General features: G+C 45.1%; 2 protein-coding genes across 2 annotated transcripts; one reads left to right on the top strand and one right to left on the bottom strand.

The window, feature by feature from the left end:
- The first annotated feature begins 27,243 nt into the window (after positions 1-27,243).
- Positions 27,244-129,584, top strand: LOC147441748 (metal transporter Nramp3.2-like). Its single transcript, XM_086483275.1, has 4 exons — positions 27,244-27,979; positions 128,175-128,311; positions 128,386-129,038; positions 129,177-129,584. Exons 1-4 carry the CDS (start codon positions 27,462-27,464, stop codon positions 129,387-129,389), a joined length of 1,521 nt encoding a protein of 506 aa, XP_086339401.1. The 5' UTR covers positions 27,244-27,461; the 3' UTR covers positions 129,390-129,584.
- A 1,159-nt stretch (positions 129,585-130,743) lies between these two features.
- LOC147441747 (pentatricopeptide repeat-containing protein At5g27110-like) lies at positions 130,744-134,657 on the bottom strand. The gene has a single exon (XM_086483274.1). It carries the CDS (start codon positions 134,414-134,416, stop codon positions 131,507-131,509), a length of 2,910 nt encoding a protein of 969 aa, XP_086339400.1. The 5' UTR covers positions 134,417-134,657; the 3' UTR covers positions 130,744-131,506.
- Between the last annotated feature and the right edge of the window lie 9,522 nt (positions 134,658-144,179).

The raw sequence follows: 144,179 nt of genomic DNA, 5'->3' as shown, positions 1-144,179 counted from the left end.
AGATCCCGGGGCTCTTGTAATGATCCCTCAGGAATGTCCTCTTGTATTGTTGTGTCCACCGGATCTGACACATTCTCTATATCAATTCCTTCCATAGCAGCCGGCCCATGACTTGGTTGATGTTCTTCACTTGTTTGGCTTTGAAGTTCGTCCAACTGCTTCTGTAAATTGTCTTTTGCTATCTGAGCTTGTCCTATCACGGATACTAATAGGTCATTGAGTACTGCATTGACTCTATCAGCTTCTTCTAGCTTTTGTTTTACCTCACCCTTCTCTGTCTGCAGCGTCTGTGTATTATCTTCTAGTCTTTTTTGAAGCTTCATCAATTCTGCTTTCAATGATTTGTTCTCATCTTCCAATCTGCTTTGTGTCACCATTGATCCCTCTGCCAGCATCACTCTCTGTCTCTTTTCAAGCATCAACTCTTTTTGAAGTTCTATCATCTGTTCTTCAAACGCATCTCTATCTTGGCTAGTGCTAGTTGCAGCTGCAGCCCTTGCTCTGCCTGGAGATGCTCTCAACCTCTGAATTGTTTGGTCTTTTACTTTGATTTGATCCTTGAATTCAATTACCTCATCTTGGCTAGATTCATATGATATATTAGCCTTGTCCTTAGCCTCTTTCAATCTCTCCACTTGTGTTGACTCTTTCGCCAAATGTAGGGTTAGCTCATCCCTTTGCTTCTCGGCTTCGGAAAGAACATTGCTGACTTTTTGATATTCTTCTTCAGAGTTAAGCAGCTTCTGATTGATTTCCCGGCTTTGAGTTTCTAACTCTTGACATTTCTGCAGTGCTGCTTCTAATTTAGCTTGCATCTGTGCTTGGCCATGTATCTGCTTCTGGTTTTGCTTCTGAAGTGTTTCCACTTTAACTTTCACCTTTTCTTCACTCAACCTCAGCCCTTCATACTCCATTTCTTTGGCCATTGATCTGGCTCTCAATCCTTGCAATCTCTGTATCACTTCTTCCCATCTTCTGCTTGTGGTTGCAAATCCATGGTATCTGTGGCATTCTCCTTTAGCTCCACCAAACTAGAGCTCAGCGTGTATTCTTCTAGTTTAGGGGTTGATAATTGAAAAGCCGTATGAGCTGCCTTCTCTCGGGTGTATCCAGCAGCTAGCAAATCCAAGAATATTCCATAATTTCTTCCCTCCGGATCTTGCTTCTCGGGCTTTGGTTCAAATTCGGCCTTTTGCTCTTTCTCTTTGTTCTCCTCTTTCTTGGAGTCTTGTTGCTTCTCAGATTTATTCAACTCCTCAGTTTGTCGAGGTTGAGGAGGACTAGGAGGAGGTGGTGATGGTGGAGGACTTGACTCGCGGCTTGATGGTGGTGTTGATAGCTTCTTTTTGAAGTCTCTATCAGCTTTTGTTTTCCTTTCTCGCTCTTCACCTTCCTGCTCTTCTAGCAGGAACTGCCTCACATCATCAACCTCTTCTTCGGTAAAAGGTATGACTGGAATGTTCTCAGCCGCCGCATCTAGGATCTCAAAATTCTTATGTAATCTTCGAAGCGATCCCTGTTCATCCTTCGAGAAGATCCAGACATGGACTCAAGTGAGGGCTTCCATAATTCGTTTAGATCTCCTTTAAGCATCTGTTGGGCTCTGAAACTCTCCATCAACTTCTCGAGCTGAGCAGCCTTCTCGGATTTGGTCTCTTTTGTAACCAAGTGGTAGTGGGATTTATGGTTCCTGTTGGTATTATAAATGGCTCCACCTCATCTAGGTAATCCTTGTTGGTCATTCTTTTCTTCTTTGCTGGCGACTTAGCGGCTGCCATGGATCCTGTTGCACTCAGTAGTCCAAAGTTAGCGTTCTTTACAGATTAGCTGATAAACTGAGTTTTAACTATCCAATTGATTTGAAAATTGAAACATGAGCTCAAGAGGGACTAAGGATGCCCTGCAAATGAAAACAGTAGGAATTGTGCTTCAAAATAAGCCTGAAGACATCCTATGCGTAGGATGTCTTTTTCCTTAGAATGACTTGAAACTTGTCATGATGATAGCCTATGACATGTGCATCACAACTATGTGCTTGGATTTTGATTTAGACACCAAAAAGTGAAATTTTGGACTATTTTAGGCTTTTGGTGCACAAATGAGTAGGATGTCCTGTAATGATGAGCAAATGTTATCCAAATGACTTGAAAATTGGTATATAGGCTTCTTGTAGCATGTTGATCCCATTTATGATATCAAACTTTGCTTAGTAGGTCAATATGACTCTGGAGACATACTACACGTAGGATGTCTTTTTGCTCAGAATTGAATGAAACTTGTCAGTATGATAGGGCATAGCCTGTGGATCATCACCATGGTCTTAGATTTGAATTTGGATAAGTTTTGAGGGTAGGAAAACCATTTCTGATGTTTGGGAATCTGAAAAGTCCATCTATGGAGCTATGAGGCCAAAAAGTGATTTGATTGGCTGGAAACTTGGTGGGTGGGCTCGTATGAATGTGATAAAGATGTATGAAGATCAAAAAATCCATCTGGAGGCCATTCCAAGCTTGGAGACATACTACACGTAGCATGTCTTTTTCATGATTTTGAAGATGTGACCTCACAATTAGCTTTGACATGGTATGAAGAGTGTGTGGTTCAAGTTTCACTTGATTTGAGTCATTTTTTATAGGTCTATGGCCATTTCTCGCCTCTATGCTCTGACTTTGTGTTTTTGATGTATAAGAGGTCAAACTTGGTCCAAATGGAGTGAAACTTAAAGGATTAGATGTAAATGACGTATAGAAGATGTGTGTATGGTTGAATGATGAGTTGGGTGCCCAAAAGTGGCCTTGAGACATCCTACGCGTAGTAGAAATAGTAGAAATGAGCTCTAAGTGGAGTGAAAAAAATCTTATAATGGGGTCCCCAGAACCACTTTTCATGAAATTTGACATGTGTTCCTAACTTTTCGCGAAATACGGTTTAGACTCGATCTCACATGTAATTTTTATGGCCGGATTTCTCCGTTTTACCAATATTTGGTCCGAAAAATGGCTATTTTTACTTATATACACACACCTATAGACCTCAATTTGGCGTTTGGCCTTATATATCTGTAGATTAATGCTGTATAAGGGCATATGTACTTAGGTTAGTCCAAAAAATTTCGCAATCAAACGTAAACCCCTAAAAAATAGTCACAACATGCCCTTTTTGCTGCTTTTTACGGTCATCGGGTTCGCATTGAGAATGCCTCCCCCCCTCCTAATCAGAGTCCTCCCGGACGACAAGGTATCGCATCGGTGTATGTGCAGTGCATGGGTTAAAAATCATGCTAATGCGCCGCCTTGTAACATGGCCCTACCTAATGCATACTCGGTCAATGCATGTTAAAATTAATGCGGTGCGAGAGGGAGGTATAAGCAAGATGTTTATTGGCATTCGACATTGAGGTTTCTTATTTTTTCTTGGTTTGGTTGGCAGATTTTCTTTGCAATTAAAAGTTGTAATTCTGCTGCTCGTTGTTTGATCGTCTTCTTTGGGAAAGTGGCTTGGTTGGCCGCTACTGTAGATATGGCCGTTAAGATCTCCTTGGATGGGAGTGTGTTGTCCGATGTGGCCATAATCTGTTTCTCTTTGATTGCCATTTGTAGCTTTGATTTGGAGGCGTTTGTAGGTTTATGGCCTCTTCTTTGTTTGCAGTTCTTTTGATCGGCACCCACATAGATTGATTTGCCGATGTCGGATTTAGTGATTGTCTGGCTGCTTGTGTTGCTTGTACTGAAGGGAGTTCCTGTAGCATCGCTTTGGGGATTCAAATGCGTGTCTCGTGTAGTTGGCGATTGAGCATATTTTTCGGTATCCATATCTGTTTTATGACCCTGTTCGGTGTTTGTTTAACATTGTTAATCGGAGGTCGTCTGTTATTGCACTGTGGTTTGTAGGCTCGTTCACTTCCATCCTTCCGTACCCATACCTGTTGGTTGCGTATCGTCGACTTGATCTCTTCATTGTCACCTGTGGTGTCTCATTTTTTAATTGAGTACAGTGGTCGGTTTCCTGGTTATCCTTCGTAGGTATCTTTTGCTGGTTAAGTGGCACCCATCTTTTTTGCTCTTTATCAAGTGATTGTGGCACCATTATCTGGTTCTTCCGGGTTGTCTGAGCAAATGTAACCACCTGGTGTTGTTGTGCTTGTTGAATTCTGAACTCCAATCTATCCACACATTCTACTCTTTCTGCCATGGTTGTCCCAACATCATTGGATGTAGTGTGCTCGAATACACAACCACATAAAACTTGTGGGGATAAACATATTGATGTACTTGTACAGGCAATATCGTCCAGCCCAACATGCTTAATGAATGTGATGTACTGCTTTCCAGCACTTGTTGAGTAGGATGGAGTTGTTCTTCAAGCTTGAGTTGTTTATATAATTTGCAAGAAATCAGATTTGCTTGAGCTCCTAAATCGAGCAATGCCATCGATTCAACTTGATTTCTACCCACTTTGACTGCAATTATTGGATCCACTGTGTCTTCTTTAAAATTCGTTAACCGAATAGCATTTATTCGCAACGGTGATCCAATTTGTTGTTGTTGTCATAGAAGTCTTCTTTTTGCAATGCGTTCTTTTGCTTCTGCTTGTGCTTCTTCTCGTACCCTCTGTTTCTCCTTTGTCCGTTGTTTTTCTTGGTGGATTTGTTGAAGCATATCCTGTGTTAGTGGTAAATGATACTTTTTTAACCGGCACCCACTAATCCAATTTGGCATTTCTTCACCTTCTAATGTCGCAAGTTTGACGGCTTCGCTTTGTGATAAGTCACTAATCACAAAGGGTCCCATCCCTCGCTTTTTAAGTTTTTTGGCACGTTGCTTCAAAGTGTAAACAAGTACATAATCACCTATTTTAAAATCTTTCGTGCGCACATGCTTGTCAAAAAACTCATTTTGTCTTCTCTTCTAAGCATATATTGAAGCTACAGCTCTCAGTCGAAGTTTATCTAGCTTTTCAAGATCATATATTCTTGAAGAGAGTTCATGGCCTGTCCATTCTAAGCGTTTCGCCACTCGTAGAGTTGGAATTAAAAACTCTATGGGTAATATAACGTTTAGACCAAACACCATGTTGTATGGTGTTGTTCCAATCGATGTTTTATAAGCTACCCTGTATGCCCATAGTGTTGAGTGTAATTGTTGATCCTAGTCTTCCCTTGATTTCTGATGTAATTTTAGTCAAAACAGTGCATAGGGTTTTATTTGTGGCCTCGGCTTGTCCATTTGCTTGTGGATGATATGGAGCAGGTTTTTTATGGGACCATGAATTCCCCTAGCAGGTATTCAATGACTTCATTAAGAAAATGTGTTCCTCGATCATTGACAATTTCTATTGGTAATCCGTACCGTACAAAGACATTCTCATACAAAAATTGTGTAGTGGTCCTTGCATCTGTTTTTTGTGTCACTTTGGCTTCAGTCCATTTTGTGAGATAGTCCGTAGCCACAATGTTATATTAGGTATGGGTGTGATACGCACGGGGTGAAATAGGCCCCACAAAATCAATTCCCCATTTTGCAAATGCTTGTGCTCCCATCATTGACTGTAGTGGCATCTCATATCTTCTTATCGGCACTTTAGTGCGCTGACATGCGTCACAACACTTTACAAATTCCTTAGCATCCATGTGCAATGAAGGCCACCATATCCCCGTGGTTAAGACAATTTTTGTCGTCTTATCGCCTGAAAAATGGCCTCTACTTATTCCTCCATGTGCGTATTCTAGAGTCAACAGGGATTCACTTTCACTTGCACAGATTCTAAGTTGATTGTCCTTTCCTCGCTTGTAGAGTTGATTTTCAATTAAATTAAAGTCTAGAGCTTTCAACTCTATAGCCCTTTGTCTCGCTTTTGTTATGTTTTCAGGAAATGTTCTTGTTGTTAGGAAATCAATGATATATTGACTCCATGCAGGTGCAATGATTACCTGAAACAATGTCGCGTGATCCATCGATCGTTTGGCACTACATATAGTACACTTGTTAACATAAGCATGTGTGTTAGCATACATAGTTGGCCAATAAACTCCTAAGTGTTTCAACCTTTGGTGTGTTTTCATTGTTGAACAATGAAATGCGCAGTCTTGGATATGTGCTTCCTCAAGATAACACTCGAATTCCTCTGGATTTATACATAATCGTAGAATTTGGTCCGAGCCTAGATGGTACAGTCGTCCCGCAATCAACTGAAAGTTTTTTGTTTGCCGAAATGTTTGTTGTTGGATCCCTCTTTCTCTTTATCAAATCTACCTCCAAAGGAAAGAATGGTAACAATTTCTTGAGACCATTTGGGTATCATCTCAATGTTGAAAAGATAAGCATCAGGTATGTCATCATCTACTCCTTCGAGAGCTTCCCCGTTTTGTAGCCTTGAAAGATGTTCGGCTCATAGATGAGTTTAACCTTTTTTTACTACCACTTGTGAAGTTAAACTCTAGCAATATAATAAACCAGCGAACAATTCTCCCAGTATTGCATGGTTTATTTACTAGATACAGAAGAGCTTGATGATCTGTGAAGAACACAAATTTGTTTGCAAGAAGATAATGCCGAAATTTCTTTACATCATATATCATTCCTAATCCCTCTCTTTCAGTGATGGTGTAGTTCTTTTCCGCACTATTTAGCTATCGGCTCACATAAAAAACTGGGAAATCCATTGTTTCGTCTCCAGGTTGAGCCAGAATACTCCCAATTGCGTATGCAAAGACATCAATGTGAACATGGAATATCTTTTCCCAATCTGGTGCTTTAAGTACATGTGCTGATACAGGGTTTTCCTTAAGCTTTTTGAATGAAGTTTCACACTCCTCAGTCCAGTCGAAACTGACTAATAAGCGATATAGTGGTTGTGCAATGACCGCATACATATATATGAATCTTCGATAATATCCACAGTGTCCCATGAGATATTATACTTGTTTGGCATTAATAGGCCTGGGCAAGTCTGCTATAACTCTAATTTTGTCTAGGTCAGTAGTTATGCCATTTCTTGAGATAATATGTCCTAAGATGCGGCCTTGCTTTACCATAAAAATGCACTTTTCTGGGTTGAGACAGATTCGATATATTCTGTACTTCTCAAATACCTTTTGTAAATGGTCAATGTGTTCTTCCCAAATAAGAGAGTGGACACAGAGATCATCCATATATATTTCTAAGAATATTCTTAGGTATTCTTTGAATGCATGAGTCATTAACCTTTGGAAGGTGGCTGGGGCATTGGTTAAGCCAAAAGGAATAACTCTATATGCATATATTCCCCATTCCATGGCAAATGCTGTTTTGTGTTGATCCTCTATTGCTATTGCCAATTGGTTGTACCCCGAAAACCCATCCAGAAATGAATAGGCCCGTTTTTCCGCTACCCTCTCAAGTACATGTTCTGTGATTGGCAAGGGATAATTATCCCTTATTGTTGCTGCGTTTACCTTTTTGAGGTTCACACACGCACACGCACACGTAACTTTCCATTCTTTTTGGGGACAACCACAATGGGTGACACCCAATCTGTATGCTCGATTCATAGATGAATTTTGCATCCATCAGCTTGTCAATCTCTTCCTTGATTCGTTTAGCAAATGTGTCATTATATGTGTAAGGACGCTGTTTGCTTGGTTTGGCATCTGACTTTAACGGAATTGTATGTTGGCATATTGATGGATCAACTCCCTTGAGGTCTTTGTAAGACCATGCAAACACATCTTTATACTTCTGGAGAAGCTGTGTTAGCATTTCTTCTTCCTCGAGACCTCAGTCAGTTGCTATATAGACAGGCTGAGGCTCTTCGCCTGGCGCAGCGAGGTCAATTCGTTTTGCATTTTCCGGTCCATTGTAAGATTCTTGGTTTATTCTTTCCCTTATTGGTGGTGTCATTATGATTTTTCTGTCTTGGATGGTGAATTTTTGATAGTGGGATGGTACGTCCATGTTTTCCTTTCCTCCTTACCTTCACTTTTTGCCTCAGTAGTCCATACCTCTCGTAACGATCATTTAAGTTCTTGATATTTCTTCTTACGCTCCATTTTGGTCCACTCGAGATTTTTTGTCTTTTCACGTTTTTATTGTTGAGATCTTCTTGATTTTGTTTCCGTATTAGTTTTCCATGCTTGTTTTATGTCCTCATGTGTCCTTTCTCTTCGAACTCTTGAGAATCTCCATGATATTTTGTCTTTTACACAATCCTCTGCCTTGACTAGCATTAGATAGTGAGTTTTATCTTTTATCCTGGGCATCAGGTTTTCTCTAATCTTGTTTTCTGCTCTTTTTTTCCTGTAGCGTTCCTGGCGTATAGAGTGTTGATTTACAAAATCATAAAACTTGATATCTGCGGTTGTCTCCCCACGCTCGCTTGACCTGTTTGAATACTCGTTATATGCATCGTTACTTACTTCCAAATGCGCAGAGGAGTTATAAAACTCTTCTTGTTCTGTTGAATCTACATTCTCATCTCCTACTGGTACAAGGTTTACCATGTAATAGGGTAGCACATCATAGCCGTCCTTATCGCAAAATTTTGTCGTTGGGCTATATGTAATGGTACAGACGTCCAACGTTGCTAGTATGTGTTCCCATTCCATAGGTTCTAATGCATCTTCGGGAAAAGGTTCCGGAATATAATCCTTGTCTTCAACAGCTCTTTCTAAGATGCATTCCTCTCTTTTCAAGCTTCCACAATGTGAAGCTCCATACATACACATCTTCTTTTTCTGCCCTAACCATGCTGGGAGTTCGGACCCTGCCAATGTAGCCGAATCAAACTCTTCCACTGGTGTTTGGTTCACATCCTTGCAACTATGGTCTTTTAGGTATATTTTGGTTGTAGTCTCCCCATGCCTAAGGTATATGTGGTCATAACCCCAATCCTATACCATCTTTAATTGTCTCATGAATGGTCTTCCTAAGGTATATGTGGTCATAACCCCAATTCTATACCATCTTTAATTGTCTCATGAATGGTCTTCCCAAGATGATCTTGTAATTTTTCTTTTTGCCAAAATGAACTATTGCAAATGTATGCTCATACTCGATTCCGCAAGAGATGACAATTACTTTTTCTAAAAGTCCTAGAGGCTTTTCCATGAACCCAGCTGCCAGTTGTAATTTCATTTTGATTGCTCTCAAAGCCGGTTTTCCCCATTTTTTCCAGATTTCTTTGGTGGCGATAGCGACTCCCACTCCATTGTCGATAATAGCCTTGGATACTACTCCCTGGAATTCTACTGGTAGTGTGGTATTTCCATCTTCTCCCTCACAATATTCTCCAACCTTATTTAAAGGTACAGGTGTAGTGTTCAATTGAGGCTTGTCCAATTCTCTGATCCCTTCTTGAATTCTCGAGGTAGGGTCTTTTACTCCAAATTTTTCTAAGCCTTTTCCTACTGTGGTCCACATGTTTGGTTGTAACCTCAGGAGTTCGGCTAACGTGATAGTGTATGCCACCAGGGTGGACAGTAACTTAATCAACCCTTGTGAATCCATTACTATGTTGGGAGAAAGTCTTTGAAATGAGATTGCTCTCAATTCCGACTTAGCTTCATACTCCCCTAGGTAAGAGGGTAGGGTTTTTAGCGAGTCGGGTTGCCTGTGCCCCGAGCTAATTGACCCCTGGTCCCCCTCTTGTGAATGCATGTCAAAGTTCATTTGGGATCTTGTCTCAAATTCTTCAATGGGAGGTAAGATCTCATTTTTCTCCTTCTTAGCGCGATTTAGTTGGTGGTTTACCTTGTTAGCTTCATTTGCTTCCCGGATTTGCTTCGATAGGTCATCTAAACTGTCACACTCTTTATCCATCCCTACCGATGTTTTAGGTTGGAAACCATCTAATGTCTCATCAGTTGTATTTGGCACTATGATAGGTTCTCCCTTGAGCTTTGAGGCAATCGTGAGTCCCTCCATTGTGTCTGCTTATTTCTCTAGAGTTGGTGTGATAGGGGTTGGAGCTGGCACCTCGTGCCAACTTGCAGGTTTACTAGGTGGGTTTTCTATCTAAGATTGGGTTGTTTCAATCATCTTCCTACACATTTCCAACCTGTGTTTTTTTAGTTCCGCATATGGATAAGTCATCCATCTTTGATCTTGACTTTGGTTGTTTTTGAGTCTGGCTTCGTATGCTTTTAAAAGTGAGTCAAGCTACTCATTTACGTTTTCTACCAGTATTGATCCTCTCGATCCTGCACTTTTGGGTTCCACTATTTCCTTGGGCCCTATGGTTGCAGCAGTGTGTGAACTTAAACTAGTTAGATCCTCTAACCGCTCCAATCTATCCTTTGTGTGTTTTAACTCCTCGGATAGAGCCGTTTTCTCTCGTTCCTTCCTGGCTTTCATACGAGCCTTTCTCGCTTTCCAAGTACTTCGTTGATTTTCATTTCTGCACTAGGGGCATCAATCTTTGGCTCTTCAACTATTGATTCGTTTGTCCTTCTTTGGGCTTGTGCCCGTGGGACTACCTGAATCGGTATTATTGTTTCGTTTTCTGACCCTCCACTTGATGACACTGCTTCCAGTATGTTCAAAGTAGTTTTTGCTCCTTTGCTCGGGTTCTTAGGGCAATCAGAAATCAAGTGAGTAATTCCACACTCGGTGCAATACGCCTTTAATGATTTCATCATGAGGGCAGTCCCTTAACCAATGATCTCCGCCACACTTGTAGCAGGGTCCCTTAGGTTGTTGAGGTGCTCCTTGAGCTCCTCTTTGTTGGTAAGCATGCCTCTGCCCGCCCATGCCTCCGTTGGCTATGAACAACAGTGTTTGTTCATCCAAGTTGTATCTTCCTTCTCCTGCAGCCTGTGCAGCTATTGGTGGTCCTGTACTTCCAATCATGCTCCAAGGTTCTTGCGTCTTAGGTTCTTCTGGTGGATAATAGACAGAATTTGCTGCATATCCATTGAGATCTTCGTAATATGCATGCATAGGTACCAAAGCCTTCTCTTCTGGTTCGTTTACCGTTGGTGCATATCTTATGCCGACTGGTCGTACTCCTGGTGCCCCAATACTGGTTGTGGTCTTTCAACTCCTACAGGTCGTGGTAGGTTATCTGCTTGATAACTAGGCATCAGTGGGATTTGAGGAGATGCTACTTGAGGAGATGCTACTTGAGCTTGGGGAGCATAAGGTCGCTCTCTCACATATCCCTTGTTATAATAACATTCCTCCGTCACATAGTTTGTCCATTTTTGTTCAATTGCACACCACTTCGGCTGCTTAACCTGAGGCTTGGCATACATATTAATTTTGTTTAGCACTTCCTCCACAAAGCTGCTCCTGGCTCATAGCTACTTCTCCTTTTGGTGTTGTCTTAACGGACTTGCTTCCACTTTTTTGTGAGGATGAATCGTCATCAAGATCCTTGAATTCACCCTCCTTGTAGACCGCACAATTGTCTACAAAGTAAAGAGCTTCCTTAGTTAACTCATTTAACGTTGTGCTCTTCTTCATATGTAAGTCCTTCTGGAGATCTGCGTTTCTCAGTCCTTGAATAAATATAAGCATAAGTCTAGACTGGGTTGGTAGTTCTTCCACAGGGCAGAACTTCACATATCTCTTTAGTCATAGGGCTGCCTTTCTCATAGATTCCCCTTCTTTCTGTTTGAATTTATGGATTTGTGAGACTGTATTATGAGCTATCCCCCTTTGTAAGAATTCCTCAATAAACTCATCAAAAACCTCCTCCATAAACTCAAAATCTCTACGCTCCACAAAATCAAACCAAGTGGTGGCATCCTCTTCTAGGGTAAGTCCAAACCATGCAAATTGAGTAGGAAAATCCAAAACTTCTTCAGCTCTAATTACACGCACAAAGGCTGCTACATGATCCCTAGGATCTCTGTTTCCCGAGTATTTCTTGTTTACCCACTTTTGCACCTGAGAAGGTCTAATTCTACGATGGTCTACAAATCTCATCATTGGTTCTCCTCGTCCTACTCGATATACCTCCTTTGGCCTTCGGTAGTGACAGGGTTCCTCTCCTTGAGGTGCTCCTAAGCCATAATTTCTGACGGTTCTTGCAAGAGGTGGTTCATCTCTTTGAACTCGTTCTCTTTGAACTCGTTCTCTTTGATCTCGTTCTATGGATTGTCTTCCGGGCTCTGGCGACTCTTGAGTTTTTGGCTTACTCTCACCTTGATACTGTGAATGGAGTGGTGGTTCTTGTAAATCTCTTAGCCCTCGTGAGGCTGGATAACCACCTCTGTTTCGGTCTTGTGTTGAAGCCATGCCTGCAATGATGGCTGGGTTGCCTGTTGGTTCTGATAGTCGAAAGTCTGTTGTCGGTTAGAATGTGATGCTGCCTCGTACTCTTATGAAAATGGATTTGTTGACTTGCTAGGGGTATAGGTGGACCTTGGTACTTCTTCGGGGGCATATGTTGAAGTTTTTGGAACTGTTGCCTTATCTACTTCCTCTGGCAGAATTCGTTTGTATTCTCGCTCGTACCTGTCAACAAAAATGATATCCTTCCCCATAGCAATTTCATAAGAGAACAAGTAAAGTACCTTGTCCTTGCTTGATTCATTTGGGTAGGGTTCTTTGCATCGAAAATAAGTGACTACTCCCTCGCTCTCATGCTTGTAAATTCCCACCTTCTCATTATAGGTAGAGACTCTGGTTGTTTTTTCATCATACATAAAAAGAGCTCCAGGTCGATCAATTTTAGGGGGCGGCTCTTGAGTTTCTGAGACCATTTTTTCTTTTGCCACATTATCTTCATACCTGTTGTAATCCTCAGGGTTGCTAACTATCAGATAGTGGTTCCCCTTTTCATTTCGGAATCTATCTCCATCATCATAGACTTGGATTATCTCTAGTCTCTGAGAAGGTCGTTCCTCTATACAAATACACTTGCGTCCCCGATAGTCAGAATAAACAAGGCCTCCCCGAGAGTTTGTTCCTTCTAAGAAGATGATAGTGAACTTGGCCTTGGTCAAAGGGTTTTGGGAGGTGCTTCCCCCTAGCATTGGTCCTTCACCAGAGAATCCTCCTGGCTGTTGACTACCCATCATGAAGAAGGACTTGTCTGATGAAGTGTCAGTATCACTACCTTCCTCAATGATTGGGGCTAATGGATCTAGCCTTTCCTGAGTTACACTCTCCTCAATGGATACTAAGCTACCCTGATCACCTGCCACTTTTTGGTCTCTTGGAATGTGTCTTCCTGATCTTAAATTCATCAAACTTAGCAATGCTATTTATCACAAATCTCACCTGGCAAGGTATCAGTTTCCGCACAACTTCTTGCCTTGCTGCTGAATATACATATACACGAGCGTTTAATTTCGGCAATCGAATCAAAGCATTTAACCACTAGAGGTGGTCTTAGTAATGTTTGGTATAACTGGAGGGTTAATCCCAACCACTACTGTACTCTATACACTTCTGGTGTTCTTGATTAGGTCCACTAATCTTGAACTGTGCACCACCCAAGTGTTTGTTAGTTTAGAGGTAAAGTCTTAATTCCGTCTTTGCTCCGTCACAAGGTCAAACAAAGTCCAATTTCACTTCTGAAAGAAATTATGGAACCCTTAAGTCAATTAGAACCTCCTTGTATGTCCACAGTTTCATATTGTCCTAGAAATAACCCTGTAGACATCCTATGCGTAGGATGTCTTTTTGCTCTGTTTCAGCTAAAATTTGCAATGTAGCTTTCCCTTGATGTGCTGAGCTCACAGCTGTTCTTACTTTTTGTTTTGGACACCTATAAGCTGGCCAACTAATCAGAAATCTGTTCCAGAAGCCTAATGTCCGTTCTGATGAATTCACCAGTCAAATCAACTCCAAATTGGACCCAACTTGACTAAGAGGTTTGTCTAAGGCTATATAAGAGCCTGGTATGTCTCAAATATAATTTTGGGCTTTTAATCATGCATTAGATATCCTACACATAGGATGTCTTTTGCATCAGAATTTAACCCAACTTAGCCCACAACTTTTTCTTGATGTGCTGAGCTCACTGGTGTGTTTAGATTTGTGTTTGAATGTCAAAAGACCCCAAACTTAGCTATTCTAGCCTTTTTTCCGTCAAAAATGCTAAAGTCTACTTAAACTCTGATTTCTCACCCAATTGAGATGAAACCTTTCACATGCACTCAATAAATCATGTAGATCATGCACATGAAGACATCCTATGGTTTTGGTCTCACAATTATGCCTTGGCACAATTTGGGTAGGATGTCTGGCAATTCCTGTCTTTTGGCCACAATCTATCGAGATATGGTCAATATTCCACTTTCTAGGTGAAAATAGGATAAAAACTACCTTCTAACACTCTGGTCAACTCAGATTCTCAAAATTCCTGCTAGATCACCCTGTAGACATACTACACGTAGGATGTCTAATGCCTTAACATTTAAATTTTCTCTGCGAGTGGGCTTCCCTATGCTCTTTAGATCTCTCAGTAATAATCACAGAAACTTTTGGACTTCAATTCAGCTTCTAAACACAATTCGTCATCTTTTATAGTTCTTCGATGAGCCTATCAGCAAATATAACATGCATGAAGTGCTCCAGATCGTAAATCATAATGTCTTACTTACCCTACTCCTACTCATCATGTGAGATGGTGATTTTGGTGTCTTGGTTGCTTCCTAGCCTCCCACGGACTCTCAAGCTATCCTCTCACCGCGTCCACCACTCCAACTCCTACTCTCCACACCACAACCTAACTAATACTACCTAAGTCGAAGGATCTAGGCCAGACTTCCTAGCCTCCTACTCTCCAACTCCTCCTAAGACCTAGAGAATCCACCACTCTCTGATCCTGTCTAGTTGTAAACTAAGATTCTGGCAAGCCAGAGAATCCCTATCCTCAAGGACTAGTCTCGGTCACCTACCTAGGGTTTTCGTCCTTGGCAACGGCGCCAATGTTGGCGGATACGCCGCGACGGACGTCAGCACAGCGAGAACTCACCTAACAAGAATTGTCAACTAAGGATGAAGCTCGACCCGTAGGCGCGTGGAAGCTGTTACCATATACATGTGGTAGTGATGTGTGTGAACACACTAGGACCGCCGGGGCATTTTTTCCCTCTTTAGGAGGTTTTTTCCCCCGTGCATTGTATATACGCCCATCACTCTAGGGCTATCCATCTTTCCATTGCACACTAAGGAATACACTCTCTATTGTGTGCCTTGAGCTTCCTTCGTCTTCTCCAAGCTGTGTGTGTTTCTCTGCAACCCTAATTCCAACAATTGGTATCAGAGCAGGTCACGTTCTCCTGGGCTTAGTCGCCAGCTGCTCCAGCACACGCCTGCTCACTTTCTCCGATTTCAGTGAGCTTTGGCAAGCGTTCGCAGGTCGACAAATATTTTGGGTGAGCTCGAAGAGCTCGGTCTGCTCAGAATTTTGATTTGGGCTCATTTCGGCCTCCGTTTCCACTACGGGCAGTACTGCACAGGCTATTTCGTCATTTTGTGCAGATTTTCTGTCAGTGCCGTTTTCTGCATAACAGGTGCCTTATAGTCTTCTACGGTTTGTGCTATATAGCACAAGTTGTTCCCGCTCCATTTCTCCTATTTTCGGGCAGTTTTCACATCAGGTGCAGCATTTACCATGGCTGACAACAACAACACAGATGTGTTCAAGATGTTTGCTGCTGAGGACAGGTTGGATGGGGACAACTACCCTATGTGGGCTTATATGATGCAACACGTTCTTGTGTCAAAAGGTGTCTGGAACATTGTGCAGGGCATTGATGTACGTCCTGGTTCTGAAGATGTAGGCGATATTGAGGATGTTGCAGGTCTTGCTGCAAGGATTGCAGCTGTTAGAGTTGTTTTGCCTACAGCAGAACAAGCTCGTTGGGATGTTAAGGATGCGCAGGCTCATGCATTGATTGCGTTGTCTATGAAGCGCACCATTATTCCTCACATCCGTTCAGCAAAATCTGCAAAACAGGCTTGGGATATTCTAGCAGGTCTTTATGCAAGCCGCAATGAGGCTAAAATTGCTTTACTGCGTAAAGAGCTAGAGTCGAAGATTATGCATGAGGAGGATGATATGGACACTTTCCTTGCTAGTGTCAAGGATATCAATGAGCAACTCATTTCTGCAGGTGAAGTCATTTCTGACAGTTCCCTTGTGCAGACTGTTCTTGATGCCTTACCAGATTCCTACCAGACTTTTGCTAGTACTTGGAGACTGATGACCCAAGGAAATCCTGAAGTTGTCAAGTTTGATGCATTATGCACATTGCTGTTGCAAGAGTCACTTTCTAGAAAAAACAGGACTAGGCAGCGTGCAGTTGAACAGGCTTTTATTGCCTCTCAAAGAAAGGGTGGTAACAGTAATGCAGCCACTTCTTATGGTTCTGCTGCGAGTGGCAAAAATTCTGTTCCTAATGCTTCTGCTGGCAGCACTTCGTCTGGCAATTCTGGTGATAAGGGCAAAAAGAAGATGCGTTGCCATTATTGTAAAGCCAATGATCACTTGATCAAGTCGTGTCCTAAGTTGAAGGCCAAAGAGGCTAAGAAGAAAGAGGGTGGTTCCACTGCAAATGCTGGTTCCACTACAAATGCAGCCATTGTTGAGTCTTCTGTGAAAGGAGATTTTGATGCTGATGTTGATGCAGAATGGGCTTTTAGCGCAGAGTGCACTTACAATCCTGCTGTCCATGATGCATGCTTGTCAGTTGCTGCAGATTCACATGTGTGGTATTTCGACAGTGGTGCTACAAAGCACATTACCTCACATCGTGAATTGTTTACCTCTCTCGAGTCTGTCCCTCATGGGAATTCAGTCACTTGTGCCAACAACGCCTCTTATCCAGTTCAGGGAGTTGGAAAGATTGTGCTCACTGCTGCTAATGGCAGTTCCTTCACACTTGTTGATGCACTTTATGTACCTGGGATCAAGAAGAATCTATTGTCTGTATCCGCACTTGCTAGACTTGGACTTGTAGTCAAATTTGTGGATGACAGATGTACAGTTCATGATCTCAGTTTTGGTGATGAAATTGTTGCATCTGGGCTTTTGTGCCGTGGGCTGTATAAGCTCACTTTGTATGACAAGTGTGGAAAAAATTTTGCAAATGCTGTTGCAGATTCAAGGGCTATTTCAGATGCAAAACTTTGGCATGCACGTTTTGGTCATCTGAATTTTGCCAGTTTGCTGCGTTTGCAGAAATCTGATATGGTTGCTTCTTTGCCGCCTCTTGAAGCACCTATCAAACATGTTTGTGAAGGCTGTATTCTGGGTAAAATGCAGCGTTCTAAGTTTCCAAAGGATGGTTCAGTTAGGGCCACATGCAGGTTGCAGCTTGTGCATAGTGACGTTTGTGGGCCCATGCAAACTCCGTCCTTGGGCAATTACCTGTACTTCGTGACTTTCATTGATGATTACTCCAGGCATGCATGGGTATTTCCGCTTAAAGCAAAGTCCGAAGTTTTTATGTGCTTCAAACAATTTTTGGCTATGGCTGAAAATGTCTCAAAATGTACTATGGGCACCCTCCGTTCCGATCGAGGGGGGGAGTATATGTCTCATGAATTTAATGCATTTCTGGCTAGTCGTGGGATAAAACACCAATGTACAGTGCCTTATACACCTCAGCAAAATGGTGTTGCTGAGAGGAAAAACAGGTCACTAACGGAAATGGCACGATGTATGGTCAAAAGTCAAGCTTTACCGCATTCTTTTTGGCTTGAGGCCATCATGTGTGCCACTTATGTACTTAACAGGTGTCCTACGAAAGCTTTGCAGTCTATTACTCCATATGAAGCATGGCATGATAGAAAACCTTCTATAGAGCACATGCGTGTTTTTGGCTGTTTGGCATATGCTTTGGTGCCACAAGTGCAGCGCAGAAAATTGGATGATAAGGCTGTCAAATGTATTTTTGTTGGTTATAGTGCTGAAAGCAAAGGTTACAGGTTGTATCATCCGCAAACAAAACGTATTTTGGTTTCACGGGATGTAGTGTTTGTGGAAGATTCTGTTCAACCCTTGCTGTCATGTACTAGAGACAGTAATGTAAGCTCACAGGACATTTATGACACTTTGTTGCCTCTTTTCAGTGGTGGAAATACGAATGTAAGTTCCAATGAGGCAAATGTACAGCCTATGGGGGTTTTTGAAAATGTTTTAGAACAGCCTATTACTGATGCAGATGTACATGATGTACTTGATGAGGAAAGGGCTGAAAATGAGCAGGCTAGAGGTATGCCAAAATGGCTGGTGCACACTTTGCGTGACAGTAAATTGGATGCACCTTTATCTAGTCGTACTCGTTCAGGCTCTCGCCATGCATCTTATGCATCAGATTGTTATGCTTTGGCTGTGTCTAGTTTACATGATGTTGAGGAGCCTCTGTCTTTTGATGAAGCACAGAATTCAGAAAATTGGATTGCTGCCATGAAATCAGAATATGATGCACTTATAGAGAATGACACATGGACTTTATGTGAATTGCCTCCTGGCAAAAAGGCCATTGGTACGAAGTGGGTTTACAAGTTGAAACGCAAGCCGGATGGTGAGATCGATCGCCATAAGGCTCGACTTGTTGCAAAGGGTTATGCACAACAAAAAGGCATAGATTATGAAGAGACTTTTGCTCCCACTTGTCGTATGACTACTGTGCGTTTTCTATGTGCATTGGCAGCTCATTTTGGTTGGGATGTACATCAATCAGACATTGTTACTGCTTTCTTGAATGGTGACATATTTGAGGAAGTTTATGTAACGCAGCCTCGCGGTTTTGTCATAAAAGGACAAGAGGACAAAGTGTGCAAATGTAAGAAGGCTTTGTATGGGTTGAAGCAATCTCCTCGTGCTTGGTATGAGAAAGCTGACACTCATTTGGTTAAACGAGGCTTTCGTAACAGTCCAACAGAAAGCACATTGTATGTAAAGCGTGAGGATGATGTATTTCTCATTGTGGTTCTTTATGTTGATGATTTGCTGATCACTGGACCAAATGAGAGACATATTGCTGAATTTAAGGCTGATTTGAATGCTACTTTCAAGATGAAAGATTTGGGGCTGTTGCATCATTACTTGGGTATACAGTTTAAGCAGTGTGATGGTGGTATTGCCTTGTGTCAGAAAAGTTACATAGAGACATTGCTATGTAAGTTTGGACTTGAGGATTGCAAACCTATTGCCACTCCCATGGAAACAGGTTTGAAGTTGAGTCTACATGATGCTGGCGATCCTGCTGATGTCACTCTTTACCAAACTGCTGTTGGCTGCCTCATTTATGTATGCAACACGAGGCCAGATATTCAGTTTGCAGTCTCGCAGGTCAGCAGATTTATGCATAGCCCAGGGTCTAAGCATTGGCAGGCTGTCAAGAGGATTTTCCGCTACCTTAGTGGCACTTTACATCTTGGCTTGTTTTATCCCAAGGGGGGATCATTGCCGCCAGACTTACATGCTTTTTCGGACTCAGATTGGGCTGGTTGTTTTGACACGCGAGTGTCCACAAGTGGTTTTTGTTTCATGCTTGGCAGTTCATGTATATCATGGTTGAGCAAGAAGCAACCTACTGTGGCCACTTCGAGTTGTGAGGCTGAGTACAGGGCAGTCTTCACAGCTACGGTTGAGTGTGTATGGCTCCAGACGCCTTTATGGCTGACTTGGGTGTTGGACAGGACACTGCCAACACTATCTACACTGACAGTCAGAGCGCATTGGCAGTTGCGAGGAACCCAGTTTTTCATGCTCGCACAAAGCACATTGAGGTGCATTACCACTATGTCAGGGAGAGGCTCTCAGCAGGAGAGATCAGCTTGGCTTATGTGCCAACACAGGACAACCTTGCAGATCTTTTCCAAAGGCATTTGTCTCGTGAGAAGCTTGAAGCTTTCCGCAAAGCTTTGGGCTTACTCCCCTTTGTGGACTGATCCTGTCCTCAGGGCATGGCACTTCCCTTTACTCATGTGCCAGCTCTCGTTCACCGCATCACTCCAGGGGGGATTTGTTACCATATACATGTGGTAGTGATGTGTGTGAACACACTAGGACCGCCGGGGCATTTTTTCCCTCTTTAGGAGGTTTTTTCCCCCGTGCATTGTATATACGCCCATCACTCTAGGGCTATCTATCTTTCCATTGCACACTAAGGAATACACTCTCTATTGTGTGCCTTGAGCTTCCTTCGTCTTCTCCAAGCTGTGTGTGTTTCTCTGCAACCCTAATTCCAACAGAAGCAAGCATAGGGTGTCAACCTACACTCGACCGACTATTGACTACTTCCTACAGAGGTCTCTACCCAATGTCTAAGTTACAGCCTACAAAAGTGCACAGGAGGAGACTTCCTACAACGCTTCCATGAGCCAAATACCCATCAGATGTTCTTGAAATGCTACGAAACTCGAGGGATATCCTATTAACACCAATAGGCCACTCTCCCTAAGGTCCGTGACCCAAAAACACCCAGTGCAAAATCACGTAGGATGTCTAACATTTTTTTTTTCAGGTCGACTTTTTTGAAAACTAAGATGCCTAATGTGTAGCTCTACTCAATACGAACACGTGGATATGTTGAAATGCAAAAACAGACACCGTATGCTTACCGAATCACTAGAAATAGCTCGCGGATCAATCTCGCAAAGCCGGGCCGTACACACGCAATGTAGGTGTTGATGTGTAGCTCTCTCCGGGGGCAACACGCTGCACTTCTCCGCAATCGATTCCGACCACCAGTGTGCGTGTAACGTCAAGATAAGATTTCACTCTCTCTCGTACACAGAATACGCTTCTCATAGACACTTCATAACAATGAACAAAGGGTCCTTTCATTAAGGTCAAAATTTGGTATATATACCTTCCAAATACAAAACCTCATGTTCCAAAATAAAATCCTACTCAGTCTAATGGAAAAAATAATATACAAAATTGGAAACTTCTGCAAACCCCAAGTATTTACAAATGAAATTACAGGTTTTCTTAATCAAAGAATGACTACATAGAATTTCTTTCTTTTCTCATTTCGTCAGTCTTCAGTTGAGTGTAGCCGCCAGTCTTCAACTAACACCATTTACCCATCGAAGTTCAGTTAGCTAGTATCAAAGTGCTAGTTGGACAGATGGAACGCTCTAATGCTCATCTCCACAATCACATTCTTGATCTAGAGAGGCTTCAACTAGATAGAGAAGAGGCTATCAACTACTATGCAGCACAAGCAGAGCAACGACACCTTACCTTCAATAAGGGACTTAAGGAAAAAGGCCTCAAGAAAGGTATGTTGGTCCTAATGTATGATAACATGTTTGACACTAGGAAGATAAGAAGATTTCACCCAAATGGGAGAGGGCGTTCATCATTAGGAAGAGCTGCAACAATGGCAATTACTGATTGATGGATGCAGATGGTAGGCTTCACAAAACACGTGTCAATGGTTGAAGACTGAAGTAGTACTTTTTGAGGTTTGATCAAGCACCAATAATGGATATTCGTAAGGAGGGAGTCTGCTCCACCTCAAGTGAAGAAGAATCAAGCACGGAGCTAGACACATAAATGCCTCTAGCTTAAAGGGAAGGGCTAATGAGGGCCGACTTTTGAACTCAGTTCACCTCTCTCTATGGAAACCCCCTCTTGTCGGAAATTCTCAAGTGCACTGCGTGTGAATGACCACTTGATGGTCAAAATAAATAAAACTCCCATAAAATCTTTCACCTGAAGCAGTCAATCTTACATGGTAAGGAGTCCTTGTCCCCAAGTACCGGTGGAGCCACTGGCAATCATCCCCCCTCCTTCATTTTCTCCTCATAAGGCTCCACTTTCAAATTATTAGATACCCTTCCATCCATGGAGCCCTCCCCCCTGTCTCCTCTCCCTCTCTCTCTTCCTCAATCCACCACCTTTATCTCTCTCTCTCTCTCTCTCTCTCTCTCTCTCTCTCTCTCTCTCTCTCTCTCTCTTCATAGCTGAAATTCTCACTTTTTTGTCTGTTTTCTCTCTCTCTCTCTCTCTCTCTCTCTCACCAACAAAAAACCTTCTCTCTCTCTTACACACACACACACAAGTTGAAAACAACCAATTTTCAACACACTCACACATAGAGTACATATACACACACATACATACACACTCTTCTCTCTCACTCTCATGTCTTCTCCAAGCAATCCATAGCTAAAAATTGATGTTTTTTCAGCCCCACACACACTCGCATACGCATACACACACACACACACACAACACACACACACACACACACACAACCTACTCATCAATACACACTCCACTCTCACAATCACCACCAAACACTCTCACAAATCATCCCATAAGATGAAAACAGTCAAATTAGAGCCACCATCATTCACATACATATGCACGCTCTCATACGAACGCGCCTCGTGCCAATGACTTCAACGAAATTACGGCAATTGTGACGACCGCAAAGGCATTCGATTACGACTGCTACAAATGACACGACGCAAAGAAGTCTTGCCTGAGCAAAGCATCGAGTTACAAAAGCGTCAATTATGTGGGCCATGCCTATCTCAGTTTCGGATGGTAACGTCAACCCTTGTTATCATATTTTTGTTCTACACCTACGCCCCTCATAATCTCTCTTCTTGTAATGCAAATAGAACCATTGTATATATTTTTACTCTAGATTTGAAATCTAGGGCATGAGTGAAAGAAACAAAGCCATATTAAATGAGGTCTTGGCCAAAGTTAGAGCCACTACCGCTATAAGTGGCATATTTATCTTCTCCAACGACAAACCACCCTCGATAATTTCTTGTAAAAGCCCATCTCCCGTATCTAAAATAAGCTAGCTATGACTAGCATACCTTGTAAAAACCCCCCATCCCTCTACCCTACTCCGTTTCCTACTATTTTCTCTATGTGGACCTCAACCATAAGCATCATGCAACAGACATGGCCGACCCACGGTCAGATGGTGTAGGTCACACCCGAATAAAAAATATAGGAAATTCCACCCTCTCTCCATATGTAAGGAGAGGTCGCCATCACACAAAGACATCACACAAGCACACACACCATCACAACGCCAACTGCCAGCATGTCATTTATTCTCAATGTAAAGCACCTATCATTCACCATGCTTTAGATAGGTTTGTCTCTCATAATATCACACTTTTAATGATTAGCACAAACTACAACTATCACGCACCATTGCACTCTCTATCATGCCACATGTATAGATTGCACTAAACCATCCGACACACCGTATGCCGCAAGATCTTGCTAGCACCACTGGCGAGGCTTTGTGGAGTGGCAGGGCCAGTAGAACCTCTATGGCATCACACACCGTGTGGTAGGGAAGTATCTTGGTGCACGCATCAACATCAACTGCCTCTCACCACCATACTGGAGTTCTCCCATGTTGTAACTCAATTCACCCTCTTGTGTTCTATACAATATGCATATTTGTGTGATTAGTGGGATCCATGGTCCATGACGGCAGACTGCTCGGTGTGATGATTTTGGGTCTCTCTCTCTCTCTCTCTCTCTCTCTCTCTCTCACCCCTCCTCCCTCTTATCCTTCACTCTTGTACGTACGTCAACTCACCCATGAGTGCATGGAGTCCATTACCTTTGCTTGTGTTTGAGTGGGGGAGTGAATAGTTTTATGCCCTCGTGTGGGAGTGACGTGTGTTGATGCTCACCCTGCATCCTAGCCGCAACCCAAGCTAGGTGGTGCCCCCTATTGTTTGTCTTTTGTGATGAGGCCATCATGCGTTAGCCTTGGTGTTGAGGCCACTGGGTCTATCTTGCAAAATTTCCTCTCAAGATCAACCATATTTTGATGCAGCTTTACAAGATGTAATTGATGAGAAGAGTATTGCAAATGAGTAGGCTAGAGGGATGCCAAGATGGCCGGTGTAAACCTTGTGTGATGGTAAATTGGGCGCACCTTTATCTAGCCTTACTCATTTAGATCTTTAGCATGCCTCTTATGCATCAAGTCGGTATGTTTTTTTTGTGTATATTACGTATAATGAGTAAGATATTTGTCATTTGATGAAGCCTAAAATTTATAAAATTGTTTGGTTGCAATGCGATTTGAGTATGATGCTTTGTGAAGAATGGAACATAATCTTTTTGTGACTTGCCTCCTTGCATAAATACCATTGGTACTGAGTGGGTTTTCAAGTTAATACGTAAGCCTGATAGTAGTGTTAATCGTTAGAAGGCTTGACTTGTGGCAAAAGGGTATGCTAAGGAGAAGGGCATTGATTTTGATATGACTTTTCCCCCCACTTGTCAGATGATTATCATTCGTAGCATTTGTGCATTGGTAGCCCAATTGGACATAAAAACTACATTTTTGAATGGAAATTTGCACGAGGAAGTGTATGTATCCCTCATGTTTTTGTTCGAAAAGTGCAAGCAAAAAAGGTGTGCATGCTTAAGAAGGCATTGTATAATTTGAAGCAAGGTTTATGTACTTGATATGAAAAGATTCGTGCTTATTTGGCTACACATGGTTTTTAGAATAGTTCTATTGAGAGTACTTTGTATGTCAAGCATGCATATGATGCATTTTTTAATCATTGTGCTCTATGTTGAGGACATATTGCTCAATGGTCAAAATGAGGGACTAATTTCAAGGCTGATTTGAATGCCTCTTTTGAAATGTCACAGTTAAGGCTTTTGCATTGTTAATTGAGAATATAGTTTTAAGCAGGTTGATGGAGGTATTGCTTTCTGTCTAACAAAGTATTTCGAGGCATTGTTGTGTAGATTCAACCTTAAGGATTGCAAGCCTATCGCTACTCCTATGGATATAACTTTGAAGCATATCTTTTGACCCCTTTTTCTTTTTCTTGAAATCGGAAAATCTTTTTGTTTTTTCAACATCTACATCTACAATTTAAGTCTTCATGATCATGGAGACTGATTTGATGTCACTCTCTATCAACAAGCACTTGGTTGCTTGATACATGTAGGCATTATGGGGCCAGATGTTCAATATGTAGTCTCATATGCAAGCAATTTATGCAAGGGAAGGCAGTTACACAGATCTTTCACTACTTAAGTGGCATCTTGGGTTGTTTTATCCCAAGGGGGGTCATCATTGCCCCCAATTTTCATGATTTGTCAGACCAAGATTGGGCTAGGTGCTATCACCCACAAGCGTCTACTAGTGGTTTTCTTTTCATGCTCGACAGCTCATGCATATCTTGGTTGAACAAGAATTAGCCTACAATGACCACTTCTAGTTGTGAGGCTTAGTACATGGCAACTTCATAGCTATGATTAAGTGTGTTTGCCTTCGATGTCGTTTGGCTGACTTGGGTGTTGGACAACAGTTTGCTATCATGATCTACAATGACAGTCAAAGTGCTTTGGCATTTGCAAGGAACCCAATGCATATATGCTCCATGATCACACAAAAGCACATTGAGAGAGTGAGGCATGCACACCTCCTAGAGTGGAGTGCTACTGATGCACACGAGAGAGAGAGAGAGAGAGAGAGAGAGAGAGAGAGAGAGAGAGAGAGAGAGAGAGAGAGAGAGAGACGACATGGAAACCAGGGCAAGGACTATTCCCCCCTACATGGGTCCTATAGAGAACCCATGCTAACCTATTTATTAGTTTCAGAAGAGTTACGAGCACACACACACACACACACACACACACACACACACACACACACAGAGGATTATAAATTGAGATGTCTCTCTAACACTTATAATAGAGCCTTATCCATATGCATTTATCATCCTTTCGATATGGAGATATAGTCCAACGAGAGAGACAAATTTTCACATGTCCATCGAATAATTATATATCAATGCACCATAAATAAATACCACTACAAGATAAGTGTTAGGAAATAAGACGTAGCTAAATAGATAATTGAGTAGATTACTTAATGGAGAGACACAGATTTACATACACGAGATTATAGAGTAGAGAGAGAGAGAGAGAGAGAGAGAGAGAGAGAGAGAGAGAGAGAGAGAGAGAGAGAGAGAGAGAGTACACACGATATACGTGGTTCACCCAATGTGGGCTACGTCCACGGGAAAGCAACCACTCAATGGATTTAGTACTTCAAAACAAGAAGTAGTTTACAAAGGGATTATACCCTTAATGGAGCTCCCGCCTTGCTTCACTCTCACCACCTCACACTCACCTTGTTGCATCAACTTCACACTATCAAATGTGTGTAGAAATGGCCTCCTTTTATAGGCCAAAAGGGCTGCCCTCTCTCATGAGAGGCAGCCATGTGTAGCCGCCCTTGTGTAGATAAGTCCAAATCGGACCCTCCAATCCGCCCATGTGTGGCCGCCCTTGAGAAGACAAGTCCGCTTTTGAATTCGGCCACCGGCCATTGACTTCCGACCACCGGCCACCGGCGGTTGTTTTCCGACCACTTTCCGGCCGCCGTCCGGCCATAATATTCCGGCGAGGAAAAAAAAAAGTCTTGGGGGCACAAGTTGCCCCTGGTTTTTGACTGTGAAAATTTTGGTTTCCGGTGAGTGATTTACCTTCACACACAATGGCTTCTCCTCATAATGGGGGCCTTACAAATGTGCGCTTTTACCACAAAAAATTACAAGGGTAAATCAAGCTTCATACTTAACAATAAGCCTATCCTTGACTCCTTTCTCTAATGGGGTAGAGTCTTTTTTTTCACAACAAGCTATGCTGCACCATTTGTTAGTGAGATGACTAGGTGTCATTGATGATGTTTTGTTGAGGAGCCAGAGATATTTTAGAGAATAAGTTAGTCCCCTCTTAACTGTATGGAAGATCCAATAATGGAAACATTTTATTCTCGTTTTTTAAGTTAGGTAGCCACAACGGAGTTGGATGAGTGCAAAAATTACATCAATATCCGCCACAAAACATTCAAAAGCTTTAGATCTTCATTCTCTTTTTTATTCCTTTTTGTACAAGTTTTTCTTCTGTCTCTTTGCTTTTTGATTGTAATAGAGACATAGTAAATAGCTAAGGCTGGGTTCACATAGGGGCGGAGGAAGAGAAGGGTGTTCGATTGCTTACACCTCTATACATTCACACTGAACATAGGCGTTGGCAAAGCCTTGAGACATGCTATGTGGCCGATTTAGGCCCATTGGGTGATCGTAGGTTCAAGATCTGTGCCAGACATCCAATGCTAGGTTAAACGAAACTATGGAGGGGCGCCATAGTTTCCTAATGCAATCGACGCCTCCGCTTAGTCTGAACCCAAACTAAAGAAAAGCTCCTTGGTGCCAAGGAGAAAACACTAATTCATGATTGTTTTGAATTTTGGAGTCAAGCTTTTTCAACCCTAGTAAGGCTAGTAGGTTATTAGATCGGTTGGGCGTCGCTTTTTTCTCTATCCATGATTCGTGGACTCGTGCTTCAGGACTTTCGTCGTCAACCTTGATGTGTTCTGCGACAGCGGAGTAAATAGGCGTGTGCAGGACGCAGGCGGGTCACGGGTAGAAAACGTGGCGGAGTGGGGCAGACGTACCTCTCTCACGGCTTTTCGTACGTGGTGTTCCTTGCTGTGATGAAGCGCTACAAGGGCGACCATCCCACTTAGCCTCTACCCCGCTATGGCACCCACAAGTGAGGAGGAGGTGGACGAGGCCCGGCAGGCCCTGGTACGCCACTTCCGGTCCAGTGATGAGGAGCGTGCTTTTGATAAGCAAGAGCAGATCGAGGTCTTCTCAGAGGAAACCCCTCCCTTCTCATGGAAGAAGCTATGGCTTTTTACTGGTCCTGGATTCCTCATGAGTATTGCTTACTTGGATCCTGGCAACCTGGAGAGCGATCTACAGTCAGGTGCCATGGCTGGCTACTCTCTTCTCTGGCTTCTCATGTGGGCAACTGTCATGGGCCTCATCTTGCAGCTGCTATCTGCCCGCTTGGGGGTTGCCACTGGATGTGATCTGGCTGAACTTTGCAGGGAAGAATACCCTTTCTGGGCTCGAATTGTGCTGTGGCTAATGACAGAAGTGGCCATTATCGGAGCTGACATCCAGGAGGTCATTGGTAGTGCCATTGCCTTACGTATCTTGTCCCTCGGATACATACCGCTTTGGGCAGGCGTTCTCATCACAGGTATCGATGGGTAAGTGCTTTATTCTGTTGGTCTATTTTGTCCTTAGAAGCACACAGTTTTGGTTCCCGCATTACTGCATTTCCTTTGCTTTTTCTTTACCGCATCAAAATCAGAAGCAACATCAGAACAGTATTGTGTGTGCCCTAGTTTACTGCTGTTGTATGCATTCTTTATCCTACAGATGTAATGATGTTACGTGTACAAAAGAATAAACCTCAGTCTAGTGGCTGAGCAGATAGCTCAAAAACGGGTAGATTAACAATTATAGTCTTTGGAATGCTTGCTTTTGGATCAAACACGCTGACTATCTATATTCTCAAGTGAGTGAAACGGAATGCCGTTAATGTCCATAGAAATGTGTGAAAGGAATTTATTTGGCAAAGATGTGAGAAAAGGAAAATCAAAAAGTGCTTAAATTTTTATGGAACTTCTGTTTTGAGCCTTTTATGTAGTAAGGAATGATGTTGAAAATAGCATTACTATCCACATTCTATCGGGGATAAGCTTATTGCACCACAATCTGTAACACTTTTTTATCAGTATGTCACAACTTGAAATAAGTTGAACTAAACAAAAGAACGAAGGGAAAGACTCAAGATGGAGGAGCAGACACTCTTACACAAGAAAAGTCGGTTGCCTTGAATTGCAACTTTCGGTGCCATGGTTGGGTATTTGTTATTAGAGAGTGGGTGGATAAAATTTGTGCGTGTTGTGCCTTCAATTACAAAGGCAACCTGCTGCAATGCTTGAATGTTGGCTATTATACAATGATCCCGGAATATCCACAGTGAGACCCAAAGGCGTGCTTGTACAGAAACCAAAAATATCTGTGGCTGAAAATCAGCCGGCCCTAAAAGCTGAGCGCTTTTTGCGCATGCCCCCACACAAACACACAATTCACGATGGTGCAAAAACAGCATGCTATGAAAGCTTTATTTCCTAGCCTTTTTATGCGGTAAGAAATGAGTTGTAAATAGCCTAGTGCATTCGGACTTGTGTGGGTCTATGCCTACCAAGTCACTAGTTGGTGTTGCTTACTTTATCACTTGCATAGATGATGCAACTTGGACATATGCTTTGAAGAATAAGGATGATGCATTTTGTATCACCCATAAGCTGAACAAAAGCTTAACTGCTTGAGAACTTGCAATGCCAAAGCATCTCTCATGAATTCCAAGGCTTCCGTGATACACATACACCTCCCCAAAATGTTGTTCTTGAGAGTTTGATTCAAGGTAAAGCATTTGTATTATGTTATCTCATACTAAGTTGGCAAGTGGTTTATAGGCACCGTAGTTCATGTGACTAGGTCACCTATGAAGGCATTTGATTGTGGTGTTCCTAAGAAACACCCCATCCGTCCCCTCAAATTTGAACGAAACTTGGAACAACACGAAACAAGGTGGCATAGTAACTATCTAAAGTTTTATAGAAAACCTTACGTCTCTTTGTTAGAGTTTTGGCATCTCAAGTGAATTGCCCAATGTGATCCCATTATTTATTTTGGCATTTAGACATTTGTTTTACTTATTTATCAAAGTCTCGATAGGGCAATTTACTGAGGTGGCTACATAAGCAACTCCTTGCCTCCATTTTATACACAATTAGTTATTTATTGCCAAGGTTGATTGGTTCAGGAGAGACTCTCTCTCTCTCTCTCATGCTCACTTTCCTTTGTCTCTACGCTACCACATCGTCGACTTTGACATAGTGTTAGGTGCAGCGAAATGATTGTTTGCGCTTTGCTCAAGATGAGTGCTCCGAACTGTGCTCAAGGGTTCCTTTTGTTCTTATGGAAGGGAGAGCCTTCCGTTCTTAATGAGAGAATGCTATGGTCACAAACAAAGTGAATGGACCCTGTGCGTGCAAGTGTATGAGACTGAGAGATAGAGAGAGAAGAGAGATACGACACCAGAGACGTTGTAAAACCCTCCTCCGAAGGCCGCACTGTCGTCGGCGAGAGTGGTCTACTTATGATTGCACAATCTGGTACAAATGGAATGTATGGGACTGATGCAAGTCTAGGCTATGTTGACGGTGACGACGGTGATGACGAAGTCGACCTACGGGCTATGTTGACGATGATGACGAAGTCGACCTACGGGCTGAAATCTGCAATCTTTCTACTGCTGTCGAAAAACGCTATGGGTTGAAATCTGCGACTAGCCCAAAAACGCTGATTTGGGGGCTGTTTTGTGTAGGTCTTTGACGCTGAAAATCTGCAGGTTTAGGGCTGAGAATTGAGGTTCGTTAAGGGCTGAAAACTGATGGTCTATCTGGGCTGAATCTACTACGCTTTAGGGCTGATCTTGCAGGTCTTCTGATGATGAAAAACATTGCCTTGCTGAATTTGCAACCGCTGAATCTGGGACCAAAAACTCTAGAGGTTGAAGTTGGACCAAAAACGCTAGGTTGATGTTTCTGCTGGCGAGGATGTTGATGCAAAAACGCTATCTGCTGTGTCTTCTGGCGAGGACCTGCTGATGCAAAAACACCAATGCTGAGGATGGCTGGCGATGGTCCTTGTTGAAATGCTAGGCAATGGGGGGGAGATCTGCTGCTTGGAGGGAACCACCAAGGCTTGGTCTTGCTGAGAAGTGGCCTGCTGAGCTTGGCTCTTGTTGCCTCTTCTGCCATTTAGTGCTAACTCTAGTTTGCTTATATACAAACTTAGCAAAATTGCCCTACCTACTTTCCAACAAAAGTCACTTAGAAATAATAAGTGAAAAATGTCAAAAATAGGTAAAATAGGCTAAATGCACTGGAAAATTCCCTTGATGGAATTTGATGAATTCTGATGAGAATACTGATGATCATGCTGTGTGCAACCAGAGGATATGCATCTATACTGAGTGATTGGGCATGCACGGTCTACGAATAGACTCACAAAAGTGCCAGATCACTTCTAATCTAGACTGACTGGACTGATAGAACCCTTGTCGTGTTGTAGCTTGTCCATGGACACATAGGGTTGGATGTGTCACGTGACATCCCCTCCTTTTCAAAGTGAGGTACTGGTACCAAACTGTATGGCGTCGAGGGAGATCGCCAATAGCATCCGGAATCCTGAAAGGGACTATTTGCCGGCCCACTCTAATGTGTGGGTCGTGCGGTACATGAACTTCATAAAGGTCTACAACGCTTGATTCTTTGGGCCGCGCCGAAAGTGACAGTCTTCTGTGGCTCCTTCGATGCTTCAACTTCGTCTAGAGTCATGCTTCTTTCTTCTTCAAGAATCTCTATGGCTGAAAATTCCTGAAACCACTTCCAACACAAAAACATGAACATACCTATTCCATGTAAAGTGACTGGAAAAACTCTTGTCTTCCTCAAAGACTGTGCATGCAATGTAGATGAACATAGATACGGAGTTACAAACCGTTCACCACACACACGCAAACAATGAGATCGAATCTTTCTCTTATGATCTAGAGCAATCAAATGTGGCAATTCACAACGGAAATGCCCATGCTTGGTGCTCATTCTTTCATGTGCTCTTTCTACGAATGTGTCATGCCAAGGAAGAGACATGGAATGTGACTTCCTTGAATGCATACTTTTCAGCGTTTCATGAACAATCCACATACATTCGTGCTCATTCATGAGCGAAACATGCTCAACGTAAATATGTCATGCCTAGGAAAAGGGATCACATAAAGACGCTGACTAAAGTATAGGAAATTATCACGAATCAAACACTTGAACAATGCGTATGTATCAATCATGCGAACACATAATACTTCCTGTGAGGGTTCTTTGGACCTAGGCTCGAGAGCCAAGATCGGTTCTTCCCGAATGATCAAATCTGCAACAAGGTTAGCTTCGCTAGAAAAAGCATCAACTAACACATCATCTTTGTGAACAATCACATCATCGTCATGCAACTCATCATGCTTGTGAGAAATCACATCTTGATCATGCAAACCATCATGCTCATCATTAACATCCAAATCATCATGATTTCATTGTCATTCAAATCATCATGCAAATCATTGTCATACAAATAATCATGCAAATCATTGTCATTCAAATCATCATGCTCCTCATAATCATGCAAATCCTGTGTGTCATGCTTTGGAGAAGAAGAGACCGAGAGAGTCTCCGTCTCCTGAATCTCTTGCATGTGTGCCGGCACTTGAGAAAAGAGTTGCAAGAACTCTTGCATGTGTCGGTCGCGCTGTTCTTGTCTTGCCTTTCTTTCTGCTACTCTTGCCTTTCTTTTTTCTTCTCTTTCTGCTTTTCTTGCTTCCCGTTCTAACTTCATTTCCATAAACATCTGGTCCAAAGCCTCCACAGGAGTTAGGGCAATCCTTGACGTAGATGGGGAAGGGTCAGAAAAACCTCCTGGTGGAGAAAATTCTTCTTCGCCTCTCTCATGCTCATCACCTCCAAGCGAAGTATCCATTCCGCTCCGAGTGATGTCCATCCACTGAAGTCTTGGGTTTTTGTGGGTTCGGTCTTGGGTTCTTAAGTTCACGAGGAACTTGGGTTCTTGTGGGTTTTGGGTTCTTAAGTTCATGAGGAACTTGGGTTCTTGCGGGTCTTGGGTTCTTGAGGTTTTCTTTCGCTTGCAAACCGTGTTTGAGAAGGATCTTCTCTTCACCCGAGTTCTACCCCTTGGCAGCCTTGTGCTCACACCAAGGTTGGTTTTTCCCACCTCACGTCGATTGGCCGGCCGCTAAGTGCACGGTCCGCTCTCAATGAGTGAAAAGAGACACAAGGGGAGGCTAGACAAGCCCTTCTTTCTTGGGATTCCTGTCACTCTTCAAAAACACGATTAGGAATCGACACGCCCAAGCGAACTTGGGTTCGTGCGACCTCAACAAGCAAAAAAAAAAATGTGGTTCTTGTGGTTCTTTCCTTGAGTGATACAGAACACTGCCAAAGCTTTGATACCAATGTTTAAGTGCAGCGGAATGATTGTTTGCGCTTTGCTCAAGATGAGTGCTCCGAACTGTGCTCAAGGGTTCCTTTTGTTCTTATGGAAGGGAGAGCCTTCCGTTCTTAATGAGAGAATGCTATGGTCACAAACAAAGTGAATGGACACTGTGCGTGCAAGTGTATGAGACTGAGAGATAAGAGAGAGAAGAGAGATACGACACCAGAGACGTTGTAAAACCCTCCTCCGAAGGCCCCACTCTCTTCGGCGAGAGTGGTCTACTTATGATTGCACAATCTGGTACAAATGGAATGTATGGGACTGATGCAAGTCTAGGCTATGTCGACGATGACGACGGTGATGACGAAGTCGACCTACGGGCTGAAATCTGCAATCTTTCTACTGCTGTCCAAAAACGCTATGGGCTGAAATCTGCAACTAGTCCAAAAACGCTGATTTGGGGGCTGTTTCCTGTGGGTCTTTGACGCAGAAAATCTGCAGGTTTAGGGCTGAAAATTGAGGTTTGTAAGGGCTGAAAACTGATGGTCTATCCGGGCTGAATCTGCTATGCTTTAGGGCTGATCTTACAAGTCTTCTGATAATGAAAAACGTTGCCTTGTTGAATCTGCAACCGCTGAATCTGGGACCAAAAACGCTAGAGGTTGAAGTTGGACCAAAAACGCTAGGCTGATGTTTTTGTTGGCGAGGATGCTGATGCAAAAACGCTATCTGTTGTGTCTTCTGGCGAGGACCTGCTGATGCAAAAATGCCAATGCTGAGGATGGCTGGCGATGGTCCTTGTTGAAAACGCTAGGCAATGGGGGGGGGATCCGTTGCTTGGAGGGAACTATCAAGGCTTGGTCTTGCTGAGAAGTGGCATGCTGAGCTTGGCTCGTGTTGCCTCTTCTGCCATTTAGTGCTAACTCTAGTTTGCTTATATACAAACTTAGCAAAATTGCCCTACCTACTTTTTAACAGAAGTCACTTAAAAATAATAAGTGAAAAATGTCAAAAATAGGTAAAATGGGCTAAATGCACTGGAAAATTCCCTTGATGGAATTTGATGGATTCTGATGAGAATCATGCTGTGTGCAACCAGAGGATATGCATCTATACTGAGTGACTGGGCATGCACGGTCTACAAATAGACTCACAAAAGTGCCAGATCACTTCTAATCTAGACTGACTGGGCTTACTGAACCCTTGTCGTGCTGTAGCTTGTCCACGGACACATAGGGTTGGATGTGTCACGTGACACATGGTATCTGAAACCGGCCCGTAGGGCGGTAGACTTTAGCTTTCACCCGATCTTTACTCTGTTTAACTTTACTTGAACTTTACGATACAAGGGAACTTCACGAATAAGCCTGAGATTGGAATTCAACACTTCAAAAAAAGCCACGGCTTGGGAGCTAGAGCGCTTTCAAGCAAACAACGACACCCTGTTGGCCTCAAAGACTTGCGCCGCTTTCGGTATTTCTTTATTCTTATTAAACTTGAGAAAAACGTATAAACTTCTACAAGCTGTCCCATTTTTATGAGGCTGCCTATTCTAACCCGATTTTGGCAGCATAACCACAATAGAAGTCTCCACGTACAAAATCCCAAGTAAATAGTGACTTTCCACTTACTTTAGAGCACTTTACAAAACCTGGCGAGAAATTAGAGCTCGTTGAATTTTCTGTTTTTGGCCTCCAATTTGCACCAAAGCACTTGTTCAGTGATTCCCTAGCTTCCTCGAAGCTCAAAATTTACAGCAAGCTGTTATTCTTTGTTTGGCGCTCGATTCGTGTGCCGATCACTTCTGTGGATAGCCCTCAAGCTCTCGTACTTGTAGGGTCACTTGCCCTTTGAATTGGACAAGATTCCTTGCAGGAAATCTCTCTAATTTGTCGTGTACAAGCACCCAAGGCTTTCACGAGGCTCCCCTGGCATTACCTTGCAATTTAGGTGCGAAACCCTAAACTTGCAAAAAAAATTACAGCAAACTGTAATTTTCCGTTTCGCATCATTTTGAGCGGAGCAAACACGTCTACACGTATGTCAGAAGCTCCCGCACGCAATGGGACAACTCCCGTGTAAATTCGACGAGTTTTCACGTGAAAAAACTCCGTTTTTGCATTACTTCACGATGGAATTGTACGTACCTGAAGGGGATTAGCAATTAGCTAATCCGGTTCTTGCTCTTGCCTTGGCAAACATGCATAAAACCCCTAGAACTGTACATGGTCATCTGAGAAGCCCAACTAGAGGGGCATTACCGTTTGTCATAGTTACAGCAAATGGCCATGTTCAGGTCCCCGTTCCCCGTTCCCATCCCAATTTCCCGTTCCGGATTCTCATTCCAAATGGAATGCAATTCTCCTCCCGACAGCATGAGGTAACCCTTACTCTATACTATGTGTAATACATACATAATTCAGCGATACGGAGGGATGGCGTACCCGATGTGCGTGCTGAAATTCCCCAATGGAAACCAAGCGATGCACCTTTTCGTCGACACCTTTTCAATGGGTTGTGCCTCTTCATAGCCGCCCTTGCCTCCTGGAGGTGCCTCTTCGCCGTGCCCCTTCAGCAAACGTGGATGCACCCCTTCGCGAAGCATCCATTGTAAGGATTAATGGTGCTAATCCTATGTTTAAAACTAAAACTTCATACTTAAGATTAAACTGAGACTCAAACATTGATGTTTGATTAATTGAATGAACTGTTTAAAACTGAGTACAATAGGCGTCTTATATAGGAGACGAAGAGACACAAATGAAAAGACACGTCTCATGGTGAAGAGACACGACTTTAGACGTAAAGACACATCCTTTCGGCGAAGAGTTGCAACCATTGGACAAAGAGTCGCAACCGTAAAGAGAAGGGTTGTGACCAGTCGTCAAAGGAGTGTGGCTTTTGGCGAAGAGGCACGTCTTTTGGGCGAAGGGTCATGACCATCCAAGCGTAGGGGTTCTCCTTGGCATGGCACTTTGCGTATCTGCAACTAGGAGTAGATGTAATACTGCAACATAGTCACAATAGTGACATTCCCTCCCTCTTTAAATAAAACCTAGGGTAGTTGAAGAAAACTCTGAGAGAAGGAAATATATTTTTGTATTGCTTCTGCATCCAAAGCTCTTTTTGTTAAGTCCCATGTCATGGCACTGTTATTGACCATAACTATTTTTCCAAACTGAAAACTGATTATATCTGCAACTTGATAAGTGCCTAAGGAGTGTGGCTTTTGGCGAAGAGGCACGTCTTTTGGGCGAAGGGTCGTGACCATCCAAGCGTAGGGGTTCTCTTTGGCATGGCACTTTGCGTATCTGCAACTAGGAGTAGATGTAATATTGCAACATAGTCACAATAGTGACATTCCCTCCCTCTTTAAATAAAACCTAGGGTAGTTGAAGAAAACTCTGAGAGAAGGAAATATACTTTTGTATTGCTTCTGCATCCAAAGCTCTTTTTGTTAAGTCCCATGTCATGGCACTGTTATTGACCATAACTATTTTTCCAAACTGAAAACTGATTATATCTGCAACTTGATAAGTGCCTTTGTCGAAGTCATTTGTAACTTCGAGCTTTGTCCAAGAAAAGATTGAATCTTTATCTGCTTCAAGTGAAACTATTGGTAAACTGACTTGAGTTTTCAGTTGAGTGATGACCATTGGTTGAAAATATGCAAGGTATTCCATTGGTTTGTTTGGAACAGTAAAATTCTCTTGACGGGATGTCATAGACTGAGACAGAGTTGTAAGGAGCAGCGGAAGTGGATGTTGAACTTTGCTCAAGATGAGTGCTCCGAACTGTGCTCAAGGTTCCTTTTACTTACGGAAGGGAGAGCCTTCCGTGCCTTCAATGAGAGAGTGCAAGTGATCACAAACAAAGTGGATAAACACTGTGAATGAAGGTGCTGAGACTGAGAGATGGAGAGAGAAGAATACGACACCAGAATGTTGTCAAAACCCTCCTCCCAAGGCCCCACTCTCTATGGCAAGATCGGTCTACTATTGATTGCACAAATCTCTACAATGCTTGGACTTGCCGACAATGTCGACGACGACGACGAGACGGGCTGAAATCTGAAAGCGCTAAGGGCTGAAATCTGCAAATCTTTATCTGCTGAATTCTGAGTCTATGTCTATGACGATGTCGATGGCGACGATGCGATGACGATGCGCTGAAAACGCAGATGCTGAAATTTGCGTTTTCCGGGTTGAATCTGCAAACTTTGCGGGATTTGACCGTGCGGCGAGGATCTGCTGCGGGAAGGTGAGATCTGCGAGGTTCGGGGGTCGTTTTGCGCAGTGTCTATGTTGAAAACTGAAAAACGTTGGTCTTCTTGTTGATTCTGTCGCGAAGATCTGCAAAAACACTGAGGTTGTTAGGCTGATGCAAAAACGCTGAGGGTGTCAGGCTGATGCAAAAATGTTGGGCTGAATTCTGTCCTTTGCTGTTGCCGGTTGTCTTGCAATGCAAAACGCTAGGCTGATCTGCTGTTCTAATGTCACTGGGAATCTGCAAGTGCAAAAACGCCAAGGCTGGTCTGTGGATGCAAAAACGCTAGGGTCTCTTGCTGATGCAGAAAACGCTAGGCCTGCTGGGGGTCTTGCTGAGAAGGTGCGTGTTGAACTGAGTTCCTACTACCTCTTCTGCCAGAAAGTGCTAGCACTAGGTTTTCTTATATACTTCACTTGCTAAATTTGCCCTACCTAGTTCTCAACAAAAGTCACTTAAAAATAATAAGTGAAAAATGTCAAAAATAGGGAAAATAGGTCTATGCAGTGTAAAAATGCTTCTGATGGGTTCTAACTGTAATCTGATGATCATGCTGTGTGCAACCAGAGGATATGCATCTAATTTGAGTGTCTGGACATGCACGGTGTGTGAAGAGACTCACAAAAGTGCCAGATCACTTCCTATTCTAGACTGACCTGACTGAATTGAACCTTGTTATGTTGTAGCTTGTCCACAGACACATAGGGTTGGATGTGTCACGTGACATCCCCTCCTTTTCAAAGTGAGGTACTGGTACCGAACTGTATGGCGTCGAGGGAGATCGCCGCACTGGAAAATTCCCCTGAAGGATTCTGATGCGAATGCTTATGATCATGGTGTGTGCAACCAGAGGATATGCATCTACACTAAGTGACTGGGCATGCACGGTCTACGAAGAGACTCACAAAAGTGCCAGATCACTTCTAAATCTGGACTGACTGGACCGACTGAACCGACTGAACCCTGATCATGTTGTAGCTTGTCCACAGACACATATGGTTGGTGTTGGAATTAGGGTTGCAGAGAAATGCACACAGCTTGGAGAAGACGAAGGAAGCTTAAGGCACACAATAGAGAGTGTGTTACTTAGTATGCAATGGAAAGATAGATAGCCCTAGAGGGATGGGCGTATATACAATGCTCGGGGGAAAAAACCTCCTAAAGAGGGAAAAAATGCCCCGGCGGTCCTAGTGTGTTCACACACATCACTACCACATGTATATGGTAACAAATCCCCCTTGGAGTGATGCGGTGAACGAGAGTTGGCACATGAGTAAAGGGAAGTGCCATGCTCTAAGGACATGATTAGTCTACAAAGGGGAGTAAGCCCAAAGCTTTGCGGAAAGCTTCAAGCTTCTCACGAGACAATGCCTTTGTGAAAAGATCTGCAAGGTTGTCCTGTGTTGGCACATAAGCCAAGCTGACCTCTCCTGCTGAGAGCCTCTCCCTGACATAGTGGTAATGCACCTCAATGTGCTTTGTGCGAGCATGAAAAACTGGGTTCCTCGCAACTGCCAATGCGTTCTGGTTTTCAGTGTAGATAGTGTTTGCAGTGTCCTGTCCGACACCCAAATCAGCCATAAGGCGTCTGAGCCATACACACTCAACCGTAGCTGTGAAGACTGCTCTGTACTCAGCCTCACAACTCGAAGTGGCCACAGTAGGTTGCTTCTTGCTCAACCATGATATACATGAACTACCAAGCATGAAACAAAAACCACTTGTGGACACTCGCGTGTCAAAACAACCAGCCCAATTTGAGTCCGAAAAAGCATGTAAGTCTGGCGGCAATGATCCCCCCTTGGGATAAAACAAGCCAAGATGTAAAGTGGCACTAAGGTAGCGGAAAATCCTCTTGACAGCCTGCCAATGCTTAAACCCTGGGCTATGCATAAATCTGCTGACCTGTGAGACTACAAACTGAATATCCGGCCTCGTGTTGCATACACAAATGAGGCAGCCAACAGTAGTTTGGTAAAGAGTGACATCAGCAGGATCGCCAGCATCATGTAGACTCAACTTCAAACCTGTTTCCATGGGAGTGGCAATAGGTTTGCAATCCTCAAGTCCAAACTTACATAGCAATGTCTCTATGTAACTTTTCTGACACAAGGCAATACCACCATCACACTGCTTAAACTGTATGCCCAAATAATGATGCAACAACCCAAAATCTTTCATCTTGAAAGTAGCATTCAAATCAGCTTTAAATTCAACAATATGTCTCTCATTTGGTCTAGTGATTAGCAAATCATCGACATAAAGAACCACAATGAGAAGTACATCACCCTCACGCTTTACATACAATGTGCTTTCTGTTGGACTGTTACGAAAGCCTCATTTGACCAAATGAGTGTCAGCTTTCTCATACCAAGCACGAGAAGATTGCTTCAACCCATACAAAGCCTTCTTACATCTGCACACTTTGTCCTCTTGTCCTTTTATGACGAAACCGCGAGGCTGTATTACATAAACTTCCTCAAATATGCCACCATTTAAGAAAGCAGTAACAATGTTTGATTGATGTACATCCCAACCAAAATGAGCTGCCAATGCACAGAGAAAACGCACAATAGTCATACGACAAGTGGGAGCAAAAGTCTCTTCATAATGTATGCCTTTTTGCTGTGCATAACCCTTTGCAACAAGTCGAGCCTTATGGCGATCGATCTCACCATCCGGCTTGCGTTTCAACTTGTAAACCCACTTCGTACCAATGGCCTTTTTGCTAGGAGGCAAATCACGTAAAGTCCACGTGTCATTTTCTATAAGTGCATCATATTCTGATTGCATGGCAGCCATCCAATTTTCTGAATTTTGTGCTTCATCAAAAGACAGAGGCTCCTCAACATCATGTAAGCTAGACACAGCCAAAGCATAACAATATGATGCATAAGATGCATGGCAAGAGCCTGAACAAGTACAACTAGACAAAGGTGCATCCAATTTACTGTCACGCAAAGTGTGCACCAGCCATTTTGGCATACCTCTAGCTTGCTCATTTTCAGCCCTTTCCTCATCAAGTACATCATGTACATCTGCATCAGTGATAGGCTGATCTGTAACATTTCCAGAAACCCCCATAGGCTGTACATTTGCCTCATTGGAAATTACATTCGTATTTCCACCACTGAAAAGAGGCAACAAAGTGTCATAAATGTCCTGTGAGCTTACATTACTGTCTCTAGTACATGATAGCAAGGGCTGAACAGAATCTTCCACAAACAGTACATCCTGTGAAACCAGAATACGCTTTGTCTGCGGATGATATAAGTTGTAACCTTTGCTTTCAGCACTATAACCAACAAAAATACATTTGACAGCCTTATCATCCAATTTTCTGCACTGAGTTTGTGGCACCAAAGCATATGCCAAACAACCAAAAACACGCATGTGCTCAATAGAAGGCTTTCTATCATGCCATGCTTCATATGGAGTAATAGACTGCAAAGCTTTCGTAGGACACTTGTTTAGTACATAAGTGGCACACGTGACACATGATGGCCTCAAGCCAAAAGGAATGCGGCAAAGCTTGAGTTTTGACCACACATCGTGCCATTTCCGTCAATGACTTGTTTTTCCTCTCAGCAACACCATTTTGCTAAGGTGTATAAGGCACTGTACCTTGGTGTTTTATCCCACGACTAGCCAAAAATGCATTAAATTCATGAGACATATACTTCCCCCCTTGATGGGAACAGAGGGTGCCCATAGTATATTTCGAGACATTTTCAGCCATAGCCGGAAATTGTTTGAAGGACATAAAAACTTCGGACTTCGCTTTAAGCGGAAATACCATGCATGCCTGGAGTAATCATCGATGAAAGTCACGAAGTAAAGGTAATTGCCCAAGGACGGAGTTTGCATGGGCCCACAAACATCACTATGCACAAGCTGCAACCTGCATGTGGCCCAAACTGAACCATCCTTTGGGAACTTAGAACGTTGCATCTTACCCAAAATACAACCTTCACAAACATGTTTGACAGGTGCTTCAAGAGGCGGCAAAGAAGCAACCATATCAGATTTCTGCAAACGTAGCAAACTGGCAAAATTCAGATGACCAAAACGTACATGTCAAAGTTTTGCATCTGAAATAGCCCTTGAATCTGCAACAGCATTTGCAAAATCTTGTCCACACTTGTCATACAAAGTGAGCTTATACAGCCCACGATGCAAAAGGCTAGATGGAACAATTTCATCACCAAAATTGAGATCATGAACTGTACATCTGTCATCCACAAATTTGACTACAAGTCCAAGTCTAGCAAGTGCGGATACAGACAACAGATTCTTCTTGATCCCAAGTACATAAAGTGCATCAACAAGTATGAAGGTACTGCCATTTGCAGCAGTAAGCACAATCTTTCCAACTGCTTGAACGGGATAAGAGGCATTGTTGGCACAAGTGATTGAATTCCCATGAGGACAGACTCGAGAGAGGTAAACAATTCACAATGTGAGGTAATGTGCTTTGTAGTATCACTGTCGAAATACCACACATGTGAATTTGCAGCAACTGCCAAGCATGCATCATGGACAGCAGGATTGTAAGTGCACTCTGCGCTAAAAGCCCATTCTGCATCAACATCAGCATCATAGTCTCCTTTCATAGAAGACTCAACAATGGCTGCATTTGTAGTGGAACCAACATTTGTAGTGGAACCACCCTCTTTCTTCTTAGCCTCTTTAGCCTTCAACTTAGGACACGACTTGATCAAGTGATCATTAGCTTTACAATAATGGCAACGCATCTTCTTTTTGCCCTTATCACCTTAATTGCCAGACGAAGTGCTGCCAGCAGAAGCATTAGGAACAGAAGTTTTGTCACTTGTAGCAGAACCATAAGAAGTGGCTGCATTGCTGTTACCACCCTTTCTTTGAGAAGCAATAAAAGCCTGTTCAATTGCACGCTGTCTAGTCCTCTTTTTTCTGGAAAGTGACTCTTGCAACAGCAATGTGCATAATGCATCAAACTTGACAACTTCTGGATTTCCTTGGGTCATAAGTCTCCAAGTACTAGCAAAAGTATGGTAAGAATTTGGTAAGGCATCAAGAATAGTCTGCCCAAGGGAACTGTCTGAAATGACTTCACCTGCAGAAATAAGTTGCTCATTGATATCCTTGACACTAGCAAGGAAAGTGTCTATATCATCTTCCTCATACATAATCTTCGACTCCAACTCTTTACGCAGCAAAGCAATTTTAGCCTCATTGCGGCTTGCATAAAGACTAGCCAAAATATCCCAAGCCTGTTTTGCAGATTTTGATGTGAGGAACAATGGTGTGCTTCACAGACAATGCAATCAATGCATGAGCCTGCGCATCCTTTACATCCCAACGAGCTTGTTCAGTCGTAGGGAAAACAACTCTGATAGCAACAATCCTTGCAGCAAGACCTGCAACATCCTCAACATCGCCTACATCCTCAGAACTAGGACGTACATCAATGCTCTGCACAATATTCTAGACGCCCTTTGACACAAGAACGTGTTGCATCATATAAGCCCACATAGGATAATTGTCCCCATCTAACCTGTCCTCAGCAGTAAACATCTTAAAGACATCTGTGTTGTTGTTAGCCATGGTAAATGCTGCACCTGATGTGAAAACTGCTCGAAAATAGGAGAAATGGAGCGGGAACAACACGTGCTATATAGCACAAACCGTAGAAGACTGTAAGGCACCTGTTATGCAAAAAACGGCACTGACAGAAACTCTGCACAAAATGACGAAATAGCATGTGCAGTATTGCCTGTAGTGGAAACGGAGGCCGAAATGAACCCGAAATATTTGTCGACCTGTGAACGCTCGCCAAAGCTCACTGAAATCAGAGAAAGTCAGCAGGTGTGTGCTAGAGCAGCTAGCGACTAAGCCCGGGAGGATTCAACCTGCTTTGATACCAATTGTTGGAATTAGGGTTGCAGAGAAACGCACACAGCTTGGAGAAGACGAAGGAAGCTCAAGGCACACAATAGAGTGTGTTACTTAGTATGCAATGGAAAGATAGATAGCCCTAGAGTGATGGGCGTATATACAATGCTTGGGAAAGAAAATCTCCTGAAGAGGGAAAAAATGCCCCGGCGGTCCTAGTGTGTTCACAGTGCACACACATCACTACCACATGTATATGGTAACAGTTGGATGTGTCACGTGACATCCCCTCCTTTTCAAAGTGAGGTACTGGTGTCGAACTGTATGGCGTCGAGGGAGATCGCCAATAGCATCCGGAATCCTGGAAGGGACTCTTCGCCGGCCCATTCTGATGTGTGGGTCGTGCGATACTTGAACTTCATAAAGGTCTACAACGCTTGCTTCTTTGGGCCGCGCCGAAAGCGACAGTCTTTCGTGGCTCCTTCGATGCTTCAACTTCGTCTAGAGTCATGCTTCTTTCTTCTTCAAGAATCTCCATGGCTGAAAATTCCTGAAACCACTTCCAACACAAAAACATGAACATACCCATTCCATGTAAAATGAGTGGAAAAAATCTCGTCTTCCTAAAAGACTGTGCATGCAATGTAGATGAACAAAGAGACGGAGTGCCAAACCGTTCACCACACACACGCAAACAATGAGATCGAATCTTTCTCTTCTGATCTAAAGCAATCAACTATGGCAATTCACAATGGAAATGCCTATGCTTGGTGCTCATACTTTCATGTGCTCGTTCCATGAATGTGTCATGCCAAGGAACAGGCATGGAATGTGACTTCCTTACATGCATACTTTTCAGCTTTTCATGAACAATCCGCATACATCTGTGCTCATTCATGAGTGAAATGTGCTCAACGTACAATATGTCATGCCTAGGAAAAGGGATCACATAAACACACTGACTAAAATACAGGAAACGATCACGACTGAAACACTCGTACAATGCGTGTGTACCAATCATGTTGTCACAAAACAGGAGTGTACACGAGCACTTAAAAATCTGAAAAATAATATACTTTGCAAAAGGGAGAGAAGGGAGAAGATCGACACAGTATTGGGGACCAGAAGATGGGTTGGTCCCCCCCCCCCGTTAAGAGTATTCTTTTATTCAAGGAGAATTCTTATACAAGCACGAGAACCTGAGGAAACCCCTCCGTTCTGTAATCTTAGACTCGAAGGTTGTGCTTTCCCATAAAGGGCTTGGGCACAAGGCCGTTCCTTCCCGTAAGGGACTTAGGCGCGAAGCCGTACTTTCCCGTAAGGGACTTAGGCGTGAAGCAGTACTTCCCGTTAAGGGCCTTCCCGTAAGAGGGGAGATTCCTGCAAAACAAACCACACAAAGCAACAATTCTCAATGCGTATCAACACCTTATACCTGTCGCTCCTTGCTCGGAGAATCGACCTCCGTACTCAGTCGTCACGCGAACACTTGCAACTTCCGTCGCCAGTCTCTACTCCAGAATCCCAGCGCTACCACTTTCTGCTGCTCCCGGCTTGTTGAAAACTGGAACGCTGGCTTACCCTTTTATAGGGTCTGGCACCCGGCGGGAATAGAGGCCCAAAAAGCAGAGCCTTGCGCTCCTAGAGAGAGGAGAGAGAGAGATCGCAATTTCAGTCCCATGCGTTAGCTTTTAGGGTTGGCTTTTTTTAAAGAGCCTTGCTTGCTTTATTTTATTAATAAAAGGAAGTGACCAGCCACTTTATAAAATAAAGTGTGAACCTGTTCAAACTTTAAAAACTCACTCAGTTAGTGAAAACAATGCTACACGAACACATTCCAGGCGTCCCCGGGTGCAGGACACGACACAGATGCAATGCAGACACAGACTCCTCGCGGGAAAACATCTGTCCTTCCGCGACTGTTCCTGCTTTTCGTAAAAAGCTTCATTGAACCCATCTTTATTCTTGTGCTTGCGTTCTTACGCGTATTTTCTTACTCAGTTCGGATTTCCTCCTTAGCCTACGGGATGCCCCCTTACTGATGCACCCGTCACCCATCATGTGACGCATCAGAGGAACTCGTAACCCGGCCCTTTCCACCGAACTTACGGAAACTCCTTCGCGATGTTTACCGTCACCCATCAAATGACACATCAGAGTTGTCCGTTCCTGATGGCAGGTCCTGTAGCTACAATCTTTTTAACAGTTTTTAGTGCACATAATAAAATATCCTAAGAAAAGAGATTTAATCATTAAAAATAAGAAAATAGTCCAATTAGCAACATCCCTCTGGCTTCTAAACAGTTGACCTCAACTGTAGTGCTTGGACATATACCTCCAGTATCTCGGGATAAGCTGCTAATTCCTCCTGCGTCATCCACTGAGCATCTAGATTCGAATAGTTCTTAAACTTAACCAAATACTTCCGTGTTATCTTTTCGGATTTGAGAGACCGCTCCTGATGACTTACTATTTGCTCCGGTTGGAGTATTTCTTCTGTTTCCTCAACCTCAGGAGGTTCCTCAGTGCTAGGCTGGCTCGGAGGCGGTCCTACATACGGCCGGAGTAAACTGACATGGAAAGCATTATGGATCTTCGAATTAGGCGGTAGCTCTAATTGGAAAGCGACATCATTCACTCGCTCAGTGATCTTAAACGGCCCATAATAATGGGTAGAAAGTTTTACCACTTTCCCCTTATGAGACGCTTGTTTCTTAAGTCTTGCCTTCTCAAACTGTTAAGTCTAGATTCCTTCAATGCTTGTCTGCAGCTTTCTTATGCTTTTCTTGAGAGCGTAGAATAGCTCTCCTAACTTGCCCGTAGGCGGTGTCCAAATCCCGGACAAATTCATCTGCTGCAAAGATCTTATCCTTAGTTAAAAGGATGGGTGGAAGCAAAGGCTTACCATAGAGAATCTCGAAAGGTGCTTTCCTCGTCGATGAGTGTATGGTATTGTTATACGCATAGTCGACCAGAGGCAAATATTTCTCCCAGTCAGATTGCCGGTCTGACACATAAGCTTTTAACATATCCAATACTGTGGAATTGGCTATCTCACTTTGCCCGTCCGTTTGAGGATGGTAGGCAGATGAAAAATTCAGCTTCGTACCAAGATTATCCATCAAGGCACGCCAAAAATTTCGTGTCATGCGAGGATCTCGATCACTCACAATAGACTTAGGCATTCCATGATGCTTAAAGATCTGTGCTAGAAAGACCCTAGCCATATGATCTGCTTTGATCGTTTTCTTGATTGGTATAAAGTGTGCTTGCTTGCTAAACCTGTCCACAATGGTCCAGATCGCGTCATTTCCAGTTTGAGTTCTAGGGAGGTCCATGATGAAGTCCATGGCAATACTTTCCCAAGGTTCATTAGGCACAGGCAAAGGTTGTAGCAACCCAGGCGTCTTATGCCAATCATACTTCACTTTTTGGCAAACCAAGCATTCCCTGACATACTTATCAATGTCTGCTTTAAGGCTAGGCCAAAAGAAATATCTTTCCATTGCTAAGGTCGTAGGGAGAATACCCCGATGTCCCGCATAAGGCGAAGTGTGTGCTTCATCCATGATCTTCTTTCTTAATGGTTCCGCGATATGGCCTGATGGTGGTAGAGATAACCGTCCCGAATGGAATAGGGAAACTCATTCTCTCCACAATGTAGCTTTCCCCAAATGGTGGAGAAGTCTGGATCATTTGGATACAAATCCGGTAGTACTTCTAATTCTTGGTGATACACCGAAGTGATAGCGTTCACCCTTGGCCGCCTAGACAATGCGTCTGCGACCACATTCTTACTCCCAGCCGTGTGAAGGATCTGGAAGTGAAACATAGACAAAAAGTTTGCCCATCTCATCTGCTTCTCAGATAGTTTCCTTTGTGTAAGAAAATAACGCAAACACTGATGATCAGTCTTGATCACAAAATCCGCTCCTAGAAGATAGTGCTTCCAGTTGGATAAGGCGTGAATCACAGCAGTGAGTTCCTTTTCGTAGATTGATGCATGCAACTCTGCATCCTTAAGCCGTCTGCTTTCGTAGGCCACTGCATGGCCTTCCTGGTTCAACACTGCTCCGATGCAATCGCCTGAAGCATCGCAGTGAACCTCAAATGGTTTCTTTAAGTTAGGCACTATCAAAATAGGTCCATGGCTTAGCAAATACTTGAGCCGATCAAAAGCTCCTTGTTGTGGTCCTGCTACATGAGCAAATCCTCGGACAAACCTTCGATAATACGAACATAATCCCAAGAAGCTACGTACATCATGTACCGTAGTGGGAATAGGCCAATCTTCTACCACTCGGATCTTGGCAGGATCCATCCTCACTTGATTGTGAGAGACTATATGGCCGAGATAGTGTATCTCTGAGAGAAAGAACTCGCTATTCTTTGTATTCACATGCAACTCATGCTTTTGCAATTCTTGAAACACTAAGTCCAAGTGCTTCCGATGTTCCTCTTCTGACTTAGAGAAGATGAGTATGTTGTCAAAGAATACTCCCGTAAAAGCTCGATACGGGCTGAAAATGCGGTCCATCATGCGATTGAACGTCGCAGGAGCATTGGTCAAGCCGAAAGGCATTACCAAAAATTCATATAGTCCAAAGGTTGTGCGGAAAGCAGTCTTATGGACATCCTTAGGGGCGATCCGTATCTGATGATACCCACTCTTTAAGTCTATGCGACTAAAGACACTTGCACAACTTATCAAGTATATCATCAATCCGAGGGATCGGAAAGCAATTCTTGATTGTGATCTTGTTTAAAGACCGATTGTCACGAGGACGTGGCAGTTATTAACCATGTCACAGTGATGTGGCAACTGCTAACCTTGGTTGTTGGTTTCTTTCCAATGGGGTTTATTTTATTTGTTTTGAGACCCTCTTTTTGAAGTAGCAAACGGTCGGACATTGTATGGCCAATGTGAACGGTAGATTCACCCGCAGACGGGAAGGGGTCGGCACTGGAATTCGTATGGTAAGAGGATGTCTAGGCTCAGAGCAAGATCATATAGGTCCCCCCGTCGCACTTAGCAAGTTGGTGGATACTAGGAAGTGAACTCAATTAAGGCGTAAAGTCAAGGTGGGACTACCAACAAAAAGTATCCGACAGTTGGGCCACATTGCATTTTTGGATGCGGTCCCAATGAGGATAGATGGTCAGAAGACCAGTGGGAGCCCAACGGAAGCATCTCCTAAAATTTAGGGAACCTGCTATTTTGGGCCACGAAATGTGTTCGCGTCATTACCTTCGGTATGACTAGGGGAACACTTTACAACTCTGCCGCGAAGTCAACTGACGCACCAGTTGAGATATTTTTAGCAGGGAAAGCCCAAACTCGGAAACTGGGCGACGTGTCAGCTTGTGAGCGATTCTGCCACTCTGGGAGGCAAAAACGAGCTGCATATCAACAAAGGGGGCGCCATTTTCAGCCACAGACGGATTGCAACAGGTACAGAAGCTATGGAATGCTTACCTTGCCCTCTATGTACAGTATGGTGACGGGAGTGATGCCCCGCACGCTACATACTGCTCTCTTTCTCCCCTACGTGCAGTTATGTGATGCCCCATAAGAGGGCTACTCATTTGACTGATGTACAGTTGTGTGGGTTCATGCTTTTGTGCTGAGGCAAGAGCCTCCTTGAGCAGGAACAGGGGTAGCTAACTGCTGCTCCAAAGCAGGCACTGGTGAGGGTCATAACCTCACCGTACAGGTGCAAAATCAGCGCTGTGTATGCGCTGTAATTTGACTGTTTTTCAGCCATACGGACGCTAGGATCATTGGGAATCGTGCCCCACTGGCAAAGGACAGTTAGGGGACTGTTTGGGGCTGAAAACAGGGCAAAAACTAGTAAATACAGCGTGCTGAATTTACTGTTTTTGGACAGGAATCAGAGGGTATACGACAGTGCAAGCGAGTTCCAGCAGGGGAATTGGTTTCGCGCAAGTTTTGGGGCTGTTATGTTGCCGAAATTTGGCCAAATCAAATGGTATCTAGGTGGATACACGTGAAGGATTCCCAGGACCTTACCTTGTAATTTACCCTCCTAAAGAATAAAGAAATACCGAAAGGGGCGCCAATTTTGGGGCCTACAGGTTGTCGGCGTCTGCTCGGAGCATTCTAGCTTCCGAGCCGTGTGTGTATTCAAGTGTTAACTCCCGTCGCAGGTTCTCTTTGCAAAGTGCTCTGTGTGTGTGTATAAAGTAAAGAATTTCGGGTGAAAGCCAACGCCTACCGCCCTACGGGCCGGTTTCATGGTTCCATTGCCGGGACTTCAATCACTTTTTCCTCAAAGAGTGAGCCTGGATTGTTCAGGGTAAAGACACACAGTGCAAGAACGCGGGGATTACACTATGGCCGACAAGGGGAAGGGAATTATGGAAGAGGGTTCCTCTCCAAAGGACAGGCAGGAGATTCCTATGGTTTTTGAGATTGGCGAGAGCTCACGGCCACGTCAGTCTGTACCTCCTGTCAACGTGAATGTCCCTCCAGTAGTACAGGGCTTTATGACAGGGCAACTCGAGGATGATGCGTTTAAGACTCAGTTAGTTGCCGCGGTGAATGTCTTTTCGCAGCTGGTGCAGAATCCGAGGTTTATGGAATTCTTGCAAGCGCCACCAGTGCAACAGCAAAATAGGCAACCTACGCCGCGTACGGAGCTTGTTGAAGCTCAAGCCCAGGTACTTCATGAGGCGCAGGAGGAAAGGGAACACTCGCATGTTGCGGAGTCGGGGGCTCCAAAGCAGGTTCCTCCCGTGCTTGAACAGGTGGCTAGAACGCCTATTCCACAGGTTATGCCAGTTCAGCCCGCCACCTTTCAGAGCCAGCATGCTGTCTTGAATGGACAGGGAGCTGGATACCAGGCTATGCACTCAGTTTTTCCACCACCCACGGTACATCCTGGGTATTTCGGGGGTGGATCAGTGTTCCAAAGTATGGCTGGTTATGCGTCTGGAAGTCAGCCGTACATGCCAGGAACAGTGTTCGGGGGTATGCAAGGCATCATGCCAAACCCCATGTATGGTACTATCGGCATGCAGCAAGGTTTCCACGGCAACCAGGGCCAGTTTGGGGTGCCACAGGGTCATTTTGGCATGGCTGGTTTTTCTGGACAGCAGCCAGATATCGCACCTCTGACGCAAAATGTGAATGGCCAACACGTGCCGATCATGCCTAGTACAGTGCCCATGTTGCAGACCATTCCGTATGACAATTTGGGGGCACTAGAGAAGCCGAAGGCTTACAAAGAGGGTGGTGCAGCAGTAAAGTTCAGTACCTTCAGTGGTTTCGAGGACAAGACAAAGGCACTCACTTTCCTCCAGCAGTTTGATACAGCTTATGCGGGAGGGAATTTTACAGAGGCCTCGAAGGTCAGGAAAGCTGCCACTTTCTTAAAGGACAATGCGCTTACCTGGTGGACGACATTGTTAATGCAAGGACAGGCACCCGCCACTTGGGTTTACTTCAAGCAAATGTTTGCATCTGCTTGGCTATCAAATGAATTTGAAGCCGATGTCTTGACAGATTGGCACCAGCTTACTTCAGCTTCGTGCAAGAGCTTGCTGGAGTACAATAGGAGGTTTTGTAAAGCGTTACTCTTAGTGACCTCCTACAGATTTGTGCCACTGACAGAGCAGATAGAGAAGTATTGTTGTGGGCTGCCTAAAGGGCTTCGCGATTACTGTACAAAGAATAGAGTGGCTACCCTTACTCAGCTTATGGAAGTTGCGAACACTAGTCTTGCCCTGTTGAAAGGAGAGGACAGTGGATTTCCGAGCAGTGATAAAGGAGGGCAGCAAAAGAAAAATTCAGCGAAGAAGCCCTTTGAGAAGACGGCTCCTGATGCGTCACAGGGGTCAGAAAAGGCCACCAAGGACAAGGATTCAGCTGGGACTTCTGGAGCGCAGGCAAAGAAACAAAAAAGGAAGCCTTTTGTGCGCAAGTCGCTCGAGGAAAAGAAGGTCCTAATGGCTGAGAACAAATGCTTTATATGCGAGCAGCCTGGTCATATTTCTATCAATTGTCCACAAAGGAAAAGGCCAGCTGACTCAGAGGATAAAGAAGACCAGAAAGGCAAGAAGCCAAAACCCACGGCAGGTTTAGTGCCAGACATGGTGGGTGACAGGCCCAGCACAGATGCCAGTGAGTTATGCAGGGCATGGGGTAAAGTTAGGGATCATACGGCACTCATCTTCTTTGATCCCGGTGCCAAAGCCAACTTTATCTCACCAGAGTTAGCTATGAAGCTCGGCATCAAAGCTGAAGAGATGGGGTACACAGCAGAGGCAGGGTTGGCATGTCCTGGCCACTCAGAGTGTGTTACTCCCATCATTGGAAAACTGCGTCTGCATATTCAGTCGTATGTGGACACTGAAGAGTTTTACATCATGCCGCTGGAAGGTTGTGACGCCTTGTTGGGGATCCCGTGGATGTTCCGAGTGCATGGAGTCTTGGATGCCTACAACAAAAAGATCACTGTACAGCATAGGGGCAAAACTCACATCTTGGATGTAAAGCTTAAAGGAGAGAGTCAGTCCCTATTGTATCTGCTTCTGCTATCACTTCTGTAATAAAGAATCATCTTTCTGTGTACTTGATTTTTGCACGTGATGTCTCAGATAGGGATCAGTCAAATTTATCTGTGTTAGATAAAGAAAGGTCAGCATTTTTGCAAAAGTTTAGTGACTGTTTTTCTGATTCATTACCGTCGCAATTGCCGCCAGAGAGACCTGAGGACCATCGGATAGATTTGGTGCCAGGGTGTAGCCCACCAAATAGACCTCCCTACAGGGTTAGTGCGGCGCAGTAGAAAGAGATTATGGGCCAGGTTGAGGAGTTATTAGAGAAGGGGCTGATTCAGCCTAGTTCTTCACCCTTTTGCTCCCCAGTGCTCCTAGTGCAGAAGAAGGATGGCTCATGGCGCATGTGTATTGATTACCGTGCGTTGAATAAGAATACCATCAAGAATAGGTTTCCTATTCCTCGCATTGATGATATTCTCGATCGTTTAGAGGGTGCTGCAATTTTCAGCAGGATAGACCTGAAGAGTGGGTACCATCAGATTCGTATAAGCCCAGAGGATGTGCACAAGACTGCGTTTAGAACGACATTTGGTCTTTATGAGTTTCTAGTGATGCCGTTTGGGCTAACAAATGCTCCTGCCACGTTCAACAGAATGATGGACCGGATTTTCCGCTCGCATCAACAGTTTGTTGGAACATTCTTCGATGACATGATTGTGTATTCCAAGAATGAAGAGGAGCATAGGCGTCACTTGACCATTGTGTTCGAAGAGCTGCGCAGTCACAGGTTACTTGTCAATCCTAAGAAAAGTGAATTCTTCCTTGAAGAGATCCACTTTCTGGGCCACATAGTCTCAAAGGATGGTGTTAGAATGGATCCCGCAAAGGTCGAAGCTATCAAGACATGGCCAGACTTGAAGACTGTGCACGATGTCAGAAGCTTCTTGGGATTGTGTTCCTACTATAGAAGGTTTATCAGAAATTTTGCAGAGATAGCATCGCCTCTTCACGCATTGCAAAAGAAAGAGGTCACTTTCAGATGGACCCAAAAAGAGATTTCAGCTTTTAGTCTCTTAAAGGAAAAGTTGACTTCAGATCCAGTTATTGTTTTGCCAGATCTCAGGAAGTCATTTGTGGTCCAGTGTGACGCGTGTGGCAGTAGCATCAGAGCAGTGCTAATGCAAGATGGACGGGTAGTAGCATATGAAAGCCGAATTTTGCAAGGGCCAGAGAGGACTATGCAAGTCTATGAGAAAGAACTCTTGGCCGTTATTCATGCGCTTTCTAGCTGGAAGCACTACCTCTTAGGTGCTGATTTTGTTGTCCAAACAGATCATCAGACCTTGCGATACTTCTTGACACAGTCAAAGTTATCCGAAAAGCATATGCGATGGGCAAACATTCTTTCCATGTTCCACTTCCAGATTATGCATGTGGAAGGCAAGAAGAATGTTGTGGCTGATGCGTTATCAAGAAAGCCACAAATTTCAGCTGTGTCAATTCCTTATCATCATGAGTTAGATGACATGAAGGAACAGTATACTGCTGATGAAGATTTTGCAAGGATCTTTGAACAGTTACAAGAGGGGCAACATCACGAGCACTACCTCCTCAGAGACGGTTTTATGATGATGCATGGCAGACTTTGTGTCACTAGGCCACTGCGACATAAGGTCATGGAAGAGAGTCATGTCCCACCGTATGCAGGGCATCGTGGCATTGATGCAACAGTTAAAGCGGTAGAGACGTTCTTCTATTTGCCTACCTTGAGGAGAGATGTGGATGCCTTTGTGCGAGCATGCATAGTTTGCCAAAAGGTCAAGTTTGACAGGCAAAAGGCACCAGGGTTGTTACAACCACTGCCGATTCCGGATAAGCCATGGGAAAGCATTGCTATGGACTTTATCTTTGATCTTCCAAGGACGCCAACAGGGAATGATGGTATATGGACCATTATCTGCAGGTTCAGCAAGCAGGCCCATTTTATCCCTGTCAGGAAGAAGATAAAATCTGATCAGATGGCACGCTTGTTCATGTACAATGTGTTCAAGTACCATGGTATGCCACAATCGATTATCAGTGATCGTGATCCTCGCATGACCAGTTTGTTCTGGAGAGGATTGTTTGAGAACATGGGTACTACGCTCAAGTTCTCGTCTTCGTTTCATCCACAAACTGATGGACAGTCAGAAGAGGCCAATTCTACTGTCTTAGATCTGCTGAAATGCTATGTGTCAGATAATAAGGGCAAGTGGGAACAGTATTTGCCTATGCTTGAGTATGCGTACAATAATTCGGTGCATTCGTCTACTGGCAAAGCACCTTTTGAAATTGTTGAAGGCGGCAAAAAGGTTCCTCCCATTTTGCATACAAAGGACAAGATCTTTGAGGCAGATCGATATATTGAGAACATGGATGAGATGTATAAGAAGATTAAAGTTGCCTTGGAGAAAACTCAGGCAAAACAGAAAAAGGCTGCTGATCGTCACCGTCGTGAATTGCTACTATCACCTGGTGATTGGGTTCTCTTAAGGTTCGAAAAGGCAAGGTTAAAGAAGATGAAGGGCAAGGAACGGCTGTTTCCTAAGCTCAGCATGCGTTACTATGGGCCTTTTCAAGTGCTTGACAAGATCAACGATGTGGCTTACAGGCTGAAATTGCCTGATGCATGGAAGATTCATAATGCGTTTCACGTGAGTCTTCTAAGACCCTTCGTGGGTGATGTGCCAGAAGATATGCCAGTTGAGGATGAGCCAGAAGTTGAGGAACTTGATGAGATCTTGGTACCTGAGCAAGTTTTGGCACATAAGGACAGAAAAGTTAAAGGACAAGTTGCAAGACGTTATTTGGTGAAGTTCAAGAACTATCCGCCTATGGATGCAAAGTGGATGGAAGAGCATGAACTGTCAGAGTCACCAAATGTATTGCAGCTTTACCTTGAAGCCTTTGGGTTACAGCCTACTTATGCCCCAACCCAACGTGTGCAAAGGAGGGGTAATGATAGAGCTAGTACATCGAATGTACATATGAATTCAGTGCCATAGATGGAAATGGCAAAAGTATGAAGGCCTCATTAAATCATTTGTATCTATGTATGTTACGACCTTTCTTGCGGATACATGCGATGATAAAAGAGTGTTAATAGCACAAGATCATCAGTGGCGTGTATTTATGGTATGCAATCGAGGACGTTTGCGATTTCAAGAGGGGGGTATGTCACGAGGACGTGGCAGTTATTAACCATGTCACAGTGATGTGGCAACTGCTAACCTTGGTTGTTGGTTTCTTTCCAATGGGGTTTATTTTATTTGTTTTGAGACCCTCTTTTTGAAGTAGCAAAAGGTCGGACATTGTATGGCCAATGTGAACGGTAGATTCACCCGCAGACGGGAAGGGGTCGGCACTGGAATTCGTATGGTAAGAGGATGTCTAGGCTCAGAGCAAGATCATATAGGTCCCCCTGTCGCACTTAGCAAGTTGGTGGATACTAGGAAGTGAACTCAATTAAGGCGTAAAGTCAAGGTGGGACTACCAACAAAATGTATCCGACAGTTGGGCCACATTGCATTTTTGGATGCGGTCCCAATGAGGATAGATGGTCAGAAGACCAGTGGGAGCCCAACGGAAGCATCTCCTAAAATTTAGGGAATTGCTATTTTGGGCCACGAAATGTGTTCGTGTCATTACCTTCGGTATGACTAGGGGAACACTTTACAACTCTGCCGCGAAGTCAACTGACGCACCAGTTGAGATATTTTTAGCAGGGAAAGCCCAAACTCGGAAACTGAGCGACGTGTCAGCTTGTGAGCGATTCTGCCACTCTGGGAGGCAAAAACGAGCTGCATATCAACAAAGGGGGCGCCATTTTCAGCCACAGGCGGATTGCAATAGGTACAGAAGCTATGGAATGCTTACCTTGCCCTCTATGTACAGTATGGTGACGGGAGTGATGCCCCGCACGCTACATACTGCTCTCTTTCTCCCCTACGTGCAGTTATGTGATGCCCCACAAGAGGGCTACTCATTTGACTGATGTACAGTTGTGTGGGTTCATGCTTTTGTGCTGAGGCAAGAGCCTCCTTGAGCAGGAACAGGGGTAGCTAACTGCTGCTCCAAAGCAGGCACTGGTGAGGGTCATAACCTCACCGTACAGGTGCAAAATCAGCGCTGTGTATGCGCTGTAATTTGACTGTTTTTCAGCCATACGGACGCCAGGATCATTGGGAATCGTGCCCCACTGGCAAAGGACAGTTAGGGGACTGTTTGGGGCTGAAAACAGGGCAAAAACTAGTAAATACAGCGTGCTGAATTTACTGTTTTTGGACAGGAATCAGAGGGTATACGACAGTGCAAGCGAGTTCCAGCAGGGGAATTGGTTTCGCGCAAGTTTTGGGGCTGTTATGTTGCCGAAATTTGGCCAAATCAAATGGTATCTAGGTGGATACACGTGAAGGATTCCCAGGACCTTACCTTGTAATTTACCCTCCTAAAGAATAAAGAAATACCGAAAGGGGCGCCAATTTTGGGGCCTACAGGTTGTCGGCGTCTGCTCGGAGCATTCTAGCTTCCGAGCCGTGTGTGTATTCAAGTGTTAACTCCCGTCGCAGGTTCTCTTTGCAAAGTGCTCTGTGTGTGTGTATAAAGTAAAGAATTTCGGGTGAAAGCCAACGCCTACCGCCCTACGTGCCGGTTTCACCGATAGTCTATGCACATTCGAAACGTGCCATCTTTCTTCTGCACCAGTAGAACTGGAGAGCAGTAGGGTGAAGCACTGGGCTGTACTAACCCTTTCTCTAGAAGCTCGTTGACTTGCTTCAAAATTTCCTCTTGCTGAGCAAGACTTACTCGATAAGGGGGTTGATTGGGAGGCGAGCTACCCGGTATGAGATCTATGCGGTGATCTTCTGGGCGTACTGGAGGGAGTTCATCAGGAAGTGTTTCCGTGAAACAATCCTTGTACTTTTCAATAAATTGAAGACGCTTAATTTCCAAACTAGAGAGAGAGTCCCTACTAGTTTTATCCTTTGCAAAAATCAAGTAAGCAGAAACACACTTCTTCATTTCTTTCTTAATGGAGATATGGCTTACAATTGGGAACTGCAAATCTCCTGCATCAGCATGAATCTTTATTTTCTTACCCCCATGATCAAAAGTGAGGGTCTTTTCCACATAATCGGGAATAGGTGTCATGTGGAAGTGCCACGGCATACCCAAGATGATATCACATCCCTCGATGGGTGCCATCAAAAATGATTCGCGGTCCTTGTACTCGCCAATCCGAAGATTGAGCTGTCCTTGCACGGGAGTTGCATTGGTTGTCAACCCCTTGAATGCCGATCCGGATGTAACCGGTGTGCCAAGCTGAGCCGGTGTAAGGCACAAACGTTCTGCAGTATCCAGGGAGATGAAGTTATCCGTGGATCCTGGATCATAAAGAATCAATACTCGTTGGTTGTTCAAAGACCCCCAGCCCTTCAGAAGTTGACGCTTCCCTTTCTCCGTTTTTGTGTTTCCTTGGACATCTGGAATTGAGTTCGAGCTTGGTGGTGCGGGTTCCTTCCTTGCTTTCTCTTGCCTCATAGAGGCTTGCTCTTGCCGTTGCTGCTTTAGCGGGCAGTCCGGTTTCATATGTCCTTTCTCGCCACAGTAGAAGCATCTTCCTTCCTCTCTGAAAGTTTGAAGTTGAGTAGGAGAAAGATACTTAGTTCGCTTGCCAGTGCCCTCTGGCTTCTTAGAATGATCATCGTCTCTAGATGGAGGACGTTTTCTTCCTTGGCCCCCATGGTCATCGTAGACCCCTCTTTGTTTCGCACTGTAAGTGCTATGCTCCATCTTTCTCGGCGTCCCAGTTGAGTGCAAATCCTCAGCAATGATTGCTAACTCCATCATCCTTTGAAGAGTATCATGCGGATACACCTTCATACTCTTTTGAAGCTGCGGTTGGAGACCCGTTTTGAACTTTCGTTTCTTTTCCTCGTCGGCAATCTTCATGAAGGGAGTGACCTTCAGAAGAACCGACCAATACTTGTCCACATAGGTTGTTACTCTTTCATGTTCCTTCTGGGCAAGCCAGTCCCATTCCTTCCGTATGTCCTGCTTGAAGTCAGGCGGAAGAAATTGTTCATAAAATTCAGATTTGAAGCTCTCCCAAGTTCTGACCTGAGAACCTTCTAGAATCTTGGCTAACCACCAATTACTTGCCGTCTCCTTGAGGTGCATCCCCACATGGCGTAATTTGGATCTTTCTGTGAAGTGCCCATTGGTAAAGGCAACTTCAAACTGTCTGATGAAGGACAGTGCTTTGGAGATGTCTCTTCGTTCGTTGTAGGTTTCGAACTTGATGTCCTTGTCGCTTGATTTGAAGACTCTCATGCGATGTTCAGACTTGCGACCTTGCTTCTTGAATCGAGGCTTATCTTTAGGTTGACGTAGGGTAGTGGCAGTAGTAGCTGCTTCCTTCTTCTGACGAGATGATCGAGAAGTAGAAGTATAATCAGGAAAGTAAGATGGAGATGAGATAGAGATGTCCTTGCTCTCGTCTAGCAAAGAGAGCCCTTTTTCCTGGCCTTTCCTTGAAGTAGGCCGTTCATTCCGATCCGAAGATCCTTTGTGCACCTCGGCACGTTCTTCTTCTTCTCTTGCCTCCTGTGGTCTCACGCCAACAGTGTTGTCTGGATGCTTGGTTGCATCAGTTCCATTCGTTTTCTTCATTCTGCCTAAAAGCTTTTGGACGTCTGGCAACAGAAAGATTTGTTGCAACTCCGCAAGCTGAGCTTGCACTTGTTGAAGCTCCTCTTCAACGCTTCTCCCTTGGCTCGACATGGTTCTTCCCGTTCTTCCCGGAATCGTCCTTCTTTGTAGAGAAAGAGAGGAGTCCGAGCTCTGATACCACTGTCACAAAACGGGAGCGTACACGAGCACTTAAAAATCTGAAAAATAATATACTTTGCAAAAGGGAGAGAAGGGAGAAGATCGATACAATATTGGGGACCAAAAGATGGGCTGGTCCCCCCCCCCCGTTAAGAGTATTCTTTTATTCAGGGAGAATTCTTATACAAGCACGAGAACCTGAGGAAACCCCTCCGTTCTGTAATCTTAGACTCGAAGGTTGTGCTTTCCCGTAAAGGGCTTGGGCACAAGGCCGTTCCTTCCCGTAAGGGACTTAGGCGCGAAACCGTACTTTCCCGTAAGGGACTTAGGCGTGAAGCCGTACTTCCCGTAAGACGGGAGATTCTTGCAAAACAAACCACACAAAGCAACAATTCTGAATGCGTATCAACACCTTATACCTGTCGCTCCTTGCTCGGAGAATCGACCTCCGTACTCAGTCGTCACGCGAACACTTGCAACCTCCGTTGCCAGTCTCTACTCCAGAATCCCAACGCTACCACTTTGTGCTGCTCTTGGCTTGTTGAAAACTGGAACGCTGGCTTACCCTTTTATAGGGTCTAGCACCCGGCGGGAATAGAGGCCCAAAAAGCAAAGCCTTGCGCTCCTAGAGAGAGGAGAGAGAGAGCGCAATTTCAGCCCCCTGCGTTAGCTTTTAGCGCTGGCTTTTTTTTAAAGAGCCTTGCTTGCTTTATTTTATTAATAAAAGGGCTGGTCACTTAAAAGTGACCGGCCACTTTATAAAATAAAGTATGAACCTGTTCAAACTTTAAAAACTCACTCAGTTAGTGAAAACAATGCTACACGAACACATTCCAGGCGTCCCCGGGTGCAGGACATGACACAGATGCAATGCAGACACAGACTCCTCGCGGGAAAACATCTGTCCTCCCGCGACTGTTCCTGCTTTTCGTAAAAAGCTTCATTGAACCCATCTTTATTCTTGTGCTTGCGTTCTTACGCGTATTTTCTTACTCAGTTCGGATTTCCTCCTTAGCCTACGGGATGCCCCCTTACTGATGCACCCGTCACCCATCATGTGACGCATCAGAGGCACTCGTAACCCGGCCCTTTCCACCGAACTTACGGAAACTCCTTCGCGATGTTTACCGTCACCCATCAAATGACACATCAGAGTTGTCCGTTCCTGATTGCAGGTCCTGTAGCTACAATCTTTTTAACAGTTCTTAGTGCACATAATAAAATATCCTAAAAAAAGAGATTTAATCATTAAAAATAAGAAAATAGTCGAATTAGCAACACATGCGAACACATAATACTTCCTGTGAGGGTTCTTTGGACCTAGGCTCGAGAGCCAAGATCGGTTCTTCCTGAAGGGGTACTTTGGACCTCGGCTCGAGAGCCAAGATCGATCCTTCGTGAATGATCGAATCTGCAACAAGTTTAGCTTCGCTAGAAAATGTCACGTGACACATCCAACCCTATGTGTCCGTGGACAAGCTACAGCATGATCAGGGTTCAGTCAGTCCCGTCAGTCTAGATTTAGAAGTGATCTGGCTTGCGAGTCTATTCGTAGACCGTGCATGCCGAGTCATTAGAGTAGATGCATATCCTCTGGTTGCACACAACATGATCATCAGTATTCCCACCAGAATCCATCAGATTCCATCAAGAGCTAGCACTATTTGGCAGAAGAGGCAACAAGAGCAATGCTCAGCAGACAACTTCTTAGCAAAACCAAGCCTTGGTGGTTTCCCTTCAAGCAAAGATCCCCATCTCTGGCGTTTTCCAACAAGCACCATTGCCTAGCGTTTTCAGCATCTGCACCATCGCCAGCAATCCTTAGCATTGGCGTTTTTGCATCACATCCTCGCGCAGCATCCCACAGGAGCTAGCGTTTTTGACAAAAGCTTTCCCTAGCGTTTTTGGTCCCAGATTCAGCGTTTGCAGATTCAGCAAGGCAGCGTTTTTCATTATCATTAGACCTGCAAGATCAGCCCAAAAAAGTAGCAGATTCAGCCCGATTTTCAGAAACAAAGACCCACAAAAAACAGCCCCCAAATCAGCATTTTTGGCTCAGTCGTAGATTTCAGTCCATAGCGTTTTTGGACAGCAGTAGAAAGATTGCAGATTTCAGCCACTAGGTCGACTTCGTCATCCCTGACGTCATCGTCAACATAGCCTAGACTTGCATCAGTCTCATGCATTCCATTTGTACCAGATTGTGCAATTATAAGTAGACCACTCTCGCCGACGAGAGTGGGGCCTTCGGAGGAGGGTTTTACAACGTCTCTGGTGTCTTATCTCTCTTCTCTCTCTATCTCTCAGTCTCATACACTTGCACGCACAGTGTCCATTCACTTTGTTGTGATCATAGCATTCTCTCATTAAGAACGGAAGGCTCTCCCTTCCATAAGAACAAAAAGGAACCTTGAGCACAGTTCGGAGCACTTATCTTGAGCAAAGCGCAAACATTCATTCCGCTGCACCTAACATTGGTATCAGAGATTTGACAGTGTTCTGTATAGCTCAAGGAAAGAACCGCAAGAATCACAAGAATTTTTTTTGCTTGTTGCGGTCGCACGAACCCAAGTTCGCTTGGGTGTGTCGATTCCTAATCGTGTTTTTGAAGAGTGACAGGAATCCCAGGAAAGAAGGGCTTGTCGAGCCTCCCCTTGTGTCTCTTTTCACTCATTGAGAGCGGACTGTGCACTTAGCGGCCGGCCAATCGACGTGAGGTGGGAGAAAGCAACCTTGGGGCCGCCGAGGGGTGCGCCCGCGAAAAGGAGTAGAACTTGGGTGAAGAGAAGATCCTTCTCAAACACAGATTGCAAGTGAAAGAAAACCTCAAGACCCTCAAGAGCCTCAAGAACCAAGACACCCAAGAACCCAAGTTTCTCGTGGACTTAAGAACCAAGACCCTCAAGAACCGAAGTTCCTCGTGAACTTAAGAACCAAAGACCACAAGAACCCACAAGAACCCACGACTTCAGAATGGTCATCACTCGAAGCGGAATTGATACTTCGCTTGGAGGTGATGAGCATGAGAGAGGCGAAGAAGATTTTTCCCCACCAGGAGGTTTTTCCGACCCTCCCCCTTTCCCATCTACCTCAAGGACTGCACTACCTCCTATGGAGGCTTTGGATCAGATGTTTATGGAAAGGTAGTTCGAACGCGAAGCAAGACATGCAGAAAGAATGTCAGAAATGAAACGCAGACACGCAGAACGAAGAGCAGAAATGGAACGCAAACACCAAGAAAGAATGGCAGTAGCCAAAGCAAGACAAGGACAGAGCGACCGACACATGCAAGAGTTCTTGCGGCTCTTTTCTCAAGTGCCGGCACAGACGCAAGAGGTTCATCAAAAGGAGACTCTCTCAATCTCTTCTTCTCCCAAGCATGACACACAGGATTTGCATGATTATGAGAAGCATGATGAATTGATTGATAATGATGAGCATGATGATTTGAATGCCAATGATTTGCATGATGATTTGGATGTTAATGATGAGCATGATGATTTGCATGATCAAGATGTGATTTCTCACAAGCATGATGATTTGCATGAAGATGACGTGATTGTTCACAAAGATGATGTGTTAGTTGATGCTTTTTCTAGCGAAGCTAACCTCGTTGTAGATTCGATCAATCACGAAGAATCGATCTTGACTTTCGAGTCGAGGTCCACAGAACCCCCACAGGAAGATCCGATAAATTCCGAAGAACCGATCTTGGCTCTCGAGCCTAGGTCCAAAGAACCCTCACAAGAAGTATTATGTGTTCGCATGATTAGTACGCACGCATTGTACGAGTGTTTCATTCGTGATCGTTTCTTGTATTTTCGTCAGCGTCTTTATGTGATCCCTTTTCCTAGGCATGACATATTGTACGTTGAGCACGTTTCATTTATGAATGAGCACGGATGTATGCGGATTTTTCATGAAAAGCTGAAAAGTATGCATTCAAGCAAGTCACATTCCATGTCTCTTCCTTGGCACGACACAGTTGTAGAGAGAGCACATGAAAGTTTGAGCACCAAGCATGGGCATTTCCGTTGTGAATTGCCACAGTTGATTGAGTTAGATCAGCATGACAAGATTCGATCTCATTGTTTGCGTATGTGTGGTGAACGGTTTGACACTCCGTCTATTTGTTCATCTACATTGCATGCACAGTCTTTTAGGGAGACGAGATATTTTCCACTTACTTTACATGGAATGGATATGTTCATGTTTTTGTGTTGGAAGTGGTTTCAGGAATTGTCACGTGACACATCCAGCCCTATGTGTCCGTGGACAAGCTACAGCACGACAAGGGTTCAGTCAGTCCAGTTAGTCTAAAATAGCAAGTGATTTGGTACTTTTGTGAGTCTAGTCGTAGACCGTGCATGCCTAGTCACTTAGTGTAGATGCATATCCTTTGGTTGCACACAACATGATCATCAATATTCCCATCAGAATCAGTCAAGGGAATTTTCCAGTTCATTCAGCCTATTTTACCTATTTTTGACATTTTTCACTTATTAATTTAAGTGACTTTCCAAGAAAAGTAGGTAGGGCAATTTGGGTAAGAAAATATATACTAACCAAAGGTAGCACTAAACGGAAGAAGAGGCAGCAGGAGCCAAGCTCAGCAGGCAACTTCTCAACAGGACCTTGGTGGATTCCCTCCAAGCAAGAACCCCATCCTTAGCGTTTTTCCTCCCACAAGAAGCCAGCGCCATCCACAATCATCCCCAGCGTTTTGCACCAAGCTTCATCGCCCAAGCAAAGCATTAGAAGTGGCGTTTTTGACAGAGCCTCCCTAGCGTTTTGGAAAACCAGCATACCTAGCGTTTTTGGAACACAACAGCCCAGCGTTTTTGGTTTCACACTCAGCCTTGCAGATCCGGCACATGCTGTAGCGCGGATAACGTGTCGTGCTCTCTACAGTGGGTGGTCCTCAGTGCAATGTGCGTGACAATCTCACTCAAACAGACTGAATCTCCCTCAAACAGATGAACAGAAAGGAAACAATAGACGTCAACATAGCTCTCAAAGACACAGCACCAGACCAGAACATATGACTCGACTATCTCAAAGACTGATACAGACTCTGGCGTGGGAGCACACTCAGCTCCAGCCCAGGACTCTCAGGTACAATTGGGGTGTCGAGGCTCAGATGTGCCAAGATGGTGTAGACGTGCTCTGTGTAAAGACCCACTCTAGACAACTACTGCGTACTAAGATAATGCCACTGGCCCAGAACGACTACTCATATGTACAATCATCAAGAGCCACCAACGGCTCATAAAGAACATCATCTAAGTCTATCCCCACTGGGTGGCGGTGGTGACCTGGCCACGATGTCTGCTAGACCACCCTGCTATGTGTCTGCCCAAGTGTGAACCGACCAGACCAAAGACCAACTGACCAAAGCCCAACTGTAAACTACTGTCATATGAAAGTGAAAGTGACACTGTAGCAAGCTACAGGTTGCCAGCCACACGTTCGCTGCCCGTCCCGGAAAGCGGAACTGATGAACTGAAATATCGGCGATCTACTGTTGCTGCCCGTCCCGGAAAGCGGAACTGATGAACTGAAATATTGGCGATCTACTGTTGGTGGTCGGATGATGGAGGAGGAGGTGGAGGAGGCTGATAGTAAGTTGGGTAAGGAGATGGAGGCCAAGTGTATGGTGAGGGGTAGTGGCCATGAGGAGGGTACATTGGGTATGGAGCAGCAGGCTGCGTCATGTGAGACAGTTGCGGTTGAGTAGGTGGAGCTGGTGGAACCCCAGGAAACGACTGCGCAGGCTGCGAGGGTGGAACAGGTTGTTGGAATCCCTGGAAGCCGTAGAAGTGCTGAGGATAGGATGGAGACTGAGAGGGGGAGGCCATAGAGGGACCCTGATATTGTGATGAGACTGATCCTGTTGGTTTAGACTCCATTTTGGTAGGATTTGCTTTCTCTGCTGTTTGAGAATCCCCTGAATGTGCTTTGGAAACGTCCGTCTGTGTCGGTACCTGTGGTGCCATAGCAGGAACTTGCTGAGAAACCGGGGTTGTAGTTGTAGCTGTAGCTGGAACTGCCTGTGAAATGGCTACAGCTTGGTATTTTTCGCAAGAAGGACATAGTGTATGTACCACCGGAGAGAGGTCCTGAACTGCTGCGGTCATATCATTTGCCTCTTTTAACTGTTTTTGCAGAGTGTGGACAATATGTTTGAGGTCCACTACCTGTTGAGTTAAGATTCTTATACGATCTTGAGCTGTAGCAATGAAATTGTCCCTATCCATCGCTCGTTGAAGATGCGTTTGCACTTCCCTTGTCATACAGTCGTAGCAAGCGCGATGCATACCATTGGTACCTTGCAATGAGAGGGCTGCATTGATAATCGTCAAGATGGCTCTTCTGTCTGCCTCTAAAAGTCTGTCGGCCTGAGGCGCAAAAGTCTCATACATGTCATGCTTGTTAGATGTAGGCGCCCCAGAGCTAGACGCCCCTGCAATATCCTTCAGTGCCCCAGCAGTAAGAGTAGTACGTAGTGCTGGCGACACAACTGGAGGTTGTGTTTTAGTGACTTCAACACTACTCACAAGAGGTGGTGTGAAAGTGGAGGTGGCCACAAAAGTAGACATACGCACTGTTGGTGTTGTAGTATGGACGTCCGAGATTTTGACCTGCGATTCTGAGAAAGGTAGTGTTGTCAGCTGCTCAGATGAATCTTTTTGTACCTTTGCCCTCTTGCGCAAGATGCCTTTCCCTTTGGCCAGTTTGGAACGTTCTTGCTCTTTTGGATCATCTTGAAGGGTGAGAACTGCTTTTGCATCCGTCTTTTGCTGCATAATCTGCATTACCCAATACATAATAGGCGCTGCATAGCAATTGAACCTTTCCGCTTTGCCTTTACGTTGAGTCCGAAAACGCTTTGCCCTGTCTTGTAGCGCTTTAAACAACAAATTGTGAAATGGGTATGGCAGGCAATGGTAGAGACAAAAAAGAGCATCGCATATTGTTGGAGAACCTGGAGAAGATGGAACCCTTGTTCTTTCAGGTGCTCGCAGTAAAAAATAATACTGTAACACTGAATACAGTTGCTGACTCCTGTGATAGTCTCGATGTGAGTCCAGCAAAAGTTCCTGACAAGCATTTGCCGTTTCTTCTGGTGAAAGATTCGAGAAGGTTTTTGTTGCGGGCAGAGGTGTCAGCACAGTCAATATTCCCATAGCCTGTCCGATATCCTCCGCTGTAAGTGCAATATCATTCAGCTTTGGAAAAGTTAGCAAGAGGGAACATAGCTTGGCAGTAGAGATATTGGCAGACAAATCGGTCTGAGCCAAATTTTGAAGACCCAAGTGTATCAGTTGTTGTTGAGAGAACACCTCCTTGAGTGCTGGATTCGGAGCCTGTAGATGATATATCATTATTAAAAGTACCTTGGAGAGGGCACCAGACGGGCGAGGCACCTGGAGAGGTGACTGTCAGCAGTGGCTGACTGTGGTTAATCTTCCTCTGAAGATTCCTCTGAAATCTGCTCTAAACTAGGAGTATAATCTGATTTGCTGTCAGACCTATCCCGAGATGCAGAGAACTCTTCCTCTGATTGCAGATGCTTTTCCCTATTTCGAGTACGAACCATCTTACTAAACTGTGCGTGGACTTCCAGTGAGAAATTTGAGTAAGCAGTGTTGAGGAGCTCCGGAGGAATGGAGGCACTTGCCACTGAGCTGGGAACTGTGAAGACTCTTGGCGCTTCTGATATGAAGAAGTGAAGATTGAATGACTTTTAAATTTAAGCTAAAGTAGCTTTTCAGTATTTTTAAAAGCTTCTTTTTTAGGTTTTTTGCTTTTGCGCAAGGCCAAGGGTAGGGCTAGGGCGAGGAAAAAGGTGGCCCAGGGGCGAAGAACAGGCATGGGCTAGGGCGATGGAAAAGGGAAGGGCGAGGGCGAGGAGCGAAGGACAGGCAGGGGCTAGGGCGAGGGAAAAGGGAAGGGCGAGGGCGAGGGGTTAGGGTGGGAGAGGACGGGGCTAGGGCGAGGGCGAGGGTGGGAGAGGACGAGGGAGGGCGAGGGCGAGGGGGTGGGAGGGTTTAGGTGAGGGCGAGTGTAACAGACTTGGACACTCCAAGTCAAGAATCAACCGCGACAGCACCAAATAACCACTTCAAAACAATTCACAGATCACAATAGATTTGCACTGGCCCGGCGGAGTTCCGTGCCTAGAGATATTGGCCCCAAAGACTGGCGCCCCTTACGGTATTTCTTTTTATATTAATCAATCATGAAAGTACAAGAGAGCGGTTAGGGTTTCACTCTCAGACTTTGCGTCCAGATGCCCTGAGAAGTGAGGCCCTCACCACTAATTTAAAGGTTACAAGGGATGCCTAAAAGCAGAGCCCCAAAAGCTTTTAAAATCAAAAGCATCAGTTCTCTCTCTCTCTCTTAGAGAGTCTTTTCTCTTTTTTTTATAAAAAAAAGCAAAAGCAAAATTCGCGTCGCTCATCATTTTCCAAAAAAAAAAAATAATTTTTTTTTAATAATCCGCCTCCGCGATTTCCGGAATTTAGGGTTTTTGGCAAAAATTAGGGTTTGCAAGAATTTTAGGGTTTTTGGCAGAAATTAGGGTTTCTACTGTCCGCCACGTTATCACTTTGTGACATACCCCCCTCTTGAAAGCATTGTAATCGACCGCGATTACGCCTGCAAAACCGACGAAAGCCATAAACCGTCTTAGCAGACACTGACTGTTAGTACCTACGTACTAGGAACGCACATCTAGCACATGTACAAAATCGACAGTCACATCACACGACATCACAGGACATCACATGACATTCAACATTCATTCGGATCTTAGACCATGATTTATCGGCAATGTAGCTAGCAATCACATCTAGGTCCAATCGGGACCTCATCGATGTCCGATTGACTAACCCCTATTGCAACCATGTCTATTCGAGATCAAGTAGACCAAAATGCTGCAGTCATTTCGTCTACCAGTTCCTGCACTCACAAGAAGTCAAGAACAAATCAGTATCATAATCAGGAATTCCATTTCATAAAGTCATCCAACAGAATACTGTCAGCTCTCAGTATCCCTGAAGCTCAAAGAGACATCAGTGACTTTAGTATCAAAATCGAGGCATCTGTTGACAAAGGAGCGGAGTAACTCCCCTCTTGTGCATCCCACTGCACCAGATCTTCGGCCAAGCTGAGTTCTGGGTTCCGTTTGGAGTAGACTATGCTAAACCAAAACATCGAGGTAAAGTTTCACAATCCGAGGAGTATCTGCTAGGTCCTCCTCCTCCATCCACTTCGCATCAAATGCAGGAAAGTTCTTGAACTTAACCAAGAACCGCCTTCGGACTTTACCTTTCTTCGTATCGTTATGTGCCAAAATCTGTTTAGGAACAAGGATCTCCTCGTTTTCTTCCACTTCGGGTTGCTAATCAGGCTCCCCATCATCAAGCACATCACCTCTAAAAGGTTTCAAGAGACTCACATGCAATGCATTATGAATCCTCCAAGTATCTGGCCGTTCCAATCGGAAGGAGACATCATTTATCTTGTCAGTAATCTGGAAAGGTCCGTAGTATCACATACTAAGCTTTGGAAAAAGCCTCTCCTTTCCCTTTTTCTTTCTTAGGCGTGCCTTCTCAAAAGTAAGAGCACCCAATCATCCTCCTTCAGTTTCCAGTCGCGACGATGGCGATCCGATGCCTTTTTCTGTCGTTCTTGAGACTTCTGCAAAGTCTCGCGAACCTTGGCAAAAGCCGTATCCAAATCTAGCGAATATTCATCTGCTTCAAATTTCTAATCTTTCGTGCTCAGGAAGGATGGAACCTTCGCAGCAGTTTCAACAATCTCTCATGGCGTCTTCCCCGTCGAAGAGTGTATCGTGTTATTGTAGGCAAATTCCACCAAAGGTAAGTTCTTTTCCCATTGAGTCTTCTGATGCGAGATACAAGACTTCAATAAATCTAAAATCACTGAATTGGCAATCTCAGATTGCCCGTCAGTCTGCAAGTGGAACGAAGACGAGAACTGCAACCGCGTGCCAATGTTCTCCCAAATTGCCTTCCAAAACAAACTCATAAGTCTGGGTCCTCTGTCGGAGACAATCGTCTCAGGCGTGCCATGTAATCGGAAAATCATCGTGATCATTCTGTATTCTCGGGAGATAAAAAAAAAAATGAAATCCATTTCAATATTTTCCCAGGGGCGGGTGGGTATGGGTAAAGGCTGTAACAATCCCTGTGCCTTATGCCTGTCAAACTTGACCTTTTGGCATACCAAGCATCTGCGCACAAACTCTTCCACATCCTTCTTCAATCTCTGCCAAAAGAAATCTCTCTCTACCCTTTCATGGTGGTAGCAATGCCGCGGTGACCCGTAAAAGGTGGACAGTGGCAATCAGTCATAACCTTTTCCCTCAACGGCTGTGTAACGCACAACATAGTCTTTTTCATCGAGTAGCCTTCCCGAAGGGAGTATCCAGCTACTATCTCCCCATCCCGTATCCGTGTGAAAATATTTGCAAAATCTGTATCTGTGGCATACTGATCGACCATATCCTCGAAGCTCCTATGATGTATCGCGGAAATAGCCAGAACCAACAGTTTTCGAGACAAAGCATCTGCCACCACATTCTTCTGTCCCTGCACATGGACAATCTGGAAGTGGAACTGTGACAAGATGTTCACCCACCGCATCCGCTTTTCCGAAAGCTGCTTCTGTGACAAGAAGTAGCGCAAACTCTGATGGTCTGTAAAGACAGTAAAATCCGCTCCGAGTAGGTAATGCCGCCACTGAGTAAGAGCGTGGATAACCGCCAAAAGCTCTTTCCCATAGATCTGTGCTGTCATCTCCGGCCTAGAGAACAAACGGCTCTCGTAAGCTATGACATGGCCTTCTTGCATCAAGACCGTACCCAGACTACGACCACAAGCATCGCAAAATACTTCAAATGACTTTTGCAAGTCCGGCAAAGTCAAATCTGGTCCTGTAGTGAATTTCTCTTTCAATGTCCGAAAGGCAGTCACCTCTGTGGGTCCCCACGAAAAAGGTACTCCTTTCTGTGTCAAGGTATGCAAAGGGGAAGCAACCTCTGCAAACTTTCGTATGAACCGCCTGTAGTACGAACACAGTCCCAAGAAGCTTCTAACTTCATGGACATTCCTCAAATCGGGCCAATCACGGATAGTCTCTATTTTGGCCGGGTCCATTTGCACTCCTGCTGCTGACACAATGTGTCCCAAAAAATGTATCTCTGGTAGGAAAAATTCACTTTTCTTTGCATTAATCACTAACGTGTGATCTCGTAATGCCTGAAAGATTTGAAGCAGATGATCTCTGTGTTCTGCCTCATTCTTGGAGAAAACAATGATGTCGACAAAGAAAGTGCCAACAAATAGCCTGTACTCTCGAAAAATCCTGTCCATCATCTGGTCAAATGTCGCAAGAGCATTGGTTAAGCCAAAAGGCATCACCAAAAACTCAAATAACCCAAAAGTCGTCCGAAAAGCTGTCTTGTAGACATCTCGTGGCGCTATCCTGATCTGATGATATCCACTCTTCAAGTCAATCCTGCTAAAGCACGAGGATCCCTGTAACCTGTCGAGTATATCATTGATCCTAGGAATCGGAAATCTGTTCTTGATGGTGATTTCGTTGAGAGTGCTATAATCGATGCACATTCTCCAAGATCCGTCTTTCTTCAAAACCAACAACACTGGAGAGCAATACGGTGAAGTACTAGGCTGGACAAGACCCTTTTCCAAGAGGTCTTTCACTGAGTTCATAATCTTTTCATTCTGTACTCGGCTCACACGATAAGGCGGCCGATTCGGTGGCGTGCTTCCAGATATCAGATCAATGGTATGATCTTCAAGCCCTCTCAAAAGAAATGGGCATGAGCGTGGAGAACAAAAAATCTTGGCGTTCTTTTCTTCAGGTCAAAACATATTCAACCTTTATCCATCGTTCGGTTCTCCCAAAAGAATGAGTAAGAAAACTGAAGTTCATCAAGTACAATCTCTAAGCCCTTCATTTATCAAAGTCGCTTTCTCAGCCCGGTAGTCAACCACGGCGTAGTTCTTGTGGTACCAAGGGATCCTGAGTAGAACGTCACTCGCGTGCCCTGAACACCCCTGTCATTGCAAACGAAGTTTGCCAATGCTCGGTGTAATGGCAACATCCCATCCGGGTGCCAGTCGAACTACCTCCGCCCGTGGCGTCAGTCTGTCGGGCGTAGTTCCAAATCGAGCCGCCAATTCCAAGTGAAAAGAAGTTGGCCTTGGCTCCTTCAAAAGAGCTTCCTGATCCTTCGCTTTGCCCCGAAAGCGGCAAAGTTTGTACTTTCATTTATTAGATTCGGTGCAGGTCCCACGCCATGTGGTACCAGTTCTACTTTTCTATCTGCCTTTTCTGCCACATTCCTCAGCTGCTCTCGAACTCTCAGACCTGTCATCGTTTTTATCATGCTGTTCTTTCTGTGCCGTATCAGGGCACTTCGCGGAAATATGTCCATGTTCCCCGCATCCAAAGCACTTCCCCTCTCTGATGAAGCGAGCTCTCTCCTCAGGAGTAAGCTTGGGTCGTGCATCCTTTTTTTTTCTCTGGGTTGCTCTTTTTCATTCTACTTTCATTCCCAGAAGTCTGTTCGGCTCGTTGTGTCATGGCCTCATCTGTGGGGTAGGTCAGACTGCCAGAGTGAATGGCAAAGCCCCGCTTCGCATGACTCATCAACTCCTGAATAGAAGCCGACTTCTGTTCCAAGCAGTGATCTCGGATCTCTGTAGGTAGACCCAAGGTAAACCGCTCAATCTGTTCTCTGAACGAGATCTTCTTGAATGAAGAGGCGGGTAGAAAAGAGCTCCAGAATCTTTCACAATAAGAATTCACTGTATCGCTCTTGGTCATCCGGAGATGGTTCCAAGCAGCTCGTATATCTCGCTCAAACTCTTGAGTCAACCAAGAAGAAATAAAAAGCCTCTTGAATTTCAGCCATATAACTGGCACAGTCTTGCTTAATAGAAGCGTGGACCACCAAGTACGAGCATTCCCCTTAAAGTAAGAGGCAGCTCTCCGAATCTTGGAGTGCTCTGAATAGCGTCCTCCCGCGAAAGCGATGTCAAAGACACAGCCTTCGAAGCATCTGAGTATCCTGAAAAGTATCAAACTTGATCGAGTGGCCACCTTCCTTAAACTCTCGGACTTTCTTGCTTTTATCTTCGAGAAAGTCATACTGGTTGGCTTTGTAAAAATTCTTCTTGTTCGCATAAAACTTTCCGTCATCGGAATCTGAGCTGTCTGTAGACGAGTCCTCAATAGAACTGTCAGTCTCTGGGCGAGATGTAGCCTTCTTTGCCTTTTTCTTGCCCGTTCCGAAGCTGTGTGCCTTGCTTCGCTTTTTGCTTTTTTCTGTCTTCTTCGCTCTAATCCGAGGAGCTAGAAGAACTGTCAGAAGAAGAAGAAGAAGAACTGGGTACTCCTTCAAATCGAACACGCTTCTTCCGTTTCTTTGCCTTGTCAAATGTCAATTGACGACCCAAATATCCCGGGAAGTCAGTGCCTTTCTTCTGCTTTTTGGCTTTCTTTTGCGTGTCAAAAAGCTGAGCAATCCGTGCATCAACCACGTTCTCCAGTTCCTTCTCCGTATATTTCTTGGAGGCAGAAGGTTTCTTGAGAGCGGGTTTCGGGAGTGGTGTTGTGGTTCTCTGCCACTCCATCTGTACCTCTTTCAAAGAGGTCTGGTTCATATATTTTGCCATCTTCGGGTCCTTGGCAAAATTGAGCATCATCTTTGTTGCATCGCCAATCAATTGACGACGCTCCATCTTTCTTTGCTCCGCCTGAGTAGGCTGAGGCGGGCCATACTCTCTGCCTGAATCTTCGTTGTGATCCCAGCCCGCATCTCCAGATGCAGAGGGAGTCGACTGATCATTGCCTGAAGCCATAGGTGCCGCGGAAAAAAATTTCGGGGATCGGATTTCCCGTAGAAGAGAAATTGGCCGTGCTCTCATACCACTGTAACAGACTTGGACACTCCAAGTCAAGAATCAACCGCGACAGCACCAAATAACCACTTCAAAACAATTCACAGATCACAATAGATTTGCACTGGCCCGGCGGAGTTCCGTGCCTAGAGATATTGGCCCCAAAGACTGGCGCCCCTTACGGTATTTCTTTTTATATTAATCAATCATGAAAGTACAAGAGAGCGGTTAGGGTTTCACTCTCAGACTCTGCGTCCAGATGCCCTGAGAAGTGATGCCCTCACCACTAATTTAAAGGTTACAAGGGATGCCTAAAAGCAGAGCCCCAAAAGCTTTTAAAATCAAAAGCATCAGTTCTCTCTCTCTCTCTTAGAGAGTCTTTTCTCCTTTTTTTTATAAAAAAAAGCAAAAGCAAAATTCGCGTCGCTCATCATTTTCCAAAAAAAAGAAAAAATATTTTTTTTTTAATAATCCGCCTCTGCGATTTCCGGAATTTAGGGTTTTTGGCAAAAATTAGGGTTTGCAGGAATTTTACGGTTTTTGGCAGAAATTAGGGTTTCTGCTGTCCGCCACGTCTTTTCTTTGTGACAGCGAGAGGGTGAGGGGGAAAGGGGGAAGGGGCTAGGGCGAGGGCGAGGGCGAGGGCGAGGGCGAGGGGATGGGCTAGGGCTAGGGCGAGGGGGTGGGAGGGTTTAGGCGAGGGCGAGAGAGTTGGATAGGGAGAGGGGGTGGGAGGGTTTAGGCTAGGACAAGGGGGTGAGGGGATGGGAGAGGCCTGGGGTGGGAGGGTTAGGACTAGGGCGAGCGGAAAAGGGCTAGGGCTCGGGAGAGAGGGTGAGGGTGAAAGGGCTAGGGTTAGGGCGAGGGGGCTTGCAATTCTGTATAAATTTAGGGCTTACCCACTTAGCTCAGTTGCAGAAGTCGTGGAGTTTCTCTTTAGTAGCAAACTGAGCATCACCAAAGGCGCCTTCAATTGGCAACTGCCACCACACACCGTATTTATGGAGGAGATGTGAAAGTTAGGCGAGGGAGAGGGAAAGGGGAAAGGGAAGGATTAGGGCGAGGCTAGGGGAGTTGGTTGAGAGGAGAGACAAGCTGAGGTAGAAAAAACAGTTAGCTTTAACGCATCGGAAACTATCCCAGAGACCTTAAAGATTTAGCTAGACCAAAAGAATAGCAAGCATTGATAAAACCGAGCTACCAGAAAGAATCAGCAATTCCAGATAAAACGGAGATAAAACGCGAAGTATCATCCTACATAAATACCCCACTCAAGGCATTTATTGCTTTATGCATCTCCAAGAACTGAGTTTTACCTGAGAGCAAAATCTGAGAAAAGGAACTTATTCAGATTGGGGAGATTAGGTTATGTCCAAGAAAGACAAAGATTGAAGACAACGAGAGTGAAGGATAGAGTTGATCAAGTCCAGAATCAAACCTATGAGCTTAACAGAGTCTGCAGAAGGAGAGCTGCCTAAGGAGAGGGTCTAAGAGAGATAAGATAAAACAGGACAGGAAGATGGGGAAGATAGTGATTCCGAAGCTATTTAAAGGTTCAGGAGTCTGCAAAGCTAAACACTTGGTTTGATTGTCGCACGGTTAGACCCTTGAGCGTCTTCTCAAGCATGATAGCATTTGATCCGAGATCCATTGACTAAAGGCAGAGAAACTCCTTCGAGAGTGGCTAATTGTACAGCGCCGTGGGGTAGAATCTCCATCACCTTATATGGTCCTTGCCATGCTGGGACCAACTTCTTTGCTTTTTTCAGAAACTTGGCCTGATAAAGTAGCACCAGTGCTCCTTGAGTTATTTGCGGCTTCTTGAGATGGCGATCATGCCAGGCTTTACGACGAAGCTGCTCTGCTTCTAGAGCCAGTGAAGCCAAACCTCGGCTTTCCTCCAAAAGGAAAAGACGAGAGACTGATGCCGACCCCAAATTTCCATTGGCACGAAGACTCCCCACTCGCGGGGATCCTGAGTTGAATTCAAAAGGTGTTATCGCTTCCAACCCGAAAGCCAATTGAAATGGGGTGTGATTGGTTGTGGCTTTGAAAGAAGTTCGATAAGCCCAAAGTGTACCGTGGATAGCTTGAGCCCAAGTCGAGGGATGAAGATGACATGCTTTCCGCAGGAGTGCTATCAGAACCTTATTAGTGCTCTTTGCCTGCCCGTTTGCTCTAGGGTAATAGGAACAAGATTTTCTGTGAAAAATCTTGTAGTTGGCGAGCAAGGTAGAAATTGTTTCATTCACAAAGTGACTACCCCTGCCACTGGTGATTTCCAAGGGACATCCAAACCTGCACAAAATATTTTCATAGAGAAACTTGGCTACTGTAGTGCCAGTGCAGTCCGTTGTTGCAAGTACCTCTGCCCACTTTGTTGCGTAGTCAGTAGCCACCAAGAGATACTTCCGATTGCTTGGTTGGGCAGAGGGAGTAATTGGTCCTACAAAATCTATGCCCCATCTCTCAAAGGGTTGCCATGCCATAGAGACCTGCAGAGGACGGTTTGACTGTTTGCTTGGTTTAGGGCCACAGCATTGACATACATCACATACCTTTACATAGGCAATTGCATCGCGGAAAATATAGGGCCACCATAAGCCACACTGGAGAATCTTTTGTGCAGTAATATGGCCAGGGTAATGGCCACCAGTGGGACCACTATGGGCATCCTCTAAAATATACTCGACTTCATGAGGGGAGACACACCGCCACAGAACACCATCCTGCCCTGATTTGTATAGTTGGCCCCCAATGAGAGTGAACGGCCTAGACTTCAGCAACGGGCGTCTCTTCTGCAGGGGAGAAGCATTCTCTGGGTAGAGGCCACTAGAAAGCAGATGCAAAACATCGCCGTACCATTCCGGTGTGGTATCCACCTTAAAAAGACTGCTATCAGGAAAGTCGTCAGCAACCCCTGTTGCTTCTTCACCAGTGTGAACGCGAGAAAGGTGGTCGGCAAGGACATGATGTTTGCCGGGCTTGAGTACCACTTCGAAGTCGAACTCTTGAAATAAGAGTAGCCATCGCCATACTCTACCTGCAACCTGCGGCTTGTTGAGCAGATATCGCAGGGCATGGTGATCAGTAATAACTGTGAAGTGGACCCCTAATAAGTAGTGCCGAAATTTTTGCAGAGCATACACAATAGCTAAACCTTCCCTTTCTGTGGTGCTATAGTTGCACTCTGCCTTGGTGAGTAAGCGACTTGCATAGTGAACAGGGCGATCTAGGTTATACTCCTTACTAGGTTGAGTCAGCACCGCACCCACAGCCAGTTGACTGGCATCTGTATGCACATGAAAGGTGAGAGACCAATCGGGAGCTACTAAGATAGGTGCTTCGGTGAGTCGTTTTTTAAGGTATGCAAAAGCTTCAGCCTCTGCCTTTGACCATTGAAAGGGAACAGCAGCACAGGTTAGGCGGGTCAGGGGTTGAGCCACCTGTGCATACATGCGTATAAACCTGCGATGATACCTTGTGTGGCCTACAAAGCTCTGTACCCCTTTTGGGTTGATGGGAGGTGGTAACTTTAAGATTGCCACAATCTTCTCTGGGTCAGGTGCTAAACCTTTAGCAGACACCACATGGCCTAGAAGTGTGCCTTCAGTAACCAAAAAATGACATTTGTTAGGATTTAGCTTTAGGTGTGCCTCTCTGCACCTGAGGAAGACAGCAGAGAGCTGAGCGAGGTGTTCCTCTAGGTTTTCCACTGGGGTTGAACATTGAGCACCTGAGAAGGTCGAAAAATCGTCCATGAAGATGCGAAGATGATCTGTAAAGCAGAGGACAAAAGATGAGATATACCGCCCTATTGAAAGAAGGTGGGGCATTTTTCAACCCAAAAGACATTCGAGTGTATATAAAAATACCCCAGGGAGTCACAAATGCCGTTTTCAGCTGATCACCTGGATGGATGCCCAACTGATTGTATCCACTAAACCCATCCATGAAACTGTACAATCCATGCCCTGCTACATCTTCGAGCACATGCTCAGTGAAAGGTGTTGGGAAACCATCTGGGATAGTTACCTTATTCAGAGCACGGTAATCGACGCACACACGGATTTTGTTGGATTGCTTCTTAGGCGCTATCACCATGGGTGATAACCACTCAGAGTGCTCCACAGGTACTATGATCCCTGCCTCTTGCATTTTTTCTAACTCTACCTTGACCGCCTCAGCATACTTCGGGTTGAGCTTGTAAGCTCGGCCTCTTACAGGCTTAGCCCCTTCAACCAGAGGTATAGTGTGGACACCCAATTCTGGTGGAATCCCCTCTAAATCCTTGTAGGACCAAGCAAAAACATCTTTAAAAGAGTGGACGAAAGAGACTACCTGATTGAGTAATGCGGGATGCTCCCATAACCAAGCTGCTAACAGTACGTGCTGAGGGTTGTCAGGATCTCCCATGTTGACTTCTCTGACCGGGTCTGGGGGTCTAGCTGGAGAGGGTGCTTCTGAAGATGAGAGGTGAGCTGCCTCTTGCAGCTTCAAGACATCATGTGCAGGTGTTTGATCGATTGGAAACTCTGCATACTCTTCTTGTAACCATCCCTGTGGGAGCTCCTCGAAGGGTAGATCTTCAGATGCAGACGACATGACAGAGTGCTTTTGAAGGGGGTCCGACTTGGGAGATGCTCCAGGAAGGGGGAAATCTTTGGTGAGTGCATGCAGAGGAGATTTTTTCCGCCTTCGGTGATGTGTTATAGGTTCCCCAAGACCGAGGGCTTCCATCGGCAGGTCATTCGACGCATGAGAATTTGGGGCTGACACACTTACTTCTTCGACTGTTGTACTGTCTGCTGTAGGACTCTGCTGTAGGACTTTGGACATCAGTGTCCTCCTGAGGATTTTGAAGAGAGAGTGTTACTGGCGGCACAACTAAGTTTTGAGTAGAGACCATGTAGCATGGCATTGAAGTGGTAGCTTCCAACCATTGTAGCAGGTCCTCGTCAGACCCGTCAGGTGGGATGGGCTGCTCAGGGTCGGGGTTGGACTGTACTGTCAATGAGCTGTGCTGAGCCACTGGATCCATCTCTCCTTCAAGCCGGATTGGTTGCATTTGGGAGCTGGGAGTGTGTATCCACATGGCGTTGTTTCCCCAATCATAAAGTGCCTTAGTATGCCGCAACCATGGTCTACCAATCAGCAAGGGAAATCCTCCCTCCACTTGAGGAAGACTGACCACCACAAAATCCAAGCTAAATGTGAAGTCTTGTACCTTCGAAGGCACCTTCTCTACTATGCCCACAGGATAGATTGTCCTCTGGTCTGCCAATGTAACAGTGAACGGAGCAGGGAGAGTAGGCTGCAGACCTAAGGCTGACATGGTAAATTCAGGCATCAAATTGATTCCAGACCCACCATCCACTATGACGCCTGAGAATGACTGCCCAAGAATAGATACAGTAAGACGTGGACTTTTATAGTCGGTGAGGGGAGCAACTGGATATGAAATCATGTAGGACTCTAGGGGCTGCATAGGTAGGTGCCCGCCACTAGGCCCTGTATCAGGGTACAAAGATTGAATTATTGAGAGGGTGTCACTTCTAAGAGTTGCATCTAGCCGAAGCATCTCATAAAGAGATACTTGCTGAAAGGTGTTCTTCAAGATTGCTTCCGCAGTAGGCCTAGCTTCTACAACCTTGGCCTCCTCGGAAAAACTGACCTGTTGCAAGTCAGCTACTGCTGCCAGGAAGGCTCCATCAATGTCCGAAAGCATAGAGATTGGCCTATTCTTTGCACCATTTACGGGTGCGACATTTTGAACAGGTTGCTGAAGTGTTGGACCTGATGGTCCAGTTGGCAAACTTACACCCAGGGCTGCTCTTTGTGCTTGAGTGAGCACCCTAGTAGGCTCTGCTGCTTGTTGTGGCTGAACTGTATGTGTAGCAGGTGCTGGCTGAGGGGTGGTGTTCACTGTGATTATATTGATTTTCGGGAATGTAAACTCTTGTTGATTTTGATTTGGGCCTGAAGATGAGGATGCCCTTTGTTTGGGACAATCTTTACTGTAGTGGTCCTTAGACTCCGGACAATGTCTGCAAGGAGGAGACCCTTTAGGTAAAGGACACTTACTTTGGTGATGCCCATATTCACCGCATCTGTAGCATAGGATTGGCCGATTTGACGGACGAAACGGGGGACGAGGTGGTCGCTGCTCTTGTTGTTGCATGGTGCTGGAGGCTGAGGTGTAGAAACTTTGGGGAACTGAGGGAGTACTGGCATGATAAAAACTGTGGGGTGCAAAGTTGTTGTGCATACCTTGGTGCATAGGGGGTGTTGTCAGCAGAGGAGGCAACGGGTTTTGATGGCCGTAGGGTGAGACCATGTTGGATGCAGGTGCTAGCCCTTGTTGGAGAGAAGGACCTAGATTTTGTTGTATTTGCCGCAATCCTTTGATATAGTAACAATCCTTATCTTCGTGCCCAGATTTTTCGCAGAAGTGGCAATAAGCCCGAAGGGGACAGTCCTGTGGAGGATGTCCAGGAGAGCGACAAGAGCTGCACCATACCATAGCTTTGGTCTCCTGTTGAGACCGAAGCTCTTCTAGTTCTCTTTTGATTTGATCGAAAGCCTCCAGGTGCGATGGTTTCTCTTGTCTCAGAGAGATTGATTTCTCTTCTTGGAGGGCTCGTTGTAGTTTGAGGGCTTCGAGTTCCCTGCGCAAGGAAGTCAAAGGATCAACAGGACTTCCTTCGGAGAACATAGAGGGAGTATCTATGTGAGGAGAGTTGTTGAACAGCTTCCTAGCCCCCTCTATTCTAGTAGCAGCTGCGATGAATTCCTCTAGAGTGGCGTCTGGTCGGAGGCTCTCCTGGAGTTTTTGCTGAGAGGTTTTTGGAAGGGCCTTCTCCACCCACTTCTTAACCATGAATTCACCGGGTTGCTGGGGAAGCTTGGCAACCGGAGACTTGGTTTTGGTCATAAGCTCCGCAAAAGTCTCCTCTGGCTGGAGCACCATGTTGGCCAACTCATCCAACACTTTCTCTTGGTAGTCGCTCGGCTTGAAAGCTGCACAGAACTGTTGTCTTAAGTCTGCCCAAGTTGCAAAATGATTCTCTGCAAACTGGCTGTACCATTTGTCTGCTAAGCCGTCCAAGGTGGAAGGAAAAAGTACCAGATAAGCATCTTCCCTGTTAAGACCACGTCCTCTACAGAGAGATACGAACCTCTGTGCATGGTCGTCCGCATCTTCCGAGGAGAGTCCTTTGAAGGTGGGGAACTTGATGTTTACCTTGGCCAACACGCTAGCCAACGCCTCCATGGCCCCTTGTTGTAGCAGAATAGGAGAGAGCTTTACTGGAGAAGGTGATCTGGAAGATGTGGAACGTGATGAAGGAATGGGAGATGAAGGAATGGGGGATGGCGTATGTGGAGGTAAGGTTGATGAGGTTAATGGACTTATACTAGATACCACCGGGCGTCTTGTGTTATAGTGCTTCAGAGGACTCAGTAGTGCGCTTTGACGCTCAACTGACCGCCTTGTATGTGTCATGCAGTGAACAGTGAAGAGCACAGGTCTTAACACAGAACAGGTGAGGATATGACTAGACCACTTGGTCCAGGACCAGTGACTAGACCACCTAGCAGGACGAGGAGGGCTGGACCAGGGCGAGGACCAGACCAGGATCCAAGACCAAGCACCAGGGCGAGGACTAGGATGAGGACGAGAACCTGGACCAGGGCGAGAGAGGACCAGACCAGACTTGCAGACTATCTACACAGTGTAAGCAAGTGTGCAGAGCTAGGTAACAACCGATTAGCTTCACGATTCTATCCCCACAAGAGTGAGACTTCCATTGATATCCCATCGTGGTCGCCAAAATGAGAGCACTTGTAGCGCGGATAACGTGTCGTGCTCTCTACAGTGGGTGGTCCTCAGTGCAATGTGTGTGACAATCTCACTCAAATAGACTGAATCTCCCTCAAACAGATGAACAGAAAGGAAACAATAGACGTCAACAGAGCTCTCAAAGACACAGCACCAAACCAGAACATATGACTCGACTATCTCAAAGACTGATACAGACTCTGGCGTGGCAGCACACTTAGCTCTAGCCCAGGACTCTCAGGTACAATGGGGGTGTCGAGCCTCAGATGTGCGTGGATGGTGTAGACGTGCTCTGTGTAAAGACCCACTCTAGACGACTACTACGTACTAAGATAATGCCACTGGCCCAGAACGACTACTCATATGTACAATCATCAAGAGCCACCAACGGCTCATAAAGAACATCATCTAAGTCTATCCCACTGGGTGGCGGTGGTGACCTGGCCAAGATGTCCACTAGACCACCCTGCCACGTGTCTGCCCAAGTGTGAACTGACCAGACCAAAGACCAACTGTAAACTACTGTCATATGAAAGTGAAAGTGACACTGTAGTAGCAAGCTACACATGCAGTGATTTGCAGCCCTAAAAGTCCATCAAGATCAGCCCTAAAAGGAGTAGCAGATTCAGTCCGGATAGACCATTGATTTTCAGCCTAAAGATACCTCAGTTTTCAGCCCTAAACCTGCAGATTTTCAGCGTCAAAGACCCACAGAAACAGCCCCAAAAATCAGCATTTTTGGACCTGCAGTAGATTTCAGCCCATAGCGTTTTTGGACAGCAATAGAAAGATTGCAGATTCCAGCCCTTAGGTTGACTTCGTCATCACCGTCGTCATCGTCAACATAGCCTAGACTTGCATCAGTCTCATGCATACCATTTGTACTAGATTGTGCAATCATAAGTAGACCACTCTCGCCGACGAGAGTGGGTGTTAGGTGCAACGGAATGAATGTTTGCGCTTTGCTCAAGATGAGTGCTCCGAATTGTGCTCAAGGTTCCTTTTGTTCTTATGGAAGAGAGAGCTTCCGTTCTTAATGAGAGAGTGCAATGATCACAAACAAAGTGAATGGACACTGTGCGTGCAAGTGAATGAGACTGAGAGATAGAGAGAGAAGAGAATACCACACCAAAGACGTTGTAAAACCCTCCTCCGAAGGCCCCACTCTCGTCGGCGAGAGTGGTCTACTATTGATTGCACAAACTCGTACAAACTGAATGCATGTGACTAATGCAAGTCAAGGCTAGGTCGACGACGACGACGGAGATGGCGAGACCGATCTAAGGGCTGAAATCTGACGCTTATGAACTGCTGTCCAAAAACGCTGCTGGCTGAAATCTGCTACTGCTGAAAATGCTATGGAAAACGCTGATTTTGCGGGTCTTTATTGTTGAAAATCTTCTTCTACTTGGGACTGAAATCTGATGGTTCTTAGGGATGATCTTTACCTGCTGAAAATCGCCATGGTTGAGGGCGATTCTGACATGCTGAAAACGCTAAGGCTGCAGATGCTTGGCGATGATGTGACTAGAGCAAAAACGCTAGGCTGAGGTCTTCTTGTGGTGGAGCTTGCTGATGAAAACGCCAAGTCTGGAGTTTGCAAGGCGATGATGTTCTGCTGGAAACGCTAGGCTGATGCTGATGAGGGCGATGACCTCTTGATGCAAAACGCTAGGGATGGGATCTTGCTTGGAGGGGAAACCACCAAGGTTCTTACTTGAGAAGTTGCCTGTTGAGCTTGGCTCCTGTTGCCTCTTCTGCCAATTAGTACTAGTTTAGGTTTGTTTATATACAAACTTACTCAATTTGCCCTACCTACTTTCCAACAAAAGTCACTCAAAAATAATAAGTGAAAAATGTCAAAAACAGGGAAAATAGGCTAAGTGCATTGGAAAATTCCCTTGAAGGATTTTGATGGGAATGCTTATGATCATGCTGTGTGCAACCAGAGGATATGCATCTACACTAAGTGATCGGACATGCACGGTCTGCGAACAGACTCACAAAAGTGCTAGATCACCTCTAAATCTAGATTGATTGGACTGATTGAACCCTTGTCGTGCTGTAGCTTGTCCACTGACACATGGGTTGGATGTGTCACGTGACATCCCCTCCTTTTCAAAGTGAGGTACTGGTACCGAACTGTATGGCGTCGAGGGAGATCGCCAATAGCATCCGGAATCTTGGAAGGGACTCTTCGTCGGCCCACTCTGTGTTGTGGCTCGTGCGGTACTTGAACTTAATAAAGGTCTGTAACGCTTGCTTCTTTGGGCCGCGCCGAAAGCGACACAAAGTCTTCTGTGGCTCCTTCGATGCTTCAACTTCGTCGAGAGTCATGCTTCTTTCTTCTTCAAGAATCTCCATGGCTGAAAATTCTTGAAACCATTTTCAACACAAAACCATGAACATATCTATTCCATGTAAAGTGAATAGAAAAAATCTTGTTTTCCTCAAAGCTTGTGCATGCAATGTAGATGAACAAATAGACGGAGTTACAAACCGTTCATCAAACACATGCAAACAATGAGAGCGAATCTTTCTCTTATGATCTAGAGCAATCAACTGTGGCAATTCACAACGGAAATGCATATGCTTGGTTCTCATACTTTCATGTGCTCTTTCTACGAATGTGTCATGCCAAGGAAGGGACATGAAATGTGACTTCCTTGAATGCATACTTTTCAACTTTTCATGAACAATCCGCATACATTTGTGCTCATTCATGAGTGAAACTTGCTCAACGTACAATATGTTATGCCTAGGAAAAGGGATCACATAAAGACGCTGACTAAAATACAGGAAACAATCACGAATGAAACACTTGAACAATGCGTGCGTATCAATCATGCGAACACATAATACTTCCTGTGAGGGTTCTTTGGACTTAGGCTCGAGAGCCAAGATCGGTTCCTTCTGAATGATTGAATCATCCTGTGGGGGTTCTTTGGACCTCATCTCGAAAGCCAAGATCGGTTCTTCGTGATTGATCGAATCTACAACGAGGTTAGCTTCGCTAGGAAAAGCATTCACTAACTCATCCTTCTTGTGAACAACCACATCTTCTTCATGCAAATCATCATGCTTGTGAGAAATCACATCTTGATCATGCAAATCATCATGCTCGCGAGAAATCATATCTTGATCATGCAAATCATCATGCTCATCATTATCATCCAAATCATCATGCTTATCATTGTCATTCAAATCATCATGCTTATCATTATCATTCAAATCATCATGCTTCTCACAATCATGCAAACCTGTGTGTCATGCTTTGGAGAAGAAGAGAGTGAGAGAGTCTCCCTTTTCCGAATCTCTTGCATCTTTGCCGGCGCTTGAGAAAGGAGTCGCAAGAACTTTTGCATGTGTCGGTCGCGCTGTTCTTGTCTTGCTTTTCTTTTTGCTACTCTTGCCTTTCTTTTTGCTTCTCTTTCTGCTTTGTCTTCTGCGTGCCTGCGATCCATTTTTGCTTTTCTTTCTTCGTGTCTGCGTTCCATTTCTGCCATTCTTTCTTTGCATTCACGATCAATATCTGCCATTCTTTCTGTATTTCTTGCTTCGTGTTCTAACTTCCTTTCTAGAATCATATGGTCTAAAGTCTCCATAGGAGTTAGTGCAATCTTTGTCGTAGATGGGGAAGAGTCAGAAAAACCTCCTGGTGGGGAAAATTCTTCTTTGCCTTTCTCATGCTCATCACCTCCAAGCGAAGTATCCATTCCGCTTCGAGTGATGACCATTCTGAAGTCTTGGGTTCTTGTGGTCTTGGGTTCTGAAGTTCACGAGGAACTTGGGTTCTTGGGGGTCTTGAGGTTCTTGAGTTCTTGAGGTTTTCTATCGCTTGCAAACCGTGTTTGAGAAGGATCTTCTCTTCACCCGAGTTCTACTCCTTTCTGCGCGCGCACTCCTTGGCGGCCTTGCGCTCACACCAAGGTTGCTTTTTCCCACCTCACGTCGATTGGCCGGCCGCTAAGTGCACGGTCCGCTCTCAATGAGTGAAAAGAGACACAAGGGGAGGTTAGACAAGCCCTTCTTTCTTGGGATTCTTGTCACTCTTCAAAAACACGATTAGGAATCGACACACCCAAGCGAACTTGGGTTCGTGCGACCGCAACAAGCAAAAAAAAATCTTGTGATTCTTGTGGTTCTTTCCTTGAGTGATACAGAACACGGCCAAAGCTCTGATACCAATGTTAGGTGCAGCGGAATGAATGTTTGCGCTTTGCTCAAGATGAGTGCTCCGAACTGTGCTCAAGGTTCCTTTTGTTCTTACGGAAGAGAGCTTCCGTTCTTAATGAGAGAGTGCAATGATCACAAACAAAGTGAATGGACACTGTGCGTGCAAGTGAATGAGACTGAGAGATAGAGAGAGAAGAGAATACGACACCAGAGACGACGTTAAACCCTCCTCCGAAGGCCCCACTCTCGTCGGTGAGAGTGGTCTACTATTGATTGCACAAACTGGTACAAACTGAATGCATGTGGCTGATGCAAGTCTAGGCTAGGTCGATGACTACGACGGAGATGGCGAGACCGATCTAAGAGCTGAAATCTGACGCCTATGAACTGCTGTCCAAAAACGCTGCTGGTTGAAATCTGCTACTGCTGAAAATGCTATGGAAAATGCTGATTTTGCGGGTCTTTATGGCTGAAAATCTTCTGCTACTTGGGGCTGAAATCTGATGGTTCTTAGGGATGATCTTTACCTGTTGAAAATCGCCATGGTTGAGGGCGATTCTGACATGCTGAAAACGCTAAGGCTGCAGATGCTTGGCGATGATGTGACTAGAGCAAAAACGCTAGGCTGAGGTCTTCTTGCGGTGGAGCTTGCTGATTAAAACGCCAAGTCTGGAGTCTGCTAGGCGATGATGTCTTGCTGAAAACGCTAGGCTGATACTGATGAGGGCGATGACCTCCTGATGCAAAACGCTAGGGACGGGATCTTGCTTGGGGGGGAAACCACCAAGGTTCTTGCTTGAGACGTTGCCTGTTGAGCTTGGCTCCTGTTGCCTATTCTGCCAATTAGTGCTAGTTTAGGTTTGCTTATATACAAACTTACTCAATTTGCCCTACCTACTTTCCAACAAAAGTCACTTAAAAATAATAAGTGAAAAATGTCAAAAACAGGAAAAATAGGCTAAATGCATTGGAAAATTCCCCTTGAGGATTCTGATGGGAATGCTTATAATCATGCTATGTGCAACCAGAGGATATGCATCTACACTAAGTGATTGGACATGCACGGTCTGCGAACAAACTCACAAAAGTGCCAGATCACTTCTAAATCTAGACTGATTGGACTCACTGAACCCTTGTCGTGCTGTAGCTTGTCCACGGACACATAGGGTTGGATGTGTCACGTGATAGTCGGGCCTTCGGAGGAGGGTTTTAGGCGAAGAAGAATTTTCCCCACCAGGAGGTTTTATTGACCCTTCCCCATCTACGACAAAGATTGCACTAACTCCAATGGAAGAGTTGGAGTTGATGTTTCTGGAACAAAAATTAGAACGCGAAGCAAGAAATGCAGAAAGAATGGTAGAAATGAAACGCAGACACGCAGAAGACAAAGCAGAAAGAGAAGCAGAAAGAAAGGCACGAGTAGCGAAAAGAGAAGGAGAAAGAAAGGCAAGACAAGAACAGAGAGACCGACTCATGCAAGAGTTCTTGCGACTCTTTTCTCACGTGTCGGCACAGATGCAAGAGATTCAGGAGACGGAGACTCTTTCAGTCTCTTCTTCTCTAAAGCATGACACACAAGATTTGCATGATTATGAGAAGCATGATGATTTGAATGACAATGATTTGCATAATGATTTGAATGACAAGTATTATGATTTGAATGATATTTCTAAGCATGATGATTTGGATGCCAATGACAAGCATGATGCTTTGCATGATCAAGATGTGATTTCTCACAAGCATGATGATTTGCATGATCAAGATGTGATTTCTCACAAGCATCATGAGTTGCATGAAGATGACGGGATTGTTCACAAGGATGATGAGTTAGTTGATGCTTTTTCTAGCGAAGCTAACCTCGTTGTAGATTCGATTAATCACGAAGAATCGATCTTGGCTTTCGAGTTGAGGTCCAAAGAACCCCCAAAGGAAGTTTCGATCAAACATGAAGAACCGATCTTGGCTTTCGAGCTTAGGTCCAAAGAACTCTCACAGGAAGTATTATGTGTTCGCATGATTTGTACGCACGCATTGTACGAGTGTTTCATTCATGATCGTTTTGTGTATTTTAGTCAGCGTCTTTATGTGATCCCTTTTCCTAGGCATGACATATTGTAGCTTGAGTACGTTTCACTCATGAATGAGCACGAATGTAGGCGGATTGTTCATGAAAAGCTGAAAAGTATGTATGTAAGGAAGTCATATTCCATGTCTCTTCCTTGGCATGACACATTTGTAGAAAGAGCACATGAAAGTATGAGCACCAAGCATGGGCATTTCCGTTGTGAATTGCCACAGTCGATTGCTTTAGATCATAAGTGAAAGATTCGATCTCATTGTTTGCGTGTGTGTGGTGAACGGTTTAGCACTCTGTCTCTTTGTTCATCTACATTGCATGCACAGTCTTTGAGGAAGACAAGGTTTTTTCCACTCACTTTACATGGAATAGGTATGTTCATGGTTTTGTGTTGGAAATGGTTTCATGAATTTTCAGTCATGGAGATTCTTGAAGAAGAAAGAAGCATGACTAAAGATGAAGTTGAAGCATCGAAGGAGCCACAAAAGACTTTGTGTCGCTTTCGGCGCGGCCCAAAGAAGCAAGAGTTGCAGACCTTTATGAAGTTCAAGTACCGCACGACCCACACATCAGAGTTGGCCGGCGAAGAGTCCCTTCCAGGATTCCGGATGCTATTGGCGATCTCTCTCGACGCCATACAGTTCGGTACCAGTACCTCACTTTGAAAAGGAGGGGATGTCACGTGACACATCCAACCCTGTGTGTCCATGGACAAGCTACAACATGACAAGGGTTAGTCAGTCTAGATTAGAAGTGATCTGGCACTTTTGTGAGTCTATTCGTAGACCGTGCATGCCCAGTCACTTAGTGTAGATGCATATCCTTTGGTTGCACACAGCATGATCATCAGTATTCCCATCAGAATCCATCAGAATCAATCAAGGAAATTTTCCAGTGCATTTAGCCTATTTTACCTATTTTTGGCATTTTTCACTTATTAATTTAAGTGACTTTCCAACAAAAGTAGGTAGGGCCATTTGGGTAAGAAAATATATAAGCAAACTAAAGTTAGCACTAATTGGAAGAAGAGGCTCAGCAGGCAACTTCTCAACAAGACCTTGGTGGATTCCCTCCAAGCAAGAACCCCATCATTAGCGTTTTTCCTCCCACAAGAAGCCAGCGCCATCCACAATCATCCCCAGCGTTTTGCACCAAGCTTCATCACCCAAGCAAAGCATCAGAAGTGGCGTTTTTGACAGAGTCTCCCTAGTGTTTTGGAAAATCAGCATACCTAGCTTTTTTGGAACACAACAGCCCAGCGTTTTTGGTTTCATCCTCAGCATTGCAGATCCGGCACATGCAGTGATTTGCAGCCCTAAAAGTCCATCAAGATCAGCCCTAAAAGGAGTAGCAAATTCAACCCGGATAGACCATTGATTTTCAGCCTAAAGACACCTCAGTTTTCAACCCTAAACCTGCAGATTTTCAGCGTCAAAGACCCACAGAAACAGCCCCAAAAATCAGCATTTTTGGACTTGCAGTAGATTTCAGCCCATAGCGTTTTTGGACAGTTGTAGAAAGATTGCAGATATCAGCCCTTAGGTCGACTTCGTCATCACCGTCGTCATCGTCGACATAGCCTAGACTTGCATCAGTGTCATGCATACCATGTGTACCAGATTGTGCAATCATAAGTTGACCACTCTCGCCGACGAGAGTGGGGCCTTCGGAGGAGGGTTTTACAACGTCTCTGGTGTCGTATTCTCTTCTCTCTCTCTCTTTCAGTCTCATACACTTGCGCGCACAGTGTCCACTCACTTTGTTTGTGATCATAACATTCTCTCATTAAGAACGGAAGGCTCTCCCTTCCATAAGAACAAAAGGAACCTTGAGCACAGTTTGGAGCACTCATCTTGAGCAAAGCGCAAACATTCATTCCGCTGTACCTAACAGGAATTTTCAGACGTGGAGATTCTTAAAGAAGAAAGAAGCACGACTCTAGACGAAGTTGAAGCATCGAGGAGCCACAGGAGACTTTGTGTCGCTTCCGGCGCGGCCCAAAGAAGCAAGCGCTGCAGACTTTTATGAAGTTCAAGTATCGCACGACCCACACATCAGAGTGGGCCGACGAAGAGTCCCTTCGAGGATTCCGGATGCTATTGGTGATCTCCCTCGACGCCATACATTTCGGTACCAATGCCTCAATTTGAAAAGGAGAGGATGTCACGTGACACATCCAACCCAATGTGTCCGTGGACAAAATACAACATGATCAGGGTTAAGTCAGTCCCGTCAGTCTAGATTTAGAAGTGATCTGGCACTTGTGTGAGTCTATTCGTAGACCGTGCATGCCCAGTCACTTAGAGTAGATGCATATCCTTTACACAGCATGATCATCAGTATTCCCATCAAAATCAGTCAAAGGAATTTTCGAGTGCATTTAGCCTATTTTACCTATTTTTGGCATTTTTCACTTATTAATTTAAGTGACTTTCCAACAAAAGTAGGTAGGGCAATTTGGGTAAGAAAATATATAAGCTAACCAAAGGTAGCACTAAATGGAAGAAGAGGCAACAGGAGCCAAGTTCAGTAGGCAACTTCTCAGCAAGACCAAGCCTTGGTGGTTTCCCTCCAAGCAAAGATCGCCATTGGTGTTTTCCAACAAGCACCATTGCCTAGCGTTTTCAGCATCTGCACCATCGCAAGCAATCCTCAGCATTGGCGTTTTTGCATCAGATCCTCCTGCAGCATCCCACAAGAGCTAGCGTTTTTGGTTACCATCAGCCTAGCGTTTTTGACAGAAGCTTTCCCTAGCGTTTTTGGTCCCAGATTCAGCGTTTGCAGATTCAGCAAGGCAGCGTTTTTCATCATCAGAAGATCTGCAAGATCAGCCCAAAAAGGTAGCAGATTCAGCCCGATTTGCAGCGACAAAGACCCACAAAAAACAGCCCCCAAATCAGCGTTTTTGGCGCAGTCGCAGATTTCAGCCCATAGCGTTTTTGGACAGCAGTAGAAAGATTGCAGATTTCAGCCATTAGGTCGACTTCGTCATCCCCGTCGTCATCGTCGACATAGCCTAGACTTGCATCAGTCTCATGCATTCCATTTGTACCAGATTGTGCAATCATAAGTAGACCACTCTCGCCGATGAGAGTGGGGCCTTCGGAGGAGGGTTTTACGTCTCTGGTGTCTTATCTCTCTTCTCTCTCTATCTCTCAGTCTCATACACTTGCATGCACAGTGTCCATTCACTTTGTTGTGATCATAGCATTCTCTCATTAAGAACGGAAGGCTCTCCCTTCCATAAGAACAAAAAGGAACCTTGAGCACAGTTCGGAGCACTCATCTTGAGCAAAGCGCAAATATTCATTCCGCTGCACCTAACACAAAAAGCATTAACTAACTCCTCATCCTTGTGAACAATCACATCATCTTCATGAAAATCCTCATGCTTGTGAGAAATCACATCGTGATCATCATGGATATCATCATGCTTGTCATTGGCATTCAAATCATCATGCTCATCATTATCATTCAATTCATCAAGCTTCTTATAATCATGCAAATCTTGTGTGTCATGCTTTGGAGAAGAAGAGACTGACAGAGTCTCCTTCTCCTGAATCCGTTCAATCTTCGCTTGCACATTAGCAATGAGAGAGGGAGAATGAACAACTTCCTCTCCACGAATGACAATGGGAGAGTTACTTTTGGCATTGAGAGTGAACGTATTTTCCGTCCAATCAATGAGAGGGTTACACTCCTCGAAACTATCGATTGCCTAAAATCATATCACATCCTGAGAGAGGAGAGAGAAATGTTTTTCTACGGAAAGCAGCTTGTTGAATTGTAAACAACACACCAAGACACTCTTTCGTGATGAGAGAGTCCATACCGGGAGCAAAGCCAGAGACCTCGAGAGGAGATTTCTGACTAATCTCTAGGCGGGCTTTCTCAACAAGAGAGGGACTGATCACATCATGCATACTACCTGGGTCAAACAATATGACAAAACACTGCCCCGTCATATGACCATAACATTTAATGAAAGAATCATCAATGGGAGGGTCATGAGAAACTTGGGGCACACTTGTGTTATCATTAATTGCATTGACAAAGGAAGCGTGTTCTGTGGATTCTTTAGATTCATTCGATTCAAGCTTAGGACATGTTCTTTTTATGTGACCCTTAATGTGACAATGAAAACAACGATCTTCCTTAGAATAAGTGCTTTGCTCTTCCGACGTGATGTATCCTCCTAAAATTCCTTGTGCTACCTTTTCATATGGAGTGAGCTTAGGTTTAGCAATTGTGTTAGCCTTACCCTTAGGTTCATTGGAGAATTCTTTTCTAAGAGACTGTTGGAAGATTGGTTAGAAGAGTAACCGTTCTTACCATTCTTACAGTCCTTACCGTTCTGAGGGTTCTGAGAAGTCTGAGAAGTCTGAGAGGTACTTGTGGAAGTCTTGTTCTCCTTAGGCTTTCCCTTGTTGTGCTTCATTTCCTGTGCGAGAGCAATCGCTACCGCCTTGTTGAGATCGATTGGATTGAGCACCTCGACATCGTACTTGATATACTCGTCCAATCCATAAAGGAATGCCTCTTTGCGTTCATCATCTGAGTTACGTAATTGGGTACCTAGTTGCAAAACACAATTAGAAAAAGACATAACCGGCATACCACTTTGCTTGAGAGCGCGCCAATCGTCCTTCAATCGTGCGAGGTACTGAGGTCGCATAAACCGCGCCTTGAGCTTGTCTTGGAAATCAACCCAATTGAAGGAAAGAGGCGTGAATTTGTCGACTTCCTCTAGGTGCGCGGCTAACTGTGCCTCTTACCATGCGTGGTACCAATTGATGGCATCACTGGCAAGGTACATAGCTGCCATCAAAACTTTGCTATTTCCTGTCTTCTTAGTTGTCGCAAAATAAGCATTAAATTGATGCAACCAAGAATGAATAACCATAGCATCCATCTTACCATCATACTTACTGAAAGTCAACTTCTCTGTGACTGGATTGTTGGAGTCTGCATCTCGGCTTGCGCCACTTAAGGAACTACCAACCTCTTTGGCTGGTTCAGACTTCGAGGCAAGAACTTGTCGAACCAATTCTTGAGTGCGGAGTTCTCTTTGAGCCTCACGCTCTGCCTCCAAGGCCGCTCTTTGAACCTCACGATCGGCCTCCAAGGCCGCTCGTCTTCCTTCAGATTCCTCCCGTCTTTGTGCTTTTCTTTCCTTTGATTCGTCGCGCTCACGTTCCAAAGCAATGCGAGTCGCTTCTTGTTGTATGGCAATTCTTTCGTTTCTTTCTTCGCTCTTGCGAGCCTTGGCTTCCTGTCGTTCTGCTTTTCTTTCTAGTTGTGTCATCATCTCTATCATCGACATGACCATTACCTCCATAGGATTTGGTATAACTCGTGGCGTAGATGGGGAAGGGGGAGGGTCGGAAAAATCTCTTGGTGGGGAAAACTCTTCGTCGCCTCTCTCATGCTCATCAACTGTATGTGAAGTATCCATTCCGCTTCGGGTGATGACCATGCACTATGATCTTGGGTTCATAAGTTCACGAGGAACTTGGGTTCTTGTGGTTCTTGGGTTCTTGAGGGTCTTGAGGTCTTGAGGTTCTTGAGGTTTCTTTCGCTTGCAATCTGTGTTTGAGAAGGATCTTCTCTTCACCCGAGTTCTGCTCTTTTCTGCAGGCGCACCCCTTGGCAGCCTTGCGCTCACACCAAGGTTGCTTTTTCCCACCTCACGTCAAATGGCCGGCTGCTAAGTGCACGATCTGCTCTCAATGAGTGAAAAGAGGCACAAGGGGAGGCTCGACAAGCCCTTCTTTCTTGGGATTCCTGTCACTCTTCAATAACACGATTAGGAATCGACACGCCCAAGCGAACTTGGGTTCGTGCGACCGCAACAAGCAAAAATTATTCTTGTGATTCTTGTGGTTCTTTCCTTGAGTGATACAGAGAACACTGCCAAAGCTATGATACCAATGTAAGGTGCAGCGGAATGAATGTTTGAACTTTGCTCAAGATAAGTGCTCCGAACTGTGCTCAAGGTTCCTTTTGTTCTTATGGAAGGGAGAGCCTTCCATTCTTAATGAGAGATTGCAATGATCACTAACAAAGTGAATGGACACTGTGCATGCAAGTGAATGAGACTAAGAGATAGAGAGAGAAGAGAAATACGACACCAGAGACGTTGTAAAACCCTCCTCCGAAGGCCCCACTCTCGTCGGCAAGAGTGGTCTACTATTGATTGCACAAACGGGTACAAACTGAATGCATGTGACCGATGCAAGTCTAGGCACGAGACCGACGCTATGGCTGAAATCTGCTACTCTTTATGTGCTGTTCAAAAACGCTGATAGACTGAATTTTTCTGCGGCTGAAAATGCAAGAGAAAACGCTGAATTTGCTGGTCTTTGTCGCTTACTGCTGTGGGCTGAAATGGATGTGGAAAGAGAGGCTGAAAATGGAATGCTGCAAATCGCCAAAGGCTGAAATGTGTAGCGGACAATGCTGGATGAAAAACGCTAGGCTTGAAGGAAGCTTGGCAATTGATGTCTGCTAAAAACACTAGGGACTATTGCTTGCAAGCGGTGGAGAACTGCTGAAAACGCCAAGCAACTGGAGCTATGGTGATGAGGACCAAAAACGCTAGGGTAGTTGAAGTCTAGCTTGGAGAGAAAACCACCAAGGGGATTCTTGCTGAGAAGTTGCCTGTTGAGCTTGGGCTCCTGCTGCCTCTTTCGCCAATTAGTGCTAGTCTAGGTTTGCTTATATACAAACTTACTCAATTTGCCCTACCTACTTTCCAACAAAGTCACTTAAAAATAATAAGTGAAAAATGTCAAAAATAGGCTAATTGCACTGGAAAATTCCCTTGAAGGATTTTGATGTATTTTGATGGGAATGCTTATGATCATGCTGTGTGCAACCAGAGGATATGCATCTACACTAAGTGACTGGGCATGCATGGTCTACGAATAGACTCACAAAAGTGCCAGATCACTTCTAAATCTAGACTGACTGGATTGACTGAACCTTGATCATGTTGTAGCTTGTCCACAGACACATAGGGTTGGATGTGTCACGTGACAGACTGCCTTTCAGACATTGAAAGAGAAATTGACTAGAGGACCAGTTTTGACTTTGCCGGACTTGCACAAGTCATTTGAAGTATATTGTGATGCTTGTGGTCATAGTCTAGGTGCGGTCTTAATGCAAGAAGGCCATGTCATTGCCTACGAGAGTCGACTGTTCTCAAGGCCGGAATTGACAGCACAGATTTATGAGAAAGAGCTTTTGACGGTTATCCATGCTCTTACTCAGTGGTGACATTACCTATTCGGAGCGGATTTTATTGTCTTCACAGACCATCAGAGTTTACGCTACTTCTTGTCTCAGAAGCAGCTATCGGAAAAGCAGATACGGTGGGCGATCATCTTGTCACAGATTTACTTCCAGATTGTCTATGTGCAGGGGTGGTGGATGCTTTGTCTCGGAAGCCGTTGGTTTTGGCTGTTTCCGCGATACATCAGAGGACCTTCGAGGATATGGTCGATCGGTATGCCACAGATACAGATTTTGCAGATATTTTTATTGGGATACGGAAAGGGGAGATAGTAGCGGGATATTCCATTCGGGATGGCTACTTGATGAGGAAAACCATGTTGTGCGTTACACAGCCGTTGAGGAAAAAGGTTATGATCGAATGCCACTAGACTCAAGAAGGATGTGGACAATTTTGTGCGCAGTTGCTTGGTATGCCAGAAGGTCAAGTTTGACAGGCATAAAGCATAGGGATTGTTACAGCCTTTACCCAGACCCACCCGTCCCTGGGAAAGTATTGCAATTGTCACGTGACACATCCAACCCTATGTGTCCGTGGACAAGCTACAACATGATCAGGGTTCAGTCAGTTCAGTTAGTTTAGATTAGCAGTGATCTGACACTTTTGTGAGTCTATTCGTAGACCGTGCATGCCTAGTCACTAAGTGTAGATGCATATCCTCTGGTTGCACACAGCATGATCATCAATATTCCCTTCAGGATCCATCAGATTCAGTGAGGGGAATTTTCGAGTGCATTTAGCCTCTTTTCCCTATTTTTGGTGTTTTTCACTTATTATTTTTAAGTGACTTTCCAACAAAAGTAGGTAGGGCAATTTTGCTAATTTAATATATAAGCAAACCCAAGTTAGCACTTTCTGGAAGAAGAGGCAGCAGGAGCTCCCCGCTTGTGCCAGGCAGGGCTCAGTGGATTACTATGCAGGTTCAGGGTGGCCTTGTGGGTTTCCTGAACATCTATGCGCCGAATGTGGCGAGTGCTCGTGCAGAGTTTTGGTCACAGATTGTTGAGTCTCTGCCGCAGGCAGATCATTGGTGCATAGGAGGGGACTTCAACATGTTGGAGGACCCTTCTGACAGGATTGGTGGCAGCCATGCTACTGTGCATGGAGTCGAGTTGGCAGCTTGGGAGAGGTTATGTATGACTTTGAGGGTCTCGGATACATGGCAGCACTTTGGTTTTGTGAGGCCCCCAGACAGTCTTGCCTTCTCTAGATCGGACTGCAGAGTGGGAAGAGTGAATCTATCGCGGATAGATCGCTTCTACACTAGTGACCACTTCAGTGACTTGGGAGGATCAGTGGGCATCCTGGCAGGGACTTCCTTCTCGGACCATGCACCAGTGATCCTCACAGTGGCAGACAGGCAGAGGAGTGGGAGCACGATGCTCCGCATCCTAGAGCGGGTCTTGTTGGACTCAGCACTCAGAGAGAGGGTAGAGGCTCTCTGGACAGAGGGCATGGACAGACAGGACTCTCCTGTAGACAGAGTGGCCTCAGGCCTAGCTCAGATTAGCCACTTTTTTCTTCAGGAGTCTCTGGCTCGCCGGGCTGTAGCGAGAGAGGCAGAGTAGAGTCTCAAACGGGGCATTGCTTCATTACAGAGGATGCAGGAGCAGCATCCAGACAGTCCATGGTTGGAGGAGCAGTTACAGCAGGCTCGACAGGAGCTTGCTAGCACAGAGGAGAGGCGTCATGAGTTTGCCTTCCACCGACAGGCATCTCAGTGCACTCAGGTGGGTGACAGAGTGACTGGTGCTTTTTTTGAGACGGTGGGACCTCGGCACGCGCATGCTAAGGTCAGTCAGTTGAGGTGGCCCGATGGGTCAGTAGCTTGTGAGCCCGAGGATATGGGTGCAGTTGCTACTGACTTTTACCGTGAGTTACTGTCTGCTGAGCCCCAGTCAGAGCGGCAGGACGCATGCAGGGAGCAAGTTTGGGCACAGATGCCATGTCTTGTGACAGAGGAGATGCGCCAAAGACTTGAGATGCCACTCCTGCTTGAGGAGCTGCACTCGGCTCTTAGGGCCCTCCCCCGTGGTAGCGGTCCAGGTGAGGATGGGTTGATTCTCAGTTTTTTCTTGGAGTACTGCGACCTGCTTGGCCCAGATCTTTGTAGTGCTTTTCAATACATTTTGCACACAAGAGTGATGCCTGACAGCATGAGTGAGGGCTTGATCTACCTCATTCCCAAGGAGGGTGGCTCCTTGGATGAGATTCGACAGTGGCGCCCCATCACCTCAGCCTACAAAATTCTTGCCAAGGCTCTGAGTTTGAGGATTCAGCCACTTTTAGAGAGCCTTATACATGGTACTCAGACAGGTTTTGTCAAGGAATGCAGTATCCTTGACAACATCTTTACTTTCTGGGAGGCTTCTGCCCTGGCACGGCTCCGTGGTGAGGACCTTGTGATTCTTCTTCTCGATTTTGAGAAGGCATATGACAGAGTTGACCAGGACTTTCTAGAGGACACTGTACGCAGGATGGGCTTCTCAGATGCTTGGATCAGAGGGGTGTCAACTTTGTACATACAGGCTCACAGTCAGGTGCTCTTGGCAGAAGGTAGAGGTGAGCGCTTCATGCTTACATGCGCGATTAGACAGGGTTGCCCTCTTGCCCCCTTTCTTTTTCTGTTCTATGCAGAGGCGATGCACAGATTTTTGGTGTCACAGCAGGTTGGTGTACGGGGCTTAGCACTCCCTATGTGGGGAGATGAGCTATTGGACGCTGAGTTTGCCGATGACTCAGCCTTGTACTTAGATGGCCAGGAGGCCAATCTTCACAGATGTGAGCAGGCTTTGGAGACCTTTTGTTGTGCATCGGGCGCAATGATCAATTGGAGAAAGACAGTGGCTTTCTCGGTTGGTAGTGCTCCTGTGCCAGATTGGATGCCAGGAGAGGGTTTCAGGTGGATTCCCCCAGGGATTGCAGTTCGGTACTTGTGGTTTGGAGTTGTTTCCCGAGCAGCAGATTGCTCCTCTTCTCCTGTCCATCAGGAGAAAGCTGTTACATTGGAGCTCAGCACGACTCTGGCTGGTAGAGTAGTAGTTGCCAACTAGGTGTTGTTGGCGACTATGTGGTACATCACTTCCTGCTGGATCTTCTCGAGTTCTTGTATCAGCCAGGAAGAGAGGCTGATCAGGAACTTCCTTTGGTCAGGACGTGAGACTCAGATAGCCCGAGCCAAGGTGGCTTGGTCGGTCATCACGCTTCCTTGTTCTCAAGGAGGGCTTGGGATCATTGATCCAGCACAGCAGAGCAGAGCCCTTCTTGGGAAGTTCATAGTCAGAGGACTTCTTCTAGGTGAGGAGCCCTGGAAGGAGTTCTTGCTACAAAGGCTTCGTGCCAGGGTGCCTCAGTCAGGAGGCCCTTGGCAACCTTCGACCAGATAGATCTTTACAGAGATGCGCCCAGTTGGTTTGAGCAGGAGACTCGAGGACTGCTTCGCTGTGAGTTTGCTTCGATCTTGGGAGCTCTTACGGCGTGGCCTGGAGCAGAGACAACCGACGTGCACGGAGGAGCGCCTACGGCAGCCCCTCGTCTGGAACCCCATGGTTAGCACTCAGAGAGGCCACTTGGTTGGTAGTCGGCCTCATGTTTCCTGGGGTCCCATGGCAGCAGGTCCAACGCGCTCTCTAGGTGACTGGCTAGAGTTCACAGGTTTGTCAGAGGAGGTGCAGGGTCTCCAGCTACAGGGCATGAGAGGGGTGCAGAGCATGTGTCATGACATCTCAGAGTCAGTTCCAGCTGAGTGGCTCATGCCTCTCGAGCCAGTAGCACCCCGGTGGATGGGAGCCTTCACACGACTGGAGGTTCTCATTTCAGTTAGGGCCAGCTCAGAGACTGTCCCAGCCCTGTTCTTCGAGCTTGAGGGTGGGGGACGAGTACAGCGAGTTGTAGTAGAGGCCCCGCAGGTAGCAGAGTGTTGTTTCCAGAGGATCCGAGTTGTGGGCATCTGTGGGAGGACTTGGGTCTTAGACCCTGACCCAGCAGCTCTTGAGACTGGACACTGGAGGCTTTGGGCTTGGGAGTGTTGTCCACTGGCACGAGTACAGTGGGATCCTGGTGAGTGTCTTTGGAGTGACCCCTTCTCTTCTGCAGACCACCCAGGAGTCCTCTTCTTTCAGTACACTGCTCGGCTTGGACGTCATATACTTGTAGCACAGAGAGAGGCCCGCCCCGCTGAAACACGTCATTGGCAGGAGGAGGGCCTCACAGTCGAGTTCTTGACAGCCTTTTAGGAGAGGCCTTGGGATTCCAGACAGTCGAGGCGCGTCACCTTGTTTTAGTGGCTGGTTGAACCGCACACAGAGCTACAGTAGTAGGGAGTTGGCTTGTGCATAGTGGTCTCTCGGCCACATGTGCAGCCTGTGACCAGTTGGTGGAGAGTCAGCGTCACTGTCTTTGGGACTGTCCCTCGGCCCAGCAGGTGTGGCTACGAGTTCTTCAGGTGACGCCTACTCTTTCCACGGCTAGACAGTACACTTGGGGGCTAGCGGCTTGATCCACTCTCACGGGCCCGGCACTTCAGTTTGAGCTATCTTCCACCAGCAGGATGATAGTGATACAGGGGGGGCGACCTACACTCCAGCCTGCTAACAGAGCTTACTCCACAGGAGTGGTGCAGTGAGAGAGAGGAGTGCTGGGAGCTCATTAGTGGCCTGACACTTTGGTTCATCTGGCGGGCCCGCTGTTTCCGCATTTTTGAGGCTTGCTCTGTGCCACCAGCAGAGACTGTTCGTGACTTTTGGCTAGAGCTGATCCATACTCTCAGAGGACAGCTTGAGGGACTACAGGGCAGCTCCGACCGCATGCGGGAGCGCCGCGAGGCTTTCGACTCTGGCGCCCTGGGCCTTTTTACACCATGGTCCAGGGTGTGCTCAAATGGCACTACCGTCCACCTGTGTGGCTCTTCCCTCCTCCCATCTCTTGATTTAGCCTCATTGTATATATGTCGTTCTTTCATTGGGAGAGTCTCCCCATCATGTTTGTTGTAGCCCTCTCTTGTAGAGATGGTTGTAGCCCTATGGGCAGTTTTCATTAACTAATAGAAGGATCTTTTTCTCGGAAAAAAAAAATTACATTTGATGGCTGTACATGCCATAGATGATTTAATGTGGTAAGCACCCTTTTATCATTGCACGCATCCGCCAGAAAAATTGTCAAACATGTGTACAAATGACTTAATGAGACCTTCATACTTTTGTCAAACGATGTACACTTCTATTGCATTGAAACCCTTGCTGGATGCCAATGTTACCATACATGGAAACACTGTTCCACCCCCGAAATACCGAGGATGTATCGTGGGTGGTGGAAAAACCTCACGCATAGCATAGCCTGAAAATTGGTTCCCTGTCCATTTAATCCAACATTTGGGCTCTGAAAGGTGGCTGGCTGAATTGGTAAAGCCTGTGGAACTGGCGTCCTAACCACCTGTTCGTGGACAAAAGGAATTTGCCTTGGAGCCCCAGTTGACTCCACAACATGCGAGTGCTCCTTGTCATGTTGGGAGGCATAAGGGACCTGGGCTTGAGCCTCAATGGGCTCTCTGCATGAGAAAGTTGCCTTGTCTGTTGTGACACTGGTGGCGCTTGCAAAATTCTATAAACGTAGGATTCTACACCAATCGAGAAAACACATTCACAGCAGCAAGCAAAGGCGTCTTGAATGCATCCTCGTCTAGTTGCCCAGTCATATACCCTTGACCTTGTGGAGCATTTAAATCAAACAAAAGGCACAGACAGTGGTGGCCATGAACTCTCGCCAACCTCAAACACTGGAGGAACTTCCTGTCTGTCGTGTGAAGAGGAACCCTGTCACAAGGCGGGCACCACGTGCCAATAGAAAAGAACAGACTGAACAACTTTAAGCACTTCAAATAACAACTGAATTGAAATGGAGAGAGAGACGACACGTGACACGGAGTGGCGGAATTCCACCCCAGAGAGTATTGGCCCCAAACCTTGGCGCCTTTCGGTATTTCTTTATATTGCATCATCAAAGTACAAGCCGGTACTCCAGACTCTGCACCTTCGTACTGAAGCATGCCAGAGAATGAGTCCTAGCCTCATATTTAAAGGCCCTTGGCCTAAAAAGCAATTTACATGAAAAGCTTTCAAACTCAAAAGCTTCTGGTCCAAAAAGCAGTTTACATAAAAAGTTTTCAACCTGCCCCGTCATCATGCCAGCGCAATTTTCGGAAATCAGCCACGCTGTTGCAGTTTTAGGGTTAGGGTTTCCAGAATTAGGGTTTGCAGGTTTTAGAGTTAGGGTTTTCAGAATTAGGGTTTGCAGGTTTTAGGGTTAGGGTTTCTGGCAGAAATTAGGGTTTGCAGGTTTTAGGGTTAGGGTTTTCAGAATTAGGGTTTGCAGGTTTCAGGGTTAGGGTTTCCAGCATTAGGGTTTCAGCAGTTAGGGTTTCTGGCAGACATTAGGGTTTAGGCCCCTCGGCCACATCTGTAAGTTGACTCCATTCTTTAGGCTTTGACACGTCAGCAGTTTGTTACATCTCCCCTTCTTGAAAGAGAGTAATCGTCCGCGATTACAACATATCTTCAAAACAACTCAAGTTAGCTCAAAAATTTCCGAGGGACATTCTGAGGGACAATCAGTTTGCTCTTTTTATTAAGGAGTTAGCTTCTCCTTTCTGCTCTTTTGATCAAGGAGTTAGCTGCTCCTATCGGCTGTTTTGATCAAGGAGTTAGCTTCTCCTTTCGTCCAGATCGGAACTCTTGATATTCCGGCGTAGTAAAATTAGCCATCACACCCAGACCGTACTGATCTTCCTCGGGTGTCTTGATACACTAAAATTACATACCCAGGCAATCTCATCCAATAAGGAATATTCAGTGGGTGGCACATCACAATGCAACACAAATGCTCACATATGGATGTTACAAGACATAGAAACATAAACCTGCCGATGAACACTCCTTCCGCATAACCTAACAAGGTCCGGGCCGGGAGATATTCAACGACTCCCTCATCACTCCTCCCGCATAACCTAAAAAGGTACGGGCCGGGAGATATAGAGGCCTTTTACAAGCAAACGCCCCCCAGACCGCAGTCAGACCGCAGTCTGCGTCGTTTGGAGGTGCTGAGAGTAACCACTGCTCAGACTTCTTAATACTCCTCCCGCATAACCATCCAAGTCCGGGCCGGGAGTCACAACAACAATTATTTTACAAGCATACAACCAAACGCTCCCCAGGCATCGACCTACGTCGTTCTGAGGTTTTCAAACATACAACGAAACGCTCCCCAGGCATCAGCCTGTGTCGTTTCGAGGTTCAAACAATACCAAAACAGTATTTCTCACTTCTCCACCCGGGAGTAAAATCACCAATCATTGAAATCAGTATCAAACCAGAGTCAAACAATTCAAATCGGCACCAAAACAGGTTCAAAACAGATACCATCCATTTTAAACAAATTCCAAACAGGATCACCAAACAAGCTCAAAAAGAACTCAAACTTAAAAAGAAATCTCGACATCAAACGAGCTCGAAAAGTCGACTGACTTTCCATCCTGAAACATGCACCAAAAATTAGGGTTAGGTTTCTTCCATATGGTCGTAGCGGAGCACAGCATGGTCCATCAGCTCTTGTACAAAGAGTGTTTCTTTGGTGGCGATGGTAGTCCCAAGATAGCAATCGCACTCGGTCTCCAGGTTCATCTGCTCGTGAAGAGACATCTACTGGGAGATGTTGAGAAACTTCAAGTTATAATCTGCTAGGGTTTCCATGGCAAGCATTTCAGGATACCCCACTATGGAGTATGCTGCTTGGTAGCTGTAGACATCAACATCTGCATGGCACTGCTTCTGAGAAAAACAGTGACTTGAAACAAATCTGGATCCTTCTCTTGCAAGTGATCTTAATTGGCTTATGCCCTGTAAGACACTGCGGTGAAGACGGGAGCGCGCCCGATGCGCGATGAAGTAAGGGTGGGAGTGGCTAATATGTCCGGGTTGTAGAGCGAAGATATCCTCGAATAAAGCTCTGTCTGCTCTTTTGTGGGACCGGTATGCTTTCAGAAAAGCACATGCCTGATGCTCTGATACCACTGTCACAAGGCGGGCACCACGTGCCAATAGAAAAGAACAGACTGAACAACTTTAAGCACTTCAAATAATAACTGAACTGAAATGGAGAGAGAGACTACACGCGACACGGAGTGGCGGAATTCCACCCCAGAGAGTAGTGGCCCCAAACCTTGGCGCCCCTTTCGGTATTTCTTTATATTGCATCATCAAAGTACAAGCCGGTACTCCAGACTATGCACCTTCGTACTGAAGCGTGCTAGAGAATGAGTCCTAGCCTCATATTTAAAGGCCCTTGGCCTAAAAAGCAGTTTACATGAAAAGCTTTCAAACTCAAAAGCTTCTGGTCCAAAAAGCAGTTTACATAAAAAGTTTTCAACCTGCCCCGTCATCATGCCAGCGCAATTTTCGGAAATCAGCCACGCTGTTGCAGTTTTAGGGTTAGAGTTTCCAGAATTAGGGTTTGCAGGTTTTAGGGTTAGGGTTTTCAGAATTAGGGTTTGCAGGTTTTAGGGTTAGGGTTTCTGGCAGAAATTAGGATTTGCAGGTTTTAGGGTTAGGGTTTTCAGAATTAGGGTTTGCAGGTTTCAGGGTTAGGGTTTCCAGCATTAGGGTTTCAGCAGTTAGGGTTTCTGGCAGACATTAGGGTTTAGGCCCCTCGGCCACATCTGTAAGTTGACTCCATTCTTTAGGCTTTGACACGTCAGCAGTTTGTTACAAACCCTCTTCCTTGGTGTCATTCGTCATGTCAGCCATCGCGAAAACCAAGGCTCACTCTTTAAGGAAAAAGTGATTCTATCCCGGCGATGAAACCATGAAACCGGCTTGTAGGGCGGTAGACTTTAGCTTTCACCCGATCTTTACTCTGTTTAACTTTACTTGAACTTTACGACACAAAGGAACTTTACGAGTAAGCTTGTGATTGGAATTCAAATACTTTAAAATAAACCACGGCTTGGGAGCTAGAGCGCTTCCAAGCAGACAACGACACCCTGTTGGCCCCATAGACTGGCGCCCCTTTTGGTATTTCTTTATTCTTATTAAACTTGAGATAAACCTGTAAACTTCTACAAGCTGTCTCACTTTTATCAGGCATAAATTCCCCTCAAGGAACAAAATCCCCGCACTTTACAAAACCTTGCGAGAAATTACAGCATGCTGAATTCTCTATTTTTGGCCTCCAATTTGCCCAAAATACCAGTTCGGTGATTCCCTAGCTTCCCCGAAGGTCCGGGGATGTGTAGGCATCAAAATCGGCCAAAACCTTAAACCTGCAAAAAATTACAGCAAGCTGTGATTCTTTGTTTGGCGCTCCAATTCGCGTGCCAATCACTTTTGTGGATAGTCCTCGAGCTCTGGCACATGTAGGGTCACTTGCCCTTTGAATTAGACAAGATTCCTCGCGGGAAATCTCTCTAAATTGTCTTGTACAAGCCCCCAAGGCTTTCCCGAGGCTCCCCTGGCATTACCTTGCAGTTTAGGTGCAAAACCCTAAACCTGCAAAAAAATTGCAGCAAGCTGTAATCTTTCGTTTCGCATTCTTTTGAGCAGAGCAAACACGTCTACGCGTGTGTCAGAAGCTCCCGCACGCAATGGGACAACTCCTTTGTAAATTGGACGAGTTTTCATGCGAGAAAACTCTCCGTTTCACATTCCTTCGTGATGGAACTGTACGTGCCTGAAGGGGATTAGCAATTAGCTAATCTGGTTCCTTTACAGAAGGCTCTTGCCTTGGCAAATGTGCATAAAACCCCTAGAACTGTACATGGTCATCTGAGAAGCCCAACTAGTGTGACAGTGCACGTGTGTGAAAGCGTGAGAGAGGAGAGAGAGAGAACACAAACGCAGAAGAGGGGGCGATCAGTCCCCCCACTGACTACCAGAACAAAAGACCTGTACAATGATTAGATGATGGAAGTGGGTACACCCCTGGCCCAATAAATAGGTGCCCAAGGGGAGGTAGAGCAATGCCAGATAAAATCCCCCACGACCCACCAAAAAAAGAAATATATATGAGGGCGCCCGGACAAGGTGGGCGGCCAGTCCCAAACTCGGGCGGCTGGACCAGGTACAACCTAGATTATGGGTGGCCAGCCTGGAGACATACTAGCTGTACAAGTATGCCCTAGACCTGTGTGAAGCAGCAGTGGTGTAAATCTAACACCCGCTCTCAGCACCGGATGCTGAACAAACTGCTTGAAGCCGAAGATGTGAGGCAAATGATGAAGATGTGTGCTGCGATGTCTGCAGCAGTCTGGGGTGTCTCAACCTTTGAGAGATCTCCATGGTAAAGTGCCGTTACGAGCAGTGTAGCAAATTGCTGTACTCCGCTGATACAGGGTGAAGATACTGCGTGAAGGTTTCCGAATTGAGTGTGAAAACAACTCCTCATGAAAAAAGTGCCAATAGACTGCAAGTGTCCTGCCCAATAGAATCTGTGGTGTCTGTAGTCAAACCGTCTGGGGGAAGCCTAGGAACTGTCATGAGAACGTGTAACCTAGTGTGGCCAGGTGGCTAAGCTATTCAAAACTTCAGGAAGGCCAGATGTAGCAATCTACGTCGTAAACGTCCTTTGAATCAAGGAAAGCTAGATTAAGCAGTCTGCACTATAGAAGCTACCGTAAGCTGCAGCAGTCCCGAGAGACCGCACGGACCACCACGGATGGTGTCTTGTCTGTAGGTAGGGTAATCCAAGATGAGGCGAAAGCCAGACTCAACAAATTGCGCTGTGAAGGGCCTCTGAGAAAAGATATGGTCAAACCAAGTTGTCTACACCGTAATGATCGTGTATGAAGAAGGGAAGCGAGACTGAGCAGTCTGTGTTGTGAATATCCCTGTCATAGGCTTGGGCACCCCAAGCAGAGAATCCGACACGACACACGAGAGAATCACTTAAAATACTTCACAACTTTAAAAATTGAGTCGACACGGCCCGGCGTAGTTCCGTGCTCAGAGGTATTGGCCCCAAAACCTCGGCCCCTTTCGGTATTTAGTTTTATATTAATGCTTGATCAAAGTTACAACTCCCGTGGGTCCTCGGCTCTCAGACTCTGGGTCCAGATGCTTTGAAGAGTGAGGCCCTTGGGCTCCTTTTATTCTTACAAGGGATGTTGTAAGGTGCAGCGGAAGTGAATGTTGATATTGCTCAAGATGAGTGCTCCGAAGTGTGCTCAAAGGTTCCTTTTACTTATAGAAGGGAGAGCCTTCCGGTCTTTAGAGAGAGAGAGTGCAATGCTGACAAACAAAGTGAATGCAACTGTGAATGGAAGTGCTGAGAATGAGAGAGAGAGAAAGGAAGATTCGACACCAGACGTTTTCAAACCCTTCTCCAAGGGCCCCCCCCTCTATGGCGAGAGAGGTCTATGCTATAGATTGTACAAATCTGGTACAATGGTTTTGATGCAATGGACTTGATGCTATGACGCTAGAAGGGCTAAGTCCATGACGACGAATGTAACAAACTTGGACACCCCAAGTCTAGATTCTACCGCGGCACAACAGAGATTCACTTTAAAACAGTTCACAAAAGACGACACGGCCCCGCGTAGTTCCGTGCCAAGAGGTATTGGCCCCAAAGACTGGCGCCCCTTTCGGTATTTCTTTTTATATTAATCTGTGTGCAAAGTACAAGAGAGTCCTCGAGAACTCACACTTAGACTATGCATTGAGATGCTCTAAGTAATGAGGCCCAAAAGACTTATTTATTCTTATAACTTACAAGGGATGCCCAAAAGCAGAGACCCAAAAGTTTAAACTCAAAAGCTTCTCAAACTCAAAAGCAACTGTAACCCAAAAGCTGCCAAAATCAGCCAGTGTAATTTTCGAAAATCTGTTTGTACTGCCATGTCAGCAAGTCAGCGCGTTTTGCGGAAATCTGCCACGTCAGCAGTCAACACAATTTGGGGGGTCCGTATAGTTTGCCATGGCAGCCTGTCGGCGCATTTCACGGGTTGCTGCCACGTCAGCAAGGTGTGTGTGTGTGTCGGGGGGACCTGCCACGTCACCAATTTGTAACATACCCCCCTCTTGAAAGAATTGTAATCGCCGCTTGTAAAACAGACAGAGGCCATAAACTATCTTAGTAGACACTGACTGTTAGTACCAATGCCTAGACACAACATATCTAGCACTTGTACAAGACGACAGTCACATCATCGGACATCATAGGACATCACTTGACAAATCACATACAAATTCATTCCAAATCTCAGACCATGATCAATCGGCAACATATTTGGTAATCGCATCTAGATCCATTTTGGACCTCACGGTTGCCCGATTAACTAATCCTTATTGCAATCATGTCTATAGAGATTTATGAGACCGAAATGCTACAATCATTCCGTCTTTCAGTTCTTGCACTCAAATAAGTCTTTCAGTTCTTGCATTCCGTCGTCTTCAAAAATTTTATCTTTCGTGCTAAAGAAGGGTGGAACCTTTGGAGCACCTTCAATGATCTCAAATGGCGCCTTCCCCGTCGAAGAGTGGATCGTGTTATTGTAGGCAAATTCCACCAAGGGCAATTTTTTTTTCCTATTGAGTCTTCTTGTCATGGATTCAATCGCTTATGCCATCACCTGCATCATTGCTGATGTCATCGATTGTGTCATCACTTGCATCATCGCCTGTGTCATCGTTTACATCATCGCCTATGTCATCGCTTGCATTGTCACTAGAAGACTCTAGAAGAATCTAGAAGATTCTAGAAGGTTCTAAAAGTATCAAGGAGATTCTAGAAGTTTCTAAAAGGTTGGAGAATTCCGGAAGAATCTAGAAGTTTCAGGAAAGCTCTAGAAAGTTGAAGAAGGATCTAGAAGAACTAGAAGGATCAAGAAGGTTCTAGAAGATTCTAACCTCCTCAAGAAAAACCTAGAAGTTCTAACCTCCTCAAGTAACCTCCTCAAGCACTAGTATAAATAGGGGTCTTGGGCCACAAGCCCCTTAGTCTTGCCAACACGAGTTGTGAGGCTCCTATGAGGAAAGCCATCTTCTAGTTCTTGTCTTATGTTCAAGTCTTGTCCTTGCAATCAAGCCTTGTCTTGTACTCAAGTCATGTAATCCAAATCTAGCTCTCTTAATAAAGTATTAAGTCTTGTAATCAAGATTAAGCTTATCATCAAGTCCCAAGTTCTTGTACATTGTGAGCGCTTGCTCTTGCTCTCTTCTAGATCTATACGTGCTCATAACAGTTTGGCAAGACTACCATTTCTTGATCTTTTCAAGCCATCATGGAGCCGACGACCAATTACAAGAACCCTCGATGAGGAGGACGACGACGAATGTAACAAACTTGGACACCCCAAGTCTAGATTCTACCGCGACACAGCAGAGATTCACTCTAAACAGTTCACAAAAGACGACATGGCCCGGCATAGTTCTGTTCCAAGAGGTATTGGCCCCAAAGACTGGCGCCCCTTTCGGTATTTCTTTTTATATTAATCTGTGTGCAAAGTACAAGAGAGTCCTCGAGAACTCACACTCAGACTATGCGTCCAGGTGCTCTAAGTAATGAGGCCCAAAAGACTTATTTATTCTTACAAGGGATGCCCAAAAGCAGAGACCCAAAAGTTTAAACTCAAAAGCTTCTTAAACCCAAAAGCAAATGTAACCCAAAGGCTGCCAAAATCAGCCAATGTAATTTCCGAAAGTCTGTTTGTACTGCCATGTCAGCAACTCAGTGCGTTTTGTGGAAATCTGCCACGTCAGCAATCAGCGCAATTTGGGGGGTCCGTATAGTTTGCCACATCAGCCTGTCGGTGCATTTCATGGGCTGCTGCCACGTCAGTAGAATGTGTGTGTGTGTCAGGGGGCTTGCCACGTCACCAGCTTGTGACATACCCTCCTATTGAAAGAATTGTAATCACTGCCTGCAAAACAGACAGAGGCCATAAACTATCTTTTTTCTTTTCCGAGAAAAAGATCCTTCTATTAGTTACTAAAACTGCCCATAGGGCTACAACCACCTCTTCAAGAGAGGCCTACAACAACTATGATGGGAGACTCTCCCAATGTAATGGGGCTAGGCTTCATTATGGCTGAGTCTGCCCTTGATCTCCAGAGCCATGACAGAAACTCAGCACACTGAACTTTGTGTTGATGTATGCTCATGTGTGTGTGCGTGTGGTGTGTGTTGTGTCGGGGAGCATGTTAGTACCTAGTTCTACACCCACTATTGGGCACTTACGACGTTAGTGGGGATGTCGTGGTATTTAGTCAATACTATGCATGATGGAGCTGATGGTTATATTGTCTTGTGGGTGACTACCGTGGGTCTATACCTTGCACTTTCCTTCGAGGGTGAATCTGGGCTTATCCTGGATTTATCTAGGTATATGTACAATGGGGCTAAATCAAGAAATGGGGGGAGGGAAAAGCCACACAGGTGGTCGGTAGTGCCATCGGAGTACCCCCTCGACCATGGTGTAAAAAGGCCCAGGACGCCAGAGTCGCAGGAAAGCCTCTCTGCACTCCCGCATTCGGTCGGAGCTGCCCTGTAGTCCCTCAAGCTGTCCTCTGAGAATATGGATCAGCTCTAGCCAAAAATCGCAAACAGTCTCTGCTGGTGGCACAAGGAGAGCCTCAAAGATGTGGAAGCAGTGGGCCCGCCAGATGAACCAGAGTGTCAGGCCACTTATGAGCTCCCAACACTCCTCTCTCTCACTGCCCCCCTCCTGTGGAGTAAGCTCTGTTAGCAGCCTGGAGTGTAGGTCGCGCCTCCTGCATCACTATCATCCTGCTGATGGAAGATAGCTCAAACTGAAGTGCCGGGCCCGTGAGGGTGGACCAAGCCACTGCTCCCCAAGTGTAGTGTCGAGCCGTGCAGAGAGCAGGCATCAGTCGAAGAACTCGTAGCCACACCTACTGGGCATAGGGATAGTCCCAGAGACAGTGACGCTGACTCTCCACAAGATGGTCACAAGCTGCACATGCGGCCGAGAGACCACTATGCACTAGCCAGCTCCCAACTGCTGTAGCTCTGTGTGCGACCAGCCCACTGAAACAAGGTGTCTCACCTTGGTTGTCTGGAGTCCCACAACCTCACCCAGAAGCTGCCAGGAACTCAGCTGTGAGACCCTCCTCCTGCCAAAGAGGTGCTGCAGCGGGGCGGGCCTCTCTCTATGCTGCTAGTATATGACGTCCCAGTCGAACAATGTACTGAAAGAAAGGGACTTCTGGGTGGTTTGCAGAAGAGAAAGGGTCCCTCCAAAGCCACTCACCAGGATCCCACTGTACTCGTGTCAGGGACAACACTCCCAAGCCCACAGCCTCCAGTGTCCAGTCTCAAGAGCTGCTGGGTTAGGATCTATGACAAGTCCTCCCACAGATGCCCACTACTCGGATCCTCTGAAAACAACACTCTGCCACCTGCGGGGCCTCTACTGCAACTCGCTATAGGCGTCCCCCACCTTGAAGCTCGAAGAAATGGAAGGGAACAGTCTCTGAGCATGCCCTGATAGAGATGAGAACCTCCAGTCGTGTGAAGGCTCCCATCCACCTGGGTGCTACTGGTTCGAGAGGCGTGAGCCACTCAGTTGGAACTGCCTCTGAGATGTCCTGGCACATGCTCTGCACCCCTCTCATGCCCTGTAGCTTGAAACCCTGCACCTCCTCTGACAAGCCTGTGAACTCTAACCAGTCACCTAGAGAGCGCGCTGGACCCGCTGCCATGGAACCCCAGGAACCATGAGGCCGACTACCAACCAAGTGGCCTCTCTGAGTGCTAACCAAGACAAGGGGCTGCCGTAGGCGCTCCTCCGTGCAAGTGGGCTGTCTCTTCTCCAGGCCTTGCCGCAAGAGCTCCCAAGAGCAAAGCAGATTCTTGCTACAGCGGTTCTCCATTCTCCTGCTCAAACCAACTCTGCTCAAACCCTAGCACAAAGCCGCTGTAGCAAGAACTCCTTCCAGGGCTCCTCACCTGGAAGAAGTCCTCTGACGATGAACTTCCCAAGAAGGGCTCTGCTTTGCTGTGCTGGGTCAATGATCCCAAGCCCTCCCTGTGAACAAGGAAGCGTGATGACCAACCAAGCCACCTTGGCTCGGGCTATCTGAGTCTCAGGTCCTGACCAAAGGAAGTTCCTCATCAGCCTCTCTACCTGGCTGATACAAGAACTCGAGAAGATCCAGCAAGAAGTGATGTACCACATAGTCGCCAACAACACCTAGTTGGCCACTACTACTCTGCCAGCCAAAGAAAGTCATGCTGAGCTCTAGTGTAACAACTGTCTCCTGATAGACAAGAGAAGGGGAGCAATCTACTGCTCGGGAGACAAGTCCAAACCAACCTGACATCCCAAGTACCGAACTGCAGTCCCTGGGGGAATCCACCTAAAACCCTCTCCTCGCATCCAATCGGGTACAGGAGCACTACCAACCGAGAAAGCCACTGTCTTTCTCCAGTTGATCAGTGCGCTCGATGCACAGCAGGTCTCCAGAGCCTGCTCACACCTATGAAGGTTGGTCTCCTGGCCCTCTAAGTACAAGGCTGAGTCGTCGGCAAACTCAGCGTCCAGAAGCTCATCTCCCCGAATAGGGAGTGCTAAGCCCCGTAGACCAACCTGCTGCGACACCAAAAACCTGCTCATCGCCTCCGCATAGAACAGAAAGAGGAAGGGGGCAAGAGGACAGTCCTGTCTGACCGAACGTGTGAGAATGAAGCAATCACCTCTACCTCTCGCCAAAAGTACCTGACTGTGAGCGTGTTTGTACAAAGTTGACACCCCTCTGATGCAAGCATCTGAGAAGCCCATCCTGCGTAGAGTGCCCTCTAGAAAGTCCTAGTCAACTCTATCGTATGCCTTCTCAAAATCGAGAAGAAGAATCACTAGGTCCTCACCACGGAGCCGTGCCAGGGCAGAAGCCTCCCAAAAAGTAAGGATGTTGTCAGGGATACTGCGTTCCTTGACAAAACCTGTCTGAGTCCCATGTATAAGGCTCTCTAGAAGTGGCTGAATCCTCAAACTCAGAGCCTTGGCAAGAATTTTGTAGGCTGAGTTGAGGATGGTGATGGGGCGCCATTGTCGAATCTCATCCAAGGTGCCACCCTCCTTGGGGATGAGGTAGATCAGGCCCTCACACATGCTATCAGGCATTACCCCTGTGCAAAATGTATTGAAAAGCACTACAGAGATCTGGGCCAAGCAGGTCCCAGTACTCCAAGAAAAAACTGGGAGTCAGCCCATCCTCACCCGGACAGCTACCACGGGGGAGGGCCCTAAGAGCTGTGTGTAGCTCCTCAAGCTGAAGTGGTAGCTCAAGCCTCTGACGCATCTCCCGAGTCACAAGACAAGGTATCTGTGCCCAAACCTGCTCCCTGCATGCATCCTGACGCTCTGACTGGGGCTCTGCAGACAGTAACTCACGGTAAAAGTCAGTAGCAACTGCACACATATCCTCGGGCTCAGAACCAACTGACCTGTCGGGCCTCCTCAACTGACTGACCTTGGCATGTGAATGCCGAGGTTCCACTGTCTCAAAGAAAGCACCCGTCACTCTGTCGTCCACCTGGGTCCACTGAGGTGCCTGTCAGTGGAAAGCAAACTCATGTCGCCTCTCCTTTGTGCTAACAAGCTCCTGACGAGCCTGCTGTAGCTGCTCCTCCAACCAAGGACTGTCTGGATGCTGCTTCTGCATCCTCTGTAGCGAAGCAATGCCCCGTCTGAGACGTTGCTCCTCCTCTCTCACTGCAGCCCGGTGAGCCTGAGACTCTCGGAGAAGAAACGGCTGATCTGAGCTAGGCCTGAGGCCACTCTGTCAGCATGAGAATCTTGCCTGTCTAAGCTCTCTGTCCAGAGAGCCTCTACCCGCTCTCTGAGTGCTTAGTTCAACAAGACCCTCTTTGGGATGTGAAGCATCATGCTCCCACTCCTCTGCCTGTCTGCCAGTGTGAGGATCACTGGTGCATGGTCCGAGAAGGAACTCCCTGCCAGAATGCCCACTGTCCCTCCCAAGTCACTGAAGTGGTCACTAGTGTAGAAGGGATCTATCCGCGATAGATTCACTCCTCCCACTCTGCGGTCCGAACGCGATAAGGCAAGGCTGTCGGGGGGCCTCACAAAGCAGAGTGCTGTCAAACATCCGAGACCCTCAGAGTCATACAAAACCTCTCCCAAGCTGCCAGCTCAACTCCATGCATAGTAGCATGGCTACCACTAATCCTGTCAGAAGAGTCCTCCAACATGTCGAAGTCCCCTCCTATGCACCAGTGTTCTGCATGCAGCAAAGACTCAACTATCTGTGACCAAAACACTGCTCGAGCACTCGCCACATTGGGCGCATAGATGTTCAGGAAGCCCACTATGCAACCTTGAACTTGTAGTATCCTGTTAACAAACTTGGACACTCCAAGTCAAGAATCAACCGCGACAGTGCCAAATAACCACTTCAAAACAATTCACAGATCACAATAGATTTACATTGGCCCGGCGGAGTCCGTGCCTAGAGATATTGGCCCCAAAGACTGGCGCCCGTTTCGGTATTTCTTTTTGTATTAATCAATTCAAAGTACAAGAGAGTGGGTCGGGATTCACTCTCAGACTCTGCGTCCAGATGCTCTGAGAAGTGAGGCCCTCACCACTAATTTAAAGGTTACAAGGGATGTCCAAAAGCAGAGCCCCAAAAGCTTCAAATCAAAAGCAACTGCTCTCTCTCTCTCTCACAGAGAGTCAAAACTTGAAAGCAAAAGCATTCTCTCTCTCTTTCTCATTGCATAGAGAAAAAGCAAGATTCGTGTCGCTCATCATTTTTATTTATTTTTTTTAAAAATTATAAATTCAGCCTCCACGATTTTTGAAAATTAGGGTTTCTGCTGTCCGTAGCCACGTCATCACTTTGTGACATACCCCCCTCTTGAAAGCATTGTAATCGACCGCGATTACGCCTGCAAAACCCACAAAAGCCATAAACCGTCTTAGCAGACACTGACTGTTAGTACCTACGTACTAGGAACACACATCTAGCACATGTACAAAATCGACAGTCACATCACACGACATCACAGGACATCACCAGACATCACAAGACATCACAAGACATCACATGACATTCAACATTCATTCGGATCTTAGAGCATGATTTATCGGCAATGTAGCTAGCAATCACATCTAGGTCCAATCGGGACCTCATCGATGTCCGATTGACTAACCCCTATTGCAACCATGTTTATTCGAGATTAATCAGACCAAAATACTGCAGTCATTTCGTCTATCAGTTCCTGCACTCAAAAGAAGTGAAGAAACAAATCAGTATCATTATCAGGAATTCCATTTCATAAAGTCATCCAGCAGAATATTGTCAGCTCTCAGTATCCCTGAAGCTCAAAGAGACATCAGTGACTTTAGCATCAAAATCGAGGCATCTGTTGACAAAGGAGCGGAGTAACTCCCCTCTTGTGCATCCCATTGCACCAGATCTTCGGCCAAGCTGAATTTTTGGGTTCCGTTTGGAGTAGACTTTGCTAAACCAAAACATCGAGGTAAAGTTTCACAATCCGAGGAGTATCTGCTAGGTCCTCCTCCATCCACTTCGCATCAAATGCAGGAAAGTTCTTGAAATTAACCAAGAACCGCCTTTGGACTTTACGTTTCTTCGTATCTTTATGTGCCAAAATCTGTTCAGGAACAAGGATCTCCTCGTTTTCTTCCACTTCGGGTTGCTCATCAGGCTCCCCATCATCAGGCACATCACCCTTAACAGGTTTCAAGAGACTCACATTCAATGCATTGTGAATCCTCCAAGTATCTGGCAGTTTCAATCGGAAGGAGACATCATTTATCTTGTTAGTGATCTGGAAAGGTCTGTAGTATCGCATACTAAGCTTTGGAAAAAGCCTCTCCTTTCCCTTTTTCTTTCGTAGGCGTACCTTCTCAAAACGTAAGAGCACCCAATCATCCTCCTTCAATTTCAAGTCGCGACGATGGTGATCCGCTGCCTTTTTCTGTCGTTCTTGAGACTCTTGCAAAGTCTCGCGAACCTTGGCAAAAGCCGTATCCAAATCTCGCGAATATTCATCCGCTTCAAATATCTAATCTTTCGTGCTCAGGAAGGATGGAACCTTCACAACACTTTCAACAATCTCACATGGCGTCTTCCCCGTCGAAGAGTGTATCGTGTTATTGTAGGTAAATTCCACCAAAGGTAAGTTCTTTTCCCATTGAGTCTTCTGATCCGAGATACAAGACTTCAATAAATCTAAAACCATTGAATTGGCAATCTCAGATTGCCCGTCAATCTGCAAGTGGAACGATGACGAGAAGTGCAACCGCATGCCAATGTTCTCCCAAATTGCCTTCCAAAACAAACTCATAAATCTGGGGTCTCTGTCGGAGACAATCGTCTCAGACGTGCCATGTAATTGAAAAATCATCGTGATCATTCTGTGTAATCGGGAGATCAAAAATGAAATCCATTTGAATACTTTCCCAAGGGCGAGTGAGTATGGGTAAAGGGTGTAACAATCCTTGTGCCTTATGCTTGTCAAACTTGACCTTCTGGCATACTGCGCACAACTCTTCCACGTCCTTTTTGAGTCACGGCCAAAAGAAGTATCTCTCTACCCCTTTCATGGTGGTAGCAATGCCGCGGTGACCCGTAAAAGGTGGACAGTGGCATTCAGTCATAACCTTTTCGCTCAATGGCTGTGTAATGCACAACATAGTCTTTTTCATCAAGTAGCCTTCTCGAAGGGAGTATCCAGCTACTGTCTCCCCATCTCGTATCTGTGTGAATATCTGCAAAATCTGTATCTGTGGCATACTGATCGACCATATCCTCAAAGCTCCTATGATGTATCGCGGAAATAGCCAGATCCAACGGCTTCCGAGACAAAGGTTCTGCCACCACATTCTTTTGTCCTTGCTCATGGACAATCTGGAAGTGAAACTGTGGCAAGATGTTCGCCCACCGCATCTGCTTTTCCGAAAGCTGCTTCTGTGACAAGAAGTAGCGCAAACTCTGACTGTCTGTACAGACAGTAAAATCTGCTCCGAGTAGGTAGTGCCGCCACTGAGTAAGAGCATGGATCACTGCCAAAAGCTCTTTCTCATATATCTGTGCTGTCATCTCCGGCCTAGAGAACAATCGGCTCTCGTAAGCAATGACATGGCCTTCTTGCATCAAGACCGCACCCAGACTACGACCACAAGCATCACAATATACTTCAAATGACTTTTGCAAGTCCGGCAAAGTCAAAACTGGTCCCGTAGTCAATCTCTCTTTCAATGTCTGAAAGGCAGTCACTTCTGTGGATCCCCACGAGAAAGGGACTCCTTTCTGCAAAGGGGAAGCAACCTCTGCAAACTTTCGTATGAACCGCCTGTAGTACGAAAAAAGTCCCAAGAAGCTTCTAACTTCATGGACATTCTTCAAATCGGGCCAATCACGGATAGTCTCTATCTTGGCCGGGTCCATTTGCGCTCTTGTTGCTGAGACAGTTTCCCAAAAAAAATGTATCTTTGAAGCATATGATCTCTGTGTTCTGCCTCATTCTTGTAGAAAACAATGATGTCGTGAAAGAAAGTGCCAACAAATAGCCTGTACTCTCGAAAAATCCTGTCCATCATCCGGTTAAATGTCGCAGGAGCATTGGTTAAGCCAAAAGGCATCACCAAAAACTCAAATAACCCAAAAGTCGTCCGAAAAGCTGTCTTGTAGACATCTCGTGGCGCTATCCTGATCTGATGATATCCACTCTTCAAGTCAATCCTGCTAAAGCACGAGGATCCCTGTAACCTGTCGAGTATATCATCGATCCTAGGAATCGGAAATCTATTCTTGATGGTGATTTCGTTGAGAGTGCTATAATCGATGCAGATTCTCCAAGATCCGTCTTTCTTCAAAACCAACAACACTGGAGAGCAATACGGTGAAGTACTAGGCTGGACAAGACCCTTTTCCAAGAGGTCTTTCACTGGGTTCATAATCTTTTCATTCTGTACTCGGCTCACACGGTAAGGTGGCCGATTCGGTGGCGTGCTTCCAGGTATCAGATCAATGGTTTGATCTTCAGGCCCTCTTAAAAGCAATCGGCATGAGTGTGGAGAAAAATCTTGGCGTTCTTTTGATCAGGTCAAAACAAATTCAACCTTTATCCGTCGTTCAGTTCTCTCCCAAAAGAATGAGTAAGAAACTGAAGTTCATCAAGTACAATCTCTAAGCCCTTTCATTTATCAAAGTCACTTTCTTGGCCTGGTAGTCAACCACGGCGTAGTTCTTGTGGTACCAAGGGATCCTGAGTAGAACGTCACTCGCGTGCCCTGAACACCCCTGTCATTGCAAACGAAGTTTGCCAATGCTCGGTGTAATGGCAACATCCCATCCGGGTGCCAGTCGAACTACCTCCGCCCGTGGCGTCAGTCTGTCGGGCGTAGTTCCAAATCGAGCCGCCAATTCCAAGTGAAAAGAAGTTGGCCTTGGCTCCTTCAAAAGAGCTTCCTGATCCTTCGCTTTGCCCCGAAAGCGGCAAAGTTTGTACTTTCATTCATTAGATTCGGTGCAGGTCCCACGCCATGTGGTACCAGTTCTACTTTTCTATCTGCCTTTTCTGCCACATTCCTCAGCTGCTCTCGAACTCTCAGACCTGTCGTCGTTTTTATCATGCTGTTCTTTCTGTGCCGTATCAGGGCACTTCGCGGAAATATGTCCATGTTCCCCGCATCCAAAGCACTTCCCCTCTCTGATGAAGCGAGCTCTCTCCTCAGGAGTAAGCTTGGGTCGTGCATCCTTTTTCTTTGGGTTGCTCTTTTTCTTTCTACTTTCATTCCCAGAAGTCTGTTCGGCTCGTTGCGTCATGGCCTCATCTGTGGGGTAGGCAGACTGCCAGAGTGAATGGCAAAGCCCCGCTTCACATGACTCATGAACTCTTGAATAGAAGCTGACTTCTGTTCCAAGCAGTGATCTCGGATCTCTGTAGGTAGACCAAGGTAAACCGCTCAATCTGTTCTCTGAACGAGATCTTCTTGAATGAAGAGGCGGGTAGAAAAGAGCTCCAGAATCTTTCACAGTAAGCATTGATTGTATCTTTCTTGGTCATCCGAAGATGGTCCAAGCAGCTCGTACATCTCGTTCATATTCTTGCGTCAACCAAGAAGAAATAAAGAGCTTAAATTTCAGCCATTTAACTGGCGCAGTCTTGTTTAAAAGAAGCATGGTCCACCAAGTACGAGCATTCCTCTTAAAGTAAGAGGCAGCTCTCCGAATCTTGGAGTGCTCTGAATAGCGTCCTCCCGCGAAAGCGATGTCAAACTGCTGTATAAAAGACAAGGACTTCGAAGCATCTGAGTATCTTGAAAAAGTATCAAACTTGATCGAGTGGCCACCTTCCATAAACTCTCGGACTTTCTTGCTTTTATCTTCGAGAAAGTCACACTGGTTAGCTTTGTAAAAAAAATTCTTCTTGTTCGCAGAAAAGTTTCCGTCATCGGAATCTGAGCTGTCTATAGACGAGTCCTCAGTAGAACTGTCAGTCTCTGGGCGAGATGTAGCCTTCTTTGCCTTTTTCTTGCCCTTTCCGAAGCTTTGTTTGTTGCTTCGCTTTTTGCTTTTTCTGTCTTCTTCACTTGAGTCTGAAGAGCTAGAAGAAGAAGAAGAACTGGGTAAGCCTTCAAACTTGACACGCTTCTTCTGTCTCTTTGCCTTGTCAAATGTCGACCGACGACCCAAATATCTCGGGAAGTCAGTGCCTTTCCTCTGCTTTTTGCCGTGCTTTTTGCCTTTCTTTTGCACGTCGAAAAGCTGAGCAATCCGTGCATCAATCACGTTCTCCATTTCCTTCTCCGTATATTTCTTGGAGGCAGAAGGTTTCTTGAGAGCGGGTTTTGGGAGTGGTGCTGTGGTTCTTTGCCACTCCGTCTGTACCTCTTCCAAAGAGGTCTGGCTCATATATTTTGCCATCTTCGGGTCCTTGACAAAATTGAGCATCATCTTTGTTGCATCGTTAATCAATTTTTGACGCTCCATCTCTCGCTGCTCCGCTGGAGTAGGCCTAGGCGGGCCATACTTCGTGCCGGAATCTTCGTTGTGATCCATGCCCGCATCTCCAGATGCAGAGGGAGTCGACTGATCATTGTCTAAAGCCATAGGTGCCGCGGAAAACAAATTTGGGGATCGGATTTCCCGTAGAAGAGAAATCGGCCGTGCTCTGATACCACTGTAACAGACTTGGACACTCTAATTCAAGAATCAACCGCGACAGCACCAAATAACCACTTCAAAACAATTCACAGATCACAATAGATTTACACTGGCCTGGCAGAGTTCCGTGCCTAGAGATATTGGCCCCAAAGACTGGCGCCCCTTTCGGTATTTCTTTTTGTATTAATCAATTCAAAGTACAAGAGAGTGGGTCGGGATTCACTCTCAGACTCTGCGTCCAGATGCTCTGAGAAGTGAGGCCCTCACCACTAATTTAAAGGTTACAAGGGATGCCCAAAAGCAGAGCCCCAAAAGCTTCAAATCAAAAGCAACTGCTCTCTCTCTCTTTCACAGAGAGTCAAAACTTGAAAGCAAAAGCATTCTCTCTCTTTCTCATTGCATAGAGAAAAAGCAAGATTCGCGTCGCTCATCATTAAAAAAAAAATAAAAATAAAATTTTTATTATAAATTCAGCCTCCGTGATTTTCGAAAATTAGGGTTTCTAGCAGAAATTAGGCTTTGCAAGAATTTTAGGGTTTCTGACAGAAATTAGGGTTTCTGTTGTCCGTAGCCACGTCATCACTTTGTGACATATCCACTGAGTCCTCTGCCCACAATGGCCTGCTGCAAAGAGTCCGCAATATTCATACATACCCCACCCTGGATGCCTCGAGGTCCAAAAGTAGCTGACCAAAAGGTGTCATATTGTCCACGCAAGAGCTGACCACAACGTCTAATGCGGCTCTCACACAGATGGTGCTCCTGAAGCATAAGGAGATCAATCTCTCCTCCCACAAGGCAGCGTTGAAGCTCTTGACGTAGTCGGCCCCGTTGACGCTGAAACTGGGGCCACCTAGTCCCTGTACGTTCCATGAGACGACCCTCATGGGGAGCGAGAGAGAACAGATGCTGCCGCAGCAGCTAGACAGGCTATCTTCTAGGCTGGCTTGGATGGGGAGTAATCCGCATCCGAACGTCCTCTAGATAGGCGTGACTGCATCGAGTGCCTGGCCCAAGCCCAAGCCCAAGCAGAGCGATCCGTACGTAAAGCAACCTCCTCTCTAGGAGTCCTCATGAATGTATACATAGCATGGCAAGCACTGTGTATCGGTAAAGAAGTAAACCACAATGTGTCTACATCCTGCTGAATTTGGAGGTGTCACCACAAACTTGGCCAATGGCCATAGAGTTGTAAGCATGTCTGTCACTCCTAGTTCTCCCATGTGGTGAGAGAACTCTAGGACCTGTGTGTAACCATCCCAACACTGAGTCGAGAGTCCACTTAGTTTGGTCCCTGCCGCAGAGCGGAAAGGAAAAGTCAACTGCTGAGTCCAAGGCCTCTGTCCCCCTAGTTGCAAGAAACAGAACATGGACCCTGAAGCAGGCTGCCTCGTGGTCGGCTGACGGGTCGCCGAGAAAACGAGTGAAGTCGTAGTCGAAGAAATCCCATCGGCGTCGGATGTCAATGCTCGTCAGACCTCGAGGGATATCTGCAAGGGGGGACGTCTGTACCTGTAGAGGGGGCCGCAAGAAAGGCCGTCTCTCTCGCCAAGCGCCTCGTGGCAAAGGCGTTGCCAAGAGATCTCCTAGCAGCCGGAGAAGGCCTTGCCCCCTGGGGCTACTGTGGGACTGGAGCGGGAGAGGGGGGGGGGAGAAGGAGCAGGGGGGAGCGGTGGAGAAGAGGGGAAGGGGGGACCGGTAGAGGTAGAGGGGCGGGAGGAAGAGGCCAGGAGCAGGAGGCGGGGGGAGGGATGAGGAAGAGGGAGGGAACTCTGGTGGGGGGGGGGGGGGGGGGGCTGTCGAGGGTGAAGCTGGGGTGGGGGCTGGAGCAGGGACCCCATCCTGCTCAAGAGGACCAAACCGGTTCCTCGTGGGAACTCACTGCTGCTGAGTAGGCACCTCAGGACCACTCTTGGGTGCCAGGCTGTCGCTGTGGGCCCTGTCGTCGTCGACCACGGACTTGCTGCCATCCCTCCTCCGTTGGAGCCCCAGGCTCAGAGGGTGGCTCCGCATGTGTGCGTTGTATCTCTGTCTGTGTCTGTTGGCCAGCCCTTGCAGGCTGGGGCTGAGACTGTGGTGTAGGTCGAGGCCTCCTCCGTGGACAGGCCTTCGCTAGATGGCTTATCTGTTGACAAATGAAGCACTGGTTCGGGAGCCCCGAATACTCCACACTCTGTATAAACCAACCCCCACTCACCCGAGGCAGAAGAATAACCTTCGGGAGCATGTGAGTGTCTTTGACCAAAACAGGAACTAAGGGAATGCCAGCCGCCTTGGCAGCTACTGAGGCTGCCGTGCGAGGTGTCTCCAGGACAGTCCCAATGGCTGAGCCGATCCTGGACAAAAGTGGTAAGTACTCCCTCGGCAAACCCGGAAAGCAAACGGAGATGGGAATGTCTGCCTCCTCTACTAGAACATCCGAAGCAGGGTCAAAACCATGTCTCCACTGTTGAAAGTCGGCTCGCGCTGCTCGGATGGTCAATGGACTCATGGCGATGGCCTTGGACGCCATCTCGGAGGTCTCAAACTCGATCTGATAGTAACCTCGTCCGAGTATCTGTACGTCCAAGATCTTGCCCACCTCCGCGAGAAGGCGGGCTTGGAGAAGGTTAGGCAGCTCTCTTCTGCTAGGTCGGGTGCCGAGAATCTTGTAGATGACAAAAGTCGCCTGCAAGCGCTCTACCTTTGCTGCTAGGCTCGCTTGCTTTGTCGGCGAAAGAGCAAGTCGAATGGTGGGCTCAGCGGGGTCGAGCGAGGGGGCTTCGGATGAGTCCCTCTGTGGCGGAGCTGGAGCTTCCATCTGTTACTGCTGAGGCGAAGAAACGACGGTGAAGAGACTCTGCAACCGAGCGCGCCGAGCACTGTTTGAAGAAAAAGTGTTGTAGAGCCAAGTGTAGAAACCTTCGAGAACGACGAGGACGGGGAGGGGAAAATGGATAAGGCGACGAGCGTGAATTCAAGAGACAGCGGGGGGGGGGGGGGGGGGGGGGGGGAGGAAGCGGCGAGAGAAGGGGGGGGGGGCAGCGGATGGGCTGGGGGATAGCGCGGGGCGAGGGCAGCAGGCAGAAACGCGCAAGGGGGGCGAACGGGCAGGGCGGGGCGGGGTGGGCTGAAGCACGGGGGCTAGGCTGGGCAGCACGAGGGTGGGGGAAAGCGCGGGGCCGGGCGGGGGGGGGGGGGCAGCGATGGCGCAGGAGGGGGGGGCGTGCAGCAGTAGCGAGCTCCGTATATTCTCAAATCTTACCCAGACAAGATGTCGTTTCTAGGCCATAAACTATCTTAGTAGACACTGAGTGTTAGTACCGACGCACTAGACACGACATATCTAGCACTTGTACAAGATGACAGTCACATCACCGGACATCACAAGACATCACTTGACATCACAGGACAAATCACATACAAATTCATTTTAAATTTCAGACCATGATCAATCGGGAACGTATCTAGTAATCGCATCTAGATCCATTCCGGACTCACGGATGCCCGATTAACTAATCCTTATTGCAATCTTGTCTATAGAGATTTATGAGTCCAAAATGCTGCAGTCATTCCGTCTTTCAGTTCTTGCACTCAAACAAGTCTTTCAGTTATTGCGAGAGATTTTGGGACTCTTTTCTACCAACCTCTTCATTCAAGAAGGTCTCTTTTAAGGAACAGATTGAGCAGTTTTGTTGCAGACTCCCTACAGAGATTCGAGACTACTGCCTTGAACAAAAGTCAAATTCTATTCAAGAATTAATGGGTCATGCAAAACTGGGTTTCTCGATACATTCGGGAAATTTAACTTACCCTACCGATGAGATCTTGACTCAGAGACCCGACAGACCTCCAACAATGAAAGTAGAAAGAAAAAGAGTTCCCAAGAAAAGAAGGATAAAGATACACGACCCCGGCTCAGTCTTCGAGAGAGGGCCAATTATATCAAAGAAGGGAAGTGTTTTGGTTGCAGGGAAAATGGGCACATTGTCACAAGACGGGCACCACGTGCCAATAGAAAAGAACAGACTGAACAGACTTTTAGCACTTCAATAACAACTGAACTGAAAGAGAGAGAGACGACACGCGACATGAGGTGTCGGAATTCCACCCCAAAGAGTATTGGCCCCAAACCTTGGCACCCCTTTCGGTATTTCTTTATATTGCATCAACTCAGTACAAGCCGGTACTCCAGACTCTGCACCTTCTCCGGGAAGCATGCCAGAGAATGAGCCCTAACCTCATATTTAAAGGCCCTAGGCCCCAAAACCAGTTTACAGTAAAAAGCCTTCAAACTCAAAAGCATCTGGTCCAAAAGCAAAGCCAAAAAGCTGACAACGTAAAATCCGGAATTTCGTATAGCTGCCACGTCAACAGTCAACGCAAAACGCAGAAATCCGTACAGCATGTCACGTCATTAGTCATCGTGATTTTTGAAAATCTGCCACGTCATCAGTCAGCTTCGCAATTTCTTGTGTGTGTGTAAGTCCTGCTTTATTTTAATTCTTTGTGACCTGGGGCTCCATCGGACGGGGTCCCCATAAGTTGGTAGGACTTCTTCTTCTATTACTTGTTCTTCTTAGGGTTTGAGCCCCTTGCCCGCTCTCGAACTCTCTGGTCTGTCTTCAGATTGTTCTTGTTGTGCCTTTTTGAGGCACTTGGCAGAAAAGGCAAGATGAAAACAGGACTGGTACCAGATTGCATGGGTAATGACCCAAGCCTGATTGATGAAAGTACAGAACTTTGCCGAGCTTGGGGCAAAGTGAAAGATCAAGAAGCCTTGGTTTTCTTTGATGGAGGAGCCAAGGCCAACTTTGTTTCACCTGAATTGGCGTCGCGGCTTGAGATTACACCCGACAGGACGGGACCAACAGAGGCAATCCTAGCGGCACCCGGACCGGACATAGCCATTACACCTGTCATTGACAAACTTCGATTGCATTGTCAAGGGTATTTAGGCACGAGGACTTTTACATAATGCCCTTGGAAGGTTGTGACGTCCTCCTGGGAGTCCCTTGGTACCATAAGAACAAGGTTGTGGTTGATTATCGAGCAAAGAAAGCAACTTTGATGAATGAAAAGGGTCGAAAAATTGTACTTGTGTAAAACTGAAGGGCGAGTCCGTCCCTATTATACTGCCACTTAGGGGCGTAGTTAGAGATACGCCAAGAGTTGGCTATTTCTGGTTCTCTCTTTTTATGACATGCTGTTGTTGTCGTCATATCTTAGCCTTAACATCATCCATTTGAAAGCGCGCTCGGCTTCGGCCATTTCCAAATTAATGAAATTCAGTCTCTTTGTTAACTCGATCTACTTGAAAGAGTTAAAGGATGAACACAAAACGAACATGTCTGAACTTGATAGAGAACGCCAAGATTTTCTCCACACTCATGCCAATTGCGTCTCTGAGGGCTTGCTAGACGAGTTGCCCCATCTCGTCCTGAGGATCACACCATTGATATGATTCTTGGAAGCACACCACCGAACCGGCCACCTTACCGTGTTAGTCAGGCCCAGAATGAAGAAATTATGAATCAAATGAAAGACCTCTTGGAAAAGGGTCTTATCCAGCCAAATACTTCACCTATTGCTCTTCAGTGTTGTGGATCTTGGAGAATGTGCATTGATTACAGAGCTCTCAATAAAATCACCATCAAGAACAAAGTTTTGATTCCAAGGATTGATGGTATTCTTGACCGACTATAGGGATCCTCTTGTTTCAGCAGGATTGATTTGAAAAGTGGATATCATCAGATTCAAATCGCGTCAAGGATGTCTACAAGACAACCTTTCGGACGAGCTTCGGTTTGTATGAATTTTTGGTGATGCCTTTTGGCCTTACCAATGGTCCAACGACTCTCAACCGAATGATGGATAGGATTTTCAGAGAGTATAGATCATTTATCGGCACTTTCTTTGATGACATTATAGTCTTATCGAAGGATGAAGCAGAACATAGATACTATCTGCTACAGGTCTTTCAAGCATTGCGAGATCACAAGTTAGTTGTCAATGCCAAAAAGAGTGATTTTTTCTTATCGGAGATACACTTCTTTGGACACATCGTCTCTAAAGCAAGAGTAAAAATGTTCATGAAGAATTGAAGAATGTTCATGAAGTTAGAAGCTTTTTGGGTTTGTGTTCTTACTATCGGCGGTTCATTCGAAAGTTTGCAGAGGTAGCTTCCCCTTGCGCATTCTGACACAGAAAGGAGTCCCTTCCTTGTGGGGGCCCACAGAGGTGACTGCCTTTCAGACACTGAAAGAGAAATTGACTACTGAACCAGTATTGACTTTGCCGGATTTGCGAAAGTCATTTGAAGTATATTGTGACGCTTGTGGTTGTAGTCGGGGAGCGGTCTTGATGCAAGAAGGCCATGTGATTGCCTATGGAAACCGATTGTTTTCAAGGCCAGAATTGACAGCACAGATTTATGAGAAAGAGCTTTTGGCAGTGATCCATTCTCTTACTCAATGGCGGCATTATCTACTTGGAGCCGACTTGAAGGTCTTCACCAATCATTAGAGTTTACACTACTTCTTGTCACAGAAGCAGCTTTTGGAAAAGCAGATGGGGTGGGCTAACATCTTGTCAAAGTTTCACTTCCAGATAGTCCATATTCAGGGACAGAAGAACTTGGTGGCAGATGCTTTGACCCGGAAGCCGTTAGTCTTGTCTATTTCCGCGATTCATCATAGAAGCTTTGAGGACATGGTTGATCAGTATGCCACAGATCTGGATCTTTCGGATATAGTCAGTCGAATACAGAATGGGGAGGCAGTAGCGGGATATTCCATTCGGGATGGCTATTTGATGAAGAAAACAATGTTGTGCGTTACACAACCGTTGAGGGAAAAGGTTTTGACTGAATGCCATTGTCAACCTTTTACGGGTCACCGCGGCATTGAAACCACCTTGAAAGGTGTGGAGCGTTACTTCTTTTGGCCGAGACTCAAGAAGGATGTCAACGACTTTGTACGCAATTGCTTGGTATATCAAAAGGTCAAGTTTGACAGACATAAAGCACAGGGATTTCAAAGCCTTTACCCATTCCCATATATCGGAGAAAAGTCCCACCATAAAGTATTGCTATGGCTTCCATTTTTTATCTCCCGAGAGTGGGTATGATGGCATTTGGACTGTCATCGACAGATTTAGTAAGCAAGCTCACTTCATTCCAGGGAAGAAAGTAGTCAAGCCGGACCAGTTAGCGAGACTGTTCATTGCACAGATTTTCAGATTACATGGCATGCCTGAGACAATAGTCTCCGACAGAGATCCCCGATTCACGAGCTTGTTTTGGAAGGCTATTTGAGAGAACATTGGCACACGGTTGCAATTCTCGTCATCATTCCACCCGCAGACAGATGGGCAATCTGAGATTGCAAATTCAGTCGTACTGGATTTGTTGAAGTCTTACATTTCTGATCAGAAGACTCAATGGGAAATTTTTTTGCCCGTGGTGGAATTTGCCTTCAATAACACGATCCATGCTTCGACAGGGAAGGCGCCATTTGAGATCATTGAAGGTGCTCCGAAGGTTCCACCCTTAGCACGAAAGATAAGATTTTTGAAGCCGATCAGTACACGAGAGACTTGGACATTGCTTTTGCCAAGGTCAGGGAGGCTTTAGCGAAATCTCAGGAACGACACAAGAAGGCAGCAGATCGACACCGTTGCGATTTGAAATCAAAGGAAGACGATTGGGTGCTCTTACGTTTTGAGAAGGCACGCCTAATAAAGAAAAAGGGAAAGAAGTAGCTTTTTTCAAAGCTTAGCATGAGGTACTATGGCTCTTTCCAGATAAAAGAAAAGATAAATGATGTCTCCTTTAGACTGAAGTTGCTTGATACTTGGAAGATTCACAATGCATTTCATGTGAGTCTATTGAAGCCTTTTAAAGGTGATGTGCCCGATGATGGGGCAGATGAGCAACCCGAAGTGGAGGAAAGCGAGGAGATACTCGTTCCAGAACAGATATTGGCACACAAGGACAAAAAGATTAAAGGTAAAGTGATTAGGCGGTTCTTGGTCAAATTCAAGAACTATCCTATATCGGATGCGAAGTGGATGGAGGAGGAGGACCTAGCAGATACTCCTTAGATTTTGGAACTTCACCTTGAAGCATTCAGTTTAGCATAGTCTACTTCGATAGAACCCCGATTTCAACATGGGTGAATCTAGTGCAGCGGGTTTGCACAAGAGGGGAGTCACTCCGCCCCTTTGTCAACAATTACCTCGATTTTGAATAGTGTCACTAATGTCCCTTTGGGTTTCAGGGATACTGATGGGCTGACAGTATTCTGCTGTATGACTTTATGAACTGGAGTTTTCGAAAATGAAAATGATTGATTTGTACTTGACTTGTTTGAGTGTAGGAACTGAAAGACGAAATGACTGCAACATTTCGGTCTCATAAATCTTTATAGACATGATTGCAATAAGGATTAGTTAATCGGGCATCTATGACGCCCCGACTGGATCTAGATGCGATTACTAAATACGTTGCCTATTAATCATGGTTTGAGATCTGGAATGAATTTGTATGTGATTTGTCAAGTGATGTCCTGTGATGTCCGGTGAAGTGACTGTCAATTTGTACAAGTGCTAGATGTGTCGTGTCTAGTGCGTCGGTACTAACAGTCAGTGTCTACTAAGACAATTTATGGCCTCTGTCTGTTTTGCAAGCGTAATCGAGGGCGATTACAATTCTTTCAAGAGGGGGGTATGTCAGAAACTGATGATGTGGCATTGCTCTTGGACACACACACAGCCATGCTGATGTGGTAGCTACAAAAAATGCGGCGGGATACACGTTGACATGCTGACATGGCAAGCCGTACGGACAACAGTACGGACGCTCCACTTTTTGCGATGACAGGCCGTACGGATTTCTGGAAATTATGCTGCCAGCTTTTGGGCATTATGCTTTAATTTTTGAGAAGCTTTTGGAGTTTCAAAAGCATTTGAGTTTGAGATTTTGGGGCTCTGCTTTTGGGCATCCCTTGTAACAATAAAAAAGGTCTTTTGGGCCTCATTACTCAGAGCATCTGGATGCAGAGTCTGAGTGTGAGATCCCAGAGACTCCCTTGTACTTTGCGCACAGATTAATATAAAAAGAAATATCCAAGGGGCGCCAGTCTTTGGGGCCAATACCTCTTGGTACGGAACTACCCCGGGCCGGGTCATCTTTTGTGAATTGGTTTAAAGTGAATCTCTGCTGTGTCGCGGTAGAATCTAGACTTGGGGTGTCCAAGTTTGTTACAACTTTTCCCACCTCACGTCCATTGGCTGGCCGCGAAGTGCACGGTCCACTCTCAATGAGTGAAAAGAGGAACAAGGGGAGGCTAGACAAGCCCTTCTTTCTTGGGTTACCTGTCACTCTTCAAAAACACGATCAGGAATCGACATGCCCAAGTGAAATTGGGTTACGTGCGACCGCAACAAGCAAAAAATTTCTTGTGGTTCTTTCCTTGAGTGATATAGAACACTACCGAAAAGCTTTGATACCAATGTAAGGTGCAGCGGAAGTGTATGTTGATATTGCTAAAGATGAGTGCTCCGAACTGTGCTCAAAGGTTTCTTTTACTTACAGAAGGGAGAGCCTTCTGATCTTTAGAGAGAGAGTGCAATGCTCACAAACAAAGCGAATGCAACTGTGAATGAAAGTGCTGAGAATGAGAGAGAGAGAAGGTAAGATACGACACCAGGCGGTTCTCAAACCCTCCTCCAAGGGCCCCGCTCTCAAAGGTCTGCTATAGATTGCACAAATCTGGTATAATGGTTTTGATGCAATGGACTTGATGCTATGACGCTAGAAGAGGTTAAGTCGATGAGGACGGCGACGACGAAGTCGACAATGGCGCTGACGACTAATGGTTGAAATCTGAAAATTCTGTTGTAGAGCTAACTTTGAGAAAAACACTACCTGATTTGCTACTGAGGGTTGGGATTTGACTAAGCGACAAGGCTGAAAAACTGATCGCACTTCTGCACTGTAGCCTTCTTGTGTCTTCTGCTTCTTCCTTGCGCCCAATGCCTTGCTTTTATACTCCCAATCTCAAAGGTAGGCCTTGTGCCTACTTAGAACATCCTATATTCTTGTTGGATTGACTGTCTTCTCTGTTGTGAATAAAAAATTCATTACTGCTTTAAGGGTATGGGTAGGGGTACTTTTGACTAGCATGTGTAGGTTTAATGAAATTTAATTTACACAATTTTTAACCAGGCCAGGTTTTAAGTCCGACTGCATCACCTGCAGTACCTGGATACCTGTACATGCTGAGAAGAATTATTTTTGGCAGGTTTATTTTTCTTTTCTTGGAAAATTATGGAATCAGAAAATTGGAAGCTCTTTTTGGGGTCTTAATATCAATTATGGCTGTATCATTCGCATGGATGTTTGCGCAAGCTAAGCCCAGTGCTGGAGAATTGTTCACCGGTAACGCACTCATGTAGTCTTCCTTTCCCTGATTGCTCAAAATTTTCAACTTGGGCTATGTTTCCTTTTGGCAGGTCTTCTGATTCCAAGGATTCCATCAGGCACTACAAGTCAGGCTGTTGCAGTAGTGGGTGCACTCATAATGCCACACAACATTTTTCTTCACTCAGCTCTAGTGCAGTCCAGAGCTATTGATATTACCAGTAGCTCCCATGTGAAAGAAGCTCTTCGATACTTTTCAATCGAGTCGGCTTTTGCTATATTTATCTCTTTCATTATAAATGTATTTGTTGTATCAGTATTTGCTAAGGCCTTCTTCGGGACCGATGTTGCCGAATCAATTGGCCTTGCCAATGCAGGAGAGTATCTTCAAGCACAATATGGGGGTGGTTTCTTTCCAATACTTTACATCTGGGCAGTTGGGCTTCTCGCTGCTGGGCAAAGTAGTACGATGACTGGGACATATGCAGGGCAATTCGTGATGGCCGGTTTCTTAAATTTGAGGGTTAAAAAATGGGTGCGAGCGGTCATTACACGGACAGTAGCAATTTTACCAACTGTGATTATTGCACTTATCTTTGATGGATCAGAACAGCGTTTAGATCTACTGAATGAGTGGCTCAACGTTCTTCAGTCAGTCCAGCTACCATTTGCATTGATTCCTCTACTGTGTATTGTTTCCAAAGAGCAAGTCATGGGAGTTTTTAAAGTCAGACCCGTCATCAAGGTGTGTATTTGCTATCTTCTGCTACAAAACAAACTCAAAGCTGGAAGGAGAAGGGACTGCAACCATGATATGCATGTAACTAGCTAGGCGGCACTCAGAGAGAGAGAGAGAGAGAGAGAGATTTTTATGTTTTTACAGGTACTATCTTGGCTGATAACTCTACTTGTATTGGTCATCAATGGCTACTTGTTAGTGGAATTCTGCTCTACGTACATTGTTGCAACAACCACAGTGACAACGATTCTTGGAGTACTAGCAGCTCTTTATGTGATGTTTGTAATCTATCTTGTGATTCAAGCGTGGTACGGAAATCGAGTCGTCAAACCTTTCAAGAGCAACACTTTACAATAGATAGACTTTTGTATAGAGGTATAGCTTGACAAAAACTAATCCTGTATAGAGCCTAGGCATGCTATGTGGAAGACAGGTTTTTTAATCCCTAAGACCTTCCACACAGTGATATATTGATGATACACACTGTCAATATGTTGTAAAAGTTGTTTTATCAGTGCTCTGAAATAAGAACTCGGTCTCTTCTTTGCTCCACCAACTGGTTTATATGAAAATTTATAGCACCCACAACATTGGATTTCCATCAATCCTTCTCAGAACCAATCTAGCAATTGAATCTTTCCTCTTGCTTTCGAATGCTTTTAATTCTTTTTTTGAAGGGTGAAACAATGCCAAAGAAAGCTCTTATGGTGGCTAGACTGCTTCAAGAAGCTTCCCATCTGTCCACAATCTTTGAAAAAGTACCTTGCAATGAAGAATGTTCCAAATTTAATAATCTATAGCCTTGCAGATCGTCCTCCGACTTAATCCACCTTTCTGCCTTGTTGTATGTGGGTTGCCTCTCTCCGTCGAGGGGAAACTTGCGTCTTGCCCCCTCCAGCTCACTGGTGGTTGGAGGCTCCTTTCCCCTAGTTGGCTTGCCTTGAAAAAGTAATAAGTCAATAGTAAAAAGTTCTTTCTCAAGACCTGGTGGTCAGGTGGAGTCGAGGTGGGAGATAGATGATGCTCCGCTCTTTCATTTTCTTTGGTCGTAAGTTTAGGGGCAGTCAATGTTGCCTCCACATCTCCCCTTGATTTTATCAAGGGTCACAATCGCCCAACAATCGAGGGGAAGGCTGGAGAAGCGGTGGAAAAATATCCTCAACGGATACAATCGTTGAGAAGGGACACATGATGCGCTGATCCACTTGAAAAACGAAAAACGAAGCCTTTGCTTGATGAGCGAGTGCAGAAGAAGAAGAAGGATTATTAAAATACTACAATTATGCTCTAATAGCCTTGTTATGTTGCAAGGGGCTACAATGCTAGTCAACACATCCGTTGATATCAATGTATGCTTTCCAAATTCCTCCCATCACGAATCAAAGGGCAAGTATGGGCAAGAGTGCATAATGCATCCATGGTTTGTTACTCCACATTATCAGGAGGAGGAAGACATGGGAGCCTGTACAAAGCTGCCAAGTGACTACATTAAGAAAGCTAGGAGCCAAAAATGGTGTTTATGCTTCCCGTGTAAAAATTAGTCCTTGGAAGACAAGAAGATACACTGAAGCATCTACCTCACCAAAACTGAAACGTAAAAATCAACAATGGCAAGTGTTATACTAGAGCAAGAATCTCAAGGAGCGAAGTCAAGGACGTCACTTTGAGTTAGGCAAATGCTGACACACCTTGACACAATAGTATCTCTACGAAAGAAGAATGGTAAGACTGCTTGAATTATCTATTGAAAGACACCGGATTTCAATCAAGGACCCGGATCCATCATACTGGAAAAGGGTTTCCAGTCCACGGCACTATTTGACACCTCCTTTTTCAAAGGGGATCAACAAACCTAGATCATTGTTGATCATGGACTGTGGGGGAAAAAATATAGGCTGTTTGGGGTTTGACCTCATAATCTCCACAGCACGAAGTGGATGTCTTACCACTATGCTTGTGCACACGCTTATGCAAGGAAAATGGTAGCATTATTTTGAGTAGTTTACACCCACATCCAACCAAAATGTAGTGTGGATAGCTTGCCGAGTTCACATGCAAGTTCATAACGAGTTCATGTTCGCCCGACTTCAACCTAGTCTACATCAAGTTCACATTTGGGATCAACTGTTGTGATCTTCACCGACACATGACACCGATAGTGACGAGGGTTCCAGTGTTTTGCCCCTGCACATTCACAAGATTTATTGAAATGCCAGTGCTTCAGAAAAGGTGGTCGTTGCTAGTGTGACAATGACAGCATACTTGCTGACGAAAGCATCTATGAATATTTTCTTTCCCTTGCCATATCCAGTGGTGAAATGTCAAGTGAAAGACAAAAAGCCCTTCAAGGTTTAACCCTGATCACTGACTTTGACAAACAGAGAGAGATACAACATGAGCTAATGGCCGCCCATACCAAGAAATCGGTTGTGTATTAGGGAAAAGCATATCCAAATGAGGAAGCTTGATCCAGTTCACTCCTCATCTTCAGTAAAATCAGCATAAATATTAGACATTATGATGAATGCAGAAGCACCATCAAACTCTAGACTTACCGCACGGCTAAACGCTTGTTTTGCCAGCTCAGCATTGCCATGCAAGCAACATGCACCCAGCAAAGGTAGCCAAACCTTCACATCAGCATGCATTGACAATCTCTCTAGTAGTGTTTCAAGACATTGGAGATCCCCTGCACGTCCAAGGAGGTCTATAACACTACTGAAATGCCTTGAATCAGGAAGTATGTCAAGAACCCTGCAAAAGAACTCAAAGTACCAAAGTCCTTGGGCCACAAATCCACCATGACTGCATGCAGAGAGAACAGAGGTTAAAGTTACTGAATCTGGCTCAACTCCTGCAACTTGCAGTCCAGCGAGTGTTTGCATGCTCGCCTTGTAATTTCCTTCTCCTGCATAGCCAGCAAGACACACATTCCAAGAAACAATATCAGGAAGAGGGAGAGAATCAAAAACTGCATGTGCATCCAACATGCTTCCACAATTTCCATATGCTCGTATTAGAGAAGATGCCAGTGACGGATTGAGCTCATTCCCAGCAGAAACAATGTTGAAATGCATCTGCTTGCACAGCTCCAGGTTTCCTGTCTGGATGCAAGCTTGAAGTATGCAAACAAGAGATATGTCGTTTAGAGTGGTTCCTTCAGCCTGCATGTTACTGTAAAGCTGCAAAGCTTTTTCGCCTTGGCCATGCTGGACATATGTTGAAAGCATTGCATTCCATGACACAATCTGATGATGCGAAAGTACATCAAATGCCTTCTCTGCTTCTCCAATATACCCCATACTTCCATAGACTGTGACAAGGGAGTTGCTAATAAACACATCAGAAGTGAGACCCCTGTTCTGCAAATCATCGTGCAATGCAGACACAAGGTTTGGCATGTAATTAACTTCTCCTTTCTCCAACAAAGTTGAGCATGCTTGAAGAACACTGACAACAGTCTTCTCATTTGGAGTAACTCCTTCTTGTAGCATTCTTCTGTACATTTGAAAGGCTGTTTCTGGGTCCTGCTCAGCATATGCATTCAACATAGCATTCCAAGCTACTAGATCATGGTGAGGCATTGTGCTGAAGATAATTTCCGCATTATGTATGCTCCCACACATACCATACATGCCCAAAAGAGCAGTGCTCAGGTAGATATTTGAATCAATACCTTTCTTTTTGGCATCGGCATGGAGAGCTATCCCTATTTCTAATGGGAGTTCCCACCCCTCAGGGTTCCCTGCCTTGTCTCCAAGAGAAGCACAGGCTTGAACCACCACCACAAATGTTTGTGTGTTTGCACTAATACCTTCCTCTTGCATTTTCCGGAAGAGTTGCAAAGCAATCTCTTCGTGGCCGTGATCAACATAAGCAGACATCATGGCTGTCCATGACACTACATCAGGCCTGCTGAGTCCAATAAACACCTTCTCAGCCTCCTCGATTACCCCACATTTTGCATAGACACTGAGAAAGGTGGTACGCAAAAAAACATTTGAGGAAAATCCCCTTTTCTGTGCATCATCATGAAATGCCTGACAAAATTCGAAGGACTTCACTTTCATTGAGTGGCCCTCAATAACAATAGATTCTTCGTTCTCTGCCAAAACACCACATGCTTGTACAGCTAGCACAAATGTTTTAGGGTCAGGTGATATACCTTGCTCCAGCATGTGTCTGTACAACTGCAGTGCTGATTCCCCTTGTCCATTCTCTACATATACAGAGAGCATAGTGTTGCCTAAAATGCAATCAGGGTGAAACACTGAAAAAAATACATTTTCGGCTTCTTGAATTCTCCCTAACTTTCCATACATACGTACAAGAGCAGTAGAAACATAAGTGTTTGTCATGAATCTATTTTTTCGTGCATCAGCATGCAAAGCCTGCCCAATATTCAAGCACAACAATTCTGTAGGGTTCCCATTTTTTTTTCTTTTGTCGAGGAGTACATAGCACGCCTGTATGGCAACTGAAAATGTATGCTGGTTTGGATGGCTATTTACCTCTTGCATAAACCTATACAATTGCAATGCCTTTTCTCCATGCCCTACAGCAGCATACGCTGAAATCATGGATGTCCAAGATGTCAAGTTTCGCTCATGCATTGCACCAAAAACATTTTCGGCTTCTCCAATGTCGCCACACTTTCCGTACATATTTACAAGGATGTTATTCACATAGACATCTAATACCACACCCTTTGCCCTGACCTTAGCATGAAGTTTCTTGCCCTCTTGAAGGTTGTTTAGAGTGCTACAGGCTTTAAGTAAGCAAACATAGGCATGGTTGTCTGGCTCGATGCCATCCTCTTGCATCAGTAAGTACAACTTGAGCGTTGTCTCGCTCCGCTTACACTGGTTGCAGGCAGACATGAGCAGAGTCCACATAGAAATAGAACGATGATTGACATGAAGAAACACGTCAAGAGCTTCTTCAATGCATCCGCAGTTGGTAAGGGTCTCAACCAGGTAGTTGCCAAGACAACCTGTGAGATCAATTTGACGTTGCAGAAGATAGCCATAAAACCGCTTAACCAGGTGACTATCCTGAATTCGATTACAAGCTTTGAGGATGCTAAGGTGTACATCATCAGAAGGGGGCGTGAGCAAGAAAGATAGAGTCTCCAAAGCAGTTGAAAGCTTCTCTTGTTCACAGAGAGATATGATAGGGGAAGGGCTGGGATTGCGAAAACAGGAAGTGGGCTCAGGATCACCATGGCGGTGCAGAAGAGAGGGTGAATGGTAAGACAATGGGGCAGACTTCAAATTTTGGGCAGCGCCTGGCATGTGGTCCACGCGCTTGTCTCCACTGGGCCCCTGCGGCTGCTGTTGCTCCAGCAGCAATGTTGAGTAACCCTTTATAGGAAGAGCCACCATCCCGCTGACAAGAAACGATTGGCAAACCAGCCATATCTATAACTGCAGCGCCTTCCTGCGACTCGACTCTCTGTCCTGAGACTGTTCTGCCTGTTGTCCCTATGACTAAGATAATTAGTGGTACTTACGCTGCTTACACATCAATGGGCAAGTTCACTTTGGGGTGTGGGGGGTGAGCTTTACTCACCTCTCTGCCCAGCCCCAGGACTACAGAACACGGGATCTTGAATGTTCTGCATGTTGTCCCTATGACTAAGATAATTAGTGGTACGTAAGGCTGCTTGCACATCAATGGGCAGGCATGCAAGTTCACTTTGGGGTGGGCGAGTGAGCTTTACTCGCCTGTCTGCCCATCTTCAGAACTAAAGAACACGGGGTTTTGAATGAAGATCCCGTCATGGGATCCATGGAGGAGAACTCCACGCACAAAAATAGAGGCATGCGATGCCATTCGATTTTTAAAAAATAAACTCGAACAAATTTAATAAATTCGGACATCTAGAGAGTTGTGAAACACAAAACAAGCGGCTACAAGATCTGGCACATAGCGTAGATTCATGTCACACCATTTTAACAAAATGTGAAACCTTGCCTTCAACATTCCAAAAGCTCTCTCAACTAATATCCTTGTACTTGATTGTATGAAATTCCAATAGTACTTGCGACGTGACAACCCTTCCTTGCACCCTTTGAAGGGCACTAGCATGTATGGCCGTGCCGGATAAGCGTAGTCGCCAACCAGACAATAGTTTTCTAGCTCCCCTCTTGCACATCTTGTCCTAGCTCACTTCTAGTGAAATTCAAGGAGTCATGCATTGATCCGGCCCATCCAACATCAAAATTCTGTATTGAACAATTAGCAGCTACGATTAGTTGTAGCAAAATAGATTGGAATCCTTTCCAATTGAAGTAGTCAACATGGTTGTCCCTTGGTGCAATGATGGGGATGTGGGAATCATCTTTCACACCAACAACAATGGGAATTTTCCTTGAAACCTCAAACTCCCATGCCAATGTCGTAGACTGAGAGCTTTAAGGCCATCTAATGTACATATCCCTAAGGTCAGATTTCACAATTGCCTTGAAAAAATCAAGCACAATTCCACAAGATGTACTCTTGGCACATCCATAATTGTCACCAAGGCCCAATAGTCCATCTCGTGTAGCAAGCCTACTAAGAACGATGGCTACTCTTTCTTCAATGGACACAACCATGCAAAAGTTTGTGGATCTCTACTGCATGAATGGTGCAAGCTTCCCAAAAGCCGCTTGAACATGCTAGCATTATAAACACTTGGGAGATAGCATTGAACAAAGCCTTGTAGACGTGGGTATACCCATGCTCGCCGTTGTTCATGACCCCTCCTTCAGTTGGACATCTTCTTAAGGATTAGAGATCGTGCCATGCACTCGATAACATGCAACCAAGTCTGTACTATGGAATCATCCTTCCAAAAGTTGGACTAGATGGCTAAAGAACACAACCATGCACAATAGAGAACCATTTTCTTGGATATGACCATTGAATCCTACAATGGTTGACAAACTATAGCATATTCATTGATAGTCTACTTAAATTTACAACATTTTTAACATATGTTAAAACCTTGAAACATTACAATACACTTTGGAAGTGCGCCAATAAAATTTGAAAGCTTTGGAACATGGAAAGCTTTGAAAAATTACAACAAAACTTTGAAAAAATAGAAAGTTTTGAAACATGGAAAGCTTAGAGCTACTTGTCACCCCCCTAGGCTCCTTCAAAAATTTACTCATAGTCATACACATCGATGCTAGTATGTTGAGCAGCTCCCTCTCCAAGGAAACACTATGGCTAGAGGTCTCCTTGAGATGCTCCAAGAAAAGTTTCCCAGTATTGGTCATCACGGTCAAGGACTCCTAGTAGTTCCGAGTGGCTCTACGGCTTGAGGACAAGGTGGGTTGGGTCTTCTCTTGATGCGAGGGTGCATTTTCTTCCATGTTGTCACCAATTGAAAGGGTGACATCCTCAATTTTTATGAAGAAGAGTGGCTGACAAGAGTAACAATGGCTCTAGCGTGGTAGTAGTCATCCACCACGTCAATGAAATATTTGCGTATATGCCTCCTGACATTGCGAGAAATTGAGTTATAGGCTTTTTCCTACGTGTACTATTGTAACATTGCTTGCCACTTTTTGCAACAACTTTCACTATCTTTATCAAAGTTAGAGTAAGTGGCAGGTAGTTTAGTAGCCACCTGTGCCCACAAATTAATGCCTTGCTTCCCAGGATTATTGAAATCCTCATTCATGCCCCCCCCGGACATGAATAAGTTGGTCCACCCACCAATCTATCCACTTTCTTTTCTTGTTGTCATTGACATCACGTCATCTCCCAAGTCGATGGTGCCCTTCTTCGTGGAGGATTTGGGCTTCTTTGTAGCGGCTTGGTTTTGTAGCACAACCTCTTCGTTGGCGGCTTCTTTCCTCTTTGAAGATTTGGCATGGCTTGCCTTCGGTTGAGAAGCGTGCATGGGATTAGAGGTAGGGTTGTGTGATGGTTGGGATGCCACATGATTGGGGGGGACATCTATGTTGGAGTTAGGACTAGTGGCATTTAGAGGGGGTGAGAGATGAGAAGGGTGTGTGGCCATAGGAGAATGTGGGCTATGAACATTTAGAGAAGGTGAGGGATGAGGTGGTGGAATTTAAGAATCGTGATTTGGGGGTCTAAACATGAAGGGAGAGTTAGGAGAGATGGAGGGAGAGTTCAACATGGCTTGGTAGCCATGAGGTGGCATGTGGAAAGAAGGATGGGGATATGGATAGAAAATAGATTGAGAGAAAGGAGATTGGAGAGAAAAGAGTAGTCCTCCTCCCATTGGGAATCAAAAAATTTATTTGTGTTAGGGTCCAATTTACCCCCATTGCAAACGAAAAAAAAGGGTAAAGATGTGCACACAACATTTCAGTTTTTGTATGAATGTATGAATCACATAAGTGAATGTAACCTCAATGAGCTGATTTGCACCTTCGTTGTGCATGCTTGCTTGATGCTCTAGCCCTAAAAGAACGCAATAAAAATACACATTATTAAACACAAAGAATGTCAAACCATTCAAAAAAAAAAAAGCAAAGAATGGACAATAAAAAACAAGGAAAAAATTTGGCATAACCCACTTGCTTGAGGTTGCTATAAAATACAAAGGGATGTGACCTCCTTCTTTGTGTTGATTTTGACAGGGCTCACAAAAGTGTAGTAGTCATTTTATAGGAAAGGGAGAGAGGGGCGGGGGGGGGGGGGGGGGGGGTGTTTCAGAAGTTATGCGGGCCTTTTCTTCTGTGCGTTGGCACCTGACTTGTAGCGTTGCCGTCGCACAATGTGAAGAGGCCATGTGACTTGCACGAATGTGATTGGTTGGCAGTGCGCATGCATTTCCTGACAACGCCCACAGTGAACCTGCCTAAATAATGATTCGCCTTCCCATGGAAATTTTGGGGATTTTTTGATTTCGTTCGAACACTTAGGCAATCGCTCTCAAGACTTAAATTACCCTTTCACCTACTAAATAGTATTTGGCATGGGAATTTGTTGATGGGGTAGAGTGTTAGTGTGTTGTTGAGAGTTAGGTGAATGCCCACATGAAGGGGGGGGGGGGTAATTGTTGTGGATGCACCTCAAAAGAGTGCATTTAAAAATGGGCATGTTACCCCCTCCCTTGTTTATGTGTGCATGAGTTTAGCTTGTCAAATCATATCTTGTCACTCTAATCCTTAGAAAAAATATTTTTACAACTTGTAGATTATACCTAGAGCCTTTTCAAAAGTTGGGATTGTTGTGGGATCTCTGAAGTCAACTACAAGCAAGGGATGTAAGTAAATTTTGGTAGGATCTAACTATTGTACCAAATGAATGGAGTCTGTAGCACTTAAGGACAATAAAGCTTAGAGTGTGGCTAGGTTTATCTACCATAACATTATGACCAAGTTTGGTTGTCCTGAAGATCTTGTGAGTAACAAGGGAACTCACTTTTTGAATGGGATAATTTTTGAGTTTACAAAAACTCATATGATTATGCATAAAAATTCCACAACATCATCCCTAGAGTAATGCACAGGCTGAGAGTACTAATAGAACTTTGGTTAGAATTTTGAAGAAGATTGTTTAGGAGAACCATAAGGATTGGGATGAGAAGTTGGACTCTACATCATTGTCTTTCAGCTTTCAAGGTCACAAAATGTATGACTCAATTCAAATTGGTATATGGACTTGAAGCTATAGTACATATGTAGTTTTTTGTACCAAGTTTAGGAGTTAATGCAAAGAAGATGTCTCCTAAATTTTCATTGTAATATAGGAGAGAATATATGATGCAACTAGAAGAAACAAGGTTGACAAGTTCTTACATTACTTAAGTGATACGGAGGATATGACAAGCATGGGTCAACATGAATGTGAAATTCAAGGACTTTAAGTTTGGAGAATGAATGATGTTGTGTGATTCCAAGTTGAGTCCGGGATGAAGTTGGACTCTACATTGTGGTCTTTAAACTTTCAAGGTCACAAAATGTATGACACCTCAAATTGGTATATGGACTTGAAGCTATAGTACCTATGGAGTTTTTTGTACCAAGTTTAAGAGAGTGCAGAGAAGATGTGTCCTAAATTGTCATTGCAATATAGGAGAAAATATATGATGCAACTAGAAGAAACAAGGTTGGAAAGTTCTTACATTACTTAAGTGATACAAAGGAGATGACAAGCATGGGTCAACATGAATGTGAAATTCAAGGACTTTAAGTTTGGAGATTGGATGATATTGTGCGATTCCAAGTTAGGTCCTCATCCAAGAAAAAATGACATTGAGGTATTAAGGTCCTTATCCAATAGTGCAAGGTAGGGATTTTATATTTGCGAGCTTCTTTTCCAAGTCAGGTCCTCATCCAAGAAAAATGACATCGAGGTATTAAGGTCCTTATCCAACAGTGCAAGATGGGGATTTTATATTTGCGAGCTTCTGTTTTCCAAGTTTGGTCCTCATCCAAGAAAAATGACATTGAGGTATTAAGGTCCTTATCCAATAGTGCAAGATGGGGATTTTATATTTGCAAGCTTCTATTTTTGAGATTTTGCAATTGAAACATTATTTTTGAGAATTTTTAATGCTCATATTATACTAACAATATCTTCAAATATTAGTACGTGTGGCAAGAGAAAATCTACATTAAATTGTCCATTCCTTCAATCACCAAACAATCAAATATAGCATGCATGCATCTCTTTGCTTCTAGAAATGTATGCTCATGCACATATCTTATTAGCATGAAATGTAGCTTTAAAAAAACACCATTTCTACTTAATTATGATTGAACATCATATCTTGAATAATATCAAACAACACACCTTCCATACTCTCAAAGTAACCTAGCAAATCAACTCAAGAAGCCTCAAACAAAACTAGATTCCAAATAGCAATATTATATGCATACCATACCATATAGCAAATCTCCAATCACATACCACCATGATGCCATGTCCAAGTCATGTGGCCATAATATACATAAAACACGCAAATCAAAACATCAAAATGAAATGTCTAGAGAGAGTCTCCTAAAGCATGTCAGTGGTCCCCACACCATTGTGGACAACAAACTCTCATGGAGCACATTGTCTAGATTTGGATACATGCAATGCCTCATATCCTTTTCACTATCTTAGCTCAGACAAACACACCCTACAAACACATCCAAAACATAGTTGTAACTCTGAATAAATGTAGCTAGCCGCCACCTAATGATATAAAGGTTGTGACTTCTAGTGTAGTATCATATCTAAACTGAAAGCCGAGCACTGAAATCCTCATGGGTGAAATTTATCCCTTTGCAATGGACCAATGATTAGGCGGTATAGATGTGTGGTTTATATTGGTTCTATGTATGCTACAACATAATTGTAGAGCCACAACCAATGTCCAACTATCTTGTCCTTGTAGAATCTTCCAAGCAAATACATGAATCAACCAATCCAACATAGAAACTTTGCAAAGCGTTGTTGCAATTTTTTTCACTCTATAGATTTGCATTCCCTAAAAGTAGGGGTCAAAAGAAAACTCCAGCTTCACATGACTAGAATATATTCAAATGATGTCATCGTCTTGATTACTCTCATAGCTTTCTCAAAATGCCTTGCCCACCCGTAAAGGTCACCCATGAAAGTGTAGTTCTCTTTGTATGGCATAATGTCAAATTTTCTCTTCATGCGGGATTGCAAACCTATTGTCACTCCCATAGAAATAGGTTTGAAATTGAGTCTTCATGATGATGGTGATCCTGTTGATGTCATTTTTTACCAAACTGCTGTAAGATGCCTCATTTATGTATGCAACACGAGGCTGGATATTCAGTTTGCAGTCTCCCAGGTCAGCAGATTTATGCATAGCCCAGGGTCTAAGCATTGTCAAGCTGTCAAGAGGATTTTTTGCTACTGAGTGGCACTATAAATCTTGGCTTGTTTTATCGCAAGGGGGGGATCATTGCTGCCAGATTTACATGCTTTTTCAGACTTAGATTGGGCTAGTTGTTTTGACACGCGAGTGTACACACACACACACACACACACACACACACACACACACACACACACACACACACACACACACACACACACACACACACACACACACACACACACACACACACACAGTAGATATAGAGAAAGAGAGGGAGAGATAGAAAGAGAGTATATATATATGTTTATATATATATGTATATATATATATATATATATATATATATATATATATATATATATATATAGATAGAGAGAGAGAGAGAGTAGAGAATCGAGATAGAATGAGAGGGAGAGAGAGAATAGAGATAGATAGATAGATTTTATTATCATCCTTGGAGGTCAAATATGACCCATGGGACCAAAGCTACATGTGATGTACTATGTGTATGGCTGATGAGTGACGCTTGATGCTCCAAAATTGTGGTGATGAGAGTCACAACGGAGAGTCCCCACTGTGGCTGGGACAGGAAAGTGTGTAGGTCTAAGTCATGGGTGAAAATGTAAGAGAAGCAAGTTAGGATGTGACCAAAAGCTGGGCACTCTAGTAGTGTGTGGTACTCGGACGCTCGAACTTGCAGTGAGCATAATGTGCACAGTTGATTTGACTCTTCTCCATTGCCCCGTCCTGTCTCACACATGTAAATGTGAGTACGGTTTCCTCTTTCAGCGAAGAACACGGTTTTGTAGTTGGGGGCAATATGGGTGGTGTAATGCATGAAGTGTGACCCACAGAATTTTTTTGGGGTGGTAAAGCCCAATGTGCCGCGTCTAAGTGTTGGGTGGCCGGAGACTAACGGGGAACTAACATTGACCATTGATTCTACATAAAAGAATAAGGACTCATAACCCTAACACCATTTGTGTTTGGAGTCCACCCAAACCTGTGTCTCTTCTTTTCTTCTCTCTTCTCCATTGCTGCACACACACACACGCTCTCGCACGTGCACTTCAATTGGTATCAGAGCTCAGGGATTGGGAGCATCATTGGAGCTCAGCGGAGAGGCAAGCGGAGAAGTAGCAAAAACTGCATCATGTTTTTGCAGATCTGTTTTGGCCTACCAAGACATCTTCATTAAAGCCAATTTCCCCGATACCTTACCGGTTTTTTGTCCTCTTCAACTTTGCAGAAGAAATTTTTCTCAAAATGTTCACCAATTTTGAGATATGTCACTCAGACTGCCTGTAGGTCGTGAAGTAGAAGCTGCAGATTTTTATAGATCTGTTTTGACTTGTAAAAACAGCTTATTTCATGTCCATTCCCTCTACATCCAACCGTTTTTCCGTGGCCTACAACTTTGCAGAAGGAAGTTTCTGCAAATTTTACATGGTTTGAGAGATATTTGATTCAGACAGCAGGGTGGTCTACCTTCGTTGGTTCTTCTGCGTACAGGTTTTTTGTTGTAGAATCTTTCTGCAATCTCTGTCACATGCATATTTGATGTAAGGTCTTGAGGGTTTGTTAAATCAAACAAACCACCGCAACGGTTTTACAGAAAAGGGTTTTTGTGGCTAATGTAAGATCTTATGCGGTTTATGTATTGTGATGGAATTATGCAAAGCCTATTGTTGAGGGTCGTGGTAATGTACAGTTGGTTAGAGACACTCTTCTAGAGTTGGGGACATTGACACTGATAGTTCTTTGAGATTCTATCTTGTCGGTTTAGCCACTTTGATTAGCGTTTCAGTCATTGTACACATTTGTTTTGGGTTCAGAAGTCAGTTTTGCAGGGGAGACTCTGTCGAAATCTTTTAGGTTTTCTATCATCTTCTTTAGTGCAGCGGATCTATTACTTTTGTTCCTTGTCGAGTGATGGCTTCATCATCGGAGAACTCTTTGTTCAACATTGAGAAGTTAGATGGCACTAACTTCCCATTTTGGAAGGAACAAATTTACAATGTCTTAGTACAGAAGAAGCATATCTGGCCGATAAAGATGAAAGGGATAAAGCTTGAGGATATGGATGAGTATGATTGGCAGGAGTTGGATGAGCTTGCCAGGTCCACCATCATGCTGACTTTGTCAAAGAATGTGTACTTCAATGTGAACATGGAAAAGACTAGTAATGAGCTGTGGAAGAAGTTATGTGACCTGTATGAGAGGCAAAGTGCAGCATCACAGGTTTATTAGCTGAAAAATTTAGTTGAGTTGAAGATGGATAAGGGCACACCCATGTGCAACCATCTCAATGAGTTCAACACAATTTTCAGTCAGCTTTCTGCGTAGGGAGTCAATTTTGACAATTTGGTCAAAGCAATGTTCTTGCTAGTTACGTTACCAGAAAGTTGGGATACTTTTCGCACAGCCATAAGTAACTCAGCACCTCCTGATGGTTTAACATGTGCTGATGTTGAGGACAATTTGCTTACTGAAGAGGTTAGCAGGAAGAATCTTGATACTTCTCGTGGTACTAGCAATGCTCTCGTTGTTCATGGTCAATCACAAGAAAAGGATAAGCAGAATCAGAGAGGAAATCTCGTAGCAAATCACGTGGCCGAAAAGACATTGAATGCTATCATTGTCACAAAAAGGGTCATATGAAGAAAGACTGTCGAAAGTGGAAACAAGAGAAAGGTAAAGACAAGAAGTCGGAAGAAGGCAAGACTAAGGAAATCAGTATAAAAATTGAAGAGATCAACAATGTTTTTGTTGAGGATTCTGATGGAGACATTTATCTCACATCCGTCATAGATTCAACATTTTTGGTTGCCATTGATGACTATGCTTTACATGATTGGGTTATTGACTCAGGTGTATTGTTTTTTTGTGACTCCTCACAGAGAGTGGTTTAGTACATATGATGCAACCCGTAAAGGTCGTGTTCGTCTTGGCAATGATTTTGCTTCTGACATAGTTGGTGTCGGCAATGTGCAACTGAAATATCAGAATGGTTCTTCATTGAATGTGAGACATGTGCCTAAGCTTACCAAAAGCTTGATTAGTACAGGACAATTGGATGACGCAGGATATTACTGCACATTTGGTGATAGTTTGTGGAAGATCACCAAAGGTTCTTTAGTGGTAGCACATGGTTCCAAGTCTAGGACTTTGTACATGCTACATGTATCCAATGTTAAAAACAATGTAATTTGTGTAACCGAGCAGCCAAGTGTTTCTTTGTGGCATCGCCGGTTAGGACATATGTCTCAAAAGGGAATGAAAATCTTGTCTCGTTTTGGTTATGTACCTAGCTTCAATTTCTCAGGCTTTTCAGT

The sequence above is a fragment of the Adiantum capillus-veneris genome, chromosome 15 (assembly GCF_014529385.1).
Source record: "Adiantum capillus-veneris isolate H3 chromosome 15, ASM1452938v2, whole genome shotgun sequence".
Classification (NCBI taxonomy): Eukaryota; Viridiplantae; Streptophyta; class Polypodiopsida; order Polypodiales; family Pteridaceae; genus Adiantum; species Adiantum capillus-veneris.
The sequence above is the reverse complement of the archived record's forward strand: the minus strand, read 5'-3'. Positions and strand labels throughout refer to the sequence as shown.

What these genes read in the sequence shown, in the direction of transcription:
- LOC147441748 (XM_086483275.1), top strand. Translation starts at nt 27,462, where the DNA reads ATGGCACCCACAAGTGAGGAGGAGGTGGACGAGGCCCGGCAGGCCCTG. An exon ending in CTCATCACAGGTATCGATGG is followed by an intron (nt 27,980 to 128,174) that starts GTAAGTGCTTTA and finishes TATTTTTGGCAG; the next exon opens with GTTTATTTTTCTTTTCTTGG. An exon ending in TGCTGGAGAATTGTTCACCG is followed by an intron (nt 128,312 to 128,385) that starts GTAACGCACTCA and finishes TCCTTTTGGCAG; the next exon opens with GTCTTCTGATTCCAAGGATT.
- LOC147441747 (XM_086483274.1), bottom strand. Translation starts at nt 134,416, where the DNA reads ATGGTGGCTCTTCCTATAAAGGGTTACTCAACATTGCTGCTGGAGCAA.